This window comes from Lupinus angustifolius, chromosome LG08, assembly GCF_001865875.1.
Source record: "Lupinus angustifolius cultivar Tanjil chromosome LG08, LupAngTanjil_v1.0, whole genome shotgun sequence".
Taxonomy (NCBI): domain Eukaryota; kingdom Viridiplantae; phylum Streptophyta; class Magnoliopsida; order Fabales; family Fabaceae; genus Lupinus; species Lupinus angustifolius.
The window spans coordinates 2,123,317-2,235,227 of record NC_032016.1 but is presented as its reverse complement, the minus strand read 5'-3'; the positions used below and the strand labels follow the sequence as shown (position 1 = coordinate 2,235,227).

Below are 111,911 nucleotides of genomic sequence, written 5' to 3'. Positions count from 1 at the left end.
TTGTTTCTTAGAACCATGGCTTTTTGAATAGCCAAGACCTCTTCGGTCTGTTGAGTGTCTTTGATCATTAATCATCTTTTCTAAACTTTTACTACTCTTGTTCATCTTATTAAGTTCAAGACTTAAAGTTGAAACTTTATTTTCAAGAATAGTGCAGTTTTGACATGAAGATGATGATGGTTTGTTTCTAAATGCATCTAACTCGGTTTTTTATTTCAGAAACATTTTTGTAAGTTTAACATATTCAACATGCAAGTCATTAAATGAAATTTTTAATTCATAAGAATATAGTTGAGCATTATTTACCTCTTCATCACCAGAATGATGAAATGTCATCAAGGAAAGATGTGTTTGTTCTTCATTTTCTTGTTCAAAAGCGGAACTGGTATCATTGTCTTCCCAAGCAATGTAAGCTCTTCGTCCAGTCCTCATTTTGTTATTCCCTTTGAAGGAGTTCTTTTTCAAGTTTGGACAGTCCAACTTCATATGGCCAGACTTGCCACATTCGAAGCATGTGAAATTGTGGTTTGAAGTGGAGGCGTCATTATTCTTGGTGAATTTCCCTCATTTGTCCATTTTTGCCACTCTTGTTCCTTTTAAGGAACTTGCTGAACTTCTTTACCAGAAGACTCATGTCTTCCATCTCTTCCTTCTCAGATTCATCTTTTCATGATTCATATTTGTCTACTTTCGCCTTGATAGAATATTCTTCTTTTTCTTTTCTTGCTCTTCATGTTGGTCAAGTTGGCTGAGTTCTAATTCATGTTCCTGCAATTTACCAAACAAAGCAGCCAAAGACATTTTCGATAAACTTTTCTTTTTAGAAATGGTCGTTACCTTGGGTTGCCATGTTCTGATGAGTGATCATAGAACCTTCAAGTTCAAATCATTGTTTGATAGTACCTTACCAAGAGCGATAAGGTGATTTGTAAGATGAGTAAACCTCTTTTGAACATCCAGAATTTTATCTCCAGGTTTCATATGAAACATTTCGTATTCCTGGGAAAGAGTGTTGAGTCTTGATCTCTTTACCTCCTCTAGAGTATCCCACATTTCTTTGGCAGATTTTCAGTTTGATACTCTAAAGAACTCGTCTATGCCAAGTGTTGATGTGATGATTTTCTTTGCTTTGATATCATACTGCACCTTCATATTATCTTCATCATTCCATGAAGATTTAAGCTTTACTTCTCTTACGTTGTTGATTATAGTGAATGGTTCATATGGTCCTTCTTCAATTGCATTCCATATTTCCAAGTCTTGAGATTCTATGAAGATCATCATTCTGATTTTTCAAAAGTCATAGCACTCTCCAACAAAGCTTGGAGGGCGGTTGATGTTGGAACCTTCTTATATGAATGATCTAGAGGTCGTCTTTGATATAGGATCAGATTTGAGAATATCTTACTCAAAAATAGCTCTAGTGCCAATTGTAAGAATGAGATTGCAACTAAGGGGTGAATTAGTTGACTTAAAAATTATGGCCACTTTTTTTGGCAAAATCAAGAGTTAATGTGCAGCAGAAAATATATGCAGAAAATTAACAAGTAAAAATCAAAGAGATGATGGAGAAGAGAATAAACAAGGATTTTTATACTGGTTCACCTTCTTCTCCACCGAAGGCTACGTCCAGTACTCTTGCAGCACAAGAGACTTTTCCACTAAAGATTATGAGTTTCAATTACAATATCTCACCCCGAGATCTCTATGTACCTTACAGACTCCCTAATCCTTATTCACATTACGAAAAACACCTTTCCAAGTGATTCTAATCCCTTTTCTTATCACACTCTTGTGAAAGAAAGTATTCTTCAATAACAATGAAGAATGTTCAACAATAGCGGAATTGCCTTTACACGTTTGAAAGTAACATAACTTGCAATCCAATCAACTATTTTGTATACTTAGTAATAATGCTCTTTACTTAGATGTAGTAACTTGTTACACACTATTTTTGAAAATTGTTTTGAGTATTTTGAAGTGTTTCAATTTTCTTTTAAAATCGTTTGAGCCTTACTACTATTGTATAATCAAGAGTATAGGATAGAAGTACATATTTAGACTCAGACTAATTTGTCTTGAAGCTTTGTATTCATAAGTATTCTTTATTTTCTTCTTTTTGGTGATGTTGGTGTCTTCATCAAAACCGTGTCAAGGTTAGGAGCAAAGATCTTCTTCACATACGGAACAAATTTCAAACGTTGGCAGCATAAGATGAAATTTTTCCTTAAGAAATGTTGCCCACATTCTGAAAACCGATATCCCAGTGGTGTCGGATGAGGTTGAAAAATAGGAAATGGATAAACTGACTATTGAAATAGCTCTCTAGAATGAAAGTGATTACTTATGTAAGAACTTCATTCTTAATGAGTTGTCTGATGATCTCTATAATTACTACAACTCATACAAGTCCGCCAAATTGATTTGGTATGCATCTGAAAAGAAATATATGCAGTATTTAATTAGGAAAACAAAAATTAAGGGTTACTTGATTATCAAGTAAACCTTTTTTTTGTGCATATTTTCTTTAATTTATGTTATTTGAAAAAAATAAAATTAGGGGGGAACAATTTTCAACTTAATCTCCCCATTAATGAGCCAATAAGTACCCACTTAATTTTTATGTTTTTTTATTTTATTACAAAGAGAGTTGGAAATTACAATTAAAATTAATATTTTTCATTTATTTATTATTTGTATACTTAATTTTCCAATTAATTTTGTAAAATAGAAGTTTTGGTAGTTCAAAATTTGGTGCCCAGAATTAAAAATAATAATTATCAAAACATAAAAAATACTTTTTAATTTTGTGTCTGACAAGAGTTCATTTTGCTCCTATGTATCCTTAGATGCAATAGGAAAATCAAGATAATGTACTTTTGATTAAAATACTAATTAATGGATTTGAACTAGATAAATTTCTCTTATTTTTTATAAAAATAGATGATTAGAAAATAAATAATTATCTTAAAATAAATTGAATCAATAGCAAAGAGATGACATTAGTCGTAGACCAACTTTTCGCTTTAAGCAAAACGGAAGAGACAACATAATCTACAATTGTGCTATTCAATTTCAATAAATTAATTATGTGATAAAAATATAATTGTTTTTAAAAAATAAATTCAATAGCCAAAAGATGACACTTATTGTAGACTAATATTACACTTTAAACATAAAGCAATAGATGTTGTGTGTGACATAAGGTTGTCCAAATTCCTTACATTAATTAGGTAATCACATTATTTAAATATTTTAAATAATATAATCAATAACATAGAGATGATATTAATCATAGACCAACTTGCTGGTTTAATCAAAGTGGAGATACAACATAGGCATGGCTACATTATTCGAATTCCATTGATTAATTAGGTAATTAAAAAATAATTAATTTTTATTATCATGGTTTAAAAGAAAATAATTTTTAAAACACTACTTATTATTATTTTATGAAAAGATATATGAGAAGCAAGGTAAATAGAAAAAAAGAATAAAAGGTAAATATGTTTTAGAGTTGCCGAGTAAAGGCCATATGGCAAGGTATAATTGCTGATGTGGAATGCAAAAAGTGGTGTCACAGAGGTATGTCATTCTGCTTGGAATGATTAACCAAAGATTGACCTATGAGGTGGTGTTATGATTGCTAGTTGCATACCCTAAGGGATAGACAATGCCCAATTATAATGTTAAGCTTAGCATTCTTGTTTAGTGGCTCTAATATGACCTACGTGTTGTGGCGGCTTATGAATAAGATCCTACCAAGTGGCACTATATTGGGTAGCTGTCCAACGATAGTGAGATGAACATACGGGCTGAGGTGCTACAAAAATGATTCTGCCATGAAAGTCAGGAAATGTTTTTAGTTTTTCTAGTGCTTTAAATTTTCGGCTTTTCTGATGTTTCTCTTTTACTTTTTTTGTTGTTGTAGTAGACATTTTTTATGTTTTTCTCTCCTATTTATTGTTTTACTTGTAACATTATATTTTATACAAATTTTAATTAAAAATTTATTTGATAATATTTTTTATTAATTAATTGAAATGAAAGTATTGATTAATGATTTTAAACTTTGAAACATAATCCATGATTAAGGATTTTAAATTTCAAAAAGAAACTACTATCAATTAATTGACCATTGATTAGGATTCGAAAATTTAAAGAGGTGTGATATTGGTTATCAGGCATCTAAAATGTATTTTTTGTGACACAATTATTTTTTGAAAGGATGTTTACAAAAAATCTCTAGTTAGGTAAAATTATTTCATTTGGTTTAGGAAATTAACATAGTATCATTTTTTAACAAAAATTCATTTATTACTCTATAAAATCTCTAAATTTATCATAACATTCATAAATTGATCTCCTAGTAAGTTTTTTCATTTCACTTTACACGCATGAGAGAGTTTAAATATAAAAATTAGTGGTAATTTGTATAGTTTCACTTGAGAAAATTTAAATATAATTTTATCTTCATTTTTTATTTATTTTGTGAGGAAGTCGAAAATGATTTTGGAAATTGAGGATAAAATTGTAAAGTTTTCTCTTTTTATTTAAACTTCAATTTTGCCGGATTTGGTACATTTACACTAAGAGTAATATGATGAGTCAAAAAGCCTCATTAGGTTGGGTCTTGTGAGACAATGTTTAAACTTTCATTATGTAATTTTTCTTAGATTTATATTGAAGTTGTGTCCCACTTTTCACACGCATACATACATATAATAGCTATTACACATTGGATTATATATATTAATCATTATTCATTGGATTATCTATTATATTTTTTTAATAAAATTCAAATCTTAGACGATTAATTAGAGTAATTAAATTATATTCACAACCCCTAAGATTAAGGAAACTAAATAAATTATCTCTCCTTTTTTACATCTACACAAACTATTGGAATTCGTAGAAAATAACAATGTTTTGAAATGAAATGAAAAAACTCAAAAGAGGACCAATTTATGAATATTATTATAAATTTAGAGATTTTATAGAGTAATAAATGATTTTTTGTTCAAAAATGATACTCTATAATTTCCAAAACCAAATGAAATATTTTTACATAACTAGAGATTTTTTGTAAACATTCTTCGAAAACATAAATTTATCACAAAAAATATATTTTTAGATATCTCAGAACCAATTTTACATCTCTTCGAATTTTGAATCCTAATCAATAGTCAATTAATTGATAGTAGTTTCATTTCTAAATTTAAAATCATTAATCAAGGCTTATGTTTCAAAGTTTAAAATAATTAATCAATTTAGAGCCACTAAACAAGAATGCTAAGCTTAGCTTTATAATGGGGCATCGTATATCCCTTAGGGTATGCAGCTAGCTTAGCAATTGTAACACCACCTCATAAGTCAATCTTTGGTTAATCATTCCAAGCAGAACAACATACTTCTGCGACACCACTTTTTGCATTCCATGCCACCAACTATAGCTTGTCACATGGTCTTTTCTATGTGACTCTAAAACATATTTCCTTTTTTTTTTCTTTTTTTTTCTATTTACCTTGCTTCTCATATATTATTTCATAAAATAATAATAATTAGTGTTTGAAAAATTATTTTCTTTTAAACTATGATAATAAAAATTAAATATCTTTTAATTACCTAATTACATAATTAATCAATGTATAGAATTTGGACAATCTTATGTCACACACAACGTCTATTACGATATGTTTAAAGTGTAATATTGGTCTACGAGATAAGTGTCATCAATTGGCTATTGAATTTATTTATTAAAAATAATTATATTTTTTATCATATAATTAATTTATTGAAATTGAATAGCATAATTGTAGACTATGATGTCTCTTCCTTTCTGCTTAAAGTGAAAAGTTGGTCTATGATTAATATTGTCTCTTTGCTATTGATTTAATTTCTTTTAAGACAATTGAATATTTTCTAATCATCTATTTTTATAAAAAAATAAGAGAAATTTATCTAATTCAAATCCATCAATTAATATTTTAATCAAAACTATATTGTCTTGATTTTCCTGTTGTATCTAAGGATACGTAGGAGCAAAATAAACTTTTGTTAGACACAAAATTATAAAGTACTTTTTATGTTTTGATAATTATTATTTTTAATTTTGGGCACCAAATTTTGAACTACCAAAATTTTTTCCAAAATTAATTGGAAAATTAAGTATAAAAATAATAAATAAATGAAAATTATTTATTTTAATTGTAATTTCCAACTCTCTTTGTAATAAAATAAAAAACATAAAAAATATTAAGTGGGTACTTTTTGGCTCATTAATGGGGAGATTCAGTTGAAAAATTTTCCCCCCTAATTTTCTTTTTTTCAAATAACATAAATTAAAAAGATGCCCTAAAAGGGTTTACCTGATAGTCAAGTAACCCTTAATTTTTGTTTTCCTAATTAAATAAATTAAATACTGCACATAATATATATTTTTGCAATATTGAAAATTAAAATATATTTTTTTACCTATTTGTACATAATGCAATAATTTTAAAATTTTATAGACTTACTATTAAATTTCTGCCCAAAATGAGATTTCAGGCTACTTTTTTTAATATCAAATAATTACTTTTACTTATTTGTGAATGTTACAATAATTTTTAGATGTCATACATATTATTATTTATTAGGGTACTTTTGATGATAAAAAAACATTTTAGGTTGTTACCGAAAGCAAAAAAGTTAAAATGGATTTTTTATATTAATGACCGTAATTAAATTCGAATTTTGAATTTTTGGAAATGTATTAATTTTAAATTTGTTGGGAATATGAATTGATTGAGAATTAAGGGTTCACTTTCTATTTTATTTTTCCAACATGTGTTGAAATCCCCCACTAATATAGGAGGAAAATCACACATAATAGACACGCCCCAAAAAATTTATAAACGGTCTTCGATTCAGCGTGCAGATTTGTTTTTTCCCAACTACCATTCCTTTCTCAATTTCTGTGACACTGACCCATCATTGCCTCGTCAATAGTAGCAATCCAGCTTCCCATATGTTGAAGTGCAGCTAATGAAACCATGTAGAGACAATCAATAAAATCTTAATAATACATTAATATTTTAATTTTAATTAAATTTAATATTAAATGATAGCGTCAAATGTCATAAAATATATTTATTTCTAAATGTGACATGTTACATGTGTCTTCCTACAAGTTTTAAAAACTTGTCTTGTGACTGGAACAAGCAAATTTCGTCTGCCTCTCCTCTAGATGTATGCATGCCTTCTCTGATTGCTAGTGATCCATGAGGCATCACAGATTTTTGTTTCTTCTCCTTATTTTGCATTATAATAAAAAAAATAATTGAAACATTAATGTCATTTTTATAATACATAACATAATATTAAAAGTATGAGTGCTAAATAGTTGATATATTGTATTATTAAAATTATCAAGTACTATCAAAATAAGTTCATATGTTATTGTGCTCATTTGAATTTGTGTATAAAATATATTTCATTGATTAATAATTATGAAATAATAACTTTATATTTGATATCTTAAAATAGGATAACAAGGATAGAGGGAGAGTCGTCATGTTATCGTGATGTGTCAATTTTATCCAAATTAATAAATAAAAAAACAATAATGACAAAAGGCAATTGATTAACAACAACAAAAAAACTATAATTTTCCTTTTAAAATCATAATAAAAAATTTCTACATTTTAATAGCAAAAACACAGTGCATATTCTAAAACATCGTGTTACAGGTGTTCAACCGAAAATCAGGGCACAATATTAATCAAATAAATTAATGGTATATTTTATATATGCAATTTGTGAGGATATCGTTTTATTATGGGTGGACAAGATATTATACATTTCTCAACATGAAATCGACTCCTCAAGCTCAAAACTATAGGTTAAAATACCATATTTTGAAAATTGGGCTTAAAAAAGATTTTTCTACGTTTTAACCGTAAAAACATAGTAACAAATCTAAATGATTTGGAAGAGATAAAAATTGATTTCAACTATTCTTAAGTCGTATAGTCGGTGTTCACCCAAAAATGGGGTCACAACACTTTATGTAAGAGACAACTCCTTAGAACTATTCCTGCATTGTGTAACCAACCAAATGAGTTTTATTTAAAAATTAATAAGTTTTTGCTCCTCTTTGTATTGTTGCACCCATCATTTCATTTACAGATTATTAATGATATAAATTTTGACTAGTAATTTATTGTTAAGTACAACAATGATAATTATAACTTAATGGGGAAATTGAAATCCAACTTTCGTTGGATCAAATTAATAACAAGTTCTTTCTCCCTTTGTTACTTCATTAAATCACTCAATCACATTTTTCAACAAAAAATAAGTACAATTAAATTGTTGTCATAAACATTTTCAAAATGTATTTATCCTACAAAATAACAATTATTTGAGTAATAAGATAAGCTCATATATTATATTATTTTTAGTAATGAAATTTTAACATAAAAATACAACATTCTTACCCTATTTATAATATTACCATTTTTTTTAATATAAAATACCAATTTTTTTATTTCATCTTGATTTGACTTTCTATATTTAATTATTGTCAATAAGTCTGATAACAAAATGATGATCTATGCATTATTATTTCATTGAAATTATTTATTGGTTATAGCCTTTTATCATTATCAATAACTAATTTAAATGTTGATGATCATAAAATAAAGTAAATTGATATTAACTTTTAGTATATAGGTACTTATGAACCATCATTTACTTTATAATGAGATTAACTTTTACTAAATTCTTAGGATGTGAATATTAATTTATTCAAAACATAATAGTATCTTGTCATTCCTGTTAGCAGCATTATTTTAGACAAAGGTATCAGACAAACCACTATTGACATTGTGATCCAGTCAAATTATCCATTATTAATTGATAAATTTTGTAACAACAAAAAACCAAAGATATGAATAGTCAAATGTGTCATTTTCTTAAATCATGAGAAATTTATTAAGCATTTATTTTTTTCTTGTGAATTTGCTTCCTCTATATGGAAAGACTTTTATTTATGGCTACAAGTTTCTACTACAATTCCCTCAATTTAATTAGATTTGTGAAACATGCATGAAAATCTTAGAATCAATTCTAAAGGGTCAAGCTTGTGGAGGATGTTGTGGTTTGCTTTGCGTGGTATATTTGGATTATGAAGAATGAGATGTGTTAGAAATTCATAATATCTAATAAGAAGTTCTTCTCAAATAAGACACTGAGTTATTTGCATATCTTGAATTTGATCCAAGTTAGATCTTAGATTTGGTTTTTGTCAAAATTAGTCTAACTCCCTTAATTTTTGTTAATTGGTTAATGATTCAATATTTTGTATTTCTTTATTTTCTTAAATGATCTTCTTTATCATTCTGTTGTATTTCATTAGCACTCCTTGTACTCATTTTAATACATTTTACTTAGGAAAAAAGAAAGATAAAATTAAGTACCCAAAAATAAGTCAAAACTAAATATTTAATTATTATTTTTATTATTTAAAATAAAAAATTAATTATTTAATTACAGTATTTATTAGTTTGAAATGAGTAAAATTCATTAATTTTTAATTTACCATTTATTTTTGTGTCCACAATACTTATTTTATGATATGTAAACAAAACCTATCAATCATTGCAAATTTTGCACAATCACTTCTACTTATTTAAGGGAACACTAGGTGAAATAGAGATCTGTTTGAAACTAAGTCCCTAATCCAATCCCATACTAATAAAAATATGACATGTTAATTAAAAAATTCAAAGATTCATTATTTTGTCTATTTTTGTTTTACTATCATTAATACATGGCAAAATTTAAGATATGATTTGTGACAACAAATCTTTGTCCTCTAAAAGAAAGTATGTCACTTTATGTATCATTTATTTTTATTGATCGGAAAAACATTTAATTATTAAATTTTGAATAAAATAATATATATTTTCAACCATCAATTGAAATAGTACAACATCAAATATGTTCCAATTATCTATTACTTTGTCCAAAACTCAGTATTGTGCAATCTCAACATCTTCTAATTCATATATATAAATTTTATGATGAAGTCCAAGGATGGTATTTTGGAAATTATGGGGGGGAATTTTACACTTTCGAATTTGTATTTAAATGATTCTTTGTCGAGTTTTGGTAAATTATAACCACACGAGGAGTTAAAAGCTGGATTGGATTGAGTTTTGTGGGGAAAGGTAAACTTTCAAAAAAAAAAAGAGATACTTCGAAGTTTTGTCCTACTTTTCACATATATGTTTATAACTCACTGCTCATTCTCTATGAGAAAATGAGTGAATTTAATATATTTTTTATTCTAAAGTTAAAAAGTAATAAATATACGAAAGTGTGACAAACAAATTATAGAAATTTCTTATGTTTTGTTTGGATAGAAAAGAGACATAACTTATTTTTAAATGATAAAATTATCCCCAACGTTGGTTTTGGATGTATGTAAAATGATCTAATAAATGTGGTTTAGTAAAAAAAGAGGAGAATTATACAAGTTAACATTTCATTTATTATAAGAATGTGTCACTTCCTCTAATTCATTAGAAAACACATATTTAAGTTTAAAATTTAGTAACAAAATATTTTTCTGATCAACAAGTAAAAGTGAGGCAGTGATATACTTTTTGGGACAGAAGATGTGCTCCACTAAATTCTCTGCAAACGCTGGAAAAGTGTGGGACCCATTTGATAGATCTCGCTAATCTTGATCTCTTGTTTCAAACATTTTATTTTTCATTTTTCTCTTATATCTATCTTGCACTTTTTGGGACAGAAGATGTGCTCCACATAGCGTTTCTTATATTGACTGTTTTAACATAGGGAATTTTGTTTATTTTTTCCTATAAAAAGGTGCCTCTATGCTACCTTATGCTCATTAGGGCTTGTTGATATTGTTATATTTTTTCTTTGAAAGCAACGCCGTTAACAACGATAGCAAGATGACATCTCTACAAGAACTTGTTAACAGTTTGTGCATCCCCAATGTTCGAGAACAAGCTCTTTTTGAGCTCTCAACGGTACCTTCCTACCAGTTAATCTTTCAATTTTGTGGATGTATTTGATGTCACTGATTTCAAATTTGGGGGGGATATTTATAAACATCCAATTTCATATTTTGATGTCTAATTATCAATCTTTGGTATTATTAGAATTAGAATGATATGATCTTTGAAAAGCTTGAGTGATTTTGATCATGTCAGAAAAATGTAAACTTTCACTGGATTTTATCAAAAAAACATTTATTTATGTTTTGTCCCACTTTTCATCTATTAATGGTCAATATTGGTATCAATTGATCTAAATTCTATAGCAAGTTATATAGCTATTCTAAAAATAATCTCTTTTGATATATATATATATATACTCCTCCAATTTTACTATAGGAGTGTCCTGTATTATTGGGTAGACATGTATTTTTTCTCTATCTCTATGATTTTATGTATGTAAAATGCAAGTTTTTTTTCCCGGTTTGGAAATTTTATATCACAATTATATCATGATTTGACCCATTTTTTATGTTTTTAATTAAATATTTGCGTATGGTGCATTCATACAATTATCTTATCAAATTCTTCTTTGTGGGTTATTATGAATTTTAGAAGACGGAATTATTTGATGATCTTGCTATATTATTGTGGGCTTCTTCTAGCGTCATGACAGCACTTTTACAGGTATGCTTTTTGGCTTGCATTACATTTTTTTGTGTCATTTGGTTCACTTTACTATCAAATTCAAATGTCTTGTAAAATCTTCCTTTGTTTTCAATATGTTTGTAGGTTATAGGTTTCATTTTTTACTTTTGGTTGTTCTCTATCATAGAAATCTTTTACAGAGTTCATGTCCTACTTGTTTCCAACATGTTCTAAAACTAACCTTTATTTTTATCTTCCAGGAAATAATTGCAATTTACCCTGATCTTTCAAATGAAGCTCTTACTTTGGTACAATCTAATAAAGTGTGCAATATCCTTGCTCTTTTTCAGGTCAAAATAGCTAATTGTCTTATCAAAATTTGTATCTTGTGTTGAACCATGGATACCTTCAATATGGTCATGCTGTGTTGTACATATTGATACTTAAATGGATATATGTAGCAACTCATGTGACACTTACCCATGATCAATGTGTAATATTGTGGATTACATTACTTTGATATTTTCACAATATTTTGGTTGTGATTTGATACTTAACTACATTGGATGTGTTCGCATTTGTACCATATCAAATTAAAAATATTTTTTTAATCACAAAAAATTTCATATAACTATGACCATAATCCAAATCGAAATGGTTGTGATGATAAAAATTATAATAACCACAACTAGTGATTCAAATTAAGGACCGTATCACGTGATGTGTCCACAATATTGCAGTTATGGAGACAACCACAACTATTTCACACCGCAATTGCAGTGTGACACTAAATCATAATGATGTGGCTACATCGGGCCACAACACAACCGCATCAGAGCACATTTTGGCCGCATCAGGGCGCAACGCAACTGCATCAAACCGTAACAGTTGCAATATGCATCGCAACAGCTACTAGGGGTGAGCATGAGTCGGGTTAAGGCTTGTCCCTTATCCGATTCTGAATGTTAGTCGGGTCATTTTTTGAACTTGGACCTCACCCTAGACCAATGATTCAAATTGTGGACCACATCACGTGATGTGGCCACAATATTGCAGTTATGGTGACAGTCACAACCCCTTCACACTGCAATTGGGGTGTGACACCGAATCACAATAATGTATTTGAGCCTGCATTAGACCACAATGCAACCACATCAGTCCATAAGATAACCGCATCAGAATGCATTTGGCCTGCATTAGGCCACAATGCAACCACATCAGTCTGTAACGGACGCAATTTGCAACACAACAATTGCTAGGGGTGAGCATGAGCTGAGTTTAGGACGGGTTAAGGCTTGTCCCTATCCCGACCGTGAATGTTGGCCGAGGTCATTTTTTGAACCTAGACCTGACCCTAGACCTGAAGCTAACCTGACCCTAAATATTGACCGGATCAGCCTTTAAACCCGACCCTAGATCAAATTAAATATAATGCATATTCATTTTAGGTGAAGTCTTTTCAATATTACTTATTATTATGAATATGTAATTTGACATATAAAATGATATATGTATATATATTGTTAATTATGTACATATGATGAAAATTTAGCGAATCAATGATACTTTCGACCAAAAGTATAATTACTCGGTATACAATTGAATAGAGACACATACAAATATGATGAGTTAGTGACCATGAGACGGGTCAGGTTAGGTCATGTTTAGTTCCTACCCGACTCTAAATATTGACTGAGTCTAATTTTTGAATCTGAACTCGGCCTTAGACCCGACAAGACCCGACTATAATTGGGCATGATCATTATCGGGCCATACTGAGTGAGCGGGTAGGGTCGAATCCTGCTCACCCCAAATGGTTGCAATTGTAATGACCGTAATCGCGACCTCAACTACAATTTAGAATAGTGACCACAACTATCACTGTAATTTAATACATGGACATCCATCTTCCTTGCATTTGTAGAATTGAATTGGGCAAGACGAAGAAGGTGTTGATCTAATAGTTTAAGAACTCACTGAATTCCCATGTATCTATTGTAATAGGCCAAGGGTCAATGATTTGGTTCTTGTAAGCAACATTTATTGGAAGGAACAATCACACATAAAAAAAGAATTAGTTTCTTACTCATAGGATGAACATCAGTTATACTAAAAATATTAGGCAACAGAAACGTTACTAGTATGCTCTTTTATTTATTTTTCTTAACTCTTAAAATCACTTTATTTTGTAATGATTCCATCCATATATATTACTCTTTATTTAAAGGACTCTTGATTTTTTTCCTTTCTCCCTGAATCACGGTGTATAAAAATGAAAAACAACTAACACATTTTATGTTTCTCATGTCTTTCTTGCAGTGTATAGCATCTCACCCTGATACAAGGATGCCATTCATCAGTGGTAATGTTATTTTGAGATTATTTATTCTGATATATAGGATTAGCTTGTGGTTAGCACCCATACATATTATTGTTTAACTTCTTTGATTTAGATGTTTTTGTATTAGGAAGCAACAAATTTTATTAATCATAATGATAGTAAGATATATATGGAAAACATGGGTATTTCACACCTCACAAAATTACAACATAATTGTGATTTGGTTGTTGATACCATCTAATTAATACCATGAATTGGAAAGAGTATTCAAAATTTCAAACTAATAAGATCAAAACATGAATTTAATATGATTGGGATTTCTTTAAGATTGTCATGTCCATCTTTAAGATATAGAAATGTTCATTCTTTGTACTAACCATTTTTATTTGTAGCTCAAATGCCAATATATGTGTACCCCTTGCTTAATACAAGATTCAACTCAAAACCATTTGAGTATTTGAGGCTTGCTAGTGTTGGTGTCATTGGTGCCTTGGTGAAGGTAACACTACTCTTGCTGATTCTCTTTTTGGGTGCACTTGACTATGAGAAAAAAATTGTATTTTATGGTAACATTCATGCTCATAGAAGAATAATTTTAGTGACTAAAATATTGTCACAAAAATCCTTACCAATGGAAATTACTATATATGCTCATAATATAAGTTAATATTTCATAAAATAAATAGTGTATTAAGTAGTAACAACTTACTATTTGATTATTTTAAAATTTATTGCAAGTAACTAGTTGTGCAAATAGTTTTGTCACTCCAAAACTTATATGATTGTTGGATAAATTTCTTAATCTTACATAATTGTCGGATAATTTTTTTCTTCAACATGTATATGTAAAGAAAAAGTAAATAGGAACACAGCAATAGGAATAAGAAGGAGTGGAATTATTTATAGTTATGCAATAAAATGCAGTACATTTGAATAAGAGAACATAAGATAGAATTTAAGAAGGAAATGAGTGCAGAAAGAAAGGACTATGGCAGACAAGATGATTCTTAATTCTCTCCCTCATTCATTACATAATCACTCCATTTAACATTCCTCTTTTTGGTGTGCATGCTTTTCCATGTGATTTCAGCTCCATGATCTACTGCCACATGTTCATCTTGCATAACCGAATCTGCTCTTGATTCTCTACCCCAAACCGAATTCTTTACGTCCTCTTTTGGCATATTTTCACTTGTTGCAATGCACCTTCCATCGAAAGCAACCTTGTCCTCAAGGTTGACTGAGGATACAATTCCTGAAAGGTGCCTAAGTCTTTCCATGAATTTTCAGTGTCAACCGAGGCATCCCACTGAATCAAAACCTATGGAATTGTTTGAGAATCCTCGACTATTACTCGATACTGCAGAATCTTAACTGGTTGGGCAACGGGACCCTCGTTAGTAGTAGTTAAGGGCAAGGGAAAATACTGTTGTTGAGAACTGCCTATAAATCTCTTCGGTTGGGATATGTGAAAAAACTGAATGAATTTTGGCATAGGGAGGCAATTGTAACTTATAAGCAACCTCCCCAATCCTTTGAATAACTTGAAAAGGACCAAAATAGCACAAACTGGGCTTATGATTCTTCCTTAAGGCTAATGAATGTTGTCTATAAGGTTGGAGTTTAACCAAAACCAAATCACCAATTGCGAAGTTGAAATCTCTGCGTTTCTTATCAGCAGAGTTCATAGCAACTCCATCATCGGAAAGAGTATGGCCCAAATATTCAATCCTGGTAACAACGAAGGAGCATTTAGAGAGTCTTGCAAACAACTGATGTTGCTGTAAAATTTTGAGCATCGATTCCAGTTGTACAAGGTGCTCAGCCCAAGATGAACTATAGATCAAGATGTAATCGAAGAAAACTAGGACATATTTCCTCAAAAGGCCCTTGAATATTTCATTCATAAGGCTTTGAAATGTTGCAGGTGCATTAGTCAACCCGAATGGCATTACCAACCATTCATAATGACCATGATGGGTTCTGAAAGCTGTTTTGTATCGATCTAAAGGGTCCACTAAAATCTGGTGGTAACCTGATCTTAAATCAAGTTTAGAGAAAAAACATGCACCAAATAATTCATCAATAAGTTCATCCACCGTAGGAATATGAAAGAAATCCTTAACATTAATGACATTAAGTGCTCTATAATCAGTACACACACGCCATGAACCATCCTTCTTCTTGATCACGATGAGTGGTGAAGAAAAAGGACTTTTGGATGGTTGAATAATACCCTCTTTTAACATGCCTTCAACCAAGTTTTCAATTTCCTCCTTTTGACTATGTGGATACTTGTATGGGCGAACTTTGACAGGATTTGATCCTTCTAATAATGGAATAGAATGATCATGCGATCTTGGAGGAGGCAAGGGAGTAGGAGCAGAAAACACTTGGCGGTACTCATGCAATATCAAAGCTAACTCAGGCTGGATATCCACTGGAAATTCCAATGCAGAAGTAGGGAGAGGATGCTCTTCAAGGAGTTGCAGGCTGAAAATTTCTGTTATAGCATCAATGTGGAGCATTCTTCGAAGATGATGAAGTGCAGCTGGAGTAGGAAATAAGTCTTTATCCCCTCTTAATGAAGTAAATTTACCTTGCCATAGAAACTTCAATTGCAAGGAATCATAATCCGCAATATGTGATCCAATAGTTTTCAGCCAACTAGCACCCAATATTAAATTAACACCAGAAATGGGCAACAAAAAAACAGGTACTTGAAAGGAATTGCCCTGAGCCTGCACCTCAATCTGGTGAACCTTGCCTTAAGCATGCATATAATTTCCATTACCCACCATCACCTTGAACATAAGAGTTGGTTCAATAGGTAATTTGAGAAATTTAGCCACTCGCCGTTGGAGGAAGTTATCAGAGCTCCCTCCATCAATCAACATATTAATAGGGAGTTGATTAATATGAGCCACAAACCGAATGGTGCCTACACCCAAGCCACCCTTTAATGCATTCAAATATAAGTGGTGATCCTTAGCAAGTAAAGGTTCCTCAGAATCAATCATAGGCAAATCAGAATCCCCCAATGTATAGTCATCAGAGTGCTCCACTAATTGTAAAAACAACAATTGCCTATTAGGACATTTATGAGTAAAAGTAAACTTGTCATCACATAAATAACACAAGCCTTTGTCACGACGAAGTTTCATTTCAGCATGGCTATTTTTTTTTTACTTTAGTAAGACGTGTAGGAGGGCCCTTAGGAGTGGGTAACAACCTGATGGTAGGGTTGGGCACAATGGATTTATGCATAGAAGGATGATCAGTAGAGTTATGGAAAACCTGTGTGGTGAGTGGAGAGTATTTGTGTGTATAGTGAGATGGACTAGCTTTAGGCACAGAAGTGTGTCTTTCCTCGTACAAGAGCTACGACACACAATAAAGTGGGTGGAGCCATAGCTACCACGTCCCGACGAATTTCTTTGTGCAAGCCACCCACAAAACAATTCAACAGAGCCTCATTATTTAAGCCAATAGATTTGTTAGCTAATGCCATGAACTGAAGGTAATTTTTAGAGAGCCTATCCACTTGTTTCAATTTGAACAACTCAGCTATAGGACAATCATAAGGAGAAGGTCCAAACTGAGATTCCAATGCCCTTGTGAGATCCATCCAAGAGGTTACTGCAGAAATATGTTGTAACATCTGAAACCAAGGTACGACATCCTTCTCAAAATGCATTGCAGTGATGTCAACTCGTGCCAAATCCGGTGTGTTGTGATAATGGAAAATTTTCTCAGCCTTAAAAATCCACTCCAAGACAGGTGTGGTGCTATCAAAATGAGGAAATCCCAGATTGATCTGTTTAATTAGTAGTGCAGTATTGCCCATGGCTTCATTTGGAGAACCTGAGTTCAAGGGGCTTCCACTACTGTGAGAAGTATTCTGAAGAATCTGATGTAAAGCCAGTTGAATTTGAGCCATGCGTTCATCATGCTCATTGAATCGATTGTTCATTGTTTGAGCCAAATGATGAAGTTCCTCTGTATGACTAGTAATAGTGGCTTGTAAATCCCGCAATATGGTATTTTCAGCCATGGAAGCTCAATGAAAGCACCAATGTAATGAAAGTAAATAGCAACACAACAATAGGAATAAGAAGGAGTGGAATTATTTATAGTTATGCAATAAAATGCAGTACATTTGAATAAGAGAACATAAGATAGAATTTAAGAAGGAAATGAGTGCAAAAAGAAAGGACTATGGCAGACAAGATGGTTTTTAATTCTCTCCCTCATTCATTACATAATCACTCCATTTAACATTCCTCTTTTTGGTGCGTATGCTTTTCTGTGTGATTTCAGCTCCAGGATCTGCTGCCACGTGTTCATCTTGCATAACTGAATCTGCTCTTGATTCTCTGCCCCTAACCGAATTCTTTACGTCCTCTTTTGGCATCTTTTCACGTGTTGCAGTATATCATTTATATTTATGTGATTTGTCTTGGTTTTTATTTATTAGGTTGATGATACAAAAGTTATAACTTTCCTTACTTCGACTGAAGTAATGCCTATGTGCCTATTCACGATGGATGTAGGTTCTGAACTTACAAAAACAGTTGAGTTTCCTGATTCTCGAGTCTTACCCAAATTGGTTTAATATAGCATTTTGTTTGAATGAATTGGAGTTTCTTCTTAGTAACAATTTTGAGTATGTTTCGTATATCAACCTTATAGGTAGCTTGAAGGGGCTGTTGTATCCTAAAACCCTAATGGTAAATCAACCCAAGGTTTTATGCTAGACCTAAATCTTTGGCAAAAACTCATGAAGTGTTTTAAATTGTTGTTGTGGTTATATATACTGCAACTAGGGGAAAATATGCCCATGGCATCATTGCAGAGTCTCCCAAAACTGCAATATTGTAGTTATAATTACAATTGTGAAATGCAATTTAAAATATAGGTTAGATTCATCTTTTATGTGATGAATGTGCAAAATATGAAAGCTAAATGTTACTCAGGATTCTACTCTTACTTTTAAGTTCTCAAAAGGCAAAGCTACTAGTTCATCATTTTCATTTGTCTCTTTTACTAACGAAGTTCTTGTAAATTAAATAAGAGAAAAAGATATATAGGTTGATAGTTTGTGAATTTTATATGTTGTTACTGTATTATTTAATATTTATATTTTTTCATCATTAACCCTTTAAAATGTAATATTAATAAATAGTGAGTGATTTATTGATTATATATAAATCTTTAACGAATCCATAAATATTAAACTCATCAATTAATGTTAAAATGGAATATGGTTATCTAATGAAAACTCTCCCGCAGGTTGCAACTTTTATTGTTCAAAAAATTCTGTTGGACGATGTGGGCTTGCAATATGTTTGTGCTTCAGCTGAGCGTTTTACTGCAGTTGTTAGAGGTTTTAGAAACATGTTGGCATATCTTGCAGAAAAACACTCACCTCGTCTTTTCAAACGTATCATTCGATGCTACCTTTGTTTGTCAGAAGATCCAAGGTTGTTGTTTAAGTATATTACTTTGATGTTACTTTCTTACCCAATTAATTTTCTTTCTTCTATGTCCTTCATGTTCTTGCAAAGATTATTATAAGCATTTTTGTTTTTTTTTTTAAGAAGGGGTGGTGATGCATTAAGAAGATTGCTTCCAACAATGTTAACTGATGGTACTTTCACTAGTTACATCCATGTAAGTACTTATGGTGATATTGTTTTTATAAAATTTTGATTTAGTCATAAGGGTTGGACTTTCTTGGTTATGAAAAATCATAGATTTTACCTTAAAGAGAAGGATATCTTTCAAAAGAATATGTTGAGGTTGACTAATAAGAGTAACTTGTGGGGTCTATTTGTTCAGGTTCAGGATCCTCTCCATTATTGGAAAGGAAAATGCGTAAAAAAACAAAGAGAAGAAATTTCTATGATGTTACATTTTTACCATTTAAATGTAACATGATATCATTTTTACCCTTAAATGTAAAGACAAAATTAATAACTTGTATCTCCCGGAGATTCTTTTCTATTTGTTGATTGAGATGCTCTTATACAAATTGTTAGTTTGCTTACATTCAGTTTTGGTTTGATGCATACAGGATGACCCAACAACTAGGGCATGGGTACAGCAGTTGCTTGAGAAAGTTGGTGTGAATAGGGTTCCTGGTGTTGGAGGAGAATTGGATCGTTTGATGAACAATATGAGAATATAAATTTTGCTTCATTTTTGGGCTTGTTATCATTACTTGCAGCCCAAATTATATTGAACTTACTGATAATAACTTTTATATTTGAGTTAAATAAAAAACTCATGGTAAGATATTAGGTCAAAAGTTATAGCTGTTAGACCAGGTGCAACATTATTTTTTTTAGGTCTTATCAGGTAGGTAGTAGTATAATTGGGTTAACATCTACCGTACTAAAAGAGTGTGTTATCCATGTGGTACGTGTTCTAATTAGTTGGAAAATATATATTTAAGTTTAAAATTTAATAATAAAGTATTTTTTTGACCAATTAGAGAAAGTGACACATGAAGTGATACACTTTTTGGGATAGAAGATGTGCTCCCGGCATAATAAACTTCAATATTTTTTCACTCAATCACAACTTATACCAAATAGAGTGACACAAGATGTAAGATAGTAGATGTGGTACTTAACTTCGACCCTACTCGGTCTTGCCAAGGTTACCCTGCTATCCTAAAAATCAAATCCATGACTTAGAGATTAACTATATTAAGGTATATGGTTTGAGATATCAAGCCCAAATAAATATGTTGAACCCCATAGAACCATAGGGGAGATGCTGAACCTATAAATCCAACAAGTTCAACATCGTTTACAAATAATTACAATTAAAGTGACTATAAGGTTGACGTGTTTGCTTTTATGTTTTGACGAGTAATCACATAGATTGTGCATGTCAAATTATATTATGCTTAATGTAATGGGTGCTCAGTGAGTTTCGCAATTGTATTTTCCGAATTATAAGATGTTAGTAGTTAGTGGAGAACTTAGAAAATAGTGGGGTGTTACTAGATTAGTTTTATATTTGTACATTGTCGAAGTATAGATATTATACAAAATTATTATATCATCTCAATTAAAAGCTTAGTGTTAATGAATTAAATGCATTTCTCTTTCTCTTCTATACATTGCTTTTAAATAGCTGCCACATTAACAAATATCTATATCTGAAGACTCACGTTTTTTTCAAATATATTAAGCTGTTAAAATCTTAATACTTCTTAAAATATCTGGTTTTCATTATATATTGACTTCCAATATATAAGCATGAATTGATAAATAGGGATACCGTTTTCAAGAATTTTCAAGAATTTTGGATATGTTTTATTGAAAATAGTTCTTTTGAAATTACTTCATCTTTAGATTGAATAAGTAAAGGTCTTATTCCTTCAAAAAAAAAAAATAAGGACATATTTATTTTTCTATCATTTGTCAACTTCTACATTTTATTAAATCACAATAGATATACTCCTATATATTTATATTAGAAACATATCTGAATTCTCTCAAGTACTGGAAAGTCTAATACTCAAATATGAGATTTATAATGAGTTTAATAATTTCTACACCATTAATTTTTTTAAAGTACATGTATTATCCTCTAATGACCTTCTAGTATCGAAGAGGATCTGGATTTATTAGTAAATCACCGAACTAAATCTAGTAATTCAATAGACTACCTTAACCTTCTAAATATTTTAATCTCCAATTCTATGTTTGCTTGAAACAATTACGTGTGAATTGAACAATTCACACGTAATTAACTATATATATTTTTAAATGGATTTGTGGGCATGCAGGATGGTTTATTTTAAGCAGCTTTTCAATATTGCCCAATCAATAGGTTTACAACAAATAATCTCGTATGGTAAGAAATTAGTTTATGTAGATTTTGCCATTTCTCTTTTCCAAATATTGATCTTCCTATCTTTTATTTTATCTCTATTATTTTCTCATAGAGCATGTCATTTTCTATGCTACTTTTTCACCTTTTAAACTCTCCCTCTCAAGTTTTGTTGTCATCAATAATTTCTCTTTCAGTGAATATAAAATTGGAGTTGTGATTTGTGAAAGAGCTACAATGCGCAGATAGATAGTGCATTTTTAGTTTGTTTTATCATCCAATTTTCAAGTTTTGGATATTAAATACTGTATTTGATGCATTTTTTATTTTATGCATCACCCTTAATTAATGAATTACAGAAAATTAGTTGAATAATTTATGTTTAGGATATAATATATAATAAATTACATTAATATCCCCGAGTTTTAGTGAAATTACATAAATTATCCATCTATTTTTTGTACCTATAAAAACTCCCTCATTTTTATACATACATTATTATACTCTGAGTACCCTGCATTGCATGATAAATAAGTGAGATTTTTTAAATATAGGGGTGATAAATATAATTAAGTTAAACAAAATATAATATATTATAGAAACAAGTATAAATACTATACAAGTCAATACATTTTTATTATTTGTTGTTTGTTATAATATAGTATAAGAATGATTTAAACAATATCTGCTTAAAATTATTGATCCATTTTATAACGAACCAAAATAATAAAAATGTTTTGACTTATATACTATTTAGACTTGTTTTCACAATATATCATATATTTTTTAACCTAATCACACTTATTATTCTTTTTCACTTATCATTCTTTTTCTTTAAAAGATCACACTTATTTTTCATGTATGAGTAGTCAATATAATGTATGTATAAAATCATAAGATTTTTTGTAGGTGTAAAGAACGGATGGTTAATTTGTGTAATTTTACTAAAACTCAGAGGTAGCACTGAAATTTACTCTATAATATATAATATATGATTTAACAATAGCATCCCAAAATTGATGATTCTTTCTAATAGAAAAGGCTTCAATTATTATTAGGGGAAATTATACTAACCTCATTGAAGTTTGGTAGATTTAAATCTATCTCCCTTATATTTCAATAATTTATACTCACCTCCCCTAAGGGATGGGAGTGAAGAATTGAGAGTGTAATTACAACAAATTCCCTTCCATGAAAGGTGAGTGTCACTTTTTAAAATAAGAGGGGTGATGTTCAACTATGACAACATTTGTGGCATTCATGGATTGCTTTTTTTCTTCTTCTTATATCATTTTATATTCTTCTGGCTAAAATATCTCTCTTACCTCACCTTTTTAATAACATATTTTATCTTATTAAAAACAAAAAAAAGGAAGTAAATGTAATTAAGTCCATTCTATGAGGAGGTAAGTGCAATTTTAATTGTTTCTTTATTTATATATATGCGTGTTAGGATATAAGTACTATATGGAAGCACAAAATCAATTTAATCAGGAATTAGAGAGAATTAGTAAAGTAGCATGAAAAATTGAACAGAAGTCTGAATGTGAGAGATAAAAAGATCACAGGCGATCACAAGTAAAATTTCACAATATAAAAAGGAGAGTACAATACATCTTCTTATAATGATAAGGACAAAGAGAAATATTTTTCAAAAAATTTCACTCACAAATACTCTCTTAAATGGAACAATAATTCTTAACACAATATTCACTCAATGTCTTGTGTGTTTGATCCTTTTTTAATGCTGAAATCAAAGTATTGAGCTTTCCTTTTATAGGCAAATTCTACAAAGATACTTCAAATGTACTTAAGAGCTAAGGCAAGTAAATGATAATGAAATCTTAAGAAACATTTTGTGAAGACATACAACAAGCTAGAGGTGTAAACACCATGGCAAATGTCTCATACAATCATCATAATGCCTTGGCCACAAAGGATTGTAGGTCTCAAATATCTCTATAAAGCTTAGCCACAAGGAAATATTTCTTAGCTACCAAATCATTGAAAGAAATATGTGGAAGGATTATAAATGCATGTCTTAGTAATATCCACCTTGGCTCGAAATAATAACTTGCTCTTCGTCAAATAAAGCCCCAAAGGGTGATCACTTGCAATAAAAATCGACCAAGTCCAGACAATCCTAGAACTTGATGTTTGGAAGTGGTTTGGTAAACATATTTGTTGGATTCTCATAACTATAAATCTTTTCCACCAAAATTTCACCATATACTATAGTAACAATACCCCGTATAAGGTGATATTTTAGATCAATGTGTTTGGTCTTATCATAATAATGATTATTCTTGGTCAAATAAATAGCACATTGGCTATCAAAAAATAATGTGAGAACACCAAATATTATACCAAGTTTGTTGAACAATGCTCGAAGCCGTATAGCCTCTTTCACACCCTCTATAGCTGATATATATTCTTCTTCAATTGTAGATAATGCAACAATGGATTGAAGTGTAACTTTCCAACTCATAACACTATCACAGAGAATGAAGATGTAACCTGAAAGAGATTTTCTTCTATCAAGATCATCACCATAATTCAAATCAAATACCATATCAATCCCAAGAGTACATTTTAGATACCAAAAAATCTATTCCCAAGATTACTCTAGTGATCCTTGTCGGGATTATACATATACCATCTCAACATGCTAACAATATATTGCTAAATTTGGTATAATGCATACCATAATATACATAAGATTATCAACGACACTAGCATAAGGAACATGTATGATACGCTCCACGTCTTCCTTTGTATGTGGGAAAATATTTTAATATAACTTCAAATATGTAGCGAGTGGTGTAGAAATAGATTTACAATCATTCATAATAAATCTATCAAGCAGTCTCTCAATATATTTTTGTCTAGATAAGAAAACTTTACCAACTTGACGGTTCTTGCAAATCTTCATACCAAGAATTTTCTTTGATGCATCTAGTTATTTCATGTCAAACTCATTACTGAGTTGAGTTTTTAATTCCTTATCAAAGACTTGTCACATAATACAATTAACATATCATCAATATTAAGTAACAAGTATATGAAAGACTCATTTGGAAATTTTTTAAAATAAATACAGTCATCAAGTTGAATCATATAATAATATTCTCCAATCATGAAAGAATCAAACCTTTTGTACCAATATCTGGAATCTTGCTTAAGGTCGTATAAAGATTTCTTTAATTGACAGACACGATGCTCCTTACAAGGAACAATAAATCCCCCGGGTTGTTTCACATGAACTTATTCTTCCAACTTCCTGTGTAGAAAGGTTGCCTTTAGATCAAGTTGCTCCAACTGCAAATCAAATAAAGCAACAAAACAAGCAAAAAAAAAAAAACAAATTGAAATATGATGAACAACATGTGAGAAATTTCATTAAAATCAATACCTTCCATTTGATTAAAGCATTTAACAACTAGTTGTACTTTGTGTCTTCCAAATAAATAAATATCAACATGCTCCAATATAAAAAGTCGTTTTCTTTGTTTTATATATATTAGTTTTTCTTCCCACTGATGGTCGTTCTGATAATACCTAATCTCCAAGTGATGAATTACATCAACATAAACTTCATTTTACATCGATGATCTTTCAGATGGTGATTATACCATGAAGTTCTCTCCCCATCAATGATCATTCTAGTAGTGCATTTTCTTCCATTGAAGAATTATGTAAGTAATGATATCTTTTCTCACTGATAATTATTTCGACAATGATTATATAAGTGGTTTCTCTTCTGTTGACGATTATTCTAGTGGCGCATTTAATCTGAATGATGAATTATGTCACTAGTGATTTCTTTTCTCATATGTGACAATCATTTTATGGTTATTATAGCTATAGATTTTGCAGTGACGACTTATTTTTAATGATTTTGTGGAATCATAGAATTAGTTGTTTATTTTCATTTTTGAAGGAATTAATTATAACAAGCTTAAATCTTATTAAGCTTTAGTTTGAAAGGGTGTGTTAAAGTATATTTAGTTAGAAAGAGAAACAAGAGAATACCTATGTTCTGATTTCCACTTCATCCCCTTCAAAAAGAAGATGTGGTTGAAGCAAACAACAATAGGTGACTCCATGAAATTATGTGGAACAATAGTCCAATGAATCTCACAAGTGTCAATAGACCTCAAAAGAATGCAAAAGAGACCGAAATAGATATAGGACTTATCCAAATTATTTATGCCAACCCTTTGCAGTACTAGATCATGAGAATCTATATTATAACTTGGTTAAGTTCTATGAGCTATGTTGAACAGTTGGAGTCACACAAGAATAAGAAGAATGTTCATTGTTTCTAAGGTTATTTTCATTTTCCTTGATAGGGAAAGTTAAGGAGTGGAGCATAAATCTATCAATAATTTTTTCTCACTTTCCAAGTCTATGGCTGCTAAAATAGCAATCTTTATTTTCTCTCAGGGAGCAAATGAGACTCTATATTTTCTCTTATGGATTTAATGAACTAACACATATTCATGTCTTCTACAATGGATTTTAGCGACAACCTAAGTTACTATAACGTGCAATTGTTGTTTGGTTCTTTCAAGACAAAAAGTTCTAAGGATGCATTTGAAATCATACAAACCATGACTACTTGTGAATTAGAGGTTAATATGAATGAGGTAGAGTTGGAATAGAATCTAGAATTAAAGATACCACCTCTTTATTTTAGGTATGTTTTCCTAGAAGAGGAAGACATTGCACATGTTATGACCTAAAGTTATATATCATCTCATGAAGAATAGCAACTAATGTAAGCCCCAAAAGCAAATGAAGAAGCAACAAAGTTACAAATATTATTCCTCCTTATTATATGTATCAATGGGATGAAGATGACTTTAAGCCATTAGCTCATCCCCACAATATAGAAGATTACCAAAGATGGGGTGGTAAAATTACCTAAAGTTCAAATACTTATTTTTGGAGCCTCTTGTGCCTTGTGCTTAATAAATATTTAAATATCATATTAAAATGTTATATGAGGCTAAATATCGTACTATTTTGATTTAATTTAGCTCGGTGGTCCTTGAGGTCACATGATACATCAAATAGTGACATCAAATAATTGCTTGTTGTGAGATAATCTAGTTTTCTAACCTTTCTCTTTAGTTATTTCATTTACCATTTTAATGTATATTTCTAATGTTTTATTGTAGTTAGTTTGCCATTTCTCTTTAGTTATTTCATCTAGTTTTCTATACCACATTCCCTTACTACTTATGTCTCTTGGTCTAGGGACACTCCAAACTTTCCCATGGGGATGAAGCAAGAGCATGACTAGCCAGATATATTTGAGGATCCTGATCATTAAATATGTGAAGTTTATCAAAAAAAATTGTCATTTTCTTTCTCATTAGCTTCTTTTATTTATGAGTACTTTTTAGTTTAGTTTTAGCATGTTTAATTTACATTTCTTGTCAGAATCAATAGTTGCTTAGAACTTTATAACACGTTTGAATATTTGTCTGATTTTCACTTTGGAATATGATGGTTTTTGTTTAATCACTTTAATGCATGGCTCAAATTTAAAAAAATAGAATGGTAAATGATTGGATTCATGACTTTTTGTGGTTATATTCACAGTTAGAATTCTAATGTCTAGTTTTTTAATATTCATGTGAGTTTTGTTAAAATTTAGCATCAAGTTGTTTGAAATAAGAGAATACATAATGTACTGAGTTGATTGACTTGAGTGTTGTTATACATGTGAGGCATCTATCATTGTTTTATATTGTTTTTTTTATCGGCAATTGTTAGTATGTTAGTTGTTAGTATGTTAGTATTTTGTTATGGGTGAGACTTCACCCTCAACCTCCTACACCCTATCATCTAACCACCTTATAACTCCTTTTTTGTTGATGGTGGGACTCGAACTCACAACCTCCTGCATTCTATTGTTTTAAATTGTTGATTTTGCTTGTGTCACTGATTGTAGAATACATGGAAATAATCAAGGCAAATTGTTCTTAGGATAAACCACTTAGTCAAAGAACCTACCAAATAGAATTATCTTTTGCTAACCCAATCAAAAAAGCTTTGCATAATTGATGCATATGAAACCACTAACTTATTGCATATATCCTACATAGAGAATGTTGGATCATCAATTTAAGGCTTAAGAAGTTAACTTCTTCTTAACTTTAAGAATATGGTCATTCCAAGAGACCATGAGTGATATAATATGTTTTTTATTTATGATAGAGTATTATGACACCGTTCAATCTATGTAATCGACCCTACCTAATAAAATTAAAACTTGGTTATTGTATACACTTCCATGCATCCTATAGGTACATTACATGCCAAACACATTAAAAGAAATTTGTATCTATATGATGTCTCAACGGTTTCAACTATCATACATTTTAGAAAATGAGGGAATGTTAAATTTTAAAAGGTTTTTACAAACTGGGTAGTGAAATTGCTAATTGTCTACATGTTGATGCTATTCAATGTTTTATTATTTGTACATTGTCCTAGAATAAATGGCGAGTTTTGTAAGACAAAATTGAATGGTCCAAATTATTGCATTTTATTCTCTAAAGTGCATGGTGTATTTTGGAGGAGCTTCACACATTTTATTACTTATTTTTTCTCTCACTTCACTGTTGGAAAAATAAACACTCCAGTCTCCAATGACCATGTTATGGTATGATGCTTAAGGGTTTGTTTGGGATCGGAGAAGATTTATGAGTCATCTCATAAGTGTATTATATGGCTCCAAGCCTTCCATTTTCCTTCATTTTCCTCCAATATTTATCTCCCAAACTAATCCTAAGAGTTGACGATGTAAAAAAATGATAAATATTATGGAGAAGAATATTGTTTGGACTGTATTAGCATAAGTTATGTTAATTAGAAGAGATAAAACAGACAACAATTATACTAATACAACAACAGTTATGCTAATATGCTGTAATAAAAACCTTAGTGTGTGCCCTTAATTAAATAGAAAAGCAATGGCTTAAGTAGTAATTTAAAAGATAAAATATGTAAATATGGCAGGAGTAGATCTGGTTTTCTATTCACTGAAATGAAATTTCTAAACATAACTTTAAAAATTAAAATTACTAAACATGAAAATTGGACAAAATATGGACTAGGTTACTAGATTTATGAGGAGTGCATACATGTCTTTTGGTTTGGGATCAATGTTACTCAATGTTACTAAACACGTCCAAACTATTGATCTAATATTAACAAGTTGAAATTCTTTGAATTTATTCAAAATATATGATGAATTTAATAATATAATCCAATATCATACAATAACATGGATGAGGAGAGAATGAAGATCTTTTATCCCCATGAGTGTCATGGATCAATCAAAAAATACCATTTAATTTAAAAATATAAAAAACTAAACCAATATTTTTATATTAATTAATATAAGTCTATTGGATAGAGAGATAGAGACATAATATTTTTTGGACAGAAGATCTCGATTCGAGACAGAGATATGACAAAAGTCAAAGCTGATGCATAAAAAGCAAAATAGTGAGAGGAGTGATTAAGGGGAGGGCCAGAAAGAAATAAAGCTAAGGTGATGATTCATATAGGACACTTAATGCCATGGGTATGTTGGTTGGCCTCCAATGTTCACTAAAAATGAGCAACAATGTTAATTATAAGCTTTGAAAGCTTGAGAAAAGTAGGAATAGCTAAGAGGGAGAAAAATATGATACTTATGATTAAGATATAGACTATCATTTTTTGACGAGTATCCAACAAAGAAAATGTGAATAAAGTGAGTTTCATCTTCTAAAACAAAATGATGCTATTTTTTGAGTTTTGTTAAAGATGTTGGATTCCTTCATGAATGAATTGCACAAAATTTCGGTCTTTTGCTTTATATTATAGCATGCAAGTTGCCTCTGACATGAAGAGACAAACATCAAGATTGAAATCATGCAAACAAAAAAATTAATTATGTATGTTTTAAATTTCATTTCGCAATCGCAATTATAATGATAATATTATGTGCAAATTAAAACATTAATTAATACATTTGTGTGCAAATTAACTTGTTTAACTATTTTACTTTAAATAAATTTTAGAAGATGTGCTTAAACTTATGTTTATGTTATTAATTAAGAAAGAGATAGACGTACTATGAAGCCATTGAGAAAATAAAAAGTATCATATTATTTAGAAGAATATAATATTATATACATTATATAATTTTATATACGGTTATTATATCTTTTGTTAGTTATTTGTCTATTATTATATTTAATAGTTAATGATAATTTAGTATAAATATTCGATGATACAGTAACAGTGTAAAAAATCAATGCATCGTTTTCTTTTCTATATTTGGAAATGAGAATAATAAAAAGAATTTAAAGTTTGAAGTGCAAAAGACTAGTTGCCTAAAGTTTTAAGCATTTTGGATAAAGTTGCATCTCTCCGGTCCAAATTCTCCTTGAGTATGCAGAATTATAAGATTACAATTCAAGTTGATCAACCCTTCAAGAGTTTAATCAAACCCTAAAGTTTAATTTGACAACCTTAGATATATTAAAATACATTTAAAAAATTTAAATAAGAAGCAGAAGTATTATTTAAAATGCTTTTGTATATGAAAGTATAAAAGGATTCATTTCTGAAAGATTCCAGCAAAATGAACCATGGGTTAGCGACATTATTTACCAAAAATATCAAAATGAGAAAAAAAAAATGTTAAAGTTGTAAAATTTTCTTTCTCTTTTCTACTACACTTGATGAGGTTTATTGAGAGGGCAATTTCCCAAACACCACCACCCCACTTTGTTTCAATACTTTAGAAGGTCTGAATCATTTGCATGTCTAATCATATATCGAAAATAACTATTGGTGTTATCTCATATCTCGTGTTAAAGCATCTTTTTTGCAACAAACACCGTATGAATATTATAAAATATTATGACATGTAATGATTATATATTGGACCATTTAATATTAAATATCTTGTTAACTTGGTTTAGTTGATTAAATTCACCTACCATCTCATAAAGATTCACCACCAACCAAAGTAAAGGTTTCAAATTCCTCATCACTATGAGTTTTACTCGATCACGTGGATCTATCATCTATCTACACTAACTTTTTCTAATTTTCCAATAAAAGGTTGGTTTATTTTTTAAAACTTTAACTTTATTTTATGTTAGTTAAGTAGAATGTTATTACTTCCAACCTTTTCAATGCAACCCTTATGTTTGTTTCTCTTGTTTCATTTTTTATATACAATTTTTTAATCATTTTGCATATAAGGCACTTAGACTAACTTTCTTTCTCTTTAAGTAATAATAATTACACCTGTGCTTTATTTATGTACTCCATTATAAGTCACTTAAATAGTAAATTCTATTTGCAATACAAAAAATAAAAATAATATTCGAATTCTATTTGAATTATTCTAAATGATTTGCATTCTTCATACTTAAGTTATAAATAGCCTTTCAAAATAGTTAAAACAATATGAGAGATAATGAAAAAATGTTATTTAAATTATGTGATATAGCTATAGCTTAAAGAGCATAATTTCTTATATATATATATATATAGAGGAAGTTATTCAAGTGAAAACAATTCTCATATAAAATTGTGAGAACAATAAATCTGGGTCTAAAATAGTCATATATATATTTTCATATTAAGTATTCTCATTTCTCATAATAACGTATGAATTCTGAGTAGCTTCCCTGTATATATATATAATACACTTTCCTTAAGAGGTATGACACTTAATTCCACTAAGGTTAAATTAGTTATGATCAATATTCTTGACTTAAAGGAAAAGTGTCACATGCTCTTAATTCACTCTTCTTCAAGCCATCATTATTCTGTTGTCCACTCATTAGAAATGATTATAATTAGAATTATAATTTAAACTCAAACCAAAACAACACATACAAACAAGCACAAATGAAAAGGGTGAATAACTATTAAGTCAAAACTAATAATACATGTTAAGGATTGAAATTGAAGGGCACTGTCATTCTCTGCAAAAATAATGTTAGTGGATGGACCCCAATCCCCATCCATTGAAGGACACTGACTATATGTTTCAAACTTTTTCATCATTCCCTAGTGGACCTACCTACCATATATTCATTCATTTTAGTTATATATATTTTTCTATAAATAAAGATTTATTGTCGCAAATCTTATTTCAAATTATATTTTACATCAATGACAATGAAGTAAAAATAAAAAAATAATAATTTTTTTAATTTTTCAGTTAATATAACATATTTTCATTAGTATGAAAGATAGTTTGAGACATGGATTTGGCCATCCTTATTTATTACATATTCAATTGACATAACACTCTTGACTCATGAGTTTTGACACTCCATTTTGTTTATGTCTCTCTCTGCATGCTGTCTTTTCCTTTAACAGCTTTGGGCCTTAGCCTTGCTTTCTTCTATGCTTATAGAGGATAAGAGGTAATAAAGAATGAGAAGGAAAAAGAAAAAGGAAAGTCTTATTACTCTTACCCTTAAGGGCATAAATGTTAAGCTTGGTTTGGTAAAAGTTAAAGTAATTTATTGTGGTAAGAATATTTTAGCTAATAGTTATAGTTGTTTGGCAAAAAAAATAGTTGGGTAATTAGCTAAAATTTCTTGAATAATTTAAAAGGGTATGTGATATTATTAATTGAATAAATTGGAAAATTAAAGGGGGATGAGATTGGATCACATTCTTAAAATTTATAACTTTTCATAAACTGAAAAACTAGTGTTTATAAACTTTTCATAAACTATTTTTTTGTATTACTAAGGACATTCTTTTATCTTTTTGAGTAAGAAACTAATTATTTTCGGGGCTTATGGCTACCCCTCCCAACTAATGTTGCTCATAACAATTAAAATCTTGATTTTTTGATCATCCTTAGAATTTAGCAGAACTTTACACAACTAAACCAATTTTTTGTTGGTTCCATAAACTAATTTTCAAAAGCTATAATATCATTCAAATGTCATCCAGCAAGTAGTAGAAACAACAAATTAAGTTGAAGTCTTGAATTTGGATAATTAGAAAAGGCCAAATCAACAATGTCCTACTTAAAATGAGTTGTCAGTCCTCATATATATCTACTACAATTTTCTTGACCTTGCTTACTAATATATACATTTAAGTATATCTATAATGAAATTGTCTTTTGCATATAAAAAGAATCTCTAATTTATTATCAAACAATTTAACAAACTTTTTGTCTGTATTGATAAACTATAATCTAGCAAATGAGTTAATAAATCTTAAATAAAAATAAGATAATGAGATCCAACGTTACGTTTGTGGTTTAATAGGTTTCCATTTTTCCTAGGACACTCATAGATACTACCCCATGCCACATTCTAAAGATTCACTACCAGCACTATAGTACCTTTTTCTATTCTCTTTCTTTTTTTGGTTATTTTTCTCACATAGGAACGTAAATGATTCTCTCCACATTCAATACTCTAAGAATAGATGATTGATTTTGCTTTTATGACGATTTTTTTTTTACTATTTTGAATAGTGCCTATGTGAGGGAGTGAGTGTAAGTGAGGAAAAAAGAATGGTTTGGTTATTTATAGGTTTTATTTATGTCACTGTAATGGAGCCTAACAAGAGGCATTTAATTAATCGATATTAGTGGGACCTTTTAATACCAAAAAATAAGGATATCCAAAATCAGTATAATAGGTGAACAATTGAAAAAAATCTTGATTGTTAAGTATTTAATTCACCTAACATAGTAGAATTATTAAGTTTGTAATTCACTTTCTTAACTCAATCTTAAGAATATTTGGGTAGTTAATTTTAAGTTGTTACACATGCTAAGGTGGCTGGGAATGTTAATATGATTATTTTGTGTGTTAAGGTTTCATCTCAAAACTAATTGGTCACGAAAGAAGTAAATCAATAAGTATTTAAATCATTCTTGAGACAATGAGATAAGCGATATGTGACTTACTTTATAACATGCTCTCTCCACATAAGTCTGTCGGCGAAAAGTTAAATTTGACCCACAACTAAAGGGTAACTTTTGGCTCATGACAATCAGAAAGAAGTTGGACTCTGACTCTGATATCATGTTAATGTTTCATCTCAAAACAAATTGGTTATGAGAGGAGTAGCTCAAGAGGTATTTATATCATTCATGATTAATTTCCAACATTGTGATTAGAATAATTATAGAGCTATAAAATAATACTATTGATCACACTTATCCTCAAAGTACCAAGAATGACGAAAATTAAACAAAAATTGGTGTTATTAATTTAATGAGTTAACCCAACATCTCCTACACACAATAAGAATACGTTCGGAAGTGGATTGACATGTGGAATGGACATGAATAGAGAGCTTTACATTCAAATTGAGTGTTAAAGTTTTAATTATCATATTCGCTTAAAATATAAATCATAAATACAATGACGAAATTCATCAAATTATGATATAACTAACTTAAGAATGGAATTGAGTGTTAAACTTTTAATTATCATATATGAAAATTCGCTTGAAATGGAAATCATAAATACAATGACCAATTTTATGAAATTATTAAATGATTAACGTAAGACATTTTCAATTCAATCAAATTATAATTTCATCTAGTTTGTATGCATTGTCAATGCTAGTGTTACCAAAATTGGCAAATTAGTTTAGTTGTTATTTTAACTAAATGGATTGTCAAAAGAAATATAAAGAGTATTTTATCTATGGGGAATTGATTGTTATTTATTGTTTAGCAAACCTACTTAAATAGGATGTATAAGGGTTTTGATTGGAAAATTAATTAATGAAAGTAAAAGTAAAACAAAAGTAAAAGATGACGAATTTGATTTGATAGTGTAGAACCTGAGATTAGACTTCGTATTCAACATCTAATATTCAATATATAATGACATAATAAATATAACTATTCCTATGAATTTTCCACAACCAGTCCTTATCTATTACCAATTCATTGTATAATCCTTTAACAAATTAATCAATCAATCGTAATAAATTGAATATTATAATGCCTAGTTTATTAACTTCATTTCTATAATTAACATATTACTAGATAGTATATTCTAGAACTAGTTTAAACATGAAATTCTCATTACACATATTCAACCCTTAAATCCTGCATTGGATTGTCCCGTCAAACAAGCATTAGAAACATGAGTAGACATGAAAAATAATAAAATATTATTAAAAGCACAAAGTCATAATAAAAATAATAAAATATTAATAAAATAGATATTTAATCCCAAATAGAAGGGATGTAGCTCCTCTTTACCATAGAAAGGTACACATTCTTCTTCAATGCAAGGTTGCAAAGAGTCGTGTCGTCTTTAATCCTCCTCCTATTAATCCTAATTTTAGTGTGATTCTGTGATTATCTTCAAAGATTGTGATTAGATTTATTTTTTATTCTAATATTTATCTTCTTTTCAGCATGTATATCTCTAACGATTCTATTCATATTTATCTTCTGCTTCCATATCTATTCTCTTTTAGATGGTGTATTTGGAATGACATAAAAATTGATATATAGAATTTGATCATTATTTAACTTAATGCATAGTATGACTGACATTTATGTAAACTTATAAGGTCAAAAAGTGCCCAATTATCCTTGTTGAAAGAGATGAAGATGAAGAAAGAAAACTCATATCATTTTTTAGGGTTTTGGACATGCATGTATATAAAAGAATACAAATAAAGACTATTGGTCTCAATGACTTGGGCCTTACTAACATTTACAATATCAACACTCTTCCTCAAGCTGGGGCATAAAAATCATATGCGCCGAGCTTGTTACATATATAACCGATTCGTGGAGCTCTTAGAGATTTATTGAAGACATCTACTATTTGATTATTAGAGTTAAAAAAAACTAGTGATAATATCTCCTGATTCGATCTTTTCCCTAACAAAACGACAATCTACTTCAATATGTTTAGTCCTCTCATGGAACACAAAATTTGAAGCTATATGCAATGACGCTTGATTATCATATAGTAGAGTCATTTTCTTAGTCTCTCCAATATGAAGTTCTTCAAGTAAATGTTTCATCCAAATGAGTTCTTGAGTCAGTAACCCCATTGCTTTATATTCAGCTTCCACGCTAGATCTTGCAACTACAAGTTGTTTCTTGCTCTTCCAGGATATTAGGTTTCCTCCGACTAGTACACAATATTTAGTAGTGGATCGTCTGTCACTATGCCCAACCGGCATCTGAATAGCCAACAATCTAAGTATGACCCTTATCTTCATAAATAATACATTTTCCTGGAGCACCCTTAATATACTTCAAGATTTGAATTACTGCATCCAATTGATCTTGGCAAAGAGAATTTAAGAATTGGCTTACCACACTAATTGTAAACAAAATATCTAGGCGATTGACTGTGGGGTAGTTTAATTTCCCAACAAATCTCCTATATCTCCCTGGGTATGAAAAAGGCTCCCTTGGTTAGGTAGGAGCTTGATATTTTGATCCATATGAGAGTCATCTGGCTTAGCATTCAGTAAACATGTATCCTCGAGAATATCCAAAGCATATTTCCTTTATGAGATCATTAGACCATCTTTAGATTGAGCCACCTCAATACCCAAGAAGTAACGAAGTTTGCCAAGGTCTTTAGTCTGAAATTGATGAGAAAGATGATGTTTTAACTGGATTATACCCCGTTGATCACTGCCAGTTTTTACAATCAAGTAAATACATCCTTGAGTTGAATGGCGATAGAAAATCGAGTGGTTATCACCACTTCGAAACATACCAAATTGTTTTACTATCATGCTGAATCTGCCAAACCAAGCTCCTAGAGATTGTTTAAGACCATAAAGACATCTATGAAGTTTGCAAACCATATTGGACTCCCCTTGAGCAACAAACCCAGGTGGTTGCTCTATATATATTTCCTTTTCGAGATCACCATGTAGGAATGCATTCTTAATACCAAGTTGATGAAGAGGTCAGTGGTATGTGGCAGCAATAGAGAGGAGAAGGTGAATATAAGTCATTTTGGCAATAGGAAAGAAAATGTCACTATAGTCAAGGCCATATATATGAGTGTATCCAATAGCCACCAAGTGAGCCTTGTATCGATCAATCTTACCATCAGGACCAACCTTAATAGTAAAGAGCCAACGACAACCAACCAAAGACTTCCCTGGAGGCAAAGGAACAAGTTCTCATGTGCCAGTACATTGAAGAGCAAACATTTCTTCAATCATTGATTGTCTCCAAGCTTGGTAGGAAAAAGCTTCACCTACAGCGTTAGGAACAACAACAGAGGACAAAGAGGAAATACAAGTGTAATGTAGAGAAGAAAGGTGATGATAACTCAAAACATTATAATGAGGAGATGGATTATGAGTAGAACGCATACCCTTATGTAGAGAAATGGGAAGTTCATATTCATGTGGAAGGGCCAAAAATGGGAATGGAACAGGTGTCGGTGGTGAATCTAGAATGACCTCAACAAAAAGACCATGGGCAGGGATATACATCAAAGGAGGTCGTGGACGACGATGATATAACTATAGACGTCGTTCAATTGGGTGATCCACACAGTGGGTAGGTGGGGTCATAGGCACAAGAGTCTAAACTATAGGAGGAACTAGGGCAACTATATGCAAAGGCTCATGAGGGGATGGTTGTTTCTCAAGGTATGGAATAGACTTGAAAAGGTAACATCAATTGATATTAGGTAAAATTGAATAGTGGGTGAATAACAATGTTAACCTTTCTAAGATCGATGATATCCATAAAAGACACACTTGAGGGAGCGAGCATAGAGTTTATCAAGGCTAGGGGAGAGATTGTGAACAAAACACGTGAAACAAAAACAAGAGGTAAAATAGGTGAAGACGTGTATAGGGAAAAAAAGGACAGAGTAGAGTACTGCATCATCAAGGACAGATGAGGACATGAGATTTATGAGATAACAAGTAGTTAGAACATCATCATCCCGAAAACGAGATGGAACATTACCGTGAAGAAGAATAGTTCAAGTTGTATCGAAGAGATGTCTATTTTTGCGTTCAACAACCCCATTTGTTTAATTGTATGAGCACATGAGGTTTGATGAAGAATGCCATTAGTGGTCATGAAATGTTGGAATTGCATAGACAAGTATTCATAGGCATTATTACTACATAAGGAGCGAATAAAAATATAAAATTATGTTTTAATTTCGTGATAAAAACGCATGAATATAGAGAATAACTCTAATCTATTTTTCATTAAAAATAACCACATACAACGAGAGAAATCATCAATGAAAGTTACAAAATACTTATGCCCAAAACTAGTACTAATATGACAAGGACCCCAAACATCAGAGTGAACTAAAACAAAAGGGGACAATGCACGTTGATCGACTCGATTGGAATATCAACTACGAATTTGTTTCCTTAACTAACACAACTCACGATGTAAACTAGATAACTTAGACAGACTAAGCACTAACTTGTGAAGCTTGTGAAAACTTGGATGATCCAATTGAGTATGAACTTTAAGTGGTGAATCTCTCACATTGCATATCCTGGGTGAAGATAAGTAGTAGAGGCCATGGGATTCACATCCGACACCAATCGTCTATCCCGAACTTTGGTCCTACAAGGTAACATTGTGGTTAGTAAAGATAACATTATAATTGTGAGATTGAGTCAAATGAATGACTGAAATCAAATTAAAAAGGACACTCTTGGAAATGAAATGCATTATGAATTGATAGGAATTAAGGAGTTTGACAGTACCAATCCCTTGAGATTTGGTTTCAGTACCACTAACTGAAGTAATAGTAGGTAAGTAACTAGATTCAGAAAGCGGGGAGAACAAAGTCTTACTACTAGTGATATGGTTAGAGGTACCTGAATCAATAACCAATGATCCAAGAGAACGAGACTGAGAGGTGCAAGCAGAGGAAGTACCAGTTTGCATAATTGATGCACAAGAACCAAAGTTATTGTGACTTTCAAACCATTGGAGAAAATCAACATAGTCAGCTGGAGTAGGTGTAGGTTGAAGCAAAGTCTGAGGTATGTTAGTTTCAGTTGCATTAACAAGGCGTGATGGAAGGTACTCTTGTAGTTTCCAACACCGATCAATAGTGTGTCCTAAACGATGATAATGATCACACTTGGATGATTCTTGGAGTTGGATGAAAAACCATGAAAGCGTCCTTATGTGTTATGTTGAGACACAAGGGCAGCAGTATCACCAAGGCTTTGAACAACTGAGATTTCTGGAGTAGACTGCATTGGGACCCGGAGGAGTATCGACGATGTTGTGGATAAAGTGGGGACTTTCATCGACCCTAAAATATGATCACGTGTAGAAATGTACTTTGGAGGCAAACCATAAAGTGCAAGGATCATAAAGAAGGTGCTACGTTGCTCAAGTTCTCTCTTCTTTTCAGCAGCGACAAGAGGAGCTAGAGATAAAAGTTCATTAAGTTGATGGAGTGTAGCATGAACACGACCAAGATAGCTGGACATAAGACTATCAAACTTCTCAGGTGCAATGAGATGGGGACTGAAAATTGGTTTTATAGTAGGATGTAGTGTTGACTTGATGACATTGCACAATTGTGCATTAATATTCTCATACTTTAGACATTCAACGACATGCACGTCTTTTGCCTTCTTAGTGGGATGTTCCTTATACCCTTGACCAGTAATCCATAGTTGAATATCTTATTCCCAAGTGTCATAGTTAAAACCATCCAACTTTTCCATAGAGAGTGGAGAAGTGATATAGTTTGTGAAAATAGTATTGTCAATCTTGGGTCGTCGTTGAGATGAACCAAGGGCTGCCATAATTGAAGGGGAGATAGATGAAAAAAACAGCAGTTGTTTGCACGACAGAGGTTGTTTACACCAGAAATGTGGTTGTTGGATGTGAAACACACCGTAACTCGGAAAAAGAAACATAGATCTAGGACCAGGAGGCCAAGGCGAGTCTTGCACCGCGAAAAACGACCAGAAAGGCTGTCAGCATGGAAAAACAGCCAGAAATGTTGCATGAAAGGTAGCAGCGACAACAACTACAGAACACGTTGGAGAGGGAAAAAGCTTTTAGGTTCTTGATACCATGTTGAAAGAGATGAAGATGAAGAAAGAAAACTCTTATCCATTTTTTAGGGTTTTGGAAATGTAACTATATAAAAGAATACAAATAAAGACTATGGCCCACAATAACTTGGACCTTATTAACATTTACAATATCAACAATCCTTATTATCTAAAACATTTTTTGCACTTAACAATGACATATAAGAAAAGGGTCAGGAGAATTATATAATCAAAGATTGATCAAGAAATTTGAAAATGTAGATTGATAGAGCTTTCATATAGTAATTATTTGACAGAATGAATTCAATCTTCTTGTGATTAAAGGAAGGCTTGAAAGGACTAAACAAGGACTACCCATTCTTTGATTGAATGCCATCCATCCTCATTTCCCAGCCTTATCTTCATCTTTATTTGTGTTGTGAAAGACTCTAAAGAGTCGGAAGAAGAGGCGGGCGATGTAGAATAACCCATCAACATCTTAAAATGGGCCCAGGATAACCCATCAACGTAAGTGTGCCCCAAATGCTCATTATTGCTATTAATTTCAAAATTAATGGTGGACACGGAAAAAAAACGACATCGTAGATTGATGGAAGAAAGATACTTGCACGCACAAGCCACGATAAAAATGAAGCGGTCATCAATCCCAAACTAATCACGTATCGAGCGTCAACTAAGCAATAATAATGGCTACCCATGTGGCATGTACCAGCTAAATTCACAAAAAATAAAAGGATACCACCAAATCAAGTTAAATTGGTCGAATAATTGAAAGGCTTCCTGCCTAAAATGCTTGTTAAAGACCTGAAACTCATGATGCATTCAGATGTCACCAACCCGAAAGAATGGATCATTTCAACAATCCACTAAGACTTGCAATAACAAGAATGAAAGACTTGCAATAACTAAAACGAAAAACTTGAGTCTTATGCCACGTCCATCTACGACTACACCTGTAGATTAAGGGCAACTATTCTATCCTAGTGTCAGGACTAGTCAATAATGGCCGGCCACTAGGAATCAAGCCAATAACCAGACAAATGAAATCCAGTCCACACAACTACTGATCATGTCTGGAAAGCCAGTCTAGCTAAAGAAAAGGATGACAATGACAAGACTTGATTAATTTAGTAACTACAACACATGAAAACTTTTTTTCACACCAAAGATAAGACCATGCCACCTAAGTAGTGCAGATTCACGTTACCCACATGATAAAGATAGTTCAAATCTACAACATTACCAATGTGAGAAAGGATAAAGTCATGTAGCCCACAAGGATGATGACCACTATAGATGGTAAAACAAGTAATGCCTACGGGCGCGCCTGTATAGCCACATTTTTTGGGGGCATGATATACAAATTTCCCTCATATTCTCGTTCCCCCTGCTCGTTTGCAAGTCAAGCTCGTGGGTATTTCAATTGGCCAATGTGAGCGGCCTAAGGGCATAATTTAGAGAAAAATAAGAAATTTTTTTATATAAAATATGATGTAATGTAATTTTAATGCCTCAAAAAATTATAATATAATGTGAGTTGTTCAACTACATATAAAATATTAAAGTTTTTGTTAATTTTTATCTTCAACTACTTTATTTAATTTCATTTTTTTATTATATGGACTTTTTTTAATCCTTAAATAATGTATGTGGGTCTCCCACATGATTGTTAGCCCATTTTAAAACAGATAGAACATTTAATTTTATCCGTTAAGACAATATAGGCAAGTTCGTGTCCACTTAAATTTTGCGGGCACATGCAAAACAGGTCGGGCGGCCTATTTTGCCATCTCTAATGACCACCCATTGGAATATAATGCAGACCATTCCATCTCAATAGAAATAGGTGAAGTCATTGTGAGAGATATTTCCAAAATATCTAAATTCATGAATAAATATATAAATATTATGGAAGATATACGAACAGGGGCACCACGGTTGACAATGGGCATAACCCACCGCTAGACTATGGCATACATTCGGTAGAATTTCGAACCGTTAAACTATATACCTATTCGAATGAACAAGTGTAGATTCTCAAATGTATTTCTCTTCACCAAGTGACATTGTTATCTCTATAAATAGAGGCACTTGAAATCAGATTTGGACACACAAATTTTGATCTCTAAGAAATTGTCCTCCATTTCTCTAATGCATGAGAGAAATGTAGGAACCATAAGTTTGTAAACTACTATTGAAAGATATGCTTTGTGTATTTGTGCAAAACACATCAAGGTTTGCCAAAGTATCTTGAAGGGAATTCGTTGTTCATCCTATTTGCATCCATTATACTTAAATTGGTGGGGGCGAATCGAACCTAAATGTTAGTGTAACAACACACGCTTTGGAGGTTTCTACATGCATATCAATCAACCATTTCTTTGTTCAAGTGATACAACATCTTCCCATCAAATAATTTTTTCCTACAGTCACCCATATGAAAAAAATCATACTCTCACTCAACTTTCTCTCTCTAAAGCATATACTTATACTAACTTAAGTATCAAAATCCCAAGATAGTAACCCAAAGTTATCCAAGAACGACTCTTATCAATTTAGTAAGAATATCCAGATTTCAATTGACCTCTTCCACAATGAAGAACAATGTGAGTTCTTGTTTTTAGAAAACTTAAGAGACAAGTCTCAAACATCATTAATGTCGATTTCTTGCACTACATAGAATAGTAAAGCAACAACGTCTAAAATTGTCATTTAACAAAGCACCTCAAAAGCTATAAAAGTAGACATTTAACCACGTTCACTGAAGCACTGTTAAATGTCTACTTTCTAATAAGACAATATCTCTCTCATACATTCTATTAAACACATGACAAGCATGCCCAACTCCACCACATTTGCGATAGATTTGTTAAATCACCAACGACTCTAGCTACATTCAACCTTAACATATTCCAATACTATAAAATAACATATTAGTAATGAGATCTTACGCAAATTGTTCATTCTTTCTCCTCCAATGTGCAAGTCCTTACAGAGTGTTCATGTGTTCCTCAATGATCAATGCAAGCTGCAAATACAAATAAAAATGTCATCTCTAAACAAATTGCAAAAGTTATGAAAAAAAATACAAAATTAGCAGCAATTGTTAAAGAATATTTACCATTACACTCAAACCTTGTGTTCTAAACCAGTGAACCATAGCCAAAACCCTATAACATCATAGCTGCATAACTTCACAACAAATAAAGACTTGTTATTTATGGTGTAAATGCAAACATCAAGACTGAATCAAAAATAAATAAATGAGCTAAAATAAGATAACGATTTACCTTATGCGTGAAGAGAAAAACCAAAAACCGATAACTTGTTTGAAGAGAGAAACTAAAAACAAAAGAGAAAAAAATGTCATGGAGAAGAAGAAAAGTAAGAGAAATAATAAACTGATTGATATGTGTATTATATTATTGTATGTGAGGTTTTGTTTTTGAATTTGAAAAAATTTCCGCTCACTAAAGGTGTTATCTTTAACAACGCTTTCTTCAATAAGTGATGTTAAAGGTGTTATCTTTAACAACGCTTGTTTAAGTAAGATTCATTAAATGTGTTATCTTTAACAATGCTTATTGAATAAATGATGTTAAATATATAAAGTATCATCTTTAATAGCGTTTTCTTCAATAAGCGTTGTTAAAGATAACACATTTTTAACAACACTTGCTTAAATAAGTGTTGTTAAAGATAACACATTTAACAATGCTTATTGTAGAAGTGTTGTTAAATATATGAAGTATGATCTTTAATAACGTTTTCTTCAATAAGCGCTGTTAAAAATAAACCTTTAACAGCGCTTTCTTCAATGAGCGCTGTTAATTCTTTTCCACCTTATATTTAACAGCGTTCAACACATAAGCGATATTAAATGTACGTTGTTAAATATCAATTCTGGCGTAGTGTTGTATTTTTTCTAAAGAATTATTCTTTAACTATACAACTTCAAAATCTCCCAAAATAATGAAGGTTAATTTTGTAATTATACATGTAAAGTAACTCTTATTAAAATTACTAAAATAATGTTCTTTCCGGAAAAAAACTATTTCTAAAAAATCAATAATTTAGTAACTTAAAACTTATTGTTTACTAAACCAAATCATAACTCATTTTGAAAATTATAATTCAAGCATGCATTAAGTTTGCAGGTTTGTATCAATTTAAAAAATTAAATGTCCACTTGGGCTTTTTTATTCATTTTTAAATAAGTGAGACTTCCTATATTCATGTAAATAATTGGAGTCAATTTTTTAAATAACAGATTTTTAAACATTTTCAGTAATTTCAAAAACCTTGATGTTTTGAATAATTATGTACATTTGTGGTTGATAATAAAACTACAATTGTAATCACGATACACTTTTATATATATATATATAGAATACTCTAACTCATATTTGAAACTTTGATTAGAACTCATACTTGTTTTGTTAAATAAACTCCTTAATTATTAAAAGCATGTTTCTCATGTATGAGTTGACACACATAGTAATATAATATTGGTGGGAGTAACCATGAGAAAATCAACAAATATGATAATTTGCTACCTAAACAAAACCAACAATTCTTATTCCTCTTCCGAGGAGAATTCAAAATCCTTAAGGTATTTGCATTCAATAAATCAAAAGAGGAATAATAATAATAAATAAATAAAATCAGACCCCATATTTTAATATAGTTGAAGTTGAAACTCATACTAGATTTCCTAACAAAAGGAATTGTAACTTTTGTTGAGATTAGAGTGTTCAATATCAAAACATTGAAACTTGGGACCTCAAATAATTTGGATTACTATGTTTGGAATTGCAACATTAATAAGAGCATTCTTATTTGTTATGATGTATACTTTGAGTTATATATTAATATAATGTCACCGTTACTCTATAATCTAAGGCAACTTTGTTAGTTGACTATATATAAATTGTGTCACTCCATGTGTTATTTAATGTGAGTAGTCAGAAAAATATTTAATTATTAAATTTTTAACTTATATATTTTTTATTCAATTAAAATAAATAACACATAAATTAACACAATTTATAAAACATTAAATATGCTTCCGTGCCAGCTATATTAAGTGTGTTTGAATTATATAAATAGAGGTGTCCTCTTTTCTTTAATAGTAATTTCTTTCAAATAATATGTGTTCAATTTTGAGTTCCTCTCTTTCTCTCATTCTCTATCTGGAATAAAATATCAAAGTCAAACTATTTGATACTAAATATCTTACTAGTATCAAATATGCTATATGGTATTAAACTTCAATTTTAAATATAAATGGAGCATCACGTTATAGACAAGTCACATCAATATATCAATATGAACTCTGATCATAATTCAAGACATCTTCCTTAAAAAATGACACACATTCGGGTGATGTCAGGTCTGTAAACATTGTTGCAGATGACTGTATATTATGTAATGTGGTACATAAGGTAACAAAAGCTACATGGTTAGTGCACAGTAAACAATTTTTTTTGCAGTTGAATAATTTTTATATTATTATTACAATACTTCTTATAAAAATATAGGTACATTGTGTGCCAAATTTGACATGTGGTATTATTAAGTCTTATATTGAGTAGCATGATAAACTCAATATGATATTAAAGTTATGAGACTTTCTTACCTAATATATTAGTTTTTTTGGTTATGTTCTCCTAATGTATTTAAGTCCTAGTAATTTATCTTTTTTATAGTGAATTTTGTCACGAAAAGAATTACATATAGGTTCTAGATAAAAATATATTACTAAATACTTATAGGTGAGTTACGTAGCTAAAAGAGAAACGACCTTAGATTAAGATATATTATTAGTCTTTTTGGTTGCACTCTTCTCGTAAACTCATAGCGAAGTGAATAGGAATAGGAAAATTGTGACCATAATAAGGATGAAGAATTGAAGAGATTGAGAGGGAATCACGCTTAGGGGTGGGGAAGAGAAGGGCACAAATAGGGGTGCTATGATATCCCATGCCATCATAGCTCATGAGACAATCCAAATGGTAGGGCCATGTACACTACTTCATGGGTATATATATGTTTTAGTAACTTTGATAACTAATCACTTTTATGAATTTAGTGAATTCAACTTTTTTTTAATGAATATTAGTAGCTTAATATATAGTATATATTGATTTGATTTTTTTGAAATTGGAATCTGAGTTGCTATATTTTCATCAAACAACTCAGATTTATTAAAGTTATAAAAAGTTATCAGCACCAAAACAAACATATACAGTGTGGTACTATTCTGCTTCATCACCTCACTAGTCATAAGGTAGCATAAGCACTATAGAGTATAGAGAAAGTGACCTTATTATAGCAACACAACAATGAATTCCATGTGCTTCTATATGTTCCCTCCCCTCAACATGATAATGCCATGCCAATTCCAAATCATGCATGCCTATATTAAAAACCAAAGTTAGGATCGTAGTCATGGTTGCGGTTACTATAATTGTATTTATTGCAGTTGTTATGACATAGATCATGGTCATTATAATGTGAAATTTAGGATTAAAAAATTATTTTTAATTTTGGTGTGGTTTTATGAGGTCTGATGCAACTAAAATGCAGCCTGATGTGGTTGTGTTGAGATCTTGTGTGACTGCATCATTGTGATTCACTATCATATCATAATTGACAATTGTATTGTGATACCGTTATTGTGATAACACAATCACAATATTGCAGCTACATCAAGTGATGTGATCTAATATATAAAGCAATGGGTTAATCATATATAACTTTACCATAGAAGTATATAGAATGACATTATAGGATAAGGACATTATAGTATATGAATAATGATAAGATTGAGATAAGATATAAGCAGATTAAACTCTTATCTTGTCAAATACTTAGTGTATTCAAGATAAAAATTATATTGATACCATGGTGATGATAATGATAATAGTGTTGCTTATTTCTAACTTAGCTCTCTTATCTCATAAGAAAGAAAATACACGAACATAATAGAATATGTTAAAATTATAGTTCTATCCTATTTTACTGGCTCATCAAACTATTCAGGATGGTATTAGGATATAATACAATACAATATCATATCCTAATTCTTTTATCTTCACCACTAAACAAAGAGAACATTAAATAGCTATGACATTAAATATGTTGCCGTAAATCTACTAACAAAAGTTAAAAGATGAAAATTTAATGGTAATAAGATATCTTTATAGAAGTGTGAAGGTTAAAAGGGAGACAAAAGAAAAAAATTGTGGTACCCACAATAGCACTCACCACCAAAACAATGGGTCCCAAACACTATTGTGGGCTGTGGCGTGGTCTTTGTCTCTGCCAATGCTGCTAGACCTCACACTCTTCATGCTCATGTGCCTATCTTAACCTTTACTTTGTGATGGATGTTTTGGTCATTTCCACAAACCTTCAAAATCATTTTTCAAGTTTCAAAATGTCCCAAGTCTACTTATTAAAAAAAATATTAAAAAATGTCCCATGACAACTCTATATAAATTCATTACATGTCTTGATAATGGCTGAAGAGAATCACGTAAGAATGATTGTTATCGTAAGAAACGGTGAATGGTTCATATGGTTCTTCTTCAATGGCATTCCATATATCAAAGTTTTGAGATTCTATGAAAATTCTCATTCTGATTTTCTAGAAATTATAGCACTCTCCAACAAAGCTTGGAGGGAAGTTGATGTTGGAACATTTTTCTCCTAGGAATGATCTTGAGGTCATCTTTAATATAGGATAAAATTTGAGAATATCTTACTCAAAACTAGCTCTGGTGCCAATTGTAAGACTGAGATTGCAACTAAAGATTGCAACTAAGAAATGAGTGAATTAGTTGACTTAAAATAATGACAACTTTTTCTGCAAATTTAAGAGTTAAAGTGCAGCGAAAAATATATGCAGAAAATTAATAAGTAAAATCAAATAGATAAGGGAGAAGAGAGCACACAAAGATTTTATACTAGTTCACTTTCTTGTCCATCGAATGCTACGTCCAATACTCTTGCAGTACAAGAGATTTTTCCATTAAAGATTATGAGTTGCAATTATAATATCTCACTCCGAAGTTTCTATCTACCTTACACACTCCTTAATCCTTATTCACAGATACTTTCTGCTCACTCACGGGCTCTTCAATATAGATTATTATTTAACAATGAAAGTGTACCTATCATTCTTCTACCAATCCAATTGTATTATTGAATCATGTTCTAAATACATAAGTTTAAGATATAATAAGCATGGCGTTTATTCCAAACTGCATGCAATCATTATATTTCCAATATTGGACTTTATTAAAAAAAACATTTTATTGCTAATATATTTCCCGGGGATTGAAGATGTTAGATACTCACATTTTATGTCTTACAATTTTACCAACTTGACCGACTCTTGAGAACATTATTATGAGTAAAGGAAGTAATTTCAAAAATCATATATTGTATATGTAAAACATGTATATATCGGATTAGTCTGAGACAAAAAATGAAATAGTATTAAAGATAGGTGATCTCTATCCATAATGTTTATGTTATAATGGTGTGAGCATAATACAGAATACATAATAGGAAACATTGATGTCATTTGTTTAAATTATTGGAGTGTGCTTGTCATGTTGACAAATGTGAGGACACTCCTTTAAAATATCTCTATTCATTTAGTTGTAAAAAATGAGCTTTATATTAAATACAAGTCAATCACACTCCATCAAAATGAATACAAATGTTAGGACACTCCTTCAAAATGATGCAATGGTGTCTATTCATTTTAGTTTCATGAGCTTTATATTAAATACAAGTCTCACTCAATTTGAAGCTCAGTATATTAATAATTGAGTGGAAGCATGATGCAATATTAATGGTGTCTCTTGAACATGATTACTGTATCATACATTCCATAAAATTATTAGTTACTGGTTTTTACATATATCTTTGGATTTAATACATATAGTCATATATGCCAACAATGTAATTGTTTTTTTTTAATATTTTTAGCCCACCATTTATATATTAACTATCACTGATTTTTAAGCAAAAGTAATATAAATTGATATTGAATGGTATATTGTTAATAACAAACTTTACTGTAAGAGTACATAGATATTAATCTCTATTTCTTTTTCTGAAGGCATTCATGATCTGATTACAAAACATACTATGGTGACAGCCATAGAATTATCCTTTATACATTTCTTTTCTCTATAATTAGCTTTTCCTTGTCCTTTCTGTCACACATTAATTATCCTAGCCATTCTAGTTACTATTTCCATAGTCCATACATTTGATCCCATATCTTACTTCTTATAATTGTATTTTAATAGCACTTTACAAATAGGTCTTAATACAATGTACATTTTATATATCAAAATTACTATTAACCAAAACTAATAGTGTGTGAGTGCATCATTTGCCTCCATAGTCCATAGCAGTATAGCATGTCCGATCACTAATTAGACTTAAAAATGACTCTGCTTTATACTGTTAACTGAATGAGGGGTTGAATTGTTTTAAAATGGAGAAATTTCAGTTTGATCGTATTAAACCTAGTTAAATCGGAATAACCCAAGAAGTGAACCGAACGGTTCACTTAAAATTAAAAAAAAAAGAACACTACTCTAATGTTTTGTTTTATTCCAATTCAAAAAAAAAATGGATATGTTTAATATAATTATATAAAATTTTGTATTAAAATATAATAGATATAATCATGGCATTAAAACTGTTTAACGCACTGGTAACAGTGATAAAAAAAGAGATAGTAGACATGCAATTTAGAAATAGAAAAAGATGTTTGATGGCAGCATGCACAAGTCAGTAGCAAATTGGGATTGAGGATGATTGTGTTTGAAGCTTTATTCTTATCTTAAGGTATACTTTTAATAACATTAATGATACAAAGTAGTAATTGCCCATCATAGTAGTCCTTTAGTGAAGTCAAACTGTGCTGAAAAAGTGACAAATTTTAAGCATGTTCTGTATTTAATATAGTATTAGTGAAGCATCAACAGTGAAACCATTATTGTATAACACTCTTTTTTGCTAATGCTTTGAAATGGACAAACAACTATTTTCTTGAATTTCAAACACCAGTGCCAATTCAAATAAGAGCATATGCTTCCATTTTTCTTCTATTCTTATTCCTTTTCTTTTAATCTTTCAGAGCAGAGTAATATCTCAATTAATTATCAAGCAAAAGTATAATTAACAATATCATCATTACATTGTTGGTACATAAATAAAGGGGCAAATTTGTTATTCTCTTTTCATTCCTATGTAGGGGATGTTAACAAGTGTCATTAGGACATTATTTAAGGAAGTAAAAGAAGTAACTTTGCATTAAAAAAATGTTGTATCTCACATATAGAAAAGTTTTGAACTTGAACTTCCAATGTAAACTTATTCTTTTTGTATTCCTTAAAGGATGTGTATTTCATTTGAAATATGATGGATGCATTTCCCTTAAGAGAGTTACACTGCTTGAACAAGTTTGTTAAAAAAATATATAAGGACAAGAAAGAGATTGTGCAACAGGATCACTTAGTTGTTTGGTTGTTTAAGATTTTCATATGTTTAAGGTGAAAAGCTAGGCAAGGTTGTTCTCCTTGTGTCAATTAGTATACATCCAAATAAGGGTCTAATGATCACACAAATTTGGTCCCAAAATATTGTTATTGTAATTATATAGGTGCATGGTTTATGATATATAGATATGCATGCATATATCACATGTGGACATTGAAATTCTTGATTGGAATTATGCAGACAAACTTGTATAACAAAATTAGAATACTTGTGGTCCATACTTCATCTGAATCTCCATGATGGTGCCAAGGAATGAAATATACAAAACCCAAAGCCCTAAAATACCACCATAAAGGAAAAGAGGGAGTCTATTCCCAACGGTGTCTCATTCCTTGTTTCGGGCCAATCACATATTGATACATGAATAAAATAATTTTTTTAAAAACAAAACGTAACATTCTAATTGGCTCGGAATAAGGAATGAGACACCGTTTGAGACAAGTGATCTTTGTAGGGGAGGCCAAATACAAAAAGCACAAAAAAAAAGGCTCCATATACATATGCAAAAAGAAGGGTAACAGTAGAAAATTAAAGGAAAAGAAAATACCTGTTAATTTAAATAATTGGTGTTGAGGGAATATGGTGGGAAATTCTGATAGCTTTCTTGGATCCTGCTAGAGACATTGTCACTGTTACACATATTTATCAAATTGTTAGCCAAAGATAAAGGAAACAAGGGAATGATGAAAAGTGATAGCAAAAGAAAAGGTGGAAAAGAATTCCAAGAAAATTAAAAGTAGATGGATATGAGACAAAGGTAGAATACTAATGCAAGAGAAAGAGACATGGAGAGAGAAATTTGAGGAGGTTCAAATAATAAAGGGGACCATAGAGGGATATAGAAGGTGAAGTAGTAGAAGTTAGTCATTGATGAATTCTTTCTCTCTCTTTCTTTCATGTCCACCAACAAAACCCACTGAAGCAAATTATCATGATGAAACTCACTCTACACACTGCACTCCTAAAAAGTTATTGCATTCCTCATCAAAACCTTCCTTCCCTTAAATTTACCTCTTCAACTTCACCTTCTTCTCATCCATAACCACCCACTACCCTAAAACCATGAAACTTTTTTTGTTCTTTCTCACATTCTCCTTCTTTTCCCAAACATTCCTTGTTTCCTCTGCTGCAACCTTGCCCCTCCAACTCATATCACTGCTTTCCATAAAATCCTCCCTCATAGATCCTTTCAAGTCCCTCCATGATTGGGACCCCTCCTCTGCTACATTATTCAAGTCTAACCCAATATGGTGTTCATGGACAGGTATCACATGTCACCCAAAAACATCTCAAATTATCACCCTTGACCTATCTCAGCACAATCTTTCAGGGACAATCTCACCTGAAATTAGGTACCTATCAAGCTTAAACCACTTGAATCTTAGTGGAAATGATTTTAGTGGAACTTTTCAAGCAGCAATTTTTGAACTTTCTGAGCTTAGGACTCTAGATATAAGTCACAATTCCTTCAATTCAACTTTCCCACCTGCAATATCAAAGCTCAAGTTTTTGAGGGTCTTCAATGCTTACAGCAACAACTTCACTGGCCCTCTGCCTCAAGAGTTAATCAGGCTTCGGTTTCTCGAGCAGCTCAACCTTGGTGGAAGCTACTTCAATGACAAAATTCCACAAGTGTATGGCAGTTTCTCAAGACTCAAGTTCTTGAATTTGGCAGGCAATGCATTGGAAGGTCCACTACCTCCTCAACTAGGCTTGTTATCACACCTAGAACACTTGGAAATCGGATACCAATCATTCTCGGGATCATTACCACCAGAACTGGCATTGCTATCCAATCTCAAATATTTAGATATCTCACTTTCTAACATTTCAGGGTTGATTCCACACAACATTGGCAACTTAACCATGTTGGAGACTTTATATCTCTTCAAGAATAGCTTAACTGGGGAAATTCCATCAAGCATAGGCAACTTGAAATCTCTCAAAGCTCTTGATCTTTCGGATAACCAACTAAATGGTTCAATTCCAGCACAAGTTTCAAATCTGAAGGAACTAACCATTTTGAATTTAATGCTAAACAAGCTAACAGGGGAGATACCTGAAGGGATTGGAGAGCTTCCATACCTTCACATTCTCAAAGCCTTCAACAACTCGCTCATCGGAACTCTTCCACAACAACTTGGTTTGAATGGGTTGCTCCAATGGTTAGATGTCTCCACCAATTCACTCCATGGTCCAATTCCACCATATGTTTGCAAAGGCAACAACCTAACCAAACTCATCCTCTTTGGCAACAACTTCCAAGGTTCTCTCCCAATTTCACTCTCTAGTTGCACCTCCTTGACTCGAGTTCGCATCCAAAACAACCAACTTAATGGTTCAATCCCTCCCGAATTTGCAATTCTCTCAAACCTAACCTACCTTGACATGAGCAACAACTACTTCAAAGGTGAAATTCCAGTAGATTTCGGCAATGCTGCTAAACTAGAGTACCTGAACATCTCAGGCAACTCTTTTGAATCAGCATTGCCGAATAACATATGGAATTCCACCAATCTTCAGATTTTCTCGGCCGCTGATTCCAAAATCAGCGGCCAAATTCCTGATTTTATAGGGTGCAGAAACATATACAGAATTGAATTACAAGGAAACTCACTCAATGGAACAATTCCATGGGACATTGGTCACTGCGATAAGCTTATTCAATTGAATTTGAGCAAGAACTCTCTCACCGGAATCATCCCTTGGGAAATTTCTACACTACCTTCCATCACCATCGTCGATCTCTCTCACAATTCACTCACCGGAACGATTCCTTCCAACTTCAACAACTGTTCCACGCTCGAGAATTTCGACGTCAGCTTCAACTCTCTCACCGGACCAATCCCTAGCTCCGGCATCTTCCCCAACCTCCACCCTTCCTCCTACTCCGGCAACCGCGGCCTCTGCGGCGGCGTTTTGGCAAAGCCCTGCGCGGCGGACGCACTCGCCGTAGGCAATAACGAGGTCGAGGTTCGGAAGCAGCAGCCGAAGCGAACCGCCGGCGCAATCGTTTGGATTGTGGCGGCGGCGTTTGGGATCGGACTCTTCGTTCTGGTAGCTGGGACCCGCTGTTTCCATGCGAATTATAACCGTAGATTCAACAACGAAAACACCCACGACATTGGCCCGTGGAAATTAACCGCATTCCAGCGGTTAAATTTCACGGCCGATGACGTGGCTGAGTGCTTGTCAGTCTCTAATAAGGTTTTAGGAATGGGGTCCACAGGCACTGTCTATCGAGTCGAAATGCCAGGTGGCGAGATCGTAGCTGTTAAAAAGCTTTGGGGAAAGCAAAAAGAGCATTTAATAAGAAGAAGAGGGGTTTTGGCTGAGGTGGAAGTGTTGGGAAATGTGAGGCATAGAAACATAGTAAGGTTACTAGGTTGTTGTAGCAATAGAGAATGTACCATGTTGTTGTATGAGTACATGCCTAATGGGAATTTGGATGATTTGTTACATGGCAAGAATAAGATTGATAATCTAATTTCGGATTGGTTTACAAGGTATAAGATTGCATTGGGTGTGGCTCAAGGAATTTGCTATCTTCATCATGATTGCGAACCGGTTATTGTTCATCGTGATCTCAAACCGAGCAATATACTATTGGATAGCGACATGGAAGCTAGAGTGGCTGATTTTGGTGTGGCCAAATTGATTCAAACCAATGAATCCATGTCTGTCATTGCTGGATCCTATGGCTACATTGCTCCAGGTGAACATCCAAATTCATTTTTAAGTCTTCAATAAATATTATGTGTAGTTTTGGGGTGAATTCATGTTAATATGTTATTTATTTCATTGTTAGATCTTCATTATGAGCATTACTTTGGGGTCACCTTATGTGATATACATATTAGATTCAGGTAGTGTTTAATATACATGTGTGTGTTAATGGAGCTCGTTAATTTGTGAACAAAAAGAATTGAGTGAGAGAGGTTGAAGCTCCAAATTAAAGGCTATTAGTGATGGTGGGGGCATGCAATGTGAACACAGAACACAACTTTGGAGGTTTAAGGTGGTTGGGTTGGGAGTGTATATTTTTTAATATAATCAATGTATTCCATTACACAATGAGTAAAAAACTAATTCATTCAAGATATGTGTTATTTTCCCAATAAGTATCACTTTTAGAACTCGAATATTTAACATTTTAGTATATCTAGAAATCTATTAAGGTCTTATTACATTATTAGATCAATATTTTGTTGATCGGTTAAGAGTGTATCTAAATGTAGGGGATAAGGACTTTTTCATAACCAATTTAGGTTCATGGGTAGTGTGTCCTATTGCATATGAAGAGACATTTTCTTTATTTTTCACTTTCACTAGTTGCTTTTCTCAAAGATCTTCAAATATATAATGGGACCACAAAGAATATTGTCAATTCTCATACTCCTTTAAATCATGAGGATGTTGACTTTGATCTTAATAATCCATTAAAGTAAAGGGCTTGGAATTATATATTTAAATGCCATAGTGTATGTTTTTTTGTTTCATTATGGTATCATCAATTGTACTTGATTCCTAATCCCTATTTTTGTCTTTGTGCAGAATATGCTTACACCCTGCAAGTGGATGAGAAGAGTGATATTTACAGCTATGGGGTGGTGTTGATGGAGATTTTAAGCGGAAAACGCTCCGTGGACTCGGAATTCGGCGACGGAAATAGCATCGTCGATTGGGTTAGATGTAAAATAAAGAGTAAAGATGGGATTGATGATATATTAGATAAGAATGTAGGAGCAGGGTGCAAGTCAGTGAGGGAAGAAATGATACAAATGCTTAGGATTGCATTGCTTTGTACAAGCAGAAACCCAGCAGATAGACCTTCAATGAGAGATGTAATGTTGATGCTACAAGAGGCCAAGCCAAAGAGAAAATTGCATGATAATGGTGTAGCTGAAAATGTGGTTGATAATGGTGATATTCCTTTGCCACAAAAACCAATTTTAGAAACCTAATATGTTTATATATGATGATTGAAATGGGTTTTTCACTTTTTTTTGTTTTGGGTGTTTTTTTTTCTTATTATGGGGGGATTGGTATAGGAGAAAGTGGTTTTCTATTTTTACTTTGAATGGAATTTCAAGTGTTAGAAGTTATCCTAGTTTTTTTGGTGTTATATGATGTTATGACTCTTGTTTGTTAATGTTATATATTAAAAGTGTGTGACTTATGTAGTTGGTTTAGACCATTAACCAAGCAAATATGTGAAAAAATAAGCATGGCATGGTTGAGAATATTAATATGAATGTGATGCTTAACTAGGTGTCCCAAAAGTATTTCATATTTCTTAGGCTTTTTTGAATTTAACACATTTCGGATATACTTCTTTGATACTTTGATGAGGATTCATAGATACTTGTGTGATACTATCAAGATGTTTGTTTTGATTTTGTTTGGAATTTTTTAATAATTAACATTTTAGTACTTTTTAAAGCCTAATTTCAAAATCTACCAAACTAACACATCTCTTGTGATTTTTTTTCCTATTTCTTGAGTTTTCATTCTTTCTTGTGACCAAAACACTCAATGTCCCACTCAACTCATTTTTGTTTCCTCTTGAGAGATTTTGCTACAAAATGGTTGAAGGATTGATTTAGGTTCTCTCAACCCACATTATTCTTTTTTTTTTGTAAATAGCAATCATTTTTATGGGTAAATTGTAAACATTTTAGTTATGTACAATGTCTTTTTATAATGTCTCTTTTTTCATAAAGAATTGATTTTGTGGAAACCCTATGAAGCAATTTTGTCCATCATATAAAAGGGAAGGAGAGAAAACAACTAATTACTATAAAAGTAAAATTGAAATATGGAACAAGGTATAAAGCAATAAGAATTTATCATATGTTGAACCACTCAATAGATTATAGAGGTAATATATCATATATTATTGGGCTCCAATAAGATCGGGTCTCATTGGATCTAGGGTCGGGTTTAGGTTTAAAAGTTAGACCCAGATAATATTTAGGACCGGGTGGACCAAACATGACTCGACCCGTCCTGACCCGTCTCATAGTTACTCACTCATCATGTTTGTATGTGTTTCTATTTAAATATGTACAGAGTAATGACACATTTTTGGTCAAAAGTATCATTATTTCTCTAATTTTTTCATCATATATACATGATTAATAATATGTATACATATATCATTTTATATGTCAAATTACATATTCATAATAATAAATAATATTAAGAAGATTTTATCTAAAATGAGTATACATTATATTTAATCAGATTCAGGGTCGGGTTCAAGCTTAAAGGTTGACCCAATCAATATTTAGGGTCGGGTTAGATTCGGATCTGGTTTAAAAAATGACTCGATCAACATTTAGGGTCGAGTAAAGGACAAACCTTAACTCGTCCCAACTTAGCCCATACTATTATATTTAAATGTTTTAAAAGCAAACACAAAAATATAATAAGGTTCTCTTGTAGACCAAACTAGTAAAGAATTTAGGCAAGAAAATAATATGGACTACGACATCACTACTAGACAATCTTTCTTTTACCTTAATTGCCAATATTCCTTGAATAGACCTTCATATGCTTCTATGTTATTCATGTTATTTTTTTCCCTTATGAGGCATGCTCCTAACTTTGTTGTAGAATCACTACTTGCTCCAAACGTTCATGGCATAACCTTTTCCACTAAAAATGTAAGTGAATTTGAGGCATCAAACCATTTTTCCTAGAAAGCCATTTGAAAATCCAAGGCAATAAAACTTTCCAAATTTAATATGGTTGATGCAATAACATCCACCATAATAAATAATCATTTCCACATCATTACTATATTTAAAACACAATTATATTGGACAAACAATTAAATCAGTTAAAAGTGTCAAAATTAGAAAATACCAATCAAAATTGATCAAACAATATCATATCATACCGGTTAAAACCAGTTTGCGTATTCTTGTCTCAAAAATGACATTTAAGATTCTAATATTTGGATGTTATTTATAACATGATTAACCATTGAATCATTTCAATAATTGAGTTATATGTTTGCAAATAATAATATTTTATAAATTTATTATAAAATATATAACTTTTCAGAGGTTATTACTAAACTAATAATTGAACCATTGTAACATTATATTATTATTCTGACTAGTATTATAATTGATACAATATTAATCACATTATTAAAAAGGGTTCTTATTCTTGTTCTTGGCCTATCTTTCTCTCTTATTCTCTTCTTGTACTTTGTATTTGTTTGTTTGTGTACCACAAATTGGAATGGTTACTTGTACAAACTAATATGGTGGGAAGGGGTTGACATATGCACATAAAATTTATAAAATATAATAAACATATAATTATTCTTTTGAAATTCCAAAAAAGAATATACTTTTATAAAAATCGCTAAATACAAAATAAAATTCACATTATCATAAAAAAATGTTGCTTATTGTCCACAAATGGGCATACTATATGTATTTCTTCTTCATTCTCTATATAATACACATGCTTTGAAAATTCTCTATCTATAATTTGATTTGGCAAATTTAGATGTTATATTTTTATCTTCTACTTAATTGTATCTCTTAAAATATTTTTGGATAGTAGTTTTGGTGTGTAAAGAGGTATCGAAGAATCATTTCAAGAGTATTTAAAAAATATCAGATTTATAATTTATTTATTTAAAAAATAATACTTCATGAATATATATCGATATCAGATACTGAAATATTTGTTAGATGTTTAGTGATGATAATTGTTTTAGTAGAGGGTCCTAATTGCACAACCTTTCCATCAAGCTTCTTTAAGAGATTTAATCTATGATTTTCATTTAATTTTTGTTAGCATTGTTGAAATAAGGGTGGCCCCACTTAATATTGCTGGTATTTTTCCATATATTAGAACTCAATGATATCGATTTTACAACGATATTGTTACCGCATATTCTAATACGGGAATAGAGTATCTCCTAGTATAAGGAGATAAATTATCTCCTCCTGCCAGTAAAATTATGACATGTGTTATGTTTCATCATTTTTTGTAAAAATATTTTTAAAAATAAACAAAATAGCACACATATCACATTTTTACTGGCTAAAGGAGATAAGTTATCTTCTGATACGAGGTGATCTCTTCTAATATTTGGCTTGTGTGGGATCCTTCTTTTATCAATATTTCCATTATAAATTATTCCTCACTGTAATTTTAGTGGTATAATTGGCTTCAAACAAATTCTTATTTCTATGCTTTCGTTATTATTACCCACAATGTTGCGTAATGTCAAGTAGGGAAGCACATATAAGTTAGACCCCTTCACGTATTGGTATTGAACACATACCAATATGTATTGTATTTGCTTGAATCTGATACTGTTACATTCAAATTGGTGGAGGATCTATATTCATAGAGCATCTCATAAAAGATAAAAGATAAAAAAATATATATCTTATATAATCAAAGATAAAACAATATCCTAATAATCAAGAAAAATTCACCTTATTTAAAAGCAAGCAATAATAGTGACTTTAAGTAGTAAATCACCTTAAGCAACATAAGCAAATCTTCATCCTAGACACTTGTCCACCATTTCAAAAACCACACGATCTACCGCAATATGTTGGGAATTATTCCTAATTGATGTGGAAGCATAACCAATGAACCTTGATAGATGAACCATTGAGTATTTTCAATGATAGCTATTTCAATGTCTCGGAATTACTTCTTGATTATTGGAAACTATGAAGTGCTACTTAGAAAGTTGGAGTAGGTCTTGGAATTACTCCTTGACTCTTGAGAACTATGAAGTGCAACTTAATAAATTGGAGTATCATTTTTCAAGGTATCTTTAAAAGTATGATAACAATTAATCATCCACTATGTCTTTAAGGTGAAGTTTTTCTCTCATTCACTATAAAAAGGGGACTTGTGAGGAAGAGATGTACAACCAAGTCAGAAGAGCAACATAGAGAGAAAGTGAGAGAGTTTTTATTCATCTTTTTGGAAGACTTGTATTTATAGTGACATACTAGAGAGAGTTTGTATTTCCATCTTTTTTGGGTGAAATTGAGTGTTATTTTTTTGTAAAACTGAGATGTCAACTAAGAGGGGTGAGTGGATTAGTTGTTTAAAACTATGATAGATTTTTCTACAAATTTCAAGAGTTAATAGCAGGGGGAAAGTTATGCAGAAATATAAAGAGATAAAGGAGAATATAAAGACATAGAGATTTTATACTGATTCACATTCTTGTCCATCGAAGACTACGTCCATTACTCTTGCAGCACAACAGATTTCTTCACTAGATATTAAGAGTAGCAATTACAATTTCTCACCCCGATATTTTCTTGTACCTTACTCACTCTCTAATACTTATATCACTCTTTGGAAAACACCATTTCCAATTGACTCTATTCCCTTTCTTATCATACCCTTGTGAAAGAAAGTAATTCAACACTTTGGAAGACACCCTTTCCAAGTGACTCTATCCCCTTTATCGTGTTGTGTAATCGGTTACCCACATGGTGTAATCGATTACCCTGATCAATTTTTGTTGGATAACTCGTTTCCCACTCATGTAATCTGTTACATAGTGACAATAACCTGTTATTTTGATCTAGTAACCTGTTACACAATATTTTGAAAATTGTTTTCATTTATACTTGTGTTTATCAATTTTTTTTAAATTAATTTTGAGCATTACTACTAAAAATACTTTTAAAATTTTATTTTAAAATACTTTTGATCTAGTAACCTTAGTCGCATAGTTGACTTATGCTTAACAAGTTGTGTTTGAGTCCTTTGACATATAATACTCCTTCTATAGTTGTTGAAGGTGACTTACCGATTCTACCAACTCCAAGTATTTTTATTTTGTTGTTATCACCATAATCGACATAGCCTTTGTCCCTTGGAGTAAGGACAAAGAACTTATCTTTGTCATTTGTCATGTGCTTTGAGCAGCCGCTGTCCAAATACCATAAATTGTAGGCGACTCTCAAATTTTCTTGCAAAACAGGTTAAGTAATATTAGGTACCCAATTTTCTTTGGGTCCTACATGGTTAGCACCTTTCTCAACCCATCTATAATGACCTATGGGTACACCATGTTTTCTAATCATGCAAGTGTTTGGTGTATGTCCATGATTCTTACAATAAGTGCCTATGAGATGATGCTTATGTATCATAGATTTGTTGTTATTACTATTAAATGCATGAATATTTTGTTTCTGAAAGTTTATCTTTGTTGAGACATTTTGTTTCTTAGAAACTTGACTGTTAGAATAGCCAAGATCTCTTCGGTTTGTAGAATATCTCTGAACTTTGATAATTTTGTCCAGATCTTTGCTACTCTTGTTTATTTTATTAAGTGCAATACTTAATGTTGAAACTTTCTTTTCAAGAGTAATGCAGTTTTGACATGAAGAATATGATGATTTATTTTGTAATACTTCTAACTCAGTTTTTTGTTTAAAAAATAGTTTGGTGAGTTTTTTGATGTATTCATAATGTAAATCATTAAATGCAAGTTGCAATTCATAAGAAGAAAATATGTTAGTTTCATTTACCTCTTCATCATTAAAGTGATGAGATACCATTAGTGAGAGATGTGCTTGTTCTTCATTTTCTGGTTCAGAGGCAGAACTAGTATCATTATCTTCCCAAGCTATGTAGGTTCTTCGTTCAGTCCTCATTTCATTCTTGCCCTTGATGACATTCCTTTTCAGGTTTGGACAATCCATTTTCATATGATCAGACTTACCACATTCAAAACATGTGAAATTTTGGTTTGAAGTGGATGCGTCATTGTTCTTGATAAATTTATTCATTTGAACTTGATGAACTTCTTTATAAACAAACTCATGTGTTCCATACCTTCCCTTTCAGATTCACCTCCTGATGAAACATATCTATCCACCTTTGCATTGAGGGAGATATTCTTCTTCTTTTTTTCTTGATCTTCATGTTGTTCAAGCTGACTGAGTTCCAATTCATGTTCCTCCAATTTACCAAACAAAGCACCTAGTGATATTTTAGATAAACTTTTCTTTTCAGAAATGGCTGTAACTTTTGGTTGTCATGTTCTGGTGAGTGATCTTAGAACTTTTAAGTTCAAGTCACCATTTGATAAAGTTTTCCCAAGTGCTATAAGATGATTTGTAAGGTGAGTAAATCTCTTTTGCAAATCAAGTATTTTCTCTCCAAGTTTCATACGAAACATTTCGTTTCCTGGGAGAGAGTGTTGAGTGTCGACCTTTTGACCTACTTAGTTCTTTCTTGTGTAGTCTCTAGAGTATCCCACATTTCTTTAGCATATTTCTAGTTTGATACTCTAAAGAATTCATCAATACCAAGTGTAGAAGTGAAGATATTTTTTTTGCTTTTAGATCATATTGCACTTTCTTCTTGTCTTCATCATTCTATGAGGATATCAGCTTCACTTCCCTCACACTGTTGACAACTGTGAAGGGTTCATAGGGTCATTCCTCAACTGCATTCCAAATGTTCATATCTTGAGACTCTATAAAGATTCTCATTCTAATCTTCCAGAAATCGTAGCATTCTCCAAGAAAGCTTGGAGGGCGATTGATGTTGGAACCTTCTCCTAGAAATGATCTTGCAGCCATATTAGAAACATGACCAGTTTTGAGAATAATTTACTCAAAAAATCTATGGTGTCAATTGTAAGATTGATATGGCAACTAAGAGGGGGTGAATTAGTTGTTTGAAACTATGATAGATTTTTCTGCAAATTTCAAGAGTTAATAACAACGGAAAAGTTATGCAGAAAAATAATCAAGTAAATATAAAGAGATAAAAGATAAGAGAATACACATGGATTTTATATTGGTTCACCTTATTGTCCACCGAAGGCTACGTCCAATACTCTTACAACACAAGATATTTCTTCACTAGATATTAAGAGTAGCAATTATAATTTCTCACCCCGAGATTTCCTTGTACCTTAATCACTCTCTAATATCTATATCACTCTTTGGAAAACACCATTTCCAAGTGACTATATCCCCTTTCTTATCACACCCTTGTGAAGGAAAGTAATTTAATAGTTTGAATGAAGAAAACGTTCAACTATGGTAATGGATTGCCTTTACAAGATTTTGAAGTTATAAACTCTTGCAATCCAATAACTATTTGTATACTTTAGCACTAATGCTCAGAAGGTTTGAATAACTTGCAATAACACTTAAGGCAACTTTAGAAAATAAGTTATGAAAGTTATGAACAAGTTGCACTAGTGTAGAACAAGTATTTTAGAAAAGTATACTGAGTTATATCTTTGTTTTTTGTGTTGTATATATGAAATGAGTTTCAATTCCTTTATATAGATTTTCCAATCATCCAGAATACCTCTACGAAAAGGTAGGAATTGTTTGGAATGAAACCATTTCGTTTGGGTTGAAAGTTGTGTAGTTTAAATCTAAAAACTAGTGTAACAACTCTTAGTAATCAATTACTCAATCGATGTAATCGATTACCCAACTAGTCTGTCCAACTGAGAAATTGATTTTCACAAGCAGTAATCAATTACTCAAAGGATGTAATCAATTACCCAACTGCACTGTCCAACTGAGTAATTATTTACCATGTTGTATAATCGGTTACCCACATGATGTAATCGATTACCCTGATCAATTTTTGCTGGATAACTCGTTTCTCACTCATGTAACTTGTTACTTAGTTCTGGTAACCTGTTACTTAGTCACAGTAACCTATTACTTTGATCTAGTAACTTGCTACACAGTATTTTGAAAATTGTTTTCATTTATACTTGTGTTTATCAATTTTCTTTTAAAATACTTTTGAGCATTACTACTAAGTGTATAGTTTAGAGTATAAGGATAGAAGTACCTAAAGACTTAATTTCTAAATTCTTGAAGCTTTATCTTCATTATCTTCATAAATATTCTTCTTTTTCTTCTTTTATGTGATGTTGGTGTCTTCATCAAAACCTTGCCAAGGCCAGGAGTCAAATCTTCTTCACACCTTTTAGTAAGAGAGAGTCAAATTTGTAGATCTTCTGCAAACAAGCTTCTCATCCAACTTGCTTCTTCACTAGTTGTTGTTAGTGCTATCATCTCAAACTCCATTGTGGATTGAACTAAAATAATTTGTTTCTTGTTAGACTCTAGATAATACATCTAATCAATTATGGCTTCTTGCCATAAATCAACATCGAAAGAAGTCAAAACATATTGGAGAGTTGATGGATTCTTCCTCCAATATATAGACCATATAATCATGTATATACTCTCTAGGAGTTGTTGTTTTGTTACTTCTTCTAGGTTCTATTTCATTTTTTATCATTTTCTCTAATCATAGGTATGTGACTAGTTGATGTGCCCCCACTATTCCTCAATTTAAAAGGGAATTTCTTTTTCATTGAAATCAACATCGTTTAGACTCAATGATCACTTTTGCGTTAAGGTCATAAAACTTGTACGCTTTGTTGTTTACAACATACCCAATGAATACACATTCATAAGCTCTATATGCGAGTTTAATTATCTAGGGGCATACCTTTATAACTGATTTCATGAGCAATCTATATCTTATTGGACTGAGACTGTACTGATTTATGATCAGTCATCTGATACTTGAGGTAGTGGATAACAACATATTTTTTAGTTTCAGCTTCCTTAGTATGATTTTTTTCAAATTCATACCAAATTAATTTGGCAGACTTATATGAGTTGTAGTAATCATAAAGATCATGAGACAACTTATTCAGAATGAAGTTCTTACACAAGTAACCACTTTCATTCCAGAGAGCTATTCAATAGCTAGATTATACATTTCCTCTTTTTCAACTTTTTCCAAAATTTCTCGAAATTTCAAAATTTGGTTGTGTGTACCAATTCTTAGTGTCACGAAAGAAAGGGGGAGAAGTTTGCCAGAACTGCGTCGACGAAAAATATGAGGGAGAAAAAAAATTGAATGAAAGTGCATTCAACTTGGACAAGAAAATATTAAGGGAGAATGTTTCTATTAATAACATGAGATTTTTTCCAAGTTCTTCATATCTCCTATGTGAGACTTGTGAGTTATTTTTTCAAAACTCATCTACATGAGACTTAAGAGTTTTTTAGATTTTACATCCAAAAGTTCTCACTAATAACAAACTCTAACAACTACCATGTCATCCTCAAACACCATGATGTTTTTGTATTTTAAGTCACTAACACATAGACAAAAATTATCAATGTCTTTATTTTGGTTTACCAACAGTTATTTATTACAAAAACCACCTTCTGAAAAATTATCAACATATTGACTTGTTACAAACAACATTCATGTTATTACCAACAATGTTAATCACTATCATTTTCCATCACCACTCTCCACTATTAAGGATGTAATGGTTTGGTTTGACTTTTGGTACAATTCAATAATCGAACATAAGAATATAGCTTTATTCAATTTGGTTTATAACACATTTTTGTGTAGCAATAGGTGGTCGATTCAAATAATACACATTTATTGTTCTTTAACAATATTAGGGTTTGATTGAAAACACCAAATTAGGAGAGCTAGTCTCAGTTTAGTGTGAATGTTCACAACTAAAAAAATTGCCTAAAAAATACATTTAGCTATATAAAAAAAACTTAAATATTTGATATTGATGTACTTACTGTAATTCTACATTTTTTGGAAACGTATTTTTAAAAATATTTGATATTGCAGAAGATTGCAAGTAAGCAATGACGTAAGTTAGCCATGATTTTTAATGTTTATTTAATATGTTCCATTGTACATGTTCATTTCTATATTGAAATCTTGATCATATGTGTGAATGTGTACACAATAGACAAACTCTTTTTAAATAATTATTTATGTCAACAAACCGTAAACTTAGCCTTGTAGAATGATGCAGAGAACCTTATGCAATTGGATATTCAACAATTCAACTTGATTTGTGACTATGAGAACTCTCCTATAATTGTGTAGGATCTATTCTCCCTTACCATTTTTAGCTCATTTATATTTATATTAAGTGTGATATTTATTTCTTTATATACATACGAATGCAATTATATTGTTTTCATCCTTCTTATTAAGGTTTCATTCAAAAAACTATTGATAAGTTATGATCTACTATTGAAATGAAATCATATAATATTCATCTCCAAACTAATTACTGAAAAAGATTCAGCAATGGATTGATATATAATATAAAAATTAAATTAGACTGACATTCTTGAATTTTAGCAAAAATAACAAATTATTCATTTCTTTTTTATACTTACATGAACCACTCTGTGAAGAAGACTTGCTCCTGATCTTGGCACGGTTTTGATAAAGACACCAACATCCCAAAAAGAAAAAATTGAATAATACTTATAAGTCTAAAATAGGTACTTCTATCATATACTCTTAATTATTATACAATAGTAGTAATGCTCAAACTATTTTTTTAAGAAAATTGAAACACTTTAAAATACTTAAAACAATTTTCAAAAATAGTGTGTAACGAGTTACTTCATCTAAGTAACAAGTTACAAGTGTAAGAAAAGAGTTATCCAACACTGATCAGAGTAATCCATTAATGTCTTTGAGTAACATATTACCAATGTTATTAAAGTTGAGTAGCCGATTACTCAATTTGCTGTAATCGATTACTCTAAATCAAAAATAAATTATCAGTGGACAGAACACTTAAGTAATCGATTACTCAATTCTGTAATCGATTACTGAGAGCTGTTGCATCAGATTTTCAAATTCAAAGTGAATGAGTTTCATTCCAAAATACATGTTTTCATTCCAATCAATTCATACCCTTTCAAAGAGACATTTTGCCTGATTGGAAAGCCTATATAAAGGCATTGAAACTCACAATCACTACACACAACATATACACAACTCTTATACAAATTTCAAAAGCTCTTACACATATTCTGAAATTATTTTCTGCACTATTTGCAACAAGTTCAAAACTTTCAAAGTTGATTTTTCTGAAGTTGCTTAAAGTGAAAGTGTTTCAAGTTTACAAACTTATAAAGAGAATTATTACTAAGTATACTAAAGAGTTGTTTGGATTGCAAGTTACATCACTTTCATACTTGTAAAGGCAATTTCATCATTGTTGTACATTCTTCATTATTATTGCAGAATACTTTCTTTCACGGGGTGTGATAAGAAAGAAGATTAGAATCACTTGGAAAAGTGTTTTCCAAAGGTGAATAAGGATTAAGGAGTGTGTAAGGTACACAGAGATCTCGGGGTGAGATATTGTAATTACAACTCATAATCTTTAGTGGAAAAATCTCTTGTGCTGCAAGAGTTCTGGACGTAGCTTTCGGTGGACAAGAAGGTGAACCAATATAATATCTTTGTGTACTCTCTTCTCCCTTATCTCTTTGATTTTACTTATTAATTTTCTGCATATATTTTCCGATGAACTTTAACTCTTGAATTTTTGAGTAAGATATTCTCAAACTTGATCCTATATCAAAGATGGCCTCAAGATCATTCCTAGGAGAAGGTTCCAACATCAACCGCCCTCCAAGATTTGTTGGAGAGTGCTATGATTTATGGAAAATCAGAATGAGAATCTTCATAAAATCTCAAGACTTGGATATATGGAACGCGATTGAAAAAGGACCATATGAACCCTTCACTATTATGAACAACGTAAGGGAAGTAAAGCCCAAATCTTCATGGAACGATGAAGATAAAAAGAAAGTGCAATATGACCTTAAAGCCAAAAACATTCTTGTGTCGGCTCTAGAAGAAAAAGAGTTCCTTAGAGTGTCAAGTTGCAAAACGTCGAAAGAAATTTGGGACACTCTAAAAAGGATATATGGTGTCAAAGAAGTAGAAAGGTCTACAACAAATAGTGAAGCATCAACATCAAAGCAAAGGTCTACATGCTCAATATGCAGAAAATCAGATCATCTAAAAAATGTTTGTCTAGCCTACAAAAGCATCATACTTTCAAAAGAAAGAAGGACAAGAAGCGTAGAAGCAAGCACATATTTCCTTGATGGCTTCACATAATTCAAATGATGATTATGAGGTTAGTAACTCTGAACCAAATGATACATTTTCATATAATGAGTTACATAACATTTTTTGTGAATTACATGAAGAATTTATTAGACTCTCTAAAGTATGCATAAATCAGAAAAACATTATAGAACTTCTTGAGAGTCAAAATAAAATTCTACAAAAAGATTTGGATGCTTTAAAATCCAAATCAAATGACAAGTGCATTGATTGTCCAAAATGTGATACTCTTGAAACTAAAATTGTTTCATTAAATCAAGAAATGAATATGTTCAAGAAGAGTACTCATAAGTTGGACAATATTTTAAATACTTAAAAACATATCAATGGTCGAAGAGGTCTAGGCTACACAAATAGCCGAAAAACTAATTAGTACTTTTGTTAAAACTAATAATGATTGCATTCATAATATTTCTAAAGAAAATTTTGATCAACATTCTTTCTACAAGTCTAAACAAAAGATGCATCAACAACAACCCACATGCTTTTATTGTAAAAAAATGTTGGTCATACTCCTAATTCATGTCATATTAGAAAAGTTGGTATTCCAACTGGCCAATATGTTTGGGTTGAGAAAAGTGCTAACCCCGCAGGACCCAAACCACATTGGGTACCTAGAAAATATTTTTAATTTATTTTGTAGGAGTGCTTGAAAGGCATAAGCATAAATGTATTATCATGACAATAGCTGTTCAAAGCACACAACACGAGGAGATTCAAAATTTTCATTTATTCAAGCAATAAATGCCTTGTTACCTATGCATAGAACATCAAAAGAAAAATCCTTGGCATAGGTAACATTGTTATTATATTTATCTAAGTGCACGGTATGATCGTCTAATTAAATTTTTACTTGAAAAAGGTTTCAACAAAGGAAAGGTCGACACTACACTCTTTATAAAAAGAATAAATCATCATACTCTACTTGTTCAAATTTATGTAGATGATATTATTTTTGGTTCTACTAATGAGGTTTTGTGTAGTGAATTTGACAAAATGATGCAAGGAGAGTTTGAAATGTCCATGATGGGGAAGTTAAATTACTTCCTTGGACTTCAAATCAAACAACTTGATAATGACATTTTCGTAAGTCAATCCAAGTATTGCTAAAAAGATTTGACATGGATGGTTGCAAGCCAATAACTACTCCTATGGGATCCGGTACTTACATTGATACGGATGAAGCAGGAAAAAGCATTGAAATATCAAAGTATCGAGGTATGATTGGATCTCTTTTATATTTAACTGCCAGTAGACCTGATATCATGTTTAGTGTATGTTTGTGTGCATGTTATCAATCTAAACCAATGGAATCACATTTAGTTGTCGTTAAGAGAATCATGAAATATCTTAAGGGTACATCTAACATTGGGTTGTGGTATAAAAAAGGAACTATATATGATTTGGTTGAATATTCGGATTCAGATTTTGATGGGTGCAAAACTGAGAGGAAAAGTACAAGTGGTACTTGCCATATTTTTGGAAATGCTTTAGTCTCTTGGTCTTGCACGAAACAAGCATGTGTTGTCCTAAGCACTGCTGAAGCTGAATATATAGCAGCAAGTAGTTGTTGTGCCCAAGTGATGTGGCTCAAACAACAATTACGAGATTATGGCTTAGACTTAGAGTGTATTCCTTTAAAATGTGATAATATAAGTACTGTAAACCTCCCAAGGAATCTTGTTATGCATTCTAGAACCAAACACATTGATATAAGGCATCACTTCCTTAAGGACCATGTCCAAAAGAAGGATGTGTTTGTATAATTTGTTGATACTCACAACCAACTAGTGAATATATTCACTAAACCATTAGTAAAAGAACCTTTCCATAAAATTAGACGAGAATTAGGCATTCTTGATGAAGCTTATTTATCTTAAATGCTTATATATGATTATATGTGTGTTTCATTATATTTATTTCATGCCTACTTGAACTTAAATGTGTTTACTTATGTTTAAAATTTTCAATTTTTGGGTTAAAAATTATTTTCATAGCTTAATTTTGCCTAAAGATAAGCCTTTCTAGGTCAGTAATCGATTATACTGGAGAGTAACCGATTACAGGGTTGAACAACATGTTTCAGTAACCGATTACTCAAAATGAGTAACTTATTACTCTATGTTGCTGTTTGAAAATTTTAAAATTTTTAATTTGAGTAACCGATTACTCTGTGCTGATATATATGTATTTTTTCTGCATTTTTAAACTCTTTCAAACTCTTCTTCTTCCTCATTTCAAATCCTCTTCGTGGCCACCTCTCTAAAATCTTTGTTTTTTTATCCGTTTTGAGTGATTTTTGTATGCTTTCATATTACATTTTCACTTCTAAACACTTCTAAATCATCATTTTTGTGTTTAGTGGCCTAAATCAAAAATCCTCAAATCTCCAAAACCCAAAAATCTAACTTTTCAAAAACTCATTTCAATGACTTCCTCATCTAGAACCAAGAAACAACACATCAATGCTACTCAAAGGAACTAATGAACATCATATTTAGAGTCCAACCCTCTTGACTTAACGAGGCTTTTAGCAAATGATGAGCAACATAAAATCTTTGAGGAGCACTTTCATGGTCGCATCATCTTCACTCCTAAATATGGTAATCTCGGGAACTTTTGAGTTTGAAGATTTTCTATTTCCTTATCTCTTGAGACAACAAAACCTTTTCGATTTCTATTGTGAGTCAAATGAAATTTATCCTGAACTGATTAGAGTATTTTACTATAACATGAACTTTAGAAAAAACCGTCTTACTTCCTATGTAAAAGGAAAAGACATTACTTTGGATTTGAAAACCATGAGTTCATTGTGCTGTATTATACCCTATCAGGGGAGCATTGCAGGCTTCGTCCTTGTATGCGAATGGGAAAATTATGATCGAAAAGATTTTTATTATTCTCTGTGTAGAATAACCAAAGAGGAAATAGAAGCGCTTAAGCAATAGGGTTATGATGAAACTGTTAAAAATAGAGATATCCTTTCTACTGGACATCTCAAACTAGAAGACAGTTTGCTTCATTATTTTCTGAGTTATGCCATCTTACCAAAATTTTCAAATCACTTTCAAATAAGTGACATAGAACTCCAATTGATGTATGCCATGAAATTTAATCTGAAAATCAATTGGACTCTGATGATAATGAGACAAATGTGGTCTGTAAGAGGAACCCAAAGCCTTTTGCCATATGCAATCTTCATAACAAAAATCCTTGAGCATTTTGGTGTTTCTGCTGCTGGAGAAACTAAGGTCCCGCTTAATCCTCGTGAAAGCCATATTGAGGTGGATGTAATCCATAAAATGGGCTTCACATTTGATCTTCGTGACCGGACCTACAAGCATAAGAAAGATAGACCTCCTGCTCCTGAACCAGAACCTACCCCTACTAATCCTTCTGAACCTCAACCTTATGAGTTTTATGTTTAATCTTCCTCATCTGTTGTCATGCCTTCAAACCAAATGATTATGAATGAATTGATTTCTCTTGAGGCTATATCACAAACCGGATGGATGCCTTTGATACTCAGAATCAACAAACCCATTTTGAACTTCATCGTCTCTCTTCTAAGCTGAGTAGCATGGACATTGATGAAGACAAATCTGAGCCTGAATCTTAGACTTTATCTGTTGTTAGGATTTTTTTATTGTAATGTTAATTTCTCCTGGTTTCGGGCAAATTTCTATTATGTTGTTTGCATTGTTAATGCTTGAACATCTTTTTAGATATTATTATATGTTATATATATCCTATTGCATGTATTCTATATATATATATATATATATATATATTGTGCTGGAAAACTCTTGGCTTTTCTACTTTTTGATGAAGTCAAAAGGGGGAGAAAAATTGTGAAGAAGATCTTGTTCCTGACCTTGGCACGATTTTGATGAAGATATCAACATCACCAAAAATAAGAAAAGGAAGAATACGTATAAAGACAATGAAGATTCAATCTTCAAGATATTGAAGACTTTTAGTCTAAGTCTAAAATAGATACTCATATCCTATACTCTTAATTATACAATAGTAGTAATGCTCAAAATATTTTTTAAGAAAATTGAAACACTTTAAAATACTTAAAACAATTTTCAAAAATAGTGTGTAACGGGTTACTTCATCTAAGTAACAGGTTACAAGTGTAATCCAACTTAAAACTGATCAAAGTAATCCATTATTGTCTTTGAGTGACAGATTACCAGTGTTATTCAAGTTGATTAACCGATTACTCAATTTGCTGTAATTGATTACTCTAATTCAAAAATAAATGATCAGTGGACAGAACACTTGAGTAATCGATTACTCAATGTTGTAATCGATTACTGAGAGTTGTTACATCAGATTTTCAAATTCAAAGTGAATGAGTTTCAATCCAAAAGAGATGTTTTCATTCCAGTCAATTCCTACCCTTTCAAAGAGACATTTTGGCTGATTGGAAAGCCTATATAAATGCATTGAAACTCACAATCACTACACACAACATATACACAACTCTTATACAAATTTCAAAAGCTCTTAAGTTACATCACTTTCATACTTGTAAAGGTAATTCTGCCATTGTTATACATTCTTCATTATTATTGCAGCATACTTTCTTTCATGGGGTGTGATAAGAAATTGGATTAGAATCACTTGGAAATGTGTTTTCCAAAGGTGAATAAGAATTAAGGAGTGTGTAAGGTACATATAGATCTCAGAGTGATATATTGTAATTGCAACTCATAATCTTTAGTGGAAAAGTCTCTTATGCTGCAAGAGTACTAGATGTAGCCTTCGGTGGACAAGAAGGTGAACCAATATAATATTCGTGTGTACTTTCTTCTTCCTTATCTCTTTGATTTTACTTATTAATTTTCTGCATATATTTTTCGTTGCACTTTAACTCTTGAATTTGCAGAAAAAAATGGTCATTATTTTAAGTCAACTAATTCACCACTCTTCTTAGTTGCAATCTCAAACTTACACACTCATAGTTATATATATATACATTATACTAAATTTTCCTTCACTGAAAATAAGTGTGATATTTTAAACAAAAAATGAGTGATAAGCATAATAATTAAGTTAAACAAAATATGGTATATTGTGGAGAGAAATCCAAATAAAATAAGAGTCGATATATCTTCATTATTTTTAGTTCATTGCAAAATGAATTAATAATGTAAGGAGATATTGTTTAGATCATTTTTATATTATATTGTAACGAACCAAAAATAATGAAAATATATTACTCGTATACTATTTGAATTTGCTTCCATAATATATCATATTATGTTTGATATAATTACACTTATCATATTTTTTGTTTAAAAGATTATACTTAAATCTCTAACATGTGTAATTAATATAATATATATATTATATATATATATATATATATATATATATATTAGGAGATTTGTATAGGTGTAGAAAAATATATTAGTTATTTTCCAACACTTCTTAAAACAACTAAAAAACAAATTGGTTAACGCAGGTGAAGAGTCCTTATGAGTTGGGTGATCGATTGAATGATTGATTATTGCAAATGAAAATGACATAAAATAAAAAAGGAATAAAATAAATAGAAGTTAGAATCTACCTCTCAGCCTCTGACTATTCCAACTAATAATACTTTAATAACATGGTGTTACTCCACTTCTTCTTTCTTTCTAGAATTTATTTATTTATTTAAGACCATGCCTCATAATTACGGGAGCACATCTGTTATCTCACTAAGTATGTCATTCGATTTGTTATTGTTTGTGATTGATATAATTAAATTAAAATTTTAATAATTAATTATTTTTCTGATCAATCACAAACAGTGGCATATTGAATAGTACATTTTGATGGGATATGAGATTACACCCCATAATTAACAACCACTTATTGCGTTATTGCATGTTCCATGAAAACTTAAGATATCGTTATAATCATTAATCAACATAAAAAGTATATCTATGGATGAGATTTATATATTTTTATTGTATCATTAAATATTTATATTTATTTATCATTGGTTTTTCACAAAAAAGTAATATAAATAAACAATTGATGAAATATTAACTGTATTTAAATCTTAACCTTGACAGCATATATATATTACATGCTATAATTAATGGTCTCAGATATATTTTAACCATTAATTAAGAATGATTTATTTGTCTTTAAATCATTAATAAGTAAGAATTTAGTTTGAACCATTAGTTATAAATCATCTAATAATTTCACTAGGTTTAGAGACTTGTCTTCCATATTTTTATTCCATGCATGTTAGTTAGGCTCTCCAACCGAAATAAAGTCGTTTTGCTTTAACAAAAAGATAGTTTACTAATTAACTTTTGATACTAAACTTCTTTTCTATTTTCAATTACACAAATTTATCAAGATAGTGCAGCATTTAAAATTTTAATAAAACATAAATAAGTTTATCATTAAAAATAGAAATCACCTTCACTTAAAGCTAATATATATGATAGTTATGTTATATATAATATGGATACGTGATAATTCAGATGCTCAAATTAGTATTTATTAGGAGTAACATATAGAGAAAATATAGAGAAGGTGATCTATTTAATTTAAGAAATTTATTTCATAACTTAATTATCAATTCTAGGAGAATTTAATTACTTGAATTAGTGAGTAAATCTAAATTATTAGATTTCCTTATAATTGATGATTAAGATGTGAAGTAACTTTAAACAACTTGATTTACTTGTGTTTATGATTATGACAACTCTTAGATACTCTCTTGAGTATCATCTAAGTTATTTTTTCTATTTTAAATTTGTACTAGTAAAATTTTCTAAAAATTCTCTATCACTTTTCTAAAACAACCATTAAAAAATGAATTTAAATTTTAAATAGTAAAGAAAAAACCACACTTTGAATATATTTGAAAATATAAATAGAAGAATTGATTTGAAGACATGAAGTAAGTTAAATAATCAAATTGTAACAAAAACTATTAGACTAACTTGAAAACCAGAAATGAATTAAAGGGTCAATTTATTAGTTTTGTCAAAAAAATATCTAAACTCAATTGTTAAACAGGAATAGGGAATTGCACACCAAAATGGAAAATTACAATTGTTTAAAAATGCAATGCTAATGCTAGAGTGTCTTACATAGAAAAAAATGTATATATTAATAATGTAAGAGTTTTTATGGTATTACTATATCACATACTATTTATTTTTAATAATTATTAACTTTTAAATAAAAGTAATATAAATGAATGATAAATGATATACTGATTGTATATAAATATTTAGCTTGTTATTACATATACATTACACTTTTTCTTAAAAAGTGATGGTTTGACATTTTCATTTTGTTTCAAATTGATGTTTTAGAAGGGTAAGAATTAATTCTCTTTATGTTAATGAGGTGAAATAGTAAGAATTAAATGAGAGTATTTTAAAAAAATATATATCAAATTAATTATATTAAATTAAATATATCAAATTAATTATATATTATTAGCCGAATTTATGTAACCAAAAAATAGCTTATTTGGGAAATTATTCACTATCTTAGAAATAAATAAAAAAAGTCAAAATAAAAAAATCAAACCGTTAATAATTGATTTTCTCAATTTCCATTTGAAATTAGAAATAACTTTTTCCTATTGCAAGTGCATGTGAGTGAAGAAGTGAAATATAGTGTGCATTTGAAGAAGAAATCGTTTTCAGAGTCGTCTCCACGTTCTTTTTTGCATATCTGGTGCTGAATGTGTCATTGTTGCAATATTCCTAAAAATAACTCAAACAACTTCTACAAACAATTACTATCTATTCATAATTTTGCTAAAGATTTCATTTTTATAGTTTTTGAGATCTGGGTATGCTGCATTTTGTTCTTAACTTTGATTTCTAAAGTTGTTAAGGGTATTAACAAATCTGGGTCATTGTGGGTTTTGATATCTGAGTTGGGTTTCTTTTCCCATTGTGAATTTTGCATTTACTCTAGTATTTTCAGTTGATCATAAAGGTTTGAACTTTACTTAAAGTAGTTTGTAGGTATTGACTTTTTTATTTTGCCCAATTTTTTTGTGAATTGGGTTTTGGAGTTGAAGATTTTATGTTAATTTTATTGAGTTTAATGTTTGATATTGAAAAAGATTGGAAATTTGAGAGTTACTAGTTTAGGAAAGTAGTGGTGGAAGAAGTGTTTTAGTTAGTGAAATTTTTGTTGTTTTGAGTGAAGATTTTGATAAAATTTGATTATGGATTCAACTTCTCTTTCTCCAAATGTTTCATTACCAATTTCTTCAACAAATTCTTTAACTCCACCACCATCTTCTCAGCCTAGTGAAACCTCTAATTCTTCATCTCCACCTCCTTCAACTTCTCAGGATGTGCCTGCAGCACCTCCTCCATCCCCTCCTCTTTCTCCTCCTCCACCATCAACTACGCCGCCCCCGCCGCCGACAATTTCACCTCCTCCTCCACCACCTGATTCTCCACCACCAGCTGTAACAGCATCACCACCCCCACCACAGGCAGCTACCACTGCCCCTCCTCCATCTCAGAATTTGTCCCCTCCTCCACCAGTGGTGGTTGCAGCCCCTCCTCCTAAAGCTCAGAACTTGTCCCCTCCTCCACCATTGGTAGCTTCTGCACCTCCTCCTCAACCCTCAAATCCACCTCCTCCTCAACCAATTTCACCCTCCCCCCCTCCTCCTCCTCCTGCCAAGGTGGCAAGTCCACCAACCACCCATTCTCCTCCTCCTCCTCCCCGTCATGGAAAGCCGCCGAAAGCATCCCATTCGCCTCCTTCGCAGGCAACCCCTCCATCTGTTTCTCAACCCCCTCCTCCCCCTGGTGCTCCTCCTCCATCCACATTGCCATTGGCAACCCCTCCTTCGGTCGCACCACCTACGGCTTCTTTGCCCGGTCCTGCGCCTAATAAGACAGTGGCCGGGGGTCCAACTGTAGCTCTACCCTCTATTCCAACTGAGAAACCCACTGCTAAACCAACTAATGGGAATGGCATGGATGTTGTATCCACATCTTCGAATTCGGGAGGGATGAATACCGGAGTTAATGCAGCTGTTGGTGTTGTAGTTGGGTTTTTTGTCCTCAGCCTTATTGTTATGGCTGTATGGTTTGTAAAGAGAAAGAAGAGGAAGGGAACAGGATCGAAAAACGGTTTTCCTATTGATTCTCCATTGACCTCTTCTCACAATTCAGGTATTGCACTGTGTATTGACAACCTGTTGGTATATATGCTCTTCTAGTTTATTGCATTTTGTTTTGGTTGTTAGCCTTGATTATTTGTTATTAAGATAAACATAGTAGGATCTACGAAGCTCTCCATTGAGCTGAATTGTAGATAATCTTGGAACATAAGGGATTCTAGTTGCTAAGTACTTTCAAATTTCGATAATGAATCAGAGATATCCCCATGTTCTGGTCGCTAAGTATTAGCAAAGAAACAAAAAAACCCGGGATGCTTCTTTACTTATAATCAGAACTCAGAAGTCTAATATAGTAATATCATTGTATCAATCACTTATCATTAAACATCACATTTCTTTCCAGTCACACGGGTGCCATTTATTTGATCTTGCACGTCTCTAATTGAAAAATTGTTAGACATAAGTTACTGCTTGATTTGTTCCGGGAAATATGATCAATCTGTTAGCAACGATTAAATGGCTATTGTGCTTGGATACGGTGTCCAGTGTCCTTTTACCCTGAAGAAAAAATATCTACTTTTCAGTCTCAGTGGTGTCATTGGTGTCTTTATTTTCAGCATATTTGATGAGTTTTAGCTAATTAAGACAACCGAGTTTGATAGTTCTCATTACAATTTGTTCTGTTCCGAAAACTTGTCGGATGTTTGTTGCATTATGTTTATAGCTTCATTTATAATTTTGTATATGGCTTCTAGAATAATTTCTTTTAAACATTGATGTTCTCTTCTAGGTACCTTATTCCTGAGGCCACAGTCTTCAGCTAACTTTGCAGTTACTGCCTCTAGTAATGATTATGTGTATCCACAATCAGAGTTCAGTGGAGCAGGTAGTTCAAGGTCATCGTTCACATATGAAGAACTTAGTGAAGCTACAAATGGGTTTTCGGCACAAAATATGTTGGGAGAAGGTGGATTTGGTTGTGTGTATAAAGGTTTGCTCATAGATGGAAGAGAAGTGGCTGTGAAACAACTCAAAATCGGTGGTGGGCAAGGAGAACGGGAATTCCAAGCAGAAGTTGAGATTATTAGCCGTGTACATCATCGCCACCTAGTTTCCTTGGTGGGTTACTGTATATCCGATCATCAAAGACTGCTTGTCTACGATTTTCTTCCCAATGATACTCTTCATTTCCATCTTCATGGTAAGATATATATCACTGTAAAAAAGCTAATATATGTTTAATATCTCATTTTGGTAAACTGATGAAAAAAGTATAGTTTATGAAGTTCATTTGTTAGCTTGATGACGAATGATATTGAGCCCCGGTTTCTTATTGTTTTTTATATATAAGAGGTGAACTTCAAGAACTACATATTAATATTGTCTTTACACGATCTGGTAGTAAAAATCGTAAAAAATAATTACAATCTATTATTCCATATGATATATACTAACGAAATAAAATATAATAAATACAAGTTCATCTAGTTAATATCAAAATTCTCAAACACATATTTTCTCGTCCAAATTTTGTTGTAAAACTTGACATTTGAATTCAAAATTTTACAGGTAAAAACAGACCTGTTCTGGATTGGCCTACCAGAGTCAAGATTGCTGCTGGTGCAGCTCGTGGAATAGCTTACCTACACGAAGACTGTAAGTTACGTCTTTTTTCCGAAGTTTCCTGAAATGTATAGTTTTCCACAGAAGATAAGACATTTCATTGCACTACTATTGATATATATATATATATATATATCTTATGTTTGGTGGCATTCTTTTAAAATATGTACCTTTTTAACTTAGGGTTAGTTGCAAATTTAAAATCACTCTTCTTTATGCTTGTTGTTTAGGCCTTTACAGTATATTATTTTCCGTATCTTCCTCACCCATGTTTTTTTGTTCAGCTCCTCTTTCTTATTTCTTTTAAATTAACTTATCAGGCCATCCACGCATTATTCATCGAGACATTAAGTCATCAAACATCCTTCTTGATCAAAATTTTGAAGCTCAAGTAAGTTGCTTTTGTAATCTGTACACTCTGATGCAGAATACTTCTAAATTTTATTTTCATTTGAATGGTTTGACATAACTGCTAATTGCATTATGGCAATATTATTATTGGAAATAGCGCGTTTTCGCTCATTGGGTAAAGTTGTATACATCTACCCTCCCGAAATCTTGCTAGGTGTAAACCTCGTGCATTGAGTCATCATTTTCAATAAGAAGGCCTGTTTATTTTATTAACGCTTCATTGCCTGCTTTGGGCAAAATTGGCGTCTCCAACTTTATCTATTGTTTTTTCTAATGTGAATTTTATTTTGGGATGTTTGACAAACAGGTTTCAGATTTTGGGCTAGCAAAATTGGCGTTGGATACAAATACACATGTATCCACACGTGTAATGGGAACCTTTGGGTATGTTACTCCTGGGTTTTTAGCCTCAGTCACATACTTTAGTGTTTATTGATAGCATACTATTATTAACCCTCGATCATGAGGACATGGGTTTAAATCCTTGAAACACTCTCTCCGCTTATAGGGATAAGGCTGCATATATTTACCCTCCCCAGATTTATTAACTGGAAGTCTCGTGCATTGGACTGCCCTTTTATTATCAGTTTATTATGCATTGTTATCTATATTTCTGAAGGATTAATAATTATTAGTTCGTAAGTTAAGTCGGGCAAGCACTGGAAGTAGAGATTTGTGTGCTGATTATCATAATCTGATGGTTAGCTCAAATTTGCTAGGAACTTTTTTTTATCTGACCTAATGTTATATATCTCAGCTTGTATCTTATATATGCACAAATCATTTATTGCTCCGTGGTCTATTATGCCTTGTTTTTAAGGTCCTTTTCAAGATATGCAGCTTAAAACCATCCAGATATTGAAACTATTCTTCTTCTGAGTATATGTAATGGACATAATGGTCTGTCTTTCCAGGTACATGGCACCAGAATACGCAACAACTGGGAAATTGACCGAAAAATCTGATGTATATTCATTTGGGGTTGTGCTTTTGGAGCTAATTGTTGGTCGGAAGCCTGTAGATGCTTCTCAGCCAATTGGTGATGAGAGCTTGGTCGAATGGGTGAGTAAGTAGGAGCTTATGTTAGAGATTCTTTTGTTTTGGCAAGGGAAGGGAATAGAGTCCCGATAAAAATTGCTTATTTTTATTTTCCAGGCTCGGCCTCTGTTGAGCGAAGCACACGAAACTGAGGACTTCGAGAATTTGGTAGATCCAAGACTGGAGAATAACTACAATAGAAATGAAATGTTTCAGATGATTGAGGCTGCTGCAGCCTGTGTGCGTCACTCTGCAGTAAAGAGGCCAAAGATGAGCAAGGTAAAAATTCGTCCTCTTGATTTAGAATATACTCGTTAAGATTATGACAATATTAACTATGCATGCTTTGATATGAATGCCACATCCCAGGTAGTGAGAGCTTTCGATTCCTTAGATGAATTTCCAGATCTGAATAATGGAGTGAAACCCGGGCAGAGTTCGGTGTTTGATCCGGCGCAGCAATCTGCACAAATGAGAATGTTTAGGAGGATGGCTTTTGGTAGCCATGATAGTTCAACTTTATTTAATGAGACTCAGAGCAGTTGGAGGAGTAGAGAGCAAGAGGACTCAACAATTATGTACTCCCAAAACAGATCGAGGCCTTGGAACCTTTGAGATAACTCCAAGGCTTCTATAAGTGAACAGAGATCACCTATCCTATGCAGTGTCTCATTCCTCGTCCCGAGCCAATCAGAATGCTATTTTTTGTCACCTTTTGTTTCTGAAAATTTTCTGCTTGCTATGGTCCTCTTCATATTCTTTGTAATTTAGGGTATTGTTAACTGGAATTTATCAATGTAATAATTGTTGAAATAATACTATTGTGTAACATTCCAAAAATTATGTGTTACAAGTTAATTTTTGTACTTATTGTCATGACCCATGTATATAAGAGTGCATAACTTTATATTAGAATTTTATTTTAAGATAAAATAAGTATAATAATAAAATTTAAGAGTGAGGATCCATTTACTATACGAGTAAGTTTTTTCACATCCTGATCATCAATTTTATGGACATCTAATGATTTAGATCTACATACTGATTGAAATCGTTGGAATTCCCTAAAATTGATAGCTATGATGAGAAAATGGATCCCTCCTCATAATTTAATACTAAATTGTATCATATTGTAATAGAATTGTATCATTATTATATGCTAGAATATTATTTGAGATATTTAGATATCACTACTTGAACTATCCTCCACCATTGGTTTTTTTCCTTTGGCCTTAGTTGATAAGTCCATGCCTTCAACCATTCTAATCTCTTCTTCAATGCTGCTCTCACTAGAACATGTATCACTCACTGTGTGGAAGATTGCTACACTTTCATTTGCATCCTTAAATGAGTATCTTTTTGCTTTTGTTTTTCCCTTATGTAAAGGAAGCAATGATTTTGATTGAGAGTGAGTTTTGTCTCTGCCTAAACTATACATACTTGAGAGCTTTCTTTCTATGCATTCTCTTTCTCTTACTATATCCCCCAACTTTTCAAAAACTTCATTGCCCACTTCTTCCTTTGAAGCCTTTTGTTCAAGTTCTGTGATTGTCCTATCAAAAGCTTTCTTTCTATGCCGAAGCGAGCGCTGAAATGTTCATTAGGAAATTAACATGGCCGATGATTTCAGGTGCATTTTTATAAAAGTAATACAAATGAAATAAGTAGTGTAAGGAATTGTAGAAGAAGAACTAGCAAAAAGGATTTAGAGCTTACTCTCTTATCAAGGAAACTTCCAATGCCTTGAGCTTGAAGCTTCTTTTTTGTCCAGAATGTAAAGCAAAATCTTACAAGTGCAGCAAGAACCACTAAAAGAGTAGACTCAAAGAGTAGAAACAATAATATAGCTCTTTCATTTCCTACAAAAATATGCATTTAATTGTAACAAAATGCCAAATTTTGTTGTTAATTTACAGTGTTGATCATCACCTGTATATATGTTGACATGCACAGTCCTTGCTTGAGAGCAGCTTGATGTAAGCCTCTGATCTATGAAGTGATTACAAATAATTTAGGCAGCAGAAAACCACATTTTAGCCAAGAGTTGATATCATATACAACTTGAACTACTAAAGTCCATATAATGACTCCATCCATCGTTTCAAATTGCGGACTACATCGATGTGACTGCAATATTGTGGTTGTGGGGTCACTGCAATTAAATCATATTGCAATTGCAATGCCGTACAATCACAAAGATATTTGCATAACACAATACAACAGGTTGCATCGAATTCAAATATATTTATTGAGATAAAAATATTCACATTGACACATCTGTAATGCAATACCACAATCTAGTAATCACAATCCTAAAATGGGACACCTTATTGAAGAGACTCCCAAAATCACAATACTGCAGTTGTGAGTTGATATTAAAACAATGACTAGTATAAATAAATATAGGCAAAATGAGAGTCTTAGAAGAAGTGCAAGAGCTACAAGGAAATATACTTGAACAATAGTTGGCTTTGATCAATGTACAACAGATGAATAACAAGATGCAATTGTAAATTTCAGTTTAATTGTAGTTGCGGTTAAGAAATAGATTAAGGTTAAAATAGATGCATACCTATAGTACGACATTGCAGTGGGTTTCCAGTATCTACATTGAATATCAAAAACAAGTTGTCATTGCTTTCAAACAAGTAAAATGGTGTTACAGTGCACGAGACTTCTACCTAGTAGAATCTAAAAAGAGTAAACGTATGCAACATTATTCTCACAAACTGAAAATGTTGTTTTCAGGATTTGAACCCATCACCTTCAGGTTAAAAGGCAAGCAGCATTATCATTGCATCGAGGCTCACCCTCAATTGCATTCAAACAAGTACACTATGAAATTGTAAATTTGACTAGAATAAAAATCTTTGAAATGCAATGGGCCAATGTCATAAATTCAGTGTTCTTGAAAGAAGAATATGATTAGTTAAGAGAGTAGACTCTTACTTGAGGCAACAAGGAAAGCAACAATAATCTCCTCATCCACTACAAATTTACTCAGATCACTCTTGGATAATGAAGTTAAAAATTGACCTATTTCAAGTAATCATTCAGAAAATTAGATCATTTTTTACTAAAAGTCAATAATAATGAGAAGAGAATAATGTATCTCCTCATATTATGAGATAATTTATTTCTCTAGTCAGTAAAAATGTGACATGTATTTTATTTTATTTATTTTTAAAAATATTTTTATAGAAAATGATGAAACACGACACATATCATGATTTCATTGGTAGGAGGAGATAACTTATCTCCTTATACCAGGAGATACTCCATTCTCTATTGAGAAATGGACTAAGAAAACATACCTGTATAACTTTCAAACCAATACATTGACCCAGTTGCAGGAACCAACATTGTAAATAATGCAGCTTTTGGTCTAATTGCTGAAACAATGGTGTAATCACTAATACTATGGCTAACTTTTCCTTCCATATCTATCTGTGAATAATAGATTGCAAAGCCAGAGCAATCTAGGAAAGGACTAACTTGAACCACAGAGTTTTCAGTATTTCTATTTGAGAATTTCTTAAGAACTCCATTTGGTGAAAATGAGTATAGGAATCCATCCAACGAACCAATAGACACCCATCCTGTTACATCAAACGAGACTGTTTTCTGGATTTGAACTTGTGACACATCGATTTACGTAAATAATGGATATATAAAGGGAATCATGTTAAGAGTGAGATTATGGAACCTAAAGATTATAAAACTTTTGAAAGAGAGAAAACTAACCATTAGTGTCCACTACAGGAGCAGAATCTGCTTTGCTCAATGGCCCTATGCTTCTCTGCCAAAGGATATTACCTGAAAATGCATCTAGAGCCAGAACAAGAGTCCTCACTGGAATAGTTATGTATACATGACCATTATTTCCTGGGGTGATTGAAAAAACTTTATCTAATGAACTCAAATCTTGTATCCATCTAAATTCGTGATTACGAATCGATAAACAATATAATTCTCCTTCTGTATTTGAGATCTGCAAGTAATAAAAATGTATACAAATTCTATGAGGTCATGTACAATTATGATTCAAATTGTAGACTGCAATATTGTATCGTAATTGTCGTGTGACGCTGAATCACAATAATGTTGTTGTATCGGCCATAGCATAATCACATCGAATTCAAAGTAACAATAATTGCAGTAAATCAATGATCAGTAAACCTTACATATATGCTAGCCTCACATTGATCAAGCATTGGTACTGATGCAAAGTAACAATCTGTAAGATTTTTCTTGCATCCTTGACGGTAGCTATAATGATAAAGCACAGGTCCTACACTCCAACGCAAGCTTCCATTATACCTATATGCAAAGAGTCCTCTATTCTTCATATTGATGAACACTGTTGAGCTTAATGTGCTTACTGATACCCCAATAATTACAATCTCTCTATTTTCACCATGTTCCGGACCAAAGAAAATTTCGGCCACGGGCTCAGAGGTTTGTGTGCTTCCAAAATTAATCATTAGTATTCTGTTTTCAGCTACCAAGTATATCTGCAAATTCCATACAAGGAAAAAATTAATAACAATTGGACATTTTGTTTAGTCTTATTAGGTAGTCTTTTATATCAATACAAAAAACACTGTTTACATGGCTAACAGAAATCTGTGAAGAAAGGCTACTTTAAGATGTCAGCACCTTATTTGGTTCAAAGATGTAAGATATTGTTTCAATTGCTGACCACATCACGTTTCGACCACAATATTACAGTTGTAGTGATTGCTACAATATTGCAGTTGCTGTGATTGTTGCAATATTGCGGTTGCAGGACCGTTGCAACCGCACCACTCTGTAATTGCAGTGTGACCGAATGACAACGATGCAGTTGCAATGGTTTCAATTACAATAACTACAACTATAACAGCAATGACGACTACCATTGTAATTTAAAAGATTGATCTAGGATGCCCATTATTCTATCCAAACTATATTTTGGGAATTCCATGACACATAAAGTATGGGATGTGCAAACTGAACAAAGAATAAGAAACCCACTTGTTATTATGCTGAACAATTTTCCAATATTCAACCAAAAATGTGGATTTTAATAACTTAAATATCATATTAGCATAAATTCTAGATAATTGAAAGATTAAGGTAAATAATTCTAATGCATTATTAGTGCTGCAAACAAGAAAATCCCTTGTTGACAAATATGACACTCAATATCCACTAGTTACTTTGGACTCTGAATAATACAAATTAACCTAAGAAGAAAAATTCATCATATCAAAACTGTTACAAAATGTATCTCTTTCATAGATAATATAATCATTTACCACAAGCAATGGTGCACTCACCTTGCCATAGCCTCCATGAACAGGAGCCATACTAAGATTGCATTGATAGTCTAAATGTAACGACCAAGCAATGGTACCATTGTTTTCAAAAGCGAAGAAGTTGTTACCAGAACAACCATATATTCTCCCATCTTCTCCAATAAGAGGTTTCGAAAGTTTTCGCGAAACACCACGTGGCATGTCCTCGCCTAAAAGAAACAAACAAACCACTCATTAAATTATCGACCAGTGTTTTAAATTGCATTCAACCACCGCAACTTAAAACAATGTTGTCGACTTATCTATATATATGTCATTGTCATGCATGAAATCAGAGAGAGATATTGAACGTACTTTTATGATAGGCAGAGATATAAGGCAGTTTGGGAAGCAATAACAAAACATGGAGAAAGAGTAATTGTGTAACTGTCATTGAAATATCGAAAGTGGAGAGTAAGAGAAACAATGTTGTTTTGTTTTGATGTTTATAAAAGAAAATAGTGAAGTTTGAAGTAGTAATGGTTGAATAAGAAGAAAGAAAGATTAAAAAAGTGAGAGTGAAAGAACAGTTTTGGTAGGGAAATAGGGAGTATAACCGTTTAAAGATTATATACTTTGTTTGAAAATAGAGAGTGCATATGATCTTGACTTATTGTCCCATTGTTGTTTTTAAGTGAAGGTATCCTCATCAATGGTAAAGGAACTACTCCTTTATTTATTAACTAGTAGGATATTCGTGCGAATAAGGACATTCTTTCATTCGCACGAGTGATAATGTATTATGCATAAATATAATTAAAAATAACAACGTAATTTAATAATAAAAATATGATGAAGAGTTACCTCATAAAAGATGATTTCGGCGTATTTTATTGTTGATGTAAAATTGTTAAGAAGGGTTACCTCGACAACTAATTTTGTTAGAAAATAATAAGTATTTATTTCTGATAAAGTCAGTAAGATAATATATGGTGCAAGTTAAATGTGCATTTTGAAAATTTTAAACTGACAATAAAAACATAGTAAGACTTTATTTTTATTCTTCAATCACTTTTTCTTCTAGCATAGTGTCATACATAGCATTTGTCATATTTAATAATTATTTTTTTTTACATTGCATAATTAGCCTTTTTCCAAAGGAGCATATTATAAAACCTGAGTAATTATTTTGAAGATATCTTTGTACAAATATCCTTTATTAAACCACTATTTTTAGTATAGCTACACAACTATTTATCTTTTACTTCATACATAGGCTTTTTAATTTTTTTATATTTTCAAAAGTTAATGTAAGAGTGATACACATTTTTTAGAGCTTGAGAGTGTTATGATAGACTTATATGTTTTGTACAAAGTGCACAATTTTTAAGTTTTATTTTCAAAATAATAACTAAAATTAAATCCATTGAAATAGTTGTGATAGATATATGTATTTTCTTCAATTTGCACACCTTTTTAAATTTTATTTCAAAATAATAATAAAAAATATGTTCATAACAATTTTCATATATAAAACATTGATATACATTACACCCTAAAAATATTTATTAAAATCCCTACCAACCATGTTTTGCTTAAAACAAAAACATTTATGACTTGAACATGAACAGTTGAAATCAGTAACGTTACATTGACTTCTTACTCACGAGATTACATGGAAGAAGGAAAAATTTGATCTTGTAATCGATTTCAATATTCTCACTAAATCATAAAAAAATACATTTGCAATTAATAGACAACGCAAATCTTATTTAAGAATATATATCTCATTAGGTAGGGAAGTACATAGATAGGAAAAGAGAAAAGCATAAGAAAAAAATATAATTTAGATTTTAGTTTTTTTTTTTTTTTGCTTATTGGAACAATTACATAGTTCAAGTATCTCAATTGACTCATACAAAAAAATCTTATACTTGGCAAAGTTTTTCATTTGGAAAGTCATATTTCCTTAATGGACAATCCCAATTTCGAATTATGATTTTCCGAATGACATAAAGGACATAAAAAGCTGACTTGTAAGGATTGTTAAAAAAGTAAATTGTCATTAAAAATAAGTCCATTGAAGCAGTTGTGATAGCTAGATATATCTATTTTCTTTAATGTGCACACTTTTTTTCATTTTTCTAAAATAATAATAAAAAATACATTCGTAACAACTTTCATATAAAAACATTGATATACGTTAAACCAAAAAATATTGATTAAAATTTCTATCAACCATGTTTCATTTAAAACATAACCACGTAAAACTTGAACACAAACAATTGAGATCACTAATATTACTCTCACTTCTTACTCACATGAGACTGAATGGATGAAGAAAAACTATGATCTCGTAAACCATTTCAATATTCTCACTAAATCATAAACAAATAAATAAACATGAAAATTAATTATAAAACTTCACCTCAAATCATTAAAATGAAAATACTAATCTCATAATGGTTGAACCCTTCAATCTAAATTATTATTCTAGCACACTCTAAATTAGTAAGTACAATCATTCTTTGTATCTTATTTTAACCACTGTGTTCAAAGCCAATAACAAAAATTAATTTCTTTTGTCATACAAAAAATCATTCAAGTCCTATCAACTTATTCAATCTACTATATTTTCACGTATTTTATTTGTTTATTAGTAATTGGCCATTTGCGATTAATAGAAAACACAAATCTTGTTTTAAAATATGTAAGTTTGATTAGGTAGGGAAATACATAGATAAGAGAAGAGAAAAGCATAAGAAAAAGAATATAATCATAGCATTTACATTTAATTAAAATTTGTTTGTTAGAATAATTACATAGTCTAAGTATCTCAATTGACTTAAACAAAAATAAATTATACTTTCAAAGTTTTTCGTTATGCCCCAAGAATATCCATTAAAATCTCTATCAACTATGTTTTGTTTAAAATATAAGTACTTTTAATTTGAACACATATAATTGAGATTAGTAATATTACACTGACTTCTTTCTTACATGAGATTGAATATAATGAAAGAAGAAAAAATGTGATCTTATAAATCATTTCAATATTCTGAATAAATCATAAACAACTATATAAATATAAAAATATAAAACTTCACTACAAATCATTAAAATGAAAATATTAATCTCATAAATTAATTTTTTTGTCACATAAAAATCATCCAAACCCCTCATAATACACTGAGAGTTGCATCCCATCTTTGTCACTAATACGTCACTTATTTATCAATTGAATGTGCATGAATGTTAAATTAAAAATCAACATAAACAAATAAGAAAGAAAAATCACATCACCCAATTTAATCTCTTTCTTTCCATTGATTGTTTGATTTATTATTAATTGAACATTTGAAATTAATAGACAACTGAAATCTTGTTTTAAAAATATGTATATGTGATTAGGTAGGGAAGTACATTGATAGAAGAAGAGAAAGACAAAAGAAAAAGAATATAATCTTAGCATTTATATTTATTAAAAAATTGCTTATTAGAACAATTACATAGTCCAAGTATCTCAATTGACTTATGCAAAAATAAATCTTATAGTTGATAAAGTTTTTCATTTGGAAAGTCATATGTCCTTAATATACATTTTCAATTTTAAATTATAATTTTCCCAATGATATGAAGGATATGGAAAGCTGACTTGTAAGGATTGTGAAAAAAAGTCAATTGTTATTAAAAATAAATCAATTTAAATAGTTATGAGAGATATATCTATTTTCTTCATTGTGCATTTTTTTTTACATTTTCCCCAAAATAATAATAAAAAATAAATTCACAACAACTTTCATATATAAAATATTGATATACATTACACCCCAAAAATATTCATTAAAATCTCTATCAACTATGTCTTATTTAAAACATAAGCACTTATGACTTAAACACAAACAAATGAGATCAATATCATTACATTAACCTCTTACTAACATGAGATTGAATGGAAGAATAAAAATGTGATTTTATAAACTATTTCAATATTCTCACTAAATCATAAACAACTAAATAAACACCGAAAGTATAAAACTTCACCACAGGTTATTAAAATGAAAATACTAATCTCATAATGGTTGAACCTTTGAATCTGAATTATCATTCCAAACACACTCTAAATTAGTAAGTACGATAATTCTTGTATTTTTGTGTCTTATTTTAACCACTGCGTTCAAAGGCAACAAAAAAAAGAATTTATTTTCTCATATAAAAAATGATCCAAGTCTTACCTTTCCTAATACATTGAGAGCTATATCCCAACTTTATCAATTAACTTTAATCACTATGTCATAATTGAAGTTTAACAACGCTTATTTTAGATGTATAACAATACTTTCATGTGCTTTCTGTTTGACCATAGTAGTATATTGTCATGATTAACAACGCTTCTCAAATGTTGTTGTCTTGAATATATATCACAACGCATCATACGAAAAGCGCTGTCATATAGTGTATAAATACAACAATGCATCGTCCACAAAATGTTGTCATATAGGTCTTATATAAACATCGCATTTTATAGGTATTATTAACAACGCTTATTGTTGCGCTGTTGTAGTTCATACATATAACAACGTATTAACAGAAAAACGTTGTTGTATTATTTATAAATATTATCAAACAACACCTTAATACAACAACGCAACACACACATAGCATTGTTGTATTAAGAATATACAACAACGCTATCTATAAAAAAACATTGTTATATTTGTCCTTTACAACAACGCATGTCAGAGATTCCCCTAGAATTCGCTGTTGATTTGTATAAATTAATACCTGCATATATTTATTAGCAGAACATACATTCTCAACATCACAAATATTTATACATTCTGAACAACATAGACACATTAATACAAGCCAAAAGTTTATTTTATTAACATCAATACAATACAAACTACAAATAATGAATATCATGGCAATTATGTTTTGATAGAATACATAATTACAAATAAAAAATTACACAAATTACAAAGAAACAAAATTATACGAATTACAAACAATCAGAATTAAGTTATGATTATACCAAGACTACTTGCATCTACCTTTTCCTTTTCTTTGATTGTTTTTAGCTTGTAAGGTCATCCTTGTTTGGAGGAACATAGTGACTTATCCAAAGCCCTTCATCATGATCATCTCTTGTATATAAATCATTATCCGTAGTTGGTTCGCTCTCACGCGACTGATTTTCCCAAAAAAAGAGGATCATCTTCATCAATATCTTCATATTCTTGGTCATCAATATTATTGATGATTATTTTGTTCGTTAAAAGAACAATAGACCATTTCATATCAGTTGAATCACTAACATAAAATACTTGTTGAGTTTGTGATGCTAGAATAAATGACTCATCTTTATATCCTGATCTATTAAGTGAAAGTGCAAGTGTCAGTGTTGCACTATTAAATTGCCTATATTTTGATGAAGACAATGATTCATTCAAAGCTTTAAGATGACTCAACAAATCAACATGTCATGGGCTCAAGGATCTCATATATAGACTAAGTCTTACAAGAGTCATTTTTAGAGTCATAGATACGTGTCTTAGATATTGAGTCTAGGTTAGGTAAACGTAGGTGCAATTTTCACAAGTCTTAAAAATAATCAAATTATTTACATGAGATATGTCATCTAGATTATTATATGGTCATGCATTAATCATACATGTTATGTGTGCATCATAGGCATAATATATTAGTAAAACATGTATAGTTGATAAACATAACATATAGGTAGTTTACCATTTTATCATTTAACTGAAAAATATGTCAGTTAATCGATTAAGGAATGAGTTAATCGATTAACGTGAAATCAATTTTAACAGATAACTGAAAAACTGAATTCATTTATTCTCAACAAGCCGTTAGTCGATTAAAAGGGAACTTAATCGATTAACTGAGTTTCAGAAAGCTTTTCTATATATACTGTGTTTTAAGGTCTTACACCACACATCATATATTCATTTTAGAATCGTTAAGTTACATATTTTCCGTGCTCATTTGTGTCATTTTAGGCAGAGAGAAATGCATAGTGAGAGATAGTATCATGGTTAGGATTTAATTGTGATATAATTGCATGTGATTAATGTGTTAACATTTGCTATCTTCTTTTGCATGATTCTTGCATTTCTTTAGATGAATTCTAGGATAGAAATTCTTTATTTTAGCACATTAATTAACTCATACGTATTCATGTTTACTTGTAAGTCTTGTATAAGGTTTTTAGCTGAGATTTAATTGTGATATTTTGAGCTACATTGCGCTTGATAATACTCTGTTTTTTTGTTGTAACAAGGGAAACCATCTCTTGTTGTCGTACCACCAAAGAGACTCAGTGAGTCTTCACCAAGACTTAGAGGTCTCGAGTTTAGAATGTTTCTTGGCTGGGGCTAGATTGTAAGAAAGGTTTTCTTAGGCGGTTATGTGAGTCAAACCAAGAAATTGGGTTCTTAGATTCAAGAAGGGAGCATATAAGTTTGTGTATTGGAAGTGTGCATATAAAAATACATTCGTTTCAATATCAGTGAAGAAAATCTCCCGAGATCAGAATGGGAGGCATGAATGTAGTTTGTAAGTGAACCCGCAAATTAATCGGGATAAAATTTCTTGTTGAAGGCTCTTTCTATCCTTAATCTCTTTAATTTCATGTTGTAATAATTGTCTAATTTTAGCTGATAATTTTGGATACTGTAAAATTGTCATATTGAGTTTAATTCTGTTCAAGTATTTTTGCTTTATATGTATATGATTATCGGTGAGTGGCTGAACAATAAGCCACTTCACAACTTGCTTTTTTATGTGAGTTAATCGATTAAGACAAAGTGTTAATCGATTAACTGGGGCTTTTTCTAAAATAGGGCTTCCGTACAAAAAGCGGTAATTGGTAACATTAACTAGGTGTGTTCTTTCCACTGATACCTAACATTAAGATCAATCTGAATGAACCCTAACTCATCAACTTAGAATCCATTGTTGTTATCAACCACATACAATAAAAAATTAGCATCCGAAACATTGTGTAATCCAATTCCCATATTCATTCAATCACTCCAAAGTATTACATGTTCGTATATATTGGGTGTCTATCTTTTGCACTTGATTAGTCTTTCAGTTGAGTTTGTCATTCGTGGTAATGATTAGTTGGTTTTTTATGTCTGATTTAAATTGAACTTTGACCATATATGTTATTTTTAATAAATTTTTTAAAAAAGACACATCATATTGTTCTTTATACTATTGTTGTGTTATTTTTAAATTACTTGCTATATGATCCATGTTACTAAGTGTGTTTCTCACTCTAATTATATTATTTCAGAAAATTGATACATGTATAGTTGATACCTGTAAAATTGTAATAATGAATACAACAAACATTACCTAAGATTTTCCAATACTATATGTCTACAAAAGATATACATTGATTGATGATATTGGAGAAGATTTGAAAATGGCAATAAACTAATGATGTAAAAATCGTACCATACAGGCCGATTCAACTGGAAAATTGGAGAACCAGACCCTTAAGTGGTACGGTACAGATGTTAAACCGGCCAAATATCAAAACCGGTCAAAACTAGTGAATCAGCCGATATTTGACTAAATTGGCCGGTTTATACACATATTTTTTTTTTTAAAAAAACTTAAAAACTCATTACAAAGTGACTCATCTTTCCAACCATTCTTCAACACTTCAAGACACATGCTTCCAATGCATACTTAGATTACACATTTTGGTTCATAACATTCGTGTGTAATCTTAGTGACATTTGTGTAATCTTAGAATTCTATCTCAAGATAGAATTTAGTGCAAAAATATAATCTCAATATGAGACAACTTTGACTCATTGGTGCTAATATTAAAACTCCAAGTTTATTTGTTTTGTAAAGTGAGTTGTGAATTTGAGTCATTTATTTATATTTTGCGGTTGTTAAGTGATACTTTTGGATTGATATATGTTTTGTAATTTAGAGTTTGGATTTGTTAAAGACTTAAAGTTGTTTGTTTATATGAATGTCGATTATAAATTTGAGCTACCTATTTGAAATTTTTTTTGTTATAGGTTTATATATATATATATAAATATAAGCATGTATGTCTGATTTAACCGGCATGTGATTTAATTACTGAACCATCGGTTGAACCACTATACCACTATACGAGTACCCTCGCCGGTTTGATAACCGGTATGGTTTTAACAACACTGCAATAAACAATGAAACTTATGTGCAATTGTTATGAATTTTTATTTCCATATATATATTTCATAGAAAGAAACATTTAATACCAAAATAGTATTTCATTTAACAAAAAATTGCATACATGTAGGAAGATTTTTTTGATCGGCAATTGTTAGTATGTTAGTTGTTAATATGTTAATATTTTGTTGTGGGTGTGAGACTCTACCCTCAACCTCCTACACCCTGCCATCAACCACCCTTATAACTCTCATTTTTTGTTGATGGTGGGACTCGAACCGACAACCTCCTACACTCCATTTCTTATGACCACCCTCTTCAACATCGGATCACCTTATGCATACATGTAGGACAATTATACTAAGAGTTTCATTGTTGTAAATAATGACAATCATATACGTACTTATACATCATGTGTCATTTGAAACTCTTAGTATGAGTACATTGTGTCATTTGAAACTCTCATATGAGTACACATGATGTATAAGTACGCAGAGATGTTATAACTAGTATATTGCCAAAGTTTGCATCTTCTTTGTTCTTGTAAATAACACAATGTACTCATATGAGAGTTTCATATGAGATTATATTCATATTTTATTTTTAAGAATAAAAGTATCGTAATGCAACCATTCAAGATGAATTATGGATAAAGATGTATACTTATGACCCATCTTCGTTTTTTTATCTGAAAAAGTAGTCATTGAATATGATAGAAAAATATTTTATAACCTATTAATTATACCATAATTAATCTTGATTAAAGACATTATGTGATTAATACATTATTTATTATTAATATTAAAAAACATAAACATAATTATCATTATTACTAATATTACTATTATTAGAAATAATAGTACATATCTGTAGCAATAGTTGTTTCTATGTTCTAACCATTTGCGAGTATTCATATTTTAAAACAAAAATACACTTTTGGCCTTTACGTAGCAATAATTAAGGTGTCTAGTGGACAAAAGATCTCGATTGAATTACTATAGTTGAAATGGTTTGTCAATATTCGACATAGATTGGTTTTTTCCACTATAGAACTAGGTTCATGACTGAAGTTGAATCTTCGAAGTCGGAATAGACTTCGGTTTTTTAATCAAAGTTGAAAGTTGATTTTAATAAAAAGTTAAATAATCTCTTCACCAATAAATTAAATTGGTGTCCAAAAAGTTTTGTTTCAAAATATCAACTTAAAAAACCTTTTAACAAAGATATCTTGCGAGGATCTAACAAAATATGTTTATTTTTATTTATTTATTTGTTTGAGGGGATATATTATGACAAATATATTCCAGCATGTGTACTAATTAGAATTCAAATAGTACATTTATTTATTAGAATTCAACTTGTGAATTCAATATAATTCAAATAACACATTTATTCAATAAAATTCAACTTATGTATTCCTCGCCCATTGGTACATTTGCATTGACCCCTAAGGCAAAGACAACATGGTTTGAGACAATCAACTTCACAAGGTGGACAACCACCACAATCTTGATTAGATGTGCATGGTTTACCTACCACACCTTCTAGTGGTTGATCTTCACTTTTAATATTCAAACCTGAAAATGCATGTCATCTTCTGATTAAACAATATATACAAATATTAATATAAATTTTATACTAATGCAAGATTGTGTATATTATCTAGATGCTATTAGGATCTCAGAGAGGGTAACAATATTTGCACATGAGTAATAGTTTACATGGATATAATATATAAGAATGCTTTTAATGAAAATTCCTCGCAAGCATGGAAACATAGGTTTTGTCATGAAAACCAAATCCATTTCCCATATTCGTGAAAAACCATATTATTAAAAAAAACGTGGTAAAATATGGATAAGAACATATGTTTGGGGATAATATAACTATTGATATACCAATAAAGAACTACATAAAGCTTTTATTAGCAAAGAAAATTACCTGAAGCAAATACTAAGAAGAGGACAAAGAAACTCATCATTGTTAAGGACTTTCCCATGATTTGTTGGCTATGATGGTATTGTATTCTGCTTGATCACGAAGAGTGAGCACATATTTATAATTAAATATGGACAAAAGTATAATTTTGCAGATGCATGAATAATTTCCTTTGACTTCAGCTAAATATAAAACTAATATAATAAAAGATAGAATTCACTATGTACTAAATTCATGTATATATATTATATATTTTTTGATAAATATTTTATACTTTTTCTTTGAAGTTTAGTTAATATTCTATAAAAAATTAACACAATATACATATTTATATATTTTAGTCATTATTTTCACAAAATTATTTGACTTAATATTGACTAAGTTATTTGACATAGTATTTTTCAAGTGTCCATTTAAAAGGTGTGAAGTATATATTGTTAAGAGTTTAAAATGTATGCACTGGCAGTGTATAAGTTTTTTATACTGTCAACATATCATCTATCATTGATTTGTAATACATCTGTTTGAAAGTCAATACAAGCTAACATATGAATGATAGAGATTTACTGACAGTGTAAAAACACTTACGATGTCCATGTATACATATTAATTCATATGTTAAACCAAATTTACAACACATGCACCTTCCTTTTTAAGCTGGGATGAAAATGTAGTTTAAATTTTTTAGATTAATTACAAATAAATATGTTTCCTTTTTAAATGGGAAATTCATATTTGAATGATTTTACAATAAAATATATTTTTTATTTTTAATAAACTTATTTTTTGGTGATCTCGCAAGCTATTTGAGGGGAATCAAAATTTTCCAGAGAAACAATGAATAATGAGAAAACATTTGTCCTTTAGGAAATATAAAGTTTTTAAATACACAATATAAAAATATAATGATAATAATCTATATATACTACTATATAAAGTGAAAACATGACTTAAGGATAAATATGTAATTGAACATGCTTAATCTTTTAATTCTACGATTAACTTTTTGTATAATACTTCTCTATTCTAAATAAAAAATAATACAAAGAAAATAAAATTCTATTAATGAATAATATTAATGCATATAGGCTGAATTCCAAATATGATGGTTCAGAGATGAATATGTTAATTTGAATACAATAAATGTGTAAATTGAGAATGCATGTTCCATTTAGCATGTAAATTGGAAAATGTTTCCCATAAAATTTTGCCTTAAAAATGTCTCAACCGAAAAACATTCAACAATTATAAACTACTAATTGGAAAACTCTTACTTTACCTCCCCATTTCATCTTCCAAGGATAACAATTTTTGAATTATGTATTTTTTTCTCAAACTTCAATTGTTTTGAATCTTGGATTCTTCGTTTAGTAATTATTCCGTAATTTTATATGACTTATTTCTATTTTAGTTCTTCTATAGTCTTAAAATTGGTACATTGCAATAAATCATTTGTTATGAAATACATTGATACATCGCCAAAATAAAAAATATACATTCATGAGAGTGGAATATTTGAAAAGGACAATAATATATAAAAAATATGTTATTATTATGAACTTTTTTTCCCATATATATCTTTTATTTGAAAATATTTGCTACAAATGTTTATTGTTCTTTCATTTAATAAAAAATGCTTAGATATGAAATGATTATAGTATGAGCTAGCGTATCGACACCTACTTTATGCATGTCGACCCACATTCTTATTTTATAGTATTAAATATTTAATTGTTATATATTTCATTTTATAAAATTATATTAATTTTTATTGAGTATAAATAATAATATAATTTATGTAACAGAAAAATATGATAATGAATTGTGATATTACTAAAACTCACATTAAAAATTGGATGGTGATTTGATACTTTTTGTGCATGTAACTTACTCTAACTTCTATTAATATTTTTTTGTTATGTGAGAAAACATTATAGTTATAGTTAATTAGAAAGGTAAAATAGGTAAAAACATTATGCCATAGATAGGTAGTTATAAAATGTTTTGGCTTTATATATAGTATACATATACATTATATAGATAAATCTCCACATTCATGAACATACATATCTTATATCAAACCTTTATTAGTGTGATTAACCTTTCTTATGTCCATTTTTTAAATTGCATTTCGATTATATATGTTCATTTCGAATAGCAATATAAAAAAATACATCATTAAATTGTTTATACTAATACTTTAATTTTGATTGGTATAATCTTAAATCTTGGACTTTTAATTCTCTGGTATTTTTGTAATTTTATTATTGGACTTATTTCCATTTTACTTCTTTTGCAGTCTTAACATTGATACATTATAATATTTCATTCCATATGGAGTAGAGATTGCAATTAGGTAAACTCCATTGAAAATATCTCTGAAAAATGTAGTCAAATAATAATAACTACTAATTAGAAATAATATCAAAATTTTGTTAAAAATATATGTTATGCTAAAACTAATAATTATTATTTCCTAAAGAGTAGAGTATAACTATGCACTACTATCTTTTTTTTTATTGGTTATTATTAGTATGTTAGTATTTTGTTGGGTTAGATTTGAATCATCAATCTCATCCACCCTAACCATCAAATCACCTTATAACTTTATTTTTTGTTGTCGATAAGAATCAAACCTACTACTATAAGAGCTTTTGCATGCTTAGCTCATTTAATTTGTATTTGTTCAAGATGTACAAAAGAACAAAAATATACATTTATGAGATTGGAATATTTGAAATGACAATAATCTTTGAAAATTATATGCTATTGTTTCGGATTTTTATTTCGAGATATATATTTTATGTGAAAATATCTGCTTCAAATTTTTATTACTCTTTCGTTTAATGAAAAATGTATACATGTGAAATGATTATATAGTGAGGTTTTTTCCGTAAATACTCACATTCGTCTACATACATATATCAAGTATCAATCCTTTAATAATTTGACTAGTCTATTAGTTTTTTTTTTGGTGTTTCTTTTTTCTTCTATTAGTTGAGTTTGTCATTCTTGGTGATGATTAGTTGGTAGCTTTTGCCCTCTGTTTAAATTGAACTTTGATTATATATGTTAATTTTTAATAAAAATTTAAAAAATACACATCTTATTGTTGTTTATATTATTGTTGTGTTATTTTTAAATTGCTTGCTACATGATTGATCTTACTAAGTGTGTTTCTCACTCTAATGATATTAGTTCAGAAAATTGATATATGTTTAGTTGATACCAGTAGTGTTTTAAATTGTGGTTGCGGTTGCGATTGCGGTTGCCGTTGCGGTTATTGTGATTGCAGCTTTGCGATGCGGATTGCGGCCGTTGCGGTGTGAATTACTTTGTGAGTAAAAACATATTTTTGACATCGATGCGGTCTGATGCGGCCCGGTGCGGTTACATTGCGACCGGATGCGGTCCAATGCGGTTGTATTGCTGCATGTTGCGGTCACATCACTGTGAATCGGTATCACACCGCAATTGTGGTGTGATGCGTTCCGGCGGTCACCGCAACCGCAATATTGCGGCCGCATCATGTGATACGGCCAGTAAAATTGTAATAATGAATACAACAAACATTACCTAAGGTTTTCTAATACTATATATATACTTCTATACTATTAATAAAGGGAAAACACAAAATAATCACCCATCATGGTGTAATTTGTGTTTTCCTATTTTGCCCTCAATGTCTTTTTATTTCTACCAAAAAACCATATAATATTATTTTCTTATTTTATCCTTATTATCTTCTTATTTTAAAAGTATTTAAAAAATTGAATATTAGACCAATTGAATAAATTCAACCGTAAATTTAGCACAAAAAATTATATTTAAATTTATAAAATACAAACTATACATTACAAACAATAACAATAAGAAAGTGGGTTAACAGACACGACAGTGCATGTCAACACGCTAGTGTCTATAAAAGATATACATTTATGATATTGGAGAAGATTTGAAAATAGCAATAAACAATGAAACTTATATGTTATCGTTAGGAATTTTTATTTCCATAACATTTAATAGCAAATTAGTATTTCATAACAAAAAATTGCATACATGTAGGATGATTATACTATGAGGTTTATTAGTGTAAATAACGACAATCATATACATTCTTATATATCATGTATCATAATTTGAACACGGAAAATTCTAATAGGCATGAATCACAAAAACAAAGAAGATGCAAACTTTGACAATATGCTATATAAAAGGACGAACAACATGAACATATAGCAAAAATAACAAGAATTAACAAGAAGGTATTTCACAAGATACTAATTTAACATTGCCGATTACGAAAATACACCCTCCTCAACTAAATAATAATTCTCACTCAAATGGACAAACAAGTATTATCCCTATTTTACACGTGAAAACAAGTTCCACAAAGCACATATAACACACTCTAACACCGGTATTACAACCTCACTTGAAAATTCTATTTCCTAAAATATAAGAAATAAAAATTTCCAAATATATCATGGAAAGACTACAATCACTGAGTTAAACATTTTAGAACATTTAAAAATTATTCCCTAATGTAGAACTACTAATTATATATGTTATTATTACATGTTTTTTGTCTTCACGTGTCAGTTATGTTCCAAATTAGTGAGGAAACCATCAATGACACGCTTTCAGATCATCACATAATATTGCCAGAAAATTAAAAAAATAATAGATTGATAATTACATCCCGATTACCGACACTCACCTCATATACATGTTACAATGGAAAGTTGTTTCGCCATGAAACACAAACTATTTATTTGTTGCTTATATGTAAACTTCGGTTACAAAAAATAAATGTTCTTTGACTTTATTATTGACACTTCAAATTATGGAAGACATTTTAGGCAACATATAAGATGTTAGAATCACACATACTTGCATTTACTTCATTGGATGTTCATATAGATAACAACTTAGCCCACAACTAGGTGTGGAATCTGAACCTTTCGTGCTTAAGGTTCAATCTATCACAATATTGGACTACATCACAATCAGACAGATAGACCATATTTCATGCAATTATACATATGTGACAAAGATCATGAGTTACAAAATAGGATGTTAGAAAACTCTCAATTTTATGAAAATATAGTTTTGAAGTTACAACAAATACTTCATCTTTATAGCTCATTTCTTCATATATTTATGTAACTTGCATTGACATCAAATATTCACCAATGTAGTCTCATCATTAAAGAGCGTTCACCTACCAACCCACAATATAACCTCCCAACTACTTTAGAAGTAGCCGTAACCTATGAAGCACAGATACGGATACGTGTATCGGATACGATACGTATCCGATACGTTGACACGCATTTTTTCTAAAATATAGGATACGATAGTTCAGGGATACACATATAAATTAATAAAAAAATACATAAAATATGATAAAATTATAAGTGTAAATCCTTTTCTTCTCTCGTACCCTCTTTCTTCTCTTCTCTGTTAAGAAATAAAGGTAAGCCCTTTATTTATTTTCTCTATTAATATTCACACATCATCTTCTCTTTATAAACATACTAAGCGAAAAGAAACTAAGAAGTAAGAAAGGTAAGTCTTTTTCTGTTTGCTCTTCACAACATACCTATGGCGGTAGAGGCAGTAACACTAAGTATCAGCTGGCGATGTTATGGATCGAAAAGTACCAGCTATTCGAGGGTCAACGTGGTGTGATGGTAAGTTGGTATGATGTGACCTTTGAATAAGTGAGTGTTTATTGAAAACAAACCTATCTTATCATAAAAACGAATCTATATATCCTATATTTTATTGAAAACAAATCCGATACGTGTCTTGATATTTTTATTTTTATTTTTATTTTTATTTTATTGACATCTCTTCTCAGAGGCAAATGACAATTTGTTGTTCATGTTCCAAAAAAAATCCAAAGTGATGTCAAAATAAATCAAATCTAGAAGTGAGTCAATTACGGCCTACTTCAGAACATAATATGATATGAGATCGAGGTAGATGTAAAATCTCAAAATATCAAATTTTGCAATCTTATTAAGAAACATGTACAAAGAATGAGAGTTGATATTGTAGTCAATATAACGATTCCAGGTGATGTCTTTGGATAGAGAACAGAAGAATTTATTACTATGAATGACTTGATTAAAGATTTTGAGCATAAATAGTTAAGTTTCTTTGTTATTTGCATATATATATGAGGTACTTTATTTTTTATTTTTCCATTTTTTTTTCAACATTGATGTTTCTATAGTATTAGTAATTGATCAATATATTTTAATTTAGGTACCTATTTGAAATTTTTGTGAAATCTAAAAAACTAATGATGTTATTGTCTCCACAAAAGACATCTCTTTTATTGAGGGATAGAACCCTTGATGGAAAAAGATGAAAATGGGGACAACCACAATATATAATTGATATTCTTCAAGAAAATATATATAAAGAATTATTCTTTGCATCTTATAATACCAAGTGAGAATTGTCTTGTTAAATTATTTATTTTGTCAAGAATGAGATGTCCTTAACCATACTACACAATTATGTAGGCATAATTGGGTTATGGTACTGTGAACAAGTACCCAACATGAAGGAAATATTTATTAGATATGTGGTTAAATGTACTACTATTTGTTTGCCTTGAAGAAAATATACTATTATTTGAATTATAACTATGTACTTTCTTTTTTTTTAGAGATCTTCAAATTTAAAAAACACATATGCTTTCTAAAACTACTTCATACATGATCAAATAGATTCATGTAAAGGTATTAGCACAAATTTCAGACAATTGTAGTATATAAATTTCATGTACAACCATTTTTCTTAGCTATAAAAAATTAATGTTATTTTGTTTTTAGTTGTAGTGCTCCTACCAAAACAACTAAAATGATTGCATATGTGTAGTTAAATGTGCTTCAAATTGTTGAATTTGTTTAATATATGTGTTATAATATTGTATGTGTTTGATATATATACACAGCAATTGTTTGATATAACAACCAATGCATTGAGGATATTGTTATATTAAACAGTGACAATTTTCACCACCCTCGAAAATAATTGTGATGTATATAATAATCATGTAGAATTTCCATTTTGACAATTTAATATTTGAACAATATAGTATATTTATATTAGAGCAATATAGTAATTATGTGTAATAGTTGTTTCTTCTGTTCTGCACAGTTTCCGAGTACTCATATTTTAAAACAAAAATTGCACTTTTGGCCTTTATATGACCATAATTGAGATCTATAGTAGACAAATGACCTCGTTGAATTATTATAGTGGAGATGATTTATCAATGTTAAAAGCCGATTTTAATAAAAGTTAAATCTCTAGTCTCCAACAATGATTCAAATTTGTGTTAAAAAAGTTCCCTTTCAAAATATCAACTTAAAACAACTTTTAACAAGGCAATCATGAGAGGGGATATATTATGACAAATATATTCCATGTTGTGAATTCAAGAGAATTCAAATAGCACATTTATTTATTAGAATTTAAATAATACATTTATTCAATATAATTCAACTTGTGTATTCCTCGTCCATTAGTACATTTACCCCAATATACATATTTATATATTTTATGAATATATTTTAGTCATTATTTTCAAAAACTTATTTGACTTAGTTTTCACTAAATTATTTAACATATTATTTTTCAATGTCCAGTCAAAAGGTGTCAAAATCAATGAAATTATTGTAATCTTACATATACATTGTATCCGTATTTTAAAAGCAAGTTTTTCTCTCTAAAATTATAACACATACACATTCCTTTTTTATCGTGGGAATGCAAAAGGTAGTTTAATATATTTATATTTTTATCTATTATCAAAAAAGAATTTCATTAATAAAGTACCAAAGGTGCTAAAAAGTTAGAGATGAACAAATAAAGAAGAGAAGAAAGCAAAAAAAGGAAATAGCAATATGAATGAGAATTACATTATTCGAAATTTATACAATATAAATGCTATTGTTTCTTAAAAAAATTAATTGTTCTAACTTTGTTTCAGTGCACGCTTTAGTTACTTCATTAAAACTTTTGATAAGTTGGTCATTTTCACCTATAAAATTAGGGATGGTAAAAATATTCGCACCATGATTACCGCTAAAATACCAGCAATAGATACCCATAAATATAGCTTATGGGTGGGAGTAGGTATTATCTTGTTTATAAATTTATTTTTAATTAAATAATTTATATATATTACATTTTTATTATTATTTTATAATTATATATTATCTAATTTTGTATTATTTTATAATGAATTTTAGTGATTGAAATATATTTTAAATTTAACATGTACATAAATTTTATTATTCATGTAATAATTATTTTATATATATTAACTATTATAAAATATATAAATATATATTGGAATTTAAAAACTCATGGTAACTTCAAATACTCCCTATACAAAACTATCCTATTTTTCACCCTCGGCCCCACCAGCACTTTTCTCTACCACCACTGAAAACTAATGGTTTTACCAAAAGTTTTAATGAGGGAATAAAATGAGGCAAACAATCAAATTAAGATGATTGCCAAAAAAATGATTCAACTCCTCTCTCGTAATGGAGAGGTCATTATTATAACATGTGGTTGAAACTTTTTAAATTTTATTTATTTATTTTTTATTTTAAAATAATATAAAATCATGATCATTAAAAAATTTTGTGTCATATATCATAATCCTATCTAGTATTGGACTCTCCACTATTGAAGAGGATCCCTTCCCAAAAAAACAAGAGACCAAAATGAAATAGAATTAAGTTAAGCAAATAAAAAAGTATTTTTAGGTGATTGATAGTTGTTATCGGATGAATTAACTCAAGGATTCAGGTTAAGGCTGGAGGTTAGATACTTTTTATTATTTTGCTTTGCTATTCTGTTTATTTTTGTATAATATAAATTGGTAATTTTAGTTCAAACCCTTGCTTTCAAATTTGACATATTTAGAAATATTAGATAAATTATTGGCCTCTGTTTTTATTCATCATTGGGCCTATAAAACTCATATATGGGCTTGAAGATAAAAATAGAAGAAAGACGTGGTTGACAATGAATAATGAAATAGATAAATATAAGGAAAGATAATGGGTAAGAACCGGTATATGAAAATTTTCACCTGAATATTATAAGAATTGAATTAATAAAAAAAAATGTATGCACAATAATGCATGAATTTTATACATTGTCATTATACTATCCATTATTTATATTTATTCATCAATAATTCTTAAAAATACAAATGAATTATAGATGATATATTATCTGTATAATTATTTATACTAATAGTGCATAAATACCATATTATTGAATTAATATATAATTTTTTTGGAATTATGTTACATAGAATGTACTTTTAGATATATTGGTATTATACTTTAGCTATTGTACTTTTTTTTCTAGCTTAGGACATGACTTTGGTGACCGCATCTCTTCTTAAAAAATGGGAACTGCATTTACTGAGGTAACAACTAATCCAGATCTTCTGAGGTATTTGATAGTGATGATTACATATTTACAAAAAAAATTATGGTCAAAAATTTTAAATTATTTTTAAATAAAATAGTTTTACAAATTATCAAATTCGCGAACGTTGGTTCAAGTGGTATATGTTTTATTCCTTTTAAGCAAGAATCCGAGTTCGAGTCAGAGTTAGCCCCACTTACCTGTGGATATTTCCGGCTCAGACATGATTGCCTCCTGTACGAGCATACCTGTGGGAAACCAAAAAAAATTTGATTGAAAATGCATGGTAAACATTTTAATAATCACGCTTCTTTGTTTAAAACACCACATCCTTATATTAGTAAAAGGACTTTGATATAAACATCAAAAGATATTTCTAATGAAGCCTAATTAACTAGATCTTTGACTGCACTATAGGTAGGTAAATAATCATCAAAGAACTAAAAAAAAAAGGTGTTATTTTCCGCAGGCTCACAATAGCATTGTATTTAGGTAAACGGGATTAGGTAATTTAACAATAGGTAAGGAATAAATAGAGATAAATTATGGTGGGTAGCTAGCTAGGCTTGACAATATTCTCATTACAAAAATGATATTTTTCTTCTTACAATACAAATATTATATATCATAAGAAAAATAATATGTATTACAAATTGATATTTTATTTATTAATGGTTACTTTATAAGTTATATATATCATTTTTTATCGTATAAGATGATTTGTAGAATATTTTTATAGGAAGATATATCATTACTCTTTATATATACATAAAAGAATATTACAAAATTAGAGAAAGATAGCTGAAGAAAGGGATAGGTCCATGAAAGTAGCTTACCTTGCATGTTCCAGTGGGACAGTGCTCTCTTATATATGTAACCCGTACCAATTTCGAATTTTCTGAAGGATTTTGTCTGAGTCATCAATATTTTTTTTGGTTTCCCACATATATTCTTGTACTAGAGACAATCCTGTCCGAGCCGAGAATATCTATAGGTACGTGGGATTAACTCTCCCAACGAACATTTTTTCCATCCACAAGACTCAAACCCGAAATCGTGCTTAAGGGAAATTAAACATGTACCATTTAACGGTTGGTTGAGTCATCATAATAATATTGTGTTTGCAGTATCTTTCTACTCATCATCTTTGCAGCCAATTTATATTCCAAATAATATCATATATTTTATTACAAAATTAACCTACAAATAATCATCATATAAACACATGAGATGATGATGTGTTCAAAGTTGTATTTTGTAATTTTGTTCATTAATATATATTTGAATGATAAGCAGTGACACATTATGATGATAATAGGTAGAAAAGTTTACAAATTAAATTTATAAAAGAATATATAATTAAAAAGGTAGTAAATGCATGAATTTTCCATCTAATGGAACTTATGGAGTGTAGACGTATCTAATCTTAGCATCACAAGATTTATGGAGACTAATTTCAGAGTTTGAACTTATAATCTCATATAATAAATCATTGCTTTTATATTTTATTTACCATTATATACTTAAAAATTGCAATGATGAGTATTATTGTATAGTGATTAGTGACTCATCTGCATCATTGGTTTTATAATTATATAATAAGAGGGAATTCATTTATTAGTTTAAAAACTTACTCTACATCTTAGTCATCAAATTTAAGAAAGAAATATAATGGTTCATATCTACTCACTAATTCAAATCAAATCATTAGATTTTCCTAGAATTGAAGACTATAATTTTAAATAAAGAATCCCTTCCCTTACACAATTGGTTTCACAGGGGATTCATTTATTCCAATAGCGAGTTTAAAAATCTTACTCCAGATCTTAATCGTTAAATTTAAGAAATATAATAATTTAAATCTACTCACTAATTCAAATCATTGGATTTCCTTAGAATTGAAGACTAAAATTTTAAATAAATGGATCCCTTCTCTTATACAGTTGATTCTAAACCATACAATAATTTCTCACCAAAGATACACGATAGACGAGAATAGGTATCCTCTATCTCAAGATAACCTTGTCCTTATGTCTTTATCCAATAGAACTACATTAAATACACCTATAACACATGAGATCTACATTCAAATAAAATGTTATTTTTATGTGTTGGCAAAGAGTGATTGGATTAGGACACACGGACAGGAACTTCAAGGGACAGAGGATCCAGTTCCTATATCTACATGCCATGCAATGCACTAATGATGTATATCTCATTCTCATTCAGTAGTAAATTGCAAAAACTTCATTCAACTGAAAACTATCACTGTTTAATCCCATAAACCTCAAAATATGAAGTAACCAAACACTTCAAGTCTTCATCAAAATCAACAAATAGTAAACAACCTCAACCTCATGCATGTCTTGTAATTATCTCTCTCCCTAGTTGCCTTAGCCTTATAGCTCATATCTCTATCTCATTTTATCTCTTTCTTCTCACTGTCTTTTGGGTTATTATCACTGTTCTTTCTACTTTTCTCTTCTTTACAGGATTTCCTTTCAACTGTTGTGGCTTCTGTTCAAAAAGTTCTTCAAGGTAACATTATAAGTTACTTACTCCTCTCACTATCACTTTTGGTTTTATTCATATTATTTGTATGATCTATGATCTATCTTTCATCATGTAAGTGTTACTGTCATGTGTATCTGGACATTTATGAAGTCTTAGTCACAACTCAGAAAAGACTCTATATTTTACTTTTGTTGCATATTATTTCCTATCATTTTCTATACGGGTAGGTACTTTTCTATCAAAGATATGTGCTTTTCAAATTCAATTTATTTTCCCTTTTTACATTATATTTTCATTCATATATTAGTTATATTATTATCGGTTCTTATACAAATGTAATACAAATGAACGACAAATGAGTCTGTAAAAAGTTTTATAATGACGAAACATATATATTAAACTCATTTTTACAATTGAAAACACATTTTAAACTTAAGGTAAAGTTACATTACATTGTAACATTTACATGTTACTAATTACTCTACACTAAAATTACATTTTGTTTATACAATACCCAAATTACATTATGCATGGCCTCTCTTTTTTGGCACTTTTCAGAGTTAAGATATTGACTTTTTGATAATGCAATGAGGAGACAATGTGGAAGCGAGTCATGTAAAAAGGTCACTGCAATTGGTGAGTAATGATTAGTTTTTGATTTTTTGATTTTTCAGTCTCAATTTTCACTTGCACCTTCTTTGCAGATAAAATTCATATTTCAGTTTGATTTTTATACTATTAAATTGAAAAATATTCCTACTAGGAAACGGTATCAAATTTAACGTGAGTATCATATTGTGAATAACGAGGTTGGCAACTATTATTTTTAAAAATAGTGATGATCCATATCTGTTTGGTACATATAAAATTGGATAGATTAACTTTGTATTAAATAAACTTTTCTGTTCTATAATATCCAATTTTTATTTATAAGTATCTCTATAAATAATTATAAAATCATAAGTCTCGACTTAATTTTAGTAAAAGATATAAATGGTAATTCATATATTCAAAAGATGCCTCTAAAAATGTCATGGGCATGGACCACCTCAGAAATCAAGATCGATACATGGAAGTAATTAAGCCTCTAATCCAAAAAACTTGAAGTGATTAAGATGGTGACTTAATAATATCCTTCATGGTTTAGAAGGTTCAATTCATTGTTACACATGTATTGAATCTTTGTTGATGATAATCAAATGAATGTATTTAAGGATGGTGTTCTCAATATCTTGAAATAATTATTTTGCTCTTGAAGACTATGAAGTCTAACCTAGAAAGTCGAAAATAATATTAATGAGATGTCTTGAAAATATAAGAAGCATCAATTATATTTTCCTCCCCTTTAGAGAACTTAATAGGATGAGAAACATGTGAAGCATGAGAGAAAAGCAAGGGAGGGTAAGTGTGAACATCAAAATAAAGAAATTCAAGTGTGAAACCAAAGAGAAATGCAGCTGAAATACTAAATAGATTATCTATCTCTTATTATAGTATTGGGTTTATTCAAGTGTGAAGTTTCATATTGGATATGTGGGGAGGAGTGAAAGACTTTATAAGTAGAAAAAACTCATGAAACTAATGTCTTAACGTTTTAGTTCAAGACGTGATGTCTCACTTATAGCTCTTCACTCTTCATATATACCTCAGTAACAATGAAACTCCTTAGAAGTTGGAGGCTCTCCGATTACAATCTGGTCCAACATAGAGGATGAAAAAATCCTATTCAAATATAGAGATATTATATACTTGTTCTTATAATTTTAGATGTTACTCTTCAACTTTTGCCTTATTTCCTTTTTCTGCTTACTACTTCTACCATACTCCTCTTTAGAGCAGAATTGATTTCACTTTTCTTTACACCAAAACTGCACACAAAAACTGCACCAGCTATGGTTCTAATTTGAGCTACTGCCATCAAGGTCCATGTGGTTAGGTGGGATGCAATGTTAGTGGTTACTTCTACTTGCAACAAGGTACAGATAATATGATTAAGGATTCTCTCTGGCACCTGAAAGGCAAATATTACAAAAATAAAAAATAACAAAAAATATTTATATCCTCTTATATTCATTTATAGCACTACCCCTAATATGCATTACACCAAGTGACTTTGAATGGAGTGTAGATAAGTATTTGTGTAATTTATTCTAGTTATAATTTTATATTACACCTAGAAAAACAAATTTTAATTTTCTCAATCCGTTGTTTGTTTTGTCTCTTGAGTATCTTGTATTCTTATTAACCTACTCCATAATCAAGATAAATTATAACTAAACTTTATTCTTATATTGGAGTGTTTGCAGATATTTGGAATCAAGTTGGTAGGAAGCAGGAACAACATAAAAGGAATTGAAAGCCAGAAAGAACCAGCCCAACCCAGATTATATCAATTTTCCTCTCTAAAAAGCTAGGCAAGTACCCATCTACTTATTTCAAGTAAGATATATGACATTTAATATAAAAGGATTAAGAGGACTACATTAATCTAATTTAAAATATAAATAAATTAGTGTTGCTCTAATGTAGTCGGAAACACAAAGGTTTGGTGTTAGCAAGTGCCAAATCTAGAACGATAAACACAACTGTGCAAACACAAACTTGACATATAAGCTCTGAAATCTACGAGATAGAAAAACTTTGAAATTTTATTAATGATAAGATGATCAAACGAAATTATCCAAGAGTGTTTAAATAGAAAACGATAAACCTAATCCTAAATTATTCAAAATCGAAATTAAACAAAAACTGGTAAAAATAGTAAAAACGTCATTTTCGGGCCTAAAACGGGCCTGGATGGCCTAAAAAGCCCATACCTCACAACGAAGCAATGAATTGTGTTTTTTGGCCTGAATCCTTATTCAGAAAGATATAATAATGATCATTCTGACATCAAACGTCAAAGTTGTGTAAATCCTACCAATCATTTCCCACGAGCGACTTCATCTTCGATATGTGCAGCCAGCCTTCCTACATTAGTTTCCTCCACCTCTGAAGAGCTTGACCTCGACTTCTCTTCTTGATAAAGAACCTCATCTGCCTGATACTCATGAACGTCAGCAACATTGAAAGTATTGGATATATTCAGGGAATCCGGGAGAATTACCACATAGGCATTGTTATTGATCTTTCAAGTCACCTTGAACGGACCATACTTTTGTGGCTACAGTTTGTTGCAAGTACCAACTAGAAACTTCTCCATTCATAAGAACACCATCACATCGTCCCTCACATTAAAAAGCTTAACTCTCATGTGTTTGTCAGCGACATCTTTATTCTTCTTCCTAGTAGCTTCCAACTTATACTTGACAACTTCCTTAACAACTACAATCTCCTCAACCATAGTCTCATCTGCTGCACTAACTCTAGGTGCCTTAGGTAACTTAACCAAATCTACCACATGCTTCAGAACATAAGTGTAAACTAGAGAAAAGGGTGACTTCTTTGTAGTTAAGTGCACATCGTTGTTATAAGTTAATTCCACCTTAGGCAAAGCTAGATCCTATTGCTTCAACTTATCTCCACAAACACTCCGAATCATATTTCCCAATGTTCTATTGGTTACCTCAGTTTGTCCATTAGTCTGCGAAGAGTAGTATAGCTCATGTTCAGCGATGTCCCAAACAACCTCCAAAGAGTAATCTAGGAATGACTGAGAAATTTGGTGTCTATGTCTGAAGTAATCGACACAAGAAGCCCGTGAAGGCGCACAACCTCCCTGAAAAACAATTTGGCTATGTTGGACGCATCAACAGTCTTCTTACTTGGGCCTGAAACAGACCTGAATGGCCTAAAAAGCCCATTCCTCACAACGAAGCAATGAATTGTGTTTTTTTGGCCTGAATCCTTATTCAAAAAGATATAATAATGATCATTCTGATATCAGACGTCAAACTTGTGTAAATCCTACCAATCCTTTCCCACGAGCGACTTTATCTTTGATATGCGCAATCAGACTTCCTACAATAGTCTCCTCCACCTCTGAAGAGCTCGACCTCGACTTCTCTTCTTGATAAAGAACCTCTTCTACCTGATATTCATGAACGTCAGAAACATTGAAAGTATTGGATATATTCATGGAATCTGGGAGAATTACCACATAGGCATTGTCATTGATCTTTTAGGTCACCTTGAACGGACCATACTTTTGTGGCTGCAGTTTGTTGTAAATACCAAGTAGAAACCTCCCCATTCATAAGAACACCATCACATCGTCCCCCACATTAAAAAGTTTAACTCTCATGTGTTTCTCAGCGGCATCTTTATTCTTCTACATAGTAGCTTCCAACTTATACTTGACAACTTCCTTAACAGCTACAATCTCCTCAACCATAGTCTCATCTGCTACACTAACTCTAAGTGCCTTAGGTAACTTAACCAAATCAAACACATGCTTCAGAACATAAGTGTAAACTAGAGAAAATGGTGACTTCTTTGTAGTTGAGTGTACATCGTTGTTATAAGTTAATTCCACCTTAGGCAAAGCTAGATCCTATTGCTTCAACTTATCTCCACAAACACTCTGAATCATATTTCCCAATGTTCTATTGGTTACCTCAGTTTGTCCATCAGTCTGCGAAGAGTAGTATAGCTCATGTTCAGCGATGTCCCAAACAACCTCCAAAGAGTAATCTAGGAATGACTGAGAAATTTGGTGTCTCTGTCTGAAGTAATCGACACAAGAAGCCCGTGAAGGCGCACAACCTCCCTGAAAAACAATTTGGCTATGTTGGACGCATCAACAGTCTTCTTACTTGCAATGAAGTGTGTCATCTTGGAGAATCTGT

At 30.8% G+C, this 111,911-nt stretch overlaps 4 protein-coding genes and 2 long non-coding RNA genes across 7 annotated transcripts; 4 read left to right on the top strand and 2 right to left on the bottom strand.

Moving 5' to 3' along the window:
• LOC109354128 (cell differentiation protein RCD1 homolog) lies at nt 10,935-20,279 on the top strand. 2 transcript variants are annotated; one of them, XM_019596485.1, is made up of 9 exons: nt 10,935-11,045; nt 11,628-11,699; nt 11,921-12,010; nt 13,980-14,022; nt 14,394-14,500; nt 18,479-18,574; nt 19,294-19,484; nt 19,605-19,674; nt 20,078-20,279. In XM_019596485.1, the coding sequence occupies exons 1-9, from the start codon at nt 10,968-10,970 to the stop codon at nt 20,189-20,191; spliced, it is 861 nt and encodes a 286-aa protein (XP_019452030.1). In that variant the 5' UTR covers nt 10,935-10,967; the 3' UTR covers nt 20,192-20,279. The 2 variants fall into 2 exon arrangements, with proteins under 2 accessions (XP_019452030.1, XP_019452029.1); XM_019596484.1 differs by having other exon boundaries at nt 19,602-19,674.
• On the top strand, nt 33,833-44,153 carry LOC109353586. Its single transcript, XR_002108470.1, has 3 exons — nt 33,833-33,967; nt 37,497-37,502; nt 44,143-44,153. It is a non-coding gene; the product is annotated as an uncharacterized LOC109353586 (long non-coding RNA).
• LOC109354260 lies at nt 50,831-51,445 on the bottom strand. The gene is made up of 2 exons (XR_002108532.1): nt 51,342-51,445; nt 50,831-51,143 (listed from the first exon to the last, which is right to left on the bottom strand). It is a non-coding gene; the product is annotated as an uncharacterized LOC109354260 (long non-coding RNA).
• Nucleotides 51,326-55,706, top strand: LOC109354259 (leucine-rich repeat receptor-like protein kinase TDR). Its single transcript, XM_019596626.1, has 2 exons — nt 51,326-54,229; nt 55,069-55,706. Exons 1-2 carry the CDS (start codon nt 51,577-51,579, stop codon nt 55,476-55,478), a joined length of 3,063 nt encoding a protein of 1,020 aa, XP_019452171.1. The 5' UTR covers nt 51,326-51,576; the 3' UTR covers nt 55,479-55,706.
• LOC109353807 (proline-rich receptor-like protein kinase PERK8) lies at nt 75,725-80,577 on the top strand. Its single transcript, XM_019596169.1, has 8 exons — nt 75,725-76,691; nt 77,430-77,840; nt 78,209-78,295; nt 78,583-78,653; nt 78,981-79,057; nt 79,588-79,735; nt 79,829-79,990; nt 80,081-80,577. The coding sequence occupies exons 1-8, from the start codon at nt 75,725-75,727 to the stop codon at nt 80,324-80,326; spliced, it is 2,169 nt and encodes a 722-aa protein (XP_019451714.1). The 3' UTR covers nt 80,327-80,577.
• LOC109353806 (protein GAMETE EXPRESSED 3) lies at nt 80,892-85,501 on the bottom strand. Its single transcript, XM_019596168.1, has 10 exons — nt 85,366-85,501; nt 85,033-85,220; nt 83,896-84,225; nt 83,456-83,702; nt 83,026-83,310; nt 82,661-82,747; nt 82,284-82,316; nt 81,641-81,700; nt 81,428-81,570; nt 80,892-81,299 (listed from the first exon to the last, which is right to left on the bottom strand). The coding sequence occupies exons 1-10, from the start codon at nt 85,442-85,444 to the stop codon at nt 80,892-80,894; spliced, it is 1,860 nt and encodes a 619-aa protein (XP_019451713.1). The 5' UTR covers nt 85,445-85,501.

Coding starts and splice junctions, on each gene's coding strand:
- LOC109353806 (XM_019596168.1), bottom strand. CDS start 85,444: ATGACAGTTACACAATTACTCTTTCTCCATGTTTTGTTATTGCTTCCC. Junction 84,226..85,032: donor TTCATGGAGGCTATGGCAAG/GTGAGTGCACCA, acceptor TGGAATTTGCAG/ATATACTTGGTAGCTGAAAA. Junction 83,311..83,455: donor TCCTGTAGTGGACACTAATG/GTTAGTTTTCTC, acceptor TTGATGTAACAG/GATGGGTGTCTATTGGTTCG.
- LOC109354259 (XM_019596626.1), top strand. CDS start 51,577: ATGAAACTTTTTTTGTTCTTTCTCACATTCTCCTTCTTTTCCCAAACA. Junction 54,230..55,068: donor CTATGGCTACATTGCTCCAG/GTGAACATCCAA, acceptor GTCTTTGTGCAG/AATATGCTTACACCCTGCAA.
- LOC109354128 (XM_019596484.1), top strand. CDS start 10,968: ATGACATCTCTACAAGAACTTGTTAACAGTTTGTGCATCCCCAATGTT. Junction 14,501..18,478: donor TCATTGGTGCCTTGGTGAAG/GTAACACTACTC, acceptor TTTATTTATTAG/GTTGATGATACAAAAGTTAT. Junction 18,575..19,293: donor GTTCTGAACTTACAAAAACA/GTTGAGTTTCCT, acceptor ACTCTCCCGCAG/GTTGCAACTTTTATTGTTCA.
- LOC109353807 (XM_019596169.1), top strand. CDS start 75,725: ATGGATTCAACTTCTCTTTCTCCAAATGTTTCATTACCAATTTCTTCA. Junction 79,058..79,587: donor CGTGTAATGGGAACCTTTGG/GTATGTTACTCC, acceptor CTGTCTTTCCAG/GTACATGGCACCAGAATACG. Junction 79,991..80,080: donor AGAGGCCAAAGATGAGCAAG/GTAAAAATTCGT, acceptor GCCACATCCCAG/GTAGTGAGAGCTTTCGATTC.